Source organism: Elephas maximus, chromosome 25 (assembly GCF_024166365.1).
Source record: "Elephas maximus indicus isolate mEleMax1 chromosome 25, mEleMax1 primary haplotype, whole genome shotgun sequence".
Classification (NCBI taxonomy): domain Eukaryota; kingdom Metazoa; phylum Chordata; class Mammalia; order Proboscidea; family Elephantidae; genus Elephas; species Elephas maximus.
Window position 1 is genome coordinate 32,122,006 of NC_064843.1, and position 144,179 is coordinate 32,266,184.

General features: G+C 49.6%; 2 protein-coding genes across 5 annotated transcripts; both read right to left on the minus strand.

Moving 5' to 3' along the window:
- Positions 1 to 30,175: 30,175 nt before the first annotated feature.
- On the minus strand, positions 30,176 to 90,567 carry SRC (SRC proto-oncogene, non-receptor tyrosine kinase). Of its 4 annotated transcripts, XM_049869167.1 has the most exons (15): positions 90,193 to 90,567; positions 73,287 to 73,379; positions 70,041 to 70,113; positions 53,871 to 54,033; positions 52,539 to 52,796; positions 51,166 to 51,265; positions 43,601 to 43,699; positions 43,342 to 43,445; positions 41,360 to 41,509; positions 39,662 to 39,817; positions 35,117 to 35,296; positions 33,893 to 33,969; positions 32,994 to 33,147; positions 32,700 to 32,831; positions 30,176 to 32,404 (listed from the first exon to the last, which is right to left on the minus strand). In XM_049869167.1, the coding sequence occupies exons 5-15, from the start codon at positions 52,786 to 52,788 to the stop codon at positions 32,196 to 32,198; spliced, it is 1,611 nt and encodes a 536-aa protein (XP_049725124.1). In that variant the 5' UTR covers positions 52,789 to 52,796; positions 53,871 to 54,033; positions 70,041 to 70,113; positions 73,287 to 73,379; positions 90,193 to 90,567; the 3' UTR covers positions 30,176 to 32,195. The 4 variants fall into 4 exon arrangements, with proteins under 4 accessions (XP_049725124.1, XP_049725126.1, XP_049725127.1 ...); XM_049869169.1 differs by lacking the exon at positions 73,287 to 73,379; XM_049869170.1 differs by lacking the exon at positions 70,041 to 70,113.
- A 20,585-nt stretch (positions 90,568 to 111,152) lies between these two features.
- Positions 111,153 to 139,847, minus strand: MANBAL (mannosidase beta like). The gene is made up of 3 exons (XM_049869431.1): positions 139,800 to 139,847; positions 126,923 to 127,125; positions 111,153 to 112,239 (listed from the first exon to the last, which is right to left on the minus strand). Exons 2-3 carry the CDS (start codon positions 127,070 to 127,072, stop codon positions 112,132 to 112,134), a joined length of 258 nt encoding a protein of 85 aa, XP_049725388.1. The 5' UTR covers positions 127,073 to 127,125; positions 139,800 to 139,847; the 3' UTR covers positions 111,153 to 112,131.
- Between the last annotated feature and the right edge of the window lie 4,332 nt (positions 139,848 to 144,179).

Genomic DNA, 144,179 nt, shown 5'->3' on the forward strand with positions numbered 1-144,179 from the left:
TTGGACACTTATATACAGAGGGGGGAACAAGCAACACACATGCAAGTTGTGCCCTACAGAGCTAGGGCCAAGTCTGAAGAGAACACCAAAAGATGAAGGAGAAACTGAGAGAGAATGTGGGAGGGAAGGAGACCCCAACTGACAGATCTGTGAATGCTCAAAGTATGGGGAGCCCCTAGAACCTAGAAAAGAGGGAGCCAGAAGGAGACACCCATGTGTTCATTGCAGCCTGGTTTGTAAAGGTGAAAAAGTAGGAGCAACCAAAATGGCCACCATTGGGGGACAGGCTAAGTAAACTCCAGTGTGTTTCTTCTCTGGAATATTGTGCAGCAGAAAAAAAAAGAATTTTCTGTAACTATATGTTCTAATAGGGAAAGAGGGCCCTAAGGGAACTGTTGAGTGTAGGAGCCCACTGAAGACTAACACACCCAGTGTGAGGGGACTTCTTTTAAAAAGACCAACAGTATTCTGACTACAACACTACCAAACACTACTCTGCACTTTCTACAGGAATATATATGCTTCCATTTCCAAATGCTTATTGATTTTTGCTTATTGACCTTGTATCTTATGACTTGTTGAACTTGCTTATTAGTTCTAAGAGCTTTTTTGTAAACTCTTTAGAATTTTCTTCATAGACAATAATGCTGCCCACTAATAATACCCAAAAATCACATTGTGTGTTCTTCTATTTCTTTTTCTTGCTTTATTACACTAGCTAGAACTTCCAGTATAATGTTGAATAACAGTGGCAAAAGCAGACATCTTGCTTTGTTCCTGATCTTAGCGGAAAAATGGACTTACCATTGAATGTGATTTTAGCTGTTTCTACAGGTATGTGTGCGTGTGAGTGTGCATGTGTGTGTGTGTATGTGTGTGATGGATTTTTTCCCCCCACTAAATCGATAACACTGGTTTCTTCATGGGATAATGATTGAGGACAAGGATGTAGATTGCGAGGGGGGAGGGGCAGTGGAAGAGACTTTAACCTCATATGCAATGTTTTAATTTCTTTAAGAAGAAACAAAGTATTTGTACATCCCTGGTAAAATTGAAAGTAATTTTTGTAAAAAAAAAAAAAAAATCAGTGAAAGGTTCCAGAAAGGGGAGAGAGGACAGATTAAGGATGAGGAGGAAGGAGAGACCCGGAGGCAGACACACCCTCTGTCTGCTTGTTTGTCCCTCCACCCTTCCAGTCACAAACATCTCGCAGCCCGTCCCCTGTGTTGACATCCAGAGAAATCAGATGCAGACCCCAACAGTAAGAGTTCACAGTCTGGTGGTTGGGAAAGACACCCAAACGAAGGCATGCCTGACTATTCCTGGGGGAGAGCTCCTGGGGTATGATGGGTACCCAAGGGGAGAGGGGCCAGCAGAGGCTGGTGGAAGAGAACACAGTGCCTTATTCTTGAAAGATAGGTTTGGGAAGGGAAGGGAAAGAGGCTATTGTGGCCTTGTCGATGAGAGGAAGCCATGGGACATGCCTGGGGCCCTTCCCATAGGGCAAATGGATGCAGAGCAGAAAGAGACAGTGGATCTAGCAAACAGGAGTGCCTGCACACAATGGTGGGCATAGAGGAAAACCAGAGCCAAGGATTCCCACCCCAGATCTTCCAAGGACAGAAGGAGAAAGAGGACAGGAGTGAGACAGACCAAGAGGAAGCATTTCTCCACAAGTTAGAGAGCAAGTTCACCAGCTGAAAGCACCCAGGAAAGAAGGGAGGAGTTGACCGTTGCTAGGGCAACCACATTGACCATGAGGCTGGGGAAGAACAAGAAGAAAAACTGGAAAGAGATATTGGAGGAAGAATGGCAAAAATCGGACTCCAATTGGAGATAAATGTTGGATTTCTGGACTGTGAGATGGCGATGGGAACATGCGATGAGGAGTGAGGATAATGGAGTGCTTGATCCTGGCTTGGTAAGTCTGTGATGCTGCTGAGGCACCCAAATGGGTCTGAGGAAGGGAGAGTGGACATGTGTTAGGATGTGAGCAGAGGGGCCTGGAGAGGACATAGAGATGAGGGAGCATCTGTGTAGAGGGGGTCTCTGAAGCCCTGGGCATGGACAGCGGGGTGGCAGAGAGTCCTTGGAAGGAGACAGCAGCCCGGGGGAGCATTGATGCTAGATGGCCAGAAGCAGGAAGAAGGTCTGAAACAGTGACCACGGAAATAAAACAGACATCACCCTCCCCAAACACACACACGTGATGACCAAAGTGACAAAAAGTCTTGGGGAGCTCCTATCACCTGCCTGCCTTTCGATGCCATGATAACTGGTCTATCTTTCCCCTAGACTCTGAGCCCCCGCAGGACATGGCCTCGGGTTTTGGGACCTGTGTCCTCTGCAGAGATCCAGCAGGTGTTCAGTGCAAGTTTGTTGGATGGATGGGTGGATAGTTGGATGGATACAGTGGTCCAGGCTTCAATTTTCTAGGCCTGGGTGGGGGCCGATAAGATGGGGAGAGGGGGCTGAGCAGTTTTGGAGGAAGATTCTACAGGAAGGGGGACAGATGGGCTGTGGGCGGCAGGAAAGTGAGGAGTCAGAGATGACTTGGGGCTTCTGGCTGCAGACCCAAGCGGGCAATGACTTTCAGTGCTAATGAGAACAGGGAGAGAAACACGCTATGCGTGCAGAGATGATGCAGTTGGTTTGTGATATGCTGATGTACAAACGCCAGCTGGGAGTTGGCTTTGAGTTTTCAAATTGTGAGCAAGAAGAGAGTCTGGGCCACAGGGGTGTCAGAACCAAGGGCAGGGTAAGCATATGTAGAGAAGGAGGGGTGGGGCTCCAGTACAGGGACTGAGGGCCCCAAGGTGTGAGGGCAGGTGGAAGAGGAGGAGGGGAAGGAGACAAAGGCAGAGGACAGCTGACAGCCGTGCACTCACACATGCACACACATTCACAATGGACCTGCCCAGGTTCTGACATGGAGCAGATGCTTAATAAACCTCTTGTGGATGAATCAACAAATAGATGGACAGAGTGTGAATGACAGTGACCCAAAGACTGGGAACTGCCCCAGCCCAAGCCCTAGAGAGAAAGACGTGAGAGACCGACAGATGTTCACACCACACACACACACACACACACACACACACACACACAGAGCACGAATGGCACACAGACTCTGAGCAAAATTCAGTAAGGCTCCTCTTTAGAGAGACAGGGAATGTAGCTGAGCCAGATGGAAACAGAGGCAGTGAGAGAGGGGGGAAAAGGACCCTTGAGGAGACAGACAGGCAGACAGCAGAGACATGGATGCAGGCACACTAAATACACATTCTCACTGATCAGCACAGAGCTTGGCACCTGTGAGATGATGGATGGATAAACGGAAGGGTGGATGGACAGATGGATGGATGGACGGATGGATGAATGGATGGGAGAGAGGAAGGAAGGAAGGGAGGGAGGGAGGGAGGGAGGGAGGGAGGGAGGGAGGGAGGGAGGGAGGGAGGGAGGGAGGGGTAATCCAGAGATAGGAACTCCAGGATGACTTCAAGGGTTTTAGACTTGGGGTCTGAGTAGTGTGTTAATGATACAGGGAAGACTGAGGAAGGAGCAAGTTTGCAGGAGAGACAGAATGACTTTAGCTTTGGACATATTGATTTTGAGGTGCCTGTTAGGCACCCAAGTAGAGATGGATGGTGGAGTCTGAAGTTCAAGGATAGGTAGAGTTTGGAAGTCGTCAGTAAATAGTACATCAAACCCCTAAACTTGATGATATCACCTAGGCAGGCTGTGTAGATAAAGAAGAGAAGGGGTCCATTTGGAGGAGGTTAGGGGAAGCAGGAGGAGCCAGTAAAAGAAACTGAGAGGGAAAACCAGAAGAATGTCATACCATGAAAGCCAAGAAAACTGAATGTTTCAATACTGAGGCAGCAACCAACTACATCCAGCCCTGAAGATGGGACAAGAAAGATGAGGACTGAGAACTGACCATTGGATCTTGCCAAGGGTAGTGTTAGTAGCAAGCTGGGGAGGAAAGGCTAAATAGAGGGAGCTAAAGAAAGAATGCAAACCCTGCTGGTGTAGTGGTTAAGTGCTATGGCTGCTAACCAAAGGTCAGCAGTTCAAATCTAACCAGGTGTTCCCTGAAAACCCTATGGGCCAGTTCTACTCTGTCCTATAGGGTTGCTATGAGCCGGAATCAACTCAAAAGGTTTCTTTTTTTTTTTTTTGAAAGAAATAATAAGAAGCCATGGCGGTGCTGTGGTTAAAGTGCTCAGCTGCCAACCAAAAGATCGGTGGTTCGAACCCACTAGCACTCTGAGGGAGAAAGATGTGGCAGTCTCCTTCTGTAAAGATTACAGCCTTGGTGGGGACCATAGTCTTGGGGGACATCTAGGCATGACACAGTTCATAAAGAAAGTGCTCTACATCTTACTTTGGTGAGTAGCATCTGGGGTCTTAAAAGCTTGCAGGCAGCCATCTAAGATACACCTGATAGTCCCATTCTATCCAGAGCAAAGAAGAATGAAGAAGACAAAAGATGAAAGGAAAATATTAGCCCAAAGGACTCAAGGACCACATGAACCAGAAACTCCACAGCCTGAGTCCAGAAGAACTAGATGGTGCCCAGCTACAACCACTGCCAGCTCTGATAGGGATCACAACAGAAAGTCCCAGACAGAGCAGGAGAAAAATGTAGGACAAAATTCAAATTCACAAAAAAAGACCAGATTTACTGGTCTGACAGAGGAACCCCTGAGACTATGGCCCTCAGGCACTCCGCCAACTCAGAACTGAAACCATTCCTGAAGCCCACTTTCCAGACAAAGATTAGACAGGCCTATAAAACAAACAATGACACAGGCGAGGAACGTACTTCTTAGCTCAATCAAATATACGAGACCAAACAGGCAACTGTTGCCCAAAAGCAACATAAGAAGGCAGGAAGGGACAGGAACTGGATGAATGGACAAAGGGAACCCGGGATGGAAAGGGGGAAAGTTCTCTCACATTGTCGGGATTGCAACCAATGTCACAAAACAATATGTGTATGAACTTTGAATGAAAGACTAACTTGAGCTATAAACTTTCACCTAGAGCACGATAAAATTAAACAAACAAACAAAGAAATATTACAGCCTTGGAAATCCTATGAGACAGTTCTACTCTGTCCTATAGGGTCGCTATGTATGAGTCAGAATCAACTCAATGGCAACAGGTTCGGTTTTTAGTTTTAAAGAATGAGTGGTTGGGGTTTGACTTGCAAAGTCTTTTTGAGATCAAAGACATACCAGAGTAAACAAGATGGAATGACAGCAGGGGAAGGCTGGGAAGTGGGATGACTTGAAATTGAGACTTCAGAGTTGGAACTGTTACGGTGTGGCAAGGTCAAGAATGTGACCATGGTTGAGGTCGAATGGAGGACAAGATTGTTGCCATTTGGGAGGTCAAAGTCATGATTTTGTCTACACCATCCGCGTGAGTGTTGAAGTCAACAAAGATAGCCACAAGACCAGGACTAGGGAGAAGACAGACAACAAACCAGGAAACACGATCTTCAGTTATTGAGAGGGCGTGATGGGAGACTGGCAATTGACTTTTCACAGTGAGTACTGGTAGAGAAGAGCAAAGGAGTCGAGGATTATGTTGAGTTACCACTTTTGATAGCTGGGCAGATGATGGTCTTATTTACCAACACAAGGACCCCAGCAGGAAGAGTATGTGCCAGGGAAGATGCTGAGTCCACTCTGGAACACGTGGAGTGGCAGGTGTCTCGGGCATCCAGGAAGCAGTTGCTAAGACAGATCTGGGACTCAGAATAAAGGTTACGCAGGAGATAAAAACTGGAGAGTCACCACTATTTGAGTGGTCACTGAAACTGTGGAGAGGGAGGGAGCCTGGAGAAGAAATTAAAAGGGCTTAGAGCACAGCCCTGGGGATGAGGGAGGGTGGGATGTCAGGAGGAGACGTGGATGGTGGTGGTGCCGGTTACTCTCACCTCGGGAGGGTATGTGGGTGCCAGGCTTGGAGGATAGAAGTCAAGGGTGCATTTAGAGGATGTTAAGTTTGAGTTGCCTGTAGGCTTCCACATGGAAATGTCTGGAATTTAGGGCCCTGGCTGCAAGTATAAACATGGGAGTTATCGCATAAGGCTTACTGGGTTTTCAAGTCATGGGACTGGATAATCCAAGATTCCCAAGGGAGAAAAAGAAAGAGAGAGGAAAAGAAAAAGAGAAGATATCCAAAGACTGAGCCCCATGGCTCAACGACATTTCAACAACACTCAGAAGGAGTCCTTCAGCTCATCCCTAATGGCCAGTCTTGGAAGAAGCCATGAGAGGGGTGTCCTGGAAAATGAGAGTAATGTTGAAATGCTGCTGAGAGTTTGAGCAAGACGAAGGCTAAAAATAAAAAATGTCCATTAAATTTGGCAGCATGGAGGCCACTGATGACCTTGACTGGGGCCCAAGGGGGCAGCTGATCACCGTGGGTGGAGGAAGTAGAGCTGGTATGTGAGGGAACTCTTTCCCAAAGCTCTTCCAAGAAGGGAGGAGAGAAACGGGCTGTAGCTCGAGGAAGGAGAGCCAAGGAAGGGTCTTTTTTCTAAGATAGGAGGGGTTTGCATGCAGGCTGGAGGGAGCCAAGAAAAAATTTCAAAAGATAGCCATGTCCCCGAAAGGTTAAAAACATAAAACCACTGAGACAAGGAGGCAGAGAAGGGAGAGAAACGGAGAGGACAAGGAAGAGGAGAACGGAGCACCCACAGTGTCACTGACTCATCCATTCAGAAAGTCTTTAATAACAGCCACCCACTTAATCTTGAATAACAGCTACGAGCTGTGGAGCCTGTGAGCCTGGCCTCGCCGTAACAGCTTTTCAAGATCCATCTAATCCTCGCAACACCCCATGAGGGACGCGCTGTCACTGGCTTCGTCTACAGACAAGGGGACTTGGGAAGATGACAGGTGTTTGAGCAAGGAGTGGAGGGGTGAGCATGGAGGAGGGGGCCCAAGGAGGGGGCCCTGATGAAGGAGGGGCTGATGCAGGGGCTGAGGGGATGGGGGAAGCTGCTGAGGGGCCCCAGAGGGAAAGTGAGCAGGAAGTAGGGACAGATGGCCGTGGGCGGCAGAAGCGGGAGGAGTCAGAGATGACTCGGGGCTCCTGGCTGCAGCCCAGCGGGTGGTGACACCCAGCGCTAATGAGAATGAGAGAAAAACATGTTTGGGGGCTGCAGAGACAAGGTGGTGGGTTTGAGGCATCTGTGGAGGGGCCCAGCCGGTGCTGGCTTTGTGTCTTCACCCTTGAGGACTGCAGGAAGAGACTTGGGAGGGTCAGCACATCGAGCAGGGGATGAGCTGGCCAGGGAGAGGGTAAGCAGTGGGAGGAAGAGGGGCCCAGGCCAGGAGATGCAGAAAGACTCCCAGGGAAATGCATACACCCTCCCAGGGCCCTTTATACTTTCAGAGAAAATACTTAGCATATATCACCTTTTATCACCTTAGAGAGTGACTCTGGAGCCAGATTGGCTGGGTTCAAATCCCACCTCCACTACTTACTATGTGATATGGAGCAAGTCCTTTAACTACTCTGAGCCATGGTTTCCTCATCTGCAAAAAGGGGTTAATAATAGTATATATGGGAGTCCCTGGGTGGTACAAATAGTTAACATGCTTGGTTCCTAACCAAAAGATTAGAGGTTTGAGCCCCTCCAGAGACGTCTTGGAACAAAGCCTGACAATTTACTTCCATAAAATATTAGCCATTGAAAATCTTATGGAGCACAGTTCTATTCTGGCACATATGGGGTTGCCATGATTTGGGACTGACTTGACAGTAGCTGGCTTTTTTTTTTTTTTCTAATAGTATCTATAATCATATTGTGGAGCCCTGGTGGTGCAGTGGTTAAGAGCTCCTCTGCTAACCAAAAGGTTGGCAGTTCAAATCCATCAACAAGTCCTTGGAAACTCTATGGGGCAGTTCTACTCTGTCCTGTAGGGTGGCTATCAGTTGGAATCAACTCGACAGCAATGAGTTTGGTTTTGGGGTTATAATCATATTGTAGGGATTGAATGCAAAGCATGTTTAAAGCACTCTGGACGTTTTTGACATGTAGTGAGCACTACATGAGAATTAGCTATTGTCGTTGTCATGTCCTTCCTCGCTCTGCCCTTAAGCACCCACAGCCTTTAGGAAGGCAGAGATAGAAAAACAGAACAGCGATGTAGCCTGAGATTTGTTTTAACAGCCACATTTATGAGATCCCAGGGAGGGAGTCACTTACTTACAGAGGTCAGGGAAAGATTTAGGAAGGAAGGGTCATTTGAGCTGGGCTTTGAAGGATGCATAGAAGTTCACCAAGTAGAGAAGGAAGGTTTATTCATTCTTCCAACCATTCTCCAGCATGCCCCAAGTGCCTTGTTTATACCCAGGCTTATGCCGCATGGGTGAGGCCAAGGTTCCACAAAGAAACTGTGCACCAGGCTGTCCCTCATGTCACTGCCAGTCTGGCGGGTGAGTCAGGCATGGAAAAGATGAGATCGTTACAAGAAAACATGGTATTAGCAGCGACAGGAAGTGCCCAGAGAGTCACGGGGGCCCCAAGGTGGGACGTCCACCTACAGGGTGACAGGAAGGAGTATCCGAAGGAGTAGAAGGAGGGCAACATGTAAAGGGGAGTAGGAGTGGAGGACAGCATCCCAAACTGAGGGACTAGCCATAGACAAAGGCTTGGAGGAGTGCATTAGGCACCCTGTGTTGGTGAAGAGTACGTGTGTTCCCGGGCTTCCGCCAGCGTTCCCTGCCCTCATCCTGCTGCCTCCACGATTTCTCTCACTCCACCATTTCCTGAATATCCACAGGACATCTTGGAGGAACCACACCTGGGTGGGCCAATCACCTTCCTTCCTCCCCAACTGGCGCCCCAGCCCCTCACAGCCCCTTCACCATCCTTCTTCACTTGCTGCCAGAGCACGTAGTACCAAACTCCAACACTGTGGCAGAATCACTCCCCTGGCCCACATCTTTCGCTGGCTCCCTATGGCCCATGGGGTAAAGCCCAGAACTCCTCCTAGTCTCTGAAACCTGCCCCAGGGGCAACAGAGGCTATTCTAGCGCTGGTCCAGTGCTCCCGAAGGCCAAGACCTCCCCTCAGGGCACTGGCTGGGCACACTCTTGCCTCTGGGCACCAGGGTGGGTTGGACCCATCACTGGGTTCCTTCCCCTGGCACGGATAGGTCCCAGTCCACATTTGACCGACTGAGGGGTGGTGTGTCCAAGTGTCTCTCCGTTTCAGAATCTGGTGCAGTTCTGACTTCCCCTTGGGACACACACACACACTCACCACAAACACACAGACGCCTTCCTTTCTGTCTTCTGTGTGTGTGTGGTTGGCTCTCTCTCACTCTCTTTCTCTATTGGGCATGGGGTCTCCCTGTCTTCCTCTCTCCCTCTGTCACCTGCACCATCCCTGACTCTGATTCATTGTCTCCCTCTACATCCATCTGTCTCTCTGTCTTTTTCTCTGTCTCTCTTGGCATCTCTCTATGTCCCTCTGTCTCTCTCTGCATCACTTTGTCCTCTGATTGTCTCTGTCTCTCCCTATCTTCTTCTGTGCCAGTCTCTGTTCCTCCATCTCCCTCTGTGTGTGTGTCTCTCTCTCTCCCTCTCCTCCTGGAGCGTCTCACTTCCGGTTCTGGTTTGCTCGTGCTCTGCAGGGAGGGCTCTGGACCCAATCTTTGTGTTCGCCTGGGTCTACCTGCTGAGGGTCTTTCTCCCTGCCCCCACCCCCATTCTTGTCTTTTCTTTATTGTTACCCTTCTCTAGAGTTGAATCCAATTTCCCTCCAGCGCCGGGGGTCAGTCCTGCTGTGTGTGTGGTGTGCACGTGTGAGCATATGCATTCACACAACTGTCTGTCTGTTTTCTGCCCATCTGTCTGCCTCGGTCAGGCCTGCTGTTGTAGCCGTTCTGAGTCACTCATCCAAATGCTAGCCAGGGAGCACCTGCTACATGCCAGGAGAAGTATTGGGGATGCCACCTTTTTAGCCCTGGCCCTGAGGATGGGGCAGTGAGGACAATGACCAAAGCACAGTAGAAGCAAGTATGCTGGGAGCCCTAGCCGCTTTCCTAGGCTGTGATGAGGACCTGGGCACTACTGTCAGCTCCACGACAGAGAAGAAGAAAACTGAGGCTCCAGGGGTGAGCCCAGATGGAAGCAGACCCTGGAAGGAAACTCAGATCTGCCTGCCTCCATCCAGAATCCCCACTCCAGCCACCTCCCCAATGCCCACGCTGCCCTTAGAGTCACAACAGGGCTGGGGGCCTGGAGTGGGACCTGGGGTGGAGATGGGGCCCCAAGCTGGTTCTGGATCAGGGTTTAATCCTCACGACAGTGTGAGACCCTCACCAGCCATCTCTTCCCCCTGCCCACTGCCTTTATCCCCAGTTCTCAGTGGCCTCTCTGGCACCCCGGCATGGCTCCCTCTGAGTCCTAGGGACCCTCAAAGTTGACCACAGTTCAGTGGACAGGGCCCTGTGCAAAGTTCAGATCTGCACACAAGTGGGGCCAGGACATGGGGGACTAGAAGGGGAGACAGGACTTCAGGGAGCTGTCTGGGACAGATTCAGCAGGAAGCAGGTGACAGCTCGTGGAGGATGGGGAGGGGAGAGGGACATCAGGGACAGATTCTGCAGGAAGCAGTGACAGCTCGAGCGTGGGCTGGAGGAGCCAGGAGTCAAGCAGGGGGGCGTGCTGGGTGCTGACAGTGTGTGATTGGTGACAGCAGCCTGCAGGAGCCGTGGCAGGGGTCTGAGAGGGCCTAGGGAGACCCCAGATGGCTGTATGAAAGGGTAATGGGGGAGTCCCGCACACTGGGGGGCAGTGAAGTCAGGGACCAGGGAGAGAGCCGGCACAGAGCCCACCGCAGGCCCTGCTGCGCAGACATGGGAGAGCACACTTGCCAGCCCAGCACAGCACCTGCAGGCAGGAAAGAAACTGCCTACGAGTGAACAAACAGGCAATGGAAGAGGCACGCAGAGTGAGGCAAACTGATTTAGCCAGAGAGGATAGGGGACATGGTGACAGGCATCACCAGGGCTGGCCAGTGTGTCCCAAGCCCATGTGGTAAGCCTGGCACCTTGCATTCTTTACATTAGCCGCTGCATTGGAGCCTCACAACTCTTAACATCCCCATTTTGCAGGTGAGGACACCTGCCTGAGGCCCATAGTAAGATTTGAACCTAGGTGTGTCAGGCGCCAAAGCCCAGGGGCTCATCTAACTGTGTCGAGGTGAGAGACGGAGTCAGAGCAAAATGGAGATTACAGCCCCAGAGGGGAGTAGGGAGAGACAAATAGGAAGACTCAGGAGGGACCTGGACAGAGAGGGAGACAGGCAGAGTTCTCTGAAGGGTGTTGGGGGCCAACTTGGAGTAAGGGGAGAGTTTACGAGTGTCCAGGCATTGAATGTGGGAGGCAGGGTAACCCACATCTTTAGATCAGAGACTCTGGAGCCAGGCTGGCTTGGATTTGAAACCTGACGCAGCCACTCCCCAGCTCTGTGACCTTGGACAAGTTATTTAACCTCTCTGGGCTTCAGTTTCTCATGAGTAAAATGAAGATCATGTTTACATCACAGAGTTGTAAAAACAGCGCTTGCTATGTAGTGAGGGCTTGGTCAATGTTAGGGAATGTTTGCTTAAATATTGCTCCTCCCTCTACCTCCACTCAGGCCAGCCTCTGATCTGTCCCCACACAAGCTGTCATCTCAGTCTTTGTGGTCAAGTAAAAATCGAACCCCATCCCACTCCTGCTTCCCATGTACCACGTCCCACATCCCTGCCCCACAGCACCTACAAGGTGAAACAAAGGTGAAGCCCAGGCCCCGGGCAGAGGGTGTCAGGGATGCCCTTTAATATAATAAAAAATAGCACTCAGAAAAAAGTCTACTTACTTGCTTACTTTATTACAAATAACAAATTGAGGGAAATAGTAATAACAAAAATATCTTTTCCTGATAGCTTCTGCCACCTGACTGGTGCAGCAATCCACAGGAGGCATCCTCCACTTCTGTTCAAGCTGATTTCAGGCCCCCTCACCGGGGTCCCACTTGTGACGTACAGCTTGTGAATTGTACGGAGCCGTCCTACCACAGTGGTGAACTTTTGCTGCGAGATTAAAACCGTTATTCGTTGCTTAAATGCAAGAGTATTTTCTACAGCGGGGTTTCATACACCCCACTTATGCCACTTAACTTCTTGATATGTAGTCATTTTGATAAACGTTTCAGTCAAATTAATTTTTGACACATCAAATTTGGTGGCCTGTTAAGCCTAGCGCCCCAGGTGGCCGCCTGAATAGCCCACCTCTTAATCTGGAGCGGGTTGAAGCCCCTGCACGCCCAGGCCCCTGGTCCTCTCCCATGCTCGTCTCCCAAGGCCATGGCAGGAACCTTCCAGAGACTGTCCAGTTTCCTGCTTCCACTCCCTGGAGCAAGCTGTGCCTCCCCCTGAATTGCCTTCTCCCGGGCAAGCTTTTCTTCGTCCTCAAGGAGCTCGAGGGCAAAGGGACAGGGGCAGGAAAAGGGGCTGAGGGACACAGGCAGGCACCCAGCAGAGTCCCTGAATCCTTAGTGAGGCAGCAAGAGAGAGAGGGGAAGATGGGGGAGATGGGCTCTCTTTCCACCCTCTCTCCTGCTATTTTTCTGTTATTTCTCTGCTCGGATTATCAGTCTAGCTTGATCTCTCTTGTTTACCTTCTGTCTGTTTCTGCTTCTGTCTCTCTGTCTCTCTGTCTCTGTCTCTGTGTGTGTGTCTCTCTCTCCCTCTTTCTCTCTCTCTCTCTCACACACACACACACACACACACACACACTCACACCATGAAAGTCTGATAAAGCCCCAGAGAAAAGGAAGGAAGAAGGGAGAAATAAGAGACTGTTAGACAGACAGACAAACCTTCCTGGACATTCAGACAAAGACTCACAGGAGGGTCCCAAATGGGACCCACAAATGCTTTTGAAGGAATGAGTAAGTGAGGATAGAGTGAATAGAATCTGCAGAGAGACACACACAGAGAGGAAAAGTCCACGCATACAAGGAAAAGATTTTGAAAGACCCAAAATGTTAACAGTGATTCATTTCTCTCTGGGAGGTGGGATCACAGGAATTTTTATTTCATATTCTTCTGCACGTTCTTTTTTGTATTTTTCCACCTAGCATGAACACTTCTAGCACGAAGACTTATTATTTCTGGAGCCAGAGGAAAATAATAAATGTCAATTCTAAGAGAAAGAAAATGTCCACAGAGGGGAACAAACCCTGGAAGGCTGTGGAGAGGCGAGTGAGCGTATGCGGATGCTTACACACAAGGACATATACACACACTCACACACAAGCTCACACATATCCACATACTCACACACCCATGCTCACACACACTCACACCCTTACACACAAGCTCACACATATTCACATACTCACACAAACTCACATGCACACATCCATGCTCACACAATACTCATATGCTCACACACACACACACACACACACACACACACACACACACACAGTCCCATTCCTTAGGCTTGTAGCATCAGAAACGAGAATGAAGTTCCAGAAATCTCTGAAGAAGAAAGAGGGTGGCGAAGAGGACAGAGGCAGACGGGGGGCCTGGAGATGGGTGCACAGACAGGTAGACACACTGATCTAGTGTGGGGTGTGGTTCAGTGTGAATGCTAGCAACTGGTTCCAACACTCCCATTATTCTTGTGATGGTGTTGGTTGTAACTTTAATGGGTTTTTCTTATTACAAAGGTAATAAAACAATCTGTGTTCATGCCAGACAATTTAGAAAAAAATTGTGTCCTATTTTTTGAACAAGCAAAAGGACTTATGAATGGGACTGACCCACGGAGACGATGATGGGAGAGCAAGCTGTGAGGAAACCACAGAAAGGAAGTAAGGAAGGCAGCATGTGTGGAGGGACACACACACACAAACACACACACACACACACGGGCAGGCACATACAGAGGGACAAACACACACATAGGTGGACGTGTGTAAAGGGATACAAACAGAGGTGGGTGCATGTGGAGGGACACACACACACATACACGCATGCAGGCAGGTGTGCGTGGAGGCACACACGCGCATGCGTGACGTGAGGGGCAAGATGGCAATTCCAACAGGTCGCAGAGAGAGGGAGGTGGGAGGAGGAGGCGGCAGAGAGACAGGCAGACAGACAGGCAGATGGGTGTCAGACACATGGACACAGGAGTGATTGCAGAGTGGGGACAAATCTCAGTGAGACCTGAGGCTGGCGCGGGAGACACACTCTTCCACAAACACTCCCCGGCCCTGTGTCTTCAGGATGGGTTTTATGAATGAGCGAAGGTGAATGTGGGTGGGACCCTCAGAGTGGAAGCAGAACCCATGAAGACAGAGAGCGTGGGAGACAGAGGGGTTGGCTGAGAGAGACAGAGAGTGCAGATCAGAGAGAGACACCAACACTGAGGGACAGAGATGCATGTGCACATGTGTGAGGGGGTGTCTAGGCTGACAGGCCAGCCTAGGGCCCACTCCCCAGTCCACTCTTCACAGCCTCTCCTCTCGAGAAATGGGACTGACTATTGTTTTCTCTGTATTTTCTAAACGTTCCATCGTGACTATGGATGCATTACTTCTGGAACTGGGAAAAAATGTGCTTTGAAGGAAAAAAGAAGAGAAGCGAAGAAAAACAGCACAGAGAATAAATGAAGATGGAGCTACAGAATAAACAATAAGAGCCAGGCAGGGGCACACGCGTGTGCGCGCGCACACACACACACACGCCACACACGCCAGAAGTGCAGCAGAGGGGATACTTGGTGAACCACAGAGCATGGGAGCTGTGAGCAAAGAGAGGGGAGAAGGTCGGCCAGGACAGACAAGCTGACTCGGGCCCCGGACCCCCAAACATACACAGACTCACACAGGGAGACCTAACTCCAGAAGAAGCCTAGGGTACACTTATTAATCACCTGCTGTGTACAGGCTTCTGGGGTTAGGTTGGAGCTTTAGCCTGGTCCCCCACTGCCTACCACAATCTAGGGTGGGAAGTCTGGGCTGACCCAGAAGCTCAGGCAGAGGAGGGGTCACCCAGAGGAGTGTTCCAGAGCCTGAGACCCCAATGCAGGGCCTGGAGGAGGAAGAGGAGTTTGCCAAACAGATGAGGAGGTGGGGAGGCAGGGACAGTGGGCCCACTCACCAGGCAGAGGGCAGGGCTTGACAATGGCTTGGAGGACCAGAGTTCATGATGGCAGAAGAAAGGGGAGGGGAGTCTGAAGGGACAGGCCAGGCCGGAGCATGAGGGTCCAGAATGCTGTGTTAAAACATTGGGAAGTTGATGGGTTTAGGTTTGGGGGGATTGTTCCTGATCCCTGATGGAGCAGAAGCACGAAGACCCAGAGGAAGCCGACAGAGTCCTCCCAGGGGAGAGATGGGAGTGGGCTGACCAGGGTGTTGGCCACTAAGAGGGAGGGATGAGTGGCCTGAGAGGTCTTAGAACACAGTCCCACCATCCTCATGATGGTCTGTCTACTGGGGGAGGCTTGGCCCAGGCAATTGGGGGGATAATGGGGACCCCCAATTCAAGGGCCCTGGGACTAGTTCTCAGGAGGAGAGGGTGAGTTTGAGGGTGTGGTATCCCTCAGGAGGGGGTGAAGACACACCTGGGTTGGGAGTACCAGTGGGAAGACAAGACCCCATGGCACGGCCCCCATGGGAGCCCCGGCAGGTTAGGGGCATTTGTAGGGATACACACACACACACACACACACACACACAGAGGAGGCCAGGCAGGAACAGGGAGAAGACAGCCTGAGAGAGGAGGAGGGAGCCAGAGACATACATGGCACGAGACAGAGAGTGAGACATGGGCACATGTGGAAAAATCAAGGAAGGAGAGAGAAGGAGAAAGAGGGAGAGAGTCAGTGGGGGGAGCAGAGAGAAAGAGAGATGGAAATGGTGATGGGTAGAGAGATGGAAAAAGAAGAGTCAGTGATGGAAGAAGAGAGAAGGAGAGATAGAGACAAAGAGAGATAGAGAAGAGAGACCCAGAGAGTCAGAGACAGACCACGAGAGTCATGCATGGAGAGAAGCTGAGAGCTGAAGAGAGTCAGATACAAAGACCTCAAGAAGGAATAGAAGCAGGAGCTAGGAGCTAGCGGGGAGGGGGTGCTGGTGGGAGGCACACACACAAACACACACACCTCTGACGCACAAAGCCAGGGCAGATTTCAGTAATGCCTTAGAGACAGAGAGAGAATGGGCTGCAAGGAGGGGGAAGAAGCAGAAAGTCACACACACACACACACACAGAGCCCAGCACACGGGAGAGACTCAAGGGGTGTTGATTGAATGAAGAGATGAATGCCGGTGACTCACACAGGAGAGACTGGAGGGGTGTTGATTGAATGAAGAGATGAATGCCGGTGACTCACAGAATGAGCACAACAGCGAGAACCCCGCAGAGAAGGGGCCAGGCAGGGGGCTGCTCCGTCTCTCTCTCTCTGTCTCTCCACACGCTCAGAGAATGACAATGACCCCCAGGGCTGGAGAGGGAGAAAGCAAGAGGTACAGTGTGATAAAACAGCCAGATGGACAGACAGGCAGACAGAGACAGAAGACGCCTTGTGAGGCACAGTGATACACACGCATATACATCATAAAGTGTTTGGTGCTCCCACACCCAGTGCCCGGAGAAGAAGGCATGAAAGATAACCAGACAGAAAAACAGACACACTCACACCGGGTGAGAAAAAACGGGCTCCTCAGAAGAGGAAAAGCCAGGCTGAGGGAGAGGAGGTGGCCGAGGGGCCAGGGCATGCTGGGCCCGGCCTCACTCCCTCCTTCTTTCTTCCCCTCCCTTCATCACCCACAAGTCCCTCTCCACACCTGCCTGGTCCCAGAGCTGAGCCATTCATGGCCAGCCCCCAAAGAGGGCTCTGGGCTGACAGATGGATGCCATCAGCACACAGTGGGGCAGGAGCTATTCTGGAAGCCCTTCCTGGCCCAGGGGGAGAAATACCTAACAGACTTGAGAGTGGGAGGGGGTGGTCAGGAAACAATCCAGAAGAAGGAGGCCTGGAGCTGGATGCCCCAGCATGGAGGGCAGGTCAGGAAAGGGCACTTCAGGCATTGGAAATAGCATGTGCAAAGGTCCGGAGGGGTAAGAATGCAAGGGGAGGAATCTGAATGGTGGGCAATCTGGATGGCTGGTTTGTGGGTGATGGAGGAAGAACAAGGCTTGAGAGGTGATGGAGGTGAGAGGTGACAGGGTTTGTCTAGGGGGCTGAGACCTAGGCTGTGCCCCAGGGGGGCGGGAGGCCAGGGGAGGGACTGAAGCAGCACAGGACAGGGTCAGATGTGTGTGTGTGTGTGAGAAAGAGAGAGAGAGAGAGAGAAAGGACTGGTTCTGGGGGTACCAGGGGCAGCAGGAGGGGAGGCTGGGAAAGAGGGTGGGCAGTGGGAATGCAGAAGTGGTCACAGTAGGCAGCTCAGGAGAGGGTGAAAGAAGCAGACTGGGGAGTCCAGGGTCCAGCGCAGGCCCCGGGAAGATGGGGCCAGAGAAAAGAGCCCAACTCTATCGGGGGGGAGGGGGACATTTGGAGACACAAAGATTGCATAGGAGCGCACCAAGCAGACCCGGGAAGAAAGGGGCTTCCTGGCAGAGGGGCCACATGTGCAAAGGTATAGAGGCATGAAAGCACCTGGAGTGGGGAGGCAACTGAGCGGGGGATGGCCAGTTTCGGGGTGGGGGCTTGAAAGCAACAGGAGCTGAGGTAGGCAGGGCAGACAAGGCCTGGTGTGGAGGGGCCTTGGACATTTCCCAGAAGTGGGAGCCTGTCATGGATTGAATTGTGTCCCCCAGAATATGTGTCAACTTGGCTAGGCCATGATTCGATTCCCAGTATTGTATGGTTGTTCTCCATTTTGTGATCTGATGTAATCACCCTATGTGCCTGTGGTTAATGAAGTAAGATTATATTATGCTAAAGAGGATAAGGGTGGGATACCACACCCGTACTCAGTTCACAGCCCTGAGCTGATGTAAGGGGAGTTTCCCTGGGGTGTGGCCTGCATCACCTTTTATCTTACAAGACATAAAAGGAGACAGAAGCAAGCAGAGAGACAGGGATCTCCCAGCACCAAGAAAGAAGAACTGGGAGTGGAGCGTGTCATTTGGACCCAGGGCCCCTGCACTGAGAAACTCTTAGACCCAGGGGAAAATTGATGACAAGGACCTTCCCCCAAAGCCGACAGAGAAAGAGAGCCTTCCCCTGCAGCTGGCGCCCTAAATTCAGACTTCTAGCCTCCTAGACTGTGAGAGAATAAATTTCAGTTTGTTAAAGCCATCCACTTGTGGTATTTCTGTTATAGCGGCACTAGATATCTAAGACAGAGCCTCAGGAAGCTGTTAAGGGAGGAGGCAGAGGTCCAAGCCATCTGAGTGGGGGCCGGTAAGGTATGGGCAGCAGTTGCTGGGGTGGAAGGAGTGCTTCAGGTGAGGTTTTGGTGGCTGAGACCTCAGGAATCGGCGACCAGTCAGCCACAGGGGTGGGCAGATGGGGAAGGCGAGGATGAAGCTAGGGGTGGCCTCCGCGGGGACTGGGTGGACAAGAGGAGGCCCGTCCTGGTGTCCTGGCATCGGATGCTGGGTTTCCTGGCCAGCCAGGGCTCAGAAATTAGATTGTTCCTACAGTCAGTCACTGAGCATGCACTGAGCATCTACTATATGCCAGACTGTTCTAGGAGCTGGGGGCACGGCACTGAACAAGACAGACACAGCCCCTGCCCTCTGAGAAAAAAACAGTAACTCAACATATATGGTGACAGCAGGGAGTGATCCATGCTATGATGACCAACAAATGAGGGTAAGGACGAAGAGAGCAACAGAGGATGCTGTTTTAGACAGAGTGGCCAGGGAGGGCCTCTCTGAAGAGGGCCATTGGAGCGAAGTCCTGGAGAAGGTGAGCGAGTGAGCGTGCGGACCTCAGGGATAGGGTCCTCCAGGCAGAAGGAACAGCAAGTGCAAAGGCACTGAGGTGGGAATAGCATGTTGGCCTAAGGAACAGTAAGGGCAGTGTGACTGGAGTAAACTGGAGATGAGGAGCGGGCAGGAGCAGAATGCTGGGTTCCTCGTAGGTCGTGGTGCATGCTTTGGATTTGATTCTGCAATGGGGCACCCCTGGAGGGAAATGGACTTGGAAGGACCAGGAAAAGACGAAAAACAAAAGGCATGTCAGGCCCATCCCAGCCCTGCCCAGCTCTACCCTCTCCCTTTGCAGGATTTGTTGATAGAACCACCAAAGGAAGACTCGAATACACCCTGAAGTTCCCCCAACAAACACACTCGGCAGCAGAAAGGCAGCAGGAGAGGCAAGAGTGAGGAGATCTTGACAGACACACACAGAGATACAGGCCTGACGCACGAAGGAAGGAGAAGAAGGCTAGAGAAAGACCCAGAGGGAGAGAGGGAGGGGGTCAAGGAGAGCAGGAGCGGTGAGGCGAGACCCCCGTACTACCAGGGGCTCCGATGACGCACGCACACACCCACCAGGCCTACGCAGGAGAGCTGTCTCATCCTCACTCTGTGTGAGGTGTGACGCATGCTGCCTGCTCGCAGGCTTGCGAGGCCGCCGGGCAGGGGTGATGTGCAGACCCCAACAAAGCCCCCAGGAGGGGGACGAAGAGAAGGAAGACGAAGGGGAGGGAAAGATGTGCACCAGACAGCCAGGCGGTGGGAATGACAAAGGCCAGCTGGCCAGACAGGGAGCCTGTGACCCCTTCAAAACCTCAGAGAAAGAAGGAAGGACACACGGACAGAATCACCCAGACAGACCCCTGTACTCAGGGAAACACAGCCAGAGACACAGAGATCCTCTTACACATACACACCTAGGCACAGTCAGGCAGGACCCCCTGAAAAAACACTGAGAGACCTCCACACACAGACAGGACTGATGAGCAGACACACACAGACACACAACTAGACAGACAGACACACAGAGAGACTTATAGACAGACACCTTCCACAGAGCAAGACACAAACAGAGACGAGCAGATACTGACATTCACAGAGTCACACGGGCAGATGCAGTCAGAACCCCAGGTCAGAGCACTGAGACTGTCAGATACACACACACGAACACACTGACACAAAGAGAAACACACAGCCTCTGACAGGAAAAGAGACAGACACAGCTATCGACATGGAGGCAGACAGAGAAAGCAGACACACACACGAATACGCTGACAGACGGACACACCTACAGGCCATCGGACATGGACAGAGATGCGCAGATCCTCACTCTGAGAGTTGGAAACATACACACTGGCGATGGAGAGAGATGGGTGGGGACACACATGAGGACAAAAGGAAAGGAAAGGGAGGCTGACAGAAGATGAAGATGAGGAGCAGTATGTGAGAACACATGCCTGCACCCTGAGTGGCCGGCCAGCCCAACTCGGGGTCTTCCCACCAGACTAGGGGCATGGTGTGCCTCTGTGGTCCCAAGGCCTGCCCTGCACAGGTGATCTTCAGTGAGCGTGTGTTGACCAAATCACGGCCAAATTTGCCTGGTGTGGGAGGCCAGAGCAAGGGAGATGGGGCCGGACAGCCAGCACAGGCAAGGCTGAGATGGAGAGATTGGGTCGGGGAGGGATATTTGGGGGAGTATGTGGAGAGTGTGGAGGGGAAGAAGGAGTGGGGACGAGCCTGGCATCTGCCCTGGATGCTGCTCGGGCAGTGGGGCATTGTGACACAGGACGCCCGCCCTCATGGCTTTGAAGGGGGGGGTGATTTTCGACGTGAGACACCTATGGAAGTCTGGGAGGCTGGGGTACGGGAAGGTCTGGAACTCAGGGATGGAGGCCGGGGTAGTCCACACAATGGGAGGTGAGACCCAGGGGGTGAGGTCACCAGACATGATGGGAAGGAAAAGGACGGTAGGGGACCAACACCCCCATTTGAAGGATGAGGCACGGAAAAGGAGCCGGCAGAAAGCAGGGGAGTCTCAGGAGATGTGGTGTCACCAAGGCTGAGGGAATGACCCTGTCTGCTAAGGAGGGGTTTGCAGAGTCAGATGCTGGAGAAGTTGGAGAAGATGACAACGGGCTGTGTCTGTGGGGTGGTGGGAGAGCCCATGGCGAGAGCCATTCGGAGGGGCCAAGGACAACATGCAACAGGACAGGGGTGAGAGGAGGGGGTGCAAAGCCAGCCCTAACCTAAGTGTGGCAGTTGAGGGGCGCTTTGCAATGGGAGAGATAGGCCCCAGTGGGTGGATGGGCCTGGGGCTCAGCCACAAGATCCCAGCTCAAGCCTGAAGTCTGGTTTCTGAAGAGCAGAGTGAGTTTGCCAAGGGAGAGGAGAGATGTGAGGGGCAGGGGGAGGAGAGGGCACAGGGAACAGGCCAGCACACACTCAGAATGAAAACTAGCCCTCGGCCACCCCGGAGGCAGCATAGAGAGGAACCAGAGACAGCGAGAGAAGAAAGGGGGAGAGGGAGAGACAAAGAATGAGCCAGGCTCACCTGGAAAAATCTAGATGGAGCCCCCAGGACTGGAGAGGAAAAGAGAAGCAGAGGTGGGAGGAAGCAGAGAGCGAGGGGGAGGTGGTGGGCAAGCAAGACACACACACATCCACTCACACACACTCACTCCAGCAGTGACGCACGGAATAGAAGCAGAATTCAATAATGACTTGGAGACTCAGCCCAGAGAGCGCGGGAGAGAGGAGGGAGAGAGGCGGGGGGAGCAAGCGCGGCAGGGCTCCCGCTCCTAGGAGGTCTTCAATAATGGTTGATGGAATGAAGGGACAAAGGCAAAGCCTCCTTGAATGAGGCAGTGGCTGCCTGATAAAGTTCTAAGTCAGGCAGACAGAAAGTCTCACACACACACACACACACACACGCACACGCGCACACACACACACACACACACACAGTGAGAACAAGACCCCGAGCGAGTTTTGGATCTAAAACAATGAAAGAAAACAGTGATAGGGTCCAAATAGCGGTTCCCTTTTTTTTTCCGGGGTGGTCGTGAGTGGGAGGCATGGAGGGAGCCAGCTAGGGGACGGGAAATGGTGTGTTTCTTGCTCTGGGTGGTGGATCCACAGGTGGAGACACATCAAATTCGCTGAGATTTTCACCGAAGATCTGTGCACTTTGTGGTCGGTAAGGTATAGCGCCATTTTTTTTTAATGAGAGAAAGAGGATAAAAGAGAGAAGGAAGGAAAGATGTATGTGTTGGACAGGGAGACAGAAACGCACACACACACACACCTACACACACACACAAACACACATCTGCAAATGATGCCCAGGTAAGAACAAGTCTGGGGACAGAGCCTCTAGAAAAAGGAAATATAAAAGCAATGCATCCAAGAGAGAAAGACAGACTCCTAGACCCTCCCACAGAAGGGGAGAGCAACCCCTGGGAGACCTGAATCTGGAGGAGAAGTCCACAGGGCAGGAAGGAAATCACCAACACTGGCCCCTTTCCCTAGAGGGGTCCAGGGAAGGGTCCTGGAGCAGGCATGCACTGGAGTGTGAAATGGCCACATCAGGGTAACCTGGAGAGATGGGAGCGAGGCAGGCAGAGGCAGGCAACCATGGGGGAGGGGGCAGGAGGTGCTGAGTCTAGGGTGGGCTGTGAGGGGTGGAGGGGCTAAGGGGCCCCCGAGGGCTGGTGAGGAGGGCTGGTGAGGGGCCCGGGGAGGCAGCTGCATGCGCGGGTCTAGAGCTTACAACAGTGCAGGAGGTCGGGCAGGGCGGGCGGGGTGGGGGGTGGGGGGGTGGGAACAGAGGCTGAGAGTGACACTGAGAAGGCCCAGAAGGAGCAGGCAGAAGGGCAACAGTTGACCCAGGAAAGGGGGGCTGTAAAAGACTCAGAAATGATTCTCAGACAGACAGATCACCATATGCTCCACAGCAGAGCAAGAGCAAACAATGGACAGAGCGCGGAGACAGCTGTGGAAGGAAAGAAAGAGACTTTGGGGAAGTGGGGAGAGACAGAGCAGGGCTGGAAAAATCAAGATGGAGCCGTGCATTGTGAAGGAGGAGAGCAGAGAGCACACCCACACGCGTGGGAGGCACTCGGCGCATGTTGACCGAAAGAAATACAAGGCAAATTACCCCAGCATGGGAGCAAAGCATTAGGTAAAGTGTCAGGAATGACACACTGACAGACAGCTTGTCACATACCCTGGCTCTTGTATACACACACCTCTCTGTGAAGGCTGCCTGCAGAGAGCCAGGGCAGGTTTCAGAGCTGCTTTAGAGACAGGGAGAGAGCAGGTGGGAAGGAGGGAGAGGCAGAGAGTCTCACACACATACACTCATGTGCACACACATATACATACACATACCCACGCACACACATAGATCCCAGCACATGGGAGAGACTCAAAGGGTGTTGACTGAATGGAGGGACAAATGCCAGTGACTCACAGAATGAACACAAAAGCCAAGAACCCCTCAGAGAGGGGCCTGGGCAAGGGGCTGCGCTGTCTCTCTCTCTCTCTCTTTCTCTCTCTCACACACACACACACACATGCACACACACACATACATTGCTAGCAGGAGCAGCTGCTCCACACTAAGTGTTTTAGCAAGATCCAGGAGAATGAAAGGAAACAAAACCCCTAGCTGATGGCAGTGACCCCCAAAGCTGGAGCAAGCAGAGGTGCCGGCTGCCCACGCTAGAGACCTCCCCCCGACAGAGACGGGGAGGGCAGGAAGCCTGGGGGACAGATGAGAGCCAGAGCCCCGCTCGGCCACCCAGATACACGCACAGGCCTGAGAGGCCCAGACAAGTGTTTGAGAGGGTTAATAAATGAATGGGGGGCTGGTCCTTGGTGTAGTGGCTAAGCCAGTTGGAATGAGTGAGCAAAAGACAGTTGTGGGGCACACACACACACACACACACACACACACACAGCTATGCAGTCACGTCTTAGCAAAAGAAACAAGTTAATGCCTGAATGGGTAACAGAGAGGTAGGCTAAAACTGAGAGACAGAAAGTGAGAGAAGCAGAAAAACACAAAGAGAGACCAGAGACAGAAACAGAAACGAAAAGACAGAAAAATAGACACCGAAACAAAGAAAGCTAGGAAAACAGAGAGACACAAAAGGAGAAAGACAGACAGTGAGAGAGACATAGAGCAAGAGAAGTGACTGACAGACAGACAGACAGACAGACAGGCACAAACGCAAGAGGAACACAGAAGTCTAAAACCAAGCAAAAGAGAATCCCCGAGGGCTTTGGAAAGAGAAAACCCAGATGGAGCCGGAATGAATAGGATGGGGAAGATCGACGGATCCATTGAAGCAGCAACAGAGCCCAAGAGAGGAGAGACGCACCCACGCCACCCTGGGCTGCCTCTTAAGAAAGAATGGCTCAATTAGGATTTTATGAAAGAACAAGCAAATGAATGAAGGAAGGAAAGGAGATGCCTGAATGGAGGGGAGGAACCCTCAGCACAGCTGTACTGGATCCAGGCAACAGCAAGGGAGACCGCAAAGCGGGAGCAGAGACCACACGCCACACACACACACACACACACACACACACACACATACACACCACACACAAGCCACTCCATACACACATTTTTCACACATGCCCCACACATCACACACCACACGTTTCTCACCACACAGGCCACACACCCCACACACAAACCACACCATACATACCACAGATGTTCCACACACATGCCATGCCCCTCACGTGTTCCCCACATACCACACACACCCTCCTACACATGCCACACATATACCACACATGTCACACACCTGCCACATCACACACACCACATACATACCACACGTGCCACACACGCTATGCCAAACACACTACATACATACACACATGATACACCTATACGCTACAGCACATACCATGTTATACACATGCTACCCATGTGCCACACACAGATCACACACCACACACACAAAACAACCATGTAACACACACAAAGGAAGCTCAGAGAAAAGACAAAATTTCAATAAAGTCCCAGACAGAAGAGGGAAGAGAAATGGAAGATAAACACAGAAAACAGGGAACCTCCTGGGCACCTCTCTCACCCTCTCTTGTTATCTGTGTCTGTCTGTCTGTCCCTTTCACACACACACAATCACATCCCCCACACTCACAGACCACATGTTTCCCACCACACAGGCCACACGCACCCCACACACACCACACACAAACCACACTGTACATACCCCAGATGTTCCACACACGTCACGCCCCACATGTGCCCCCCACACAAGCACCCTGCTACACACACCACACATATACCACATACATCACACACTTGCTGCATCACACATACACACCACACACACATCACACGTCCCACACGTTATGTCACACACTACATACATACATACACACATCACGCCTATACACCACAGCACATACCACTTTATACACATGCTACCCATGTGCCACATATATATCACACACCACACACACACAGAGAACAACCATACAACCACACAATCACATCCCCCAGAAAAGGGTAGACAGGTGAGGCAGAGAAAAGAGAGGATGCAGGATTGGATGCCAGTCCTGCCCTGTCCTGGGCTGACTTCCCGCCCCACAGCCATCCCCTATCCACTCCCACCCCTGACTTTTGCAAGTGCTGGTCTTCTTCCCAGGGTGTTCTTCCCCTTCACCACCCTGCTCCACCTATTTACTGCTACTTGGGCCTCAGTTCAGTCTCCCCTCCTCACAGCAGCCCTCCCTGGGCCCTGAACAAGCTCAGGAGCCCTGTCTAGGCTCCTGAAACTTGGACCTTTCTGCGTCTGTTCTGTTCATGGCTCCCAGACACTGAGTGACTCTTCCAGGGCCAGGCCCCACGCCTAGGCTGATTTTCTTCACTGCTGAATCCCAAGCCCCCAAGCCAGGGTCAGGTATACAGCAGGTGCTCGTGGAAATTTGGTAAAGGAGCGAACAAATGAACTAGGGAATGAAGGCTTGAACGTCTGCCTGAAAGCCAGGATTAGTTTAGCCGGAAAGGAGAAAGCAGGGGTGAAAGCGGAGGGAAGGGAAAGGGAAGGAGGGAGGGAGAGAGGCAGGGGGAGATAGGAAGACAGGGGAAGGCACATCTGGAATAATCACGATGGAGGCGCGGGGGAGGGCAGTGGGAGCTGAAGCAGGCAGTGGGAGAGTGAAGCACCCGGTGCGTACACACACACACACATACCATCTCCCTCTGTATACACAAATGCTGCACACACAGAGCCAGGGCATCGCCTTAGGGACAAGGAGAGGACAGGTGGGCAGGAGGGATGCCTTAGAGACAGGTGGGTGGGAGGGAGAAAGGGGGACACACACATACACATACACACACAGCCCAGCCCACAGTAGATGTCCAAGAGGTATTGATTGAATGGAAAGACAAATGAGAGTGGCTCACAGAATGAGCACAAAAGCCTAGAACCCAGCAGAGAGGGGGCCAAGCCTGGGACCTTTGTGTGTGTGTGTTTCAGATACACACACACGCATGTACACACACACACTGCCTCTCTCTGTATATATAAATGTCACACATGCAAGACCAGGCAATCACCTTTGAGACAGGACAGGTGGACCGGCGGGTAGGTGGGGACTGCCCTCTGTGTCTCTCTGTGTCACACACACACACACACACACACACACACACACACACACACAGCCAGGTGGCAGCAGCTGCTCCACACTGAGTGTGTTAGCAAGAGCCCAGGGAATGAAAGGAAACAAAACCCCCAGCCAATGGCAGTGACCCCTAAAGCTGGAGCTGCAGAGCAGGCAGGCAGGGGAGGGGGCTGCAGGGAGGACAGCGACACTGGAACCTCAACAAGCCTGCCAACTGGGGAGGGCAGGAGGCTCAGACAGCAGACAAGAAGCCAGCTCCCTGGCAGACACGGACACAAAGGCCACTGGTGTTTGCTGGGGGAATGAATGAATGAATGAACGAGAGGGATCCCAGAGACAGGGACAAACCTGCTAGGATGCGAGATAGACGGACAGAGAGACAGAGATGGAGAGGGGGGATGCCACACACACACACACACACACACACACACACACACGTCGTCTCACTCACAGTGAAGTCAAGGGCACGTGCAGGAGCAGAATGAGAGGAAGGCACAGAGAGGGCAGAAGGTGCAGAGGACACACAGCTGCCAGGCCTGGCAGAGGAGGCGTTCGGCACATCTGCGGCCCGCAGCCCTTTTAGGGGCCCACAAAAATGTTTTAATGTCTTCTAAAATGAGAGGAAAAAAAAAAAAGAACTTTTAGCTCAAAGAAACTGTGTTAATATATGTTAACATTCATCTTTATACCAATGCAGTTGTAAAATATAATTTTTAACATACAACGTATACAAACATACCACACACACCACACGCCCTCTACACAACACACATACTACACACACCGCACACACAACACACAGCACACACCGCATACACCACGCACCCTCCACACAACACAGTACACACCACACACCATGAACACACCATACACACAATGCACAGTACACAACCACACACTGTGCACACAACACACTGTACACACAACACACACCATATACACAGAACACCCTCCACACAACACACATAGTACACACCACATACCACACATACTGTATAAGCTCCACACAACACACATAGTATACACCACACACCACGCACACAGCACACACACCATACACACAACACACAGTACACACACCATGCACACAGCACACACACTGTACATACAACACACACAGTGCACACCACACTGTGTACACTACACACTATGCACACACATGTATACCACACACAAAACTCATGTATACCACGCACACCACACACCATGCACACAACATACACAGCACAGAGCACACATGGCAAGCCGCACACTGTGCTCACAACACATGACATGGCACAGACCACACACATCTGAAGTGCAGCATTGGGAGCGGAGGTGTCAGTGAAATCATGGAGGAAGGGAGGGAGAGAGGGGGCTACAGAAAGACAGACAGACCTGGGTACAGAGGGGCCGACACAGGTACACAAGTAAGCATGTGTACACAGGTACACGGGCCCACAGCAGGGCTGGGCCCAGGGTAAACCTTCGATGAAACTTTTATGTATGAATGAATCAAAAATGGACAGGCCGGCGGCACAGAGGGAGAGTCGGTAAACGAGGGTCCAGAAGACAGAGGGGCAGTGATGGAGAGACGCAGAGACAAGGAGGCAGAAGCTTAGAGGCAGAGAGCAGGTGACAGGCCAGACACACCCCTCCTGGAAACGTGCCCATCCTCTAAGTCATAGGGGGAGGGGGAACATCTTTTTTCAAAAAGAAAAACTGAGTATAGAACAAAAGGAAAACCAGCTGAAGCCACAAAGAGAAGGCCAAGGGGCTGCGGAAACTGGACGCGGCTGTCTGTAGGCGGGGCCAGGAGACAATGGCCCAGGTGAGTGGGCGTCTCCTGCCTCTCCACTCTCTCCATGTCTATGCCTGTCTCTTTCATATGCAAGGATGGAGCAAACACAAACTGAACAGAGGCCCAGACTGTGGGAGTTGAAACAAGAGAAGCCGGTTGTGTTTTTAAGGATCAATAGGAGTTTGCGAGGTTGCAGTGAGAGAAGAAAGGCCATTCCCAGTGGTGAAAACAGCCTAGGCAAAGACACAGGTATGGGAGGGCCTGGTGAGTGCAGGCTTGTACCTGGAGGGGTAGATGGGATCGTGGAAGCCTCTAGAGGGCCCAGGGGTCCCTGGACTCTTCCTGGGGTGGTAGGGAGCCACAGCAGGGTTCTGAGCTGGAGAGCACCTCGCTGGCTGTTAGGATAGGTGGTGGGAGGTGGTTGAGGGTGGGGATGAGCTGAGTGAAGGCCATAGGGTCGGGGGAGGCAATGGGCCAGGGATGCTGAGCCCAGGCCTGGACCACCAAGGCAGGGGAGGAAGTTGTCCCAGCAGAGGCTGAGATCCCTGTGGTCTGGAAGCAGCTGGTTCAGTGGCAGGGCTAGAGGAAGCTGAGGCGGGAGGACTGAAGATGAAACCTTAAGGTCGGGGGACATGTCAAGGGAGGGGGGTGGGGACAGAGAGAAGAGAGAGGGAAAGAGGCAGCAGGCAGGGCTGGGGCAGCTGGGACAGGGAGGGAAGGTCAGAGATGTGGAGAGACTCAGGGGGAGGAAAGTCTGAGACAGAAACAGAGAAATACATACAGAATTGGATAGATCGACGGCACAGGGTTTTACTGGGTAGAGAAACAGAGGCAGAAAGGCACGGAAAAAGGAGACAGAAACAAACAACAGAGACACATGTAGAAACAGACAGAAAATCTAAAGCACACAATGACATGGCATGAGAAACAGAGCTACAGAGAGAAATTAAAAGAAGCAGAAAATCTCTTGAGCCAGAGACAGAAAGCTAGAGAGGTACAGATAGAAAAAAAGAGCGAGAAACACACCGAGAGAGACAGAAAAGAGAATACGAGTTCAGAAATCAAATGGTCCACTGAGAGCAAGGAATCCCCTCGCCCGTGCAGTGGCCAAATCTGTTGCCTTCAAGTCGATTCTAACTCACAGTGACTCTATAGGACAGAACAGAACTGCCTCATATGGTTTCCAAAGAGCAGCTGGTGGATTCGAACAGCCAAGCTTTTGGCTAGCAGCCGAGCTCTTAATCACTGCACCAACTTTACCTACATATCATTGCAAATGAGCTTTCCAGATCGTCCTTTAGTGGAGGGAGAGGAGAAGGGGAAGGGTCTCTGGATTTTCCCCAGTGTCCAGTAATTTTTTTGCCCTGCCCTCCCCCCACCCACACACACACTCCTAGGAAACAAAAATAACACACACACAGCCCTATTCTCATTATTTGAGATCTCCCCATGAACTCACCAGCAGCTCCACACAGGCCCGGTAGCCCTGTCCAGGTCTCCCAGAGTGTCAACCCCTCCACCATCTATCTCCCATGCTTTGGGAGCCCTGAGCCTCCTTCTGCCGGCTATGCTCACTACCAAACACAGGTACAGATGTGCTCACACAGCCCCTTGCCACTGCTGTCACCAATCTGATCATGTCACCCCCTTGCCTGAAACCTCCAGCCACCACGGCTTCTGGGACAAAGAGCCCCTGGACGTACAGCCTGTCCTTATGTCCTGGCCCCTCACATACCAGCACACAGCATTTGCTCAAGAAACCACTGGCCAAACACTGAGGTCTGTTTGTTTTTAATCAGACAATATGCAAAGTATTTACAACAGTCCTAGGTCCCTCCCTCCCCCTAAGCCTGGGCCATGGAATGTGGGACCCCAAGGCCCTGCCCAGAGCCAGGGGTCCCCGAGACCTCTGCATAGTCATCTGAAATCTACAAAACACTGTTTGTTTTTTAAAAAAGAAAAAAAGGACAGTATTAGGACACCTTTTACAAAGGGCCTTGGGCAGTCAGAGGGGGTTTTGAGAGCACGCTGGGGTGAGCGAGCCCAGATTGGACTGGAACGGATGGGAGACTTGGTAATAAACATGAATGAAAGGAAAAGTCGAAATTTCATAGGCAGGCACTGCTTGGCCTCCTTTCCCGCTGGCAGGGCCTGGCTGGCTCAAGAAACCCAGGCAGCGAGAATGTTATTGCTATGATGGGGGTCATGGGTGAAATGTACAACGTGTCAGGGGGGCCAGAGTGGGGGTGTTTTTACATGTTAAATATGGACACACATGGAGGCACACACGTGGACACATACACACATACATACACAGGGGCCCTTGGCAAGATGCTCACAAACTGTCAGCTACCCCTTTTACAGTTGGGCACACTGAGGCCCAGGGAGGGGCCACCACATACTCTAGGCTGAACAGCAGAGCTATGGCCAAAACACAGTCTCCTGGTGTCCTAGGGCTGGACTCACTACGAGATGCCAGGCCACAGGGTCTAGACAGGAGCTGAGCACTTGTGGAGGCCATGGCCACATGACAAGGAGGTCCTGGTGCATGGCAGTGGACACCCTTATCCTCTCACCTCAGCCCGGCACTCAGTTCCCTACTTGGGATTTCAGAGGGGCCAATGGGGAGAAGAGCAGGGTCCAGGCCTTGAAATGCCACAGGACAAACTAGGGAAAGGAGGGACTTGGGGCCCCCTTAAGGCCAGGTCAGGACCTCCCAGCCTCTTGGGTCTTCTACTTCTGCTTGATTGCCTCTGGAGCCTAAGAGCTCACTCCCTTTCATGGTTGACTAGCTCCAAAGGTCAAAACCAACCACATTCTGATTGAAGCCTATACCTTCCTGCAGCTTCCACCCCTCAGTCCTAGCTCATCCCCCTCCAGTCTCTTCCCATGATGGCCCTGCTGAGATCTGCAGCCAGGAGTGGTGACAGCACCCTCTCTCTGCTATCTCTAACCCCTCATCAGGCCCTTTATTCCCTGGGAGGCCCCAGTTTGTCCAAGAAGCTTCCAAGGACAAACCTCATCGGTTCCTGAGGAAGACAGGGGGAGTAGCAGGTTCTGATCCCACCTCAAGCCTGGACTGCTCTGTGGCCTTGGGCAAGTCACGGCCCCTCTCTGGACTTAGTTTCCCCATGGGGGCAAGAACTTGATGATCTCTAAGGGTCCCTCAGGTCTAAGCAGGGCAGGGTTTGTGGGGGGGGTACCCACGGCACCCACCATCAAGTCAAGCTGGGCTTCAGGTTGCCCAGCCAGCCAGCAGACAGCAGAGGGGTCTGGACCCAGTGGCCTCTGCCAACAGATGTTTCAGGGACGGATGGTAGGGGCAGGGTTGAGGGGCAGGCTGAGGGCTAGGAGCCCATCACTCCTCTTTGGAAAGGCTCTTTGGCCAGCTCTTGAGACAGACCTGGGGTGGCGTGGGAATTGGAGAAGGAGTCAGTGTGTGGAGCAGGCTGAGGCTGGGAAAGGGGGTCCCATCCCAGCCCTTCTTCCAATTCCTCCTCCAGAGATGGCAGAGCTCAAGGAGCGAACGCAGGGAGGAGGCATGTAGCCAGAGGAGGAGCTGGGAGACAGTCACCATGCCAGCCTCAACCCTGCCTTAAGGGCTGCCCCGGACTCCCAAGCCCTTCCAGCAACAAAAGGGGGAGGGGCTTTGTCACTGGCAATTCAGCCTCATGGAGGAAGGATGGGTGGGGGGCAGCAGAGGGAGGCAGAACCCCGTGTGAGGGGCCGCCCACCCAGGATCCAAGCCGAGAGGCCAGTCTGGCCCTGGGGACTGCTCCCTATAGGTTCTCGCCGGGCTGGTACTGGGGCTCGGTGGACGTGAAGTAGTCCTCCAGGAAGGCCTGCAGGTACTCGAAGGTGGGCCGCTCCTCTGGCTCCTTCCGCCAACACTGGCACATGAGGTCATGCAGGGACTCGGGACACTCAGGTGGGCAAGGCATCCGGTAGCCCCGCTCCACCTGGTCCAGAACCTCTCGGTTCACCATCCCTGGGGGCAGAGGGAGGCATGAGGAGGGTGGCTTCGGTGAGGAAGGTGGAGGTGGGGGGAAGTACAGGAGGACAAAGAAGAGGGCTTCCCATCTAGGACAGGTCCAGTGTGACTGAGAGCAAGTCCCGTCCCCAAGGCTGAGAGCACTGACCATAGAGGGAGCCTAAGATCAGATGCTCAACCTCTTTGTTATACAGGTGGGGAAACTGAGGTCCAAAAGGGGGTGTGGCTTATCCAAGGCCACCCAGGCAGAGGGGCTCAGAGACCAAAGATGGGGTCCGGGGACTGCTCTTACCAGGGTAGGGCACCCGTCCCTTCGTTGTGAGCTCCGTCAGCAGGATCCCAAAGGACCACACGTCTGACTTGATGGTGAATCGGCCATACAGGGCAGCTTCTGGAGCCGTCCACTTGATGGGGAATTTGGCACCTGCAGCAGTGAGAAAGGTCAGGGTGGCTCATCAGAACGTCATGACTGCTCTGCCAGATCGCACCATTGTCATCTCCTCAAGTCAGAGGAGGAGACTGAGGCACAGAGAAGGGGTGTGACCTGCCCAAAGCCACACAGCATCTGCTGCCCAGGCCTGCCCACCTTGCCGGGCAGTGTACTCGTTGTCTTCTATGAGTCGAGCCAGCCCGAAGTCAGCCACTTTGCATACCAGGTTCTCTCCAACCAGGATGTTGGCAGCACGGAGGTCCCGGTGGACGTAGTTCATCCTCTCCACATACGCCATGCCTGAGGCAATCTGCAGGAGAATCCCCAGAAGCTAGCTCAGAGAACACCCCATGCCCCTCCCAGGGTCACAGGACACATGCCCAGGGTTGGGGTCATTCCCAGAGATGGAGAGCCAACCACACTCCTACCCACCCCACACTTCTTCAGGCAAGAGAAGTTGGTTTACAATAAATGTTGTTGGCATAAAAAGCAGGTGGAAGGAACACAGGGCAAGAGGCAAAGGGCAGGTACAAGGCAAGACGCAGCCAGGGAGGTGGGTAGCCATGGAAAGGGAGCCCAGCTGCCCCACAGGCACAGACGTGTACCAAGTCCTGCCTGCTACGCCTCTCTGAGCATTCTCTGAGTCCCTTCTCTGGGCTGCAGTTTTCCCATCTGTCAAATGGAAATAATAGCCATCCCTACCTCCCCGATTGTGATAGAGATTAAATGAAAAATGGCTGTTCAGCACTGCCTACGGCAAGCACTAATGCGTGTTTGTTGAGTGACTGAATAACCTTTACAGGGAAGAGAAATGAAGCCTGAACCTATAGTGAGTCAGCAACTTCTGATTCCGAAGGCGGGGGCTCTTCCCTCTGCCCAGAACTGCCACTCGTAGCCCCTGTAAGTGGCCCCAGTAGTACATGCAGAGAGATCAGCAAGTGTGGGGACCATCAAGGTGGGCTTCCTGGAGGGGACACTCAGGAGGCAAGAATTGGCTAAGCCAGGATAAGGGCTTGAGAGCCAAGGGTGTGGGGCAGTGGGAGGGGTGGGCTCACCTGAGCAGCCATGTCCACCAGCTGAGGCAGCCGCAGGTACTTGCCCGTTTCCCCCTTGAGAAAGTCCAGCAAACTCCCTGGGCAGAGAGAGACAGCTCCAGCCCCTGCCCACTCTGCCCTGCCCTCCCTGGGCCAGGAACAGTGACTGCTGGTCCTGTCTACCCAAGCAGACTGGCCTCCCTTTAACAAGCACAACAGACTGTATGTAAACTCATCTCTGAATAAAGTCCCTCTCTCACTCAGTGTGTGTCACTCAAAGAGCAGGCAGAATGGGAAACAACCCAAACAACCATCTCCAGGTGAATGGACAAGCAACCTGTGGCACATCCATACAGTGGAATGTTGTTGTTGTTGTTGTTGTTGTGTGCCTTCAAGTCCATTCCAACTCAGAGCAACTCCATGAGACAGAGTAGAACTGCCTCCATAGGGTTTTCTTGGCAGTAAATTTACAGAAGCAGATCGCCAGGTCTTTCTCCCGTGCAGTCACTGGGCGGGTTCAAACCATCAACTCTTCAGTTAGCAGCTGAGAGCTTAACTACTGCACCACCAGGGCTCCTATTCAACAGAATACAACTCAGCAATAAAAAGGAATAAATTCCTGATACACGCAACAACACGCATGAATCGCAGCTGTAAAAAATTACATATATGAAGCTCTGAATAGGCAAATCCAATCTAAACTGACAGAAAGCAGATCAGTGGTTGCCTGGGGCTGGGGGCTACTTTCTGCAAAGGGGTGCAAAGGAACTTTTTTGGGTGATGGAAAATGTTCTACATCTTGATTGCAATAAGGGATGCACAGAATATTCATCTGATAAAACTCATTGAACTGAACACTTAAAACCACATACAAATTATACCTTAACCAAGTGGAATTTTACAAAGTAATTAACTATTTAAACATTAACTAAAGGTCTGGCCAGGGACTCCACCTGGATGTGACCAGTTTGGAAGGTTGGGGGAGTTCTCTTCTGGCCCCAGAATGGCAAACAAGTTTAGAAAACCAGCACACTGGGGACAAGGGGATGGACTGTGGGGACTGAAACGGAAAAGGCCATCCTTGGCTGGGTTTAACCATCTGCTGACATGAGAATTTGATTTCGTTTCATTCCATAAAGGTGTACATTCTAGACTGGGGGGAAGTGAAGCCATCCCCAGTGGCCCTGTCGTGGGAACGCCTGTCTCTGGGCTGCCCCGGCTCTGTGCCAGGCACTCGGGCCTCACCCTTGCTCATGTACTCAGTGACGATATAGATGGGCTCCTCGGACACGACGGCATACAGCTGCACCAGCTTCTCATGCCTCAGTTTCTTCATGACCTGGGCCTCCTGCAGAAAGGCCTCTGGCGACATGGTGCCCGGCTTCAGGGTTTTGATGGCCACCCTGGTGGTACCGTTCCAGGTCCCTGTGTGAGGACAGGCATAGGCTGGCTCAGATAAGGCCCCATCCCTATTCCACAGGAACCCAAATCAACCTGTCTGGGTGCCAATTTTAGCTCTGGCCTCCCTAGCCATGTGATCAGCCAAGCCAAGGCCCAGGCCCTCAGTGACTTCATCTGTAAAATGGGCATAATCACAGCACGCTCCTCACAGGACTGTCACAAGGATTCAATGAGTCTCTGGCACATGTTCAAGAAACAGTAGCTGTTGTTAGGACTATGAGTATCAGAATGTCCTAAAAAGCTGCACACTAGTCTGAGAGATGGGAGCCTAGGCTTCTGCCTGGGTGATTTTAGGGCCTCAGTGGGTCTCTTGGCAGAGCATCAAAGGTGCCTCAGGAGTTGGCAAATTTTAGTGTGTACTGGTGGGGCTGGAGATGAGGAGCTGACCTAGGGGTAGCTGAGACCTCTGGGAGCAGAGGTCATTCTGGAGCCCAGATTCCCCAAAGATTCAGGCATAGAGCTAAGTATGAGGGCTTGGAGGTCCCACCAGCAAGATTTTAACTCCCACCTCTGCCTCCTGCCAGCAGTGAAATTGTGGGTGAGTCATTTCCCCTCTCTAAGCCTCAGTTTCCTCATCTGGAAAATGGGGGTGCTATAGTGCCTACTGACATGTGCAAAGAGCTGGAGATGGAAAACCAAAAGGGAAGAACACGCTCGGCATTTCTCATGCTGAAAGAACTGAAGAAAAAATTCAAGCCTCGAGTTGCAATAGTGAAGGATTCCATGGCGAAAATATTAAACGACACAGGAAGCATCAAAAGAAGATGGAAGGAACACACAGAGTCATTATACCAAAAAGAATTAGTCGATATTCAACCATTTCAAGAGGTGGCATATGATCAGGAACTGACGGTACTGAAGGAAGAAGTCCAGGCTGCTCTGAAGGCATTGGCGAAAAACAAGGCTCCAGGAATTGATGGAATATCAATTGAGATGTTTCAACAAACAGATGCAACGCTGGAGGTGCTCACTCATCTATGCCAAGAAATATGGAAGACAGCTTCCTGGCCAACTGACTGGAAGAGATCCATATTTATGCCTATTCCCAAGAAAGGTGATCCAACTGAATGTGGAAATTATAGAACAATATCATTAATATCACACGCAAGCAAAATTTTGCTGAAGATCATTCAAAAACGACTGCAGCAGTATATCAACAGGGAACTGCCAGAAATCCAGGCTGGTTTCAGAAGAGGACGTGGAACCAGGGATATCATTGCTGATGTCAGATGGATCCTGGCTGAAAGCAAAGAATACCAAAAGGATGTTTACCTGTGTTTTATTGACTATGCAAAGGCATTTGACTGTGTGGATCATAACAAACTATGGATAACACTGCAAAGAATGGGAATTCCAGAACAATTGTGCTCATGAGGAACCTTTACATAGATCAAGAGGCAGTTGTTCGGCAGGTTTAGAGCCAGGAAAGGCATGTATCAGGGTTGTATTCTTTCACCATACCTATTTAATCTGTATGCTGAACAGATAATAGGAGAAGCTGGACTATATGAAGAAGAACGGGGCATCAGGATTGGAGTAAGACTCATTAACAACCAGTGTTATGCAGATGACACAACCTTGCTTGCTGAAAGTGAAGAGGACTTGAAGCACTTACTAATGAAGATCAAAGACCACAGCCTTCAGTATGGATTACACAAAAATAAAGAAAACAAATCCTCACATAAAGAAAACAAAAATCCTCACAACTGGACCAATGAGCAACATCATGATAAGCAGAGAAAAGATTGAAGTTGTCAAGGATTTCATTTTACTTGGATCCACAATCAACACCCATGGAAGCAGCAGTCAAGAAATCAAAAGACGCGTTGCATTGGCCAAATCTGCTGCAAAGGATCTCTTCAAAGTGTTGTAAGAGCAAAGATGTCACCCTGAAGACTAAGGTGCACCTGACTTAAGCCATGGTATTTTCAATCACATCATATACATGCGAAAGCTGGACAATGAATAAGGAAGACCAAAGAAGAGTTGATGCCTTTGAACTGTGATGTTGGCAAAGACTATTGAATACACCATGGACTGCCAAAAGGACGAACAAATCCGTCTTAGAAGAAGTGCGACCAGAATGCTCCTTAGAGGCAAGGATGGTGAGACTGCATCTTACATACTTTGGACATGTTGTCAGGAGGGATCAGTCTCTGGAGAAAGATATCATGCCTGGCAGAGTACAGGGTCAGCGGAAAAGAGGGAGACCCTCAATGAGGTGGATTGACACAGTGGCTGCAACAATGAGCTCAAGCATAACAAAGATTGTAAGGATGGTGCAGGACCAGGCAGTATTTCGCTCTGTTGTGCATAGGGTCGCTATGAGTCAGAACCGACTTGATGGCGCCTAACAACAACAACAACAACAACAACATAGTGTCTACTATGCTATAGTGACAACTTGAAGTTGTCAAGGATTTCATTTTACTTGGATCCACAATCAACGCCCATGAAAGCAGCAGTCAAGAAATCAAACCATGTACTGCACTGACTGGGCAAATCTGCACTAAAGAACTCTTTTAAAGTGTTAAAAAGCAAAGATGTCACTTTGAGAACTAAGGTGTGCCTGACCCAAGCCATTCATGCAAAAGCTGGAGAATGAATAAGGAAGACTGAAGAAGAATTGATGCCTTTGAATTATGGTGTTGATGAAGAATATAAAATATACCATGGACTGCCAGAAGAATGAACAAATTTGTCCTGGAAGAAGCACAGCCAGAATGCTCCTTAGAAGGGAGGAAGGGGAGACTTCATCTTGCGTACTTTGGACATGTTATCAGGCAGCACCAGCCCCTGGAGAAGGGCATCATGCTTGGTAGAGAGTCAGCGAAAAAGAGGAAGACCCTCAACAAGATGGACTGACACAGTGGCTGCAACAACGGGCTCAAACACAGCAACAACTGTGACAATGGATTGTTTCATTCTGTCGTATGTAGGGTCGCTATGAGTCGGAACCGACTCCACAGCACCTAACGACAACATAGTGCCTACCCCATTGGGCTTTTTGAGGATTAAATGAGACTTTAGGCACTGGGCCAGGTCCCGCTGTGAGGGCTCGGTAAATAATAGCTGCAGTTATCGTTATTATTATCTAACTGTGGGGCCCTGGAAGAAGCTGTGTTCTAAACCAGAGTGTTTAATCCAGGTACTTGTCCCGGCTGGGCCCAGCCCTCCCCATCCCTGGGCCTCACTCAAGGGTTGGGCTCAGGCCCAACTCTGTGGCCCACCTAGCGAAGCTGGGGAGGAAGTGGGTGACATCTGAAATCACCCCAAAATGACACCCCAGCCAGGGATGAGTTCTGCAGCCACCAGAAGGGCTGATGCCGTGGATTTATCTGGGTTTGCTCAAGTCTACCTAGTGTCTGTGGTTAGGCACTAGTTTCTCATCCCTCTCCCCTCTCATCAGCTCAAAGCCCATGCCTCACCTTCCCTGGCCTGGCCTGACTTCCAGCCTCCAGGTCTTTGTCCCCATGACGCCTTCCCCCCAGGGCCCTCTCTGCTCCTTCCCACCAGCCCTCTGAAGGGATGAAAGTGGAGACAGCAATATCGAGTAAATACTGTGGCTCAGACAAGACAACCTTGAAGACGGCAAACCGCGATCCCTCGCTGAAGCCACAGACTCCCAGCTGTCACGCACACCTCCACCTGACCTCGGGATCCCTCTTCGTCAGCAGAAACCAGTCAGCAAAAGAGGGGCCTGGGTTTTATCAGAGCTGGGTGGTGTTTGTTTGCCAAGATGGCTTTGTTATCTCTCCCACTAAAAGAGGGGGCACCTCCAAGGTTAGACAGGAGATCATTAACAGAACACACCAGGCCCCACGCTTCCCAGCATTCCCCTCTGGGAGCTGGCTTCTCCTTCCTCGGCTTAAGTGCTAACGTGTGGGCCCCACGCTGGGCCAGTGTTCTCGCATAACAACCCTGCAGGTGGGTCCTGTTATCACCAGCCCCATTTTACAGTTGAGAAGACTGAGGCTCAGGGTGAAGCCACCTGCTTCAGACCATACAGCAGGTGATTGGGCGCTCCCAGTGCCCAGGCTTAGACCGATAAGCAGTGCCGGGATCTGCAGAGGCATGGGCAACAGTGAGTCCCACTCACCCACCTTAGTGCCCAGTAAAGCTCTGGTGGGAGGGGTACACCCCAACTAGGTTCAGACATCCTGGAATATTTCCATCATTGAAACAGGGTCCTGTTGCTCAGTAGAGGTGACTGGCTTCTGGAGGAGAAGGGGGGCCAAAGGGCCTTTGAGGGGCCCCTGATGGAGATCTGCCTGGTGCTCAGGCCGTGGTCTCTCCTCAGAGGGCGGAAGGCAGGGGGCAAGGCCTTACCCATCCACACCTCCCCGAAGCAGCCCTGGCCCAGCTTGACCTCCAGCCGCAACGACTCCCGGGGGATCTCCCAGGCGTCCTTGGCCAGGCCCTGAGTCTGCGGCTTGGACGTGGGGCACACGGTGGTGAGGCGGTGGCAGAGGCCATCGGCGTGTTCTGAGGACGGAGGCAGGGAGGTAGAGTCAAGCAGGGCTCCCCACTGAGGGCCTCCCTGTCAGGCAGTGTGTGCACACAGGCTTTGGGGACATGTGACATGCCCTCGAAGCCAGGAGTCTACACATGCATACACACCCAACACAGGCCCACACTGCCTCAGGCATCTGCTTACTGAGTCATTCATTCATTCATTCGTTCACTCATCAGACTTTAAGAGGTGGCCACCTAGGCTGGTATTAGGAATCCAAAAGGGGACAAGTCAGGAGTCACAGTCCAGGGCAGAGTCCACTTTCCCTTAGCCACCTTCTACGACCACAAATGTGGCAGAGGCGAGCTCTGTGGGACTGTGAGTGCGAGAGCAGGTGGGCTTGTTGGAGTCCTGGAAGGCTTCCCAGAGGAAACGATAACTGGGCTTGGGTCTGCAGAAGGAGGGTGAGTGGATAACTAGGGAACCACTTCAAGCGGGAGGTAGAGCCTGTACAAAGGCCCTGAGGGTTGTAGGAGCTGAAAGGAGGCCAGAGGGGCTGCAGGGGAGTGGATGGGGGAAAGACTGGCAGGAGGTGAAGGGGGAGCCAGCTAGTTCAGACCACCCAGGGCCTCAGAGGCTGCACTGGAGTCTTTATCTTCAGATTCCAAGGTAGCCCCTAGAGGGTTCTGATCAGGTGGCACAGGGTGCCATGATCTGATTTAAAGTTCAAAATGAACTCTGCAGAGATGGCCAACAGGACGGAGAGTAATGGCAGATCCTAGAGGGGGCCGGGAGGCCTGGGCAACAGAGGAAAAGGAAGGTGTGGGCGCAGAGTAGCTGCTTCTCTGGACAGGCACACAGAGAGGTGCCCATGGAGACCAACCCCTGTGGGGACACACAGGCCCATGGCACCATGGGCACCAGGAGCCCTAGACATCCCCATGGATTGGCCACACTGCTACATGTATGCCTCACACATGTACTCCACACACACCCCACACCCATGTGTCACACACACGCCCCCACACGTCCTTCTCACACACCCCCCGCATGTGTTCCGCATACACACACCCCCACATACGCCCCCCCACACACACACTCGCCCCCGGCACACATGCCCAGTACACGTGAACACGAGCGCTCTCACTGCTCTCTCTTTGCTGCAATCAATTCCATCCATCCACCCCCTCCTCTCTCCAGTAACCGGTTCAGACCGGTGCTGGGGCTGCAGAGACAAATGAGACCAGCCTATGCTCCCTCCCTTCTCAGCTCTGGTGCTCCTTTGCTGCAGCCCCCTCCTCACCAGCCAGCTGCAAAGGAGGAGGAGGCGGGGAGTGGAGCAGGGGAGAGGGAAGAAAGAAGGTAGGAGGCAGTGGCGGGCGGGGGGGTGGGTGGACAGGGAAGGGGGAAGGGAGGAGAAGAGAGGGAAAAGGAAGAAGGGGGAAAAAAGAGGGGAGAGGACAGCAGGAGACCCAGTGCCCTCAGCCCCCTCCTCAGGGTCTGCCGCTGAGGCCTGAGCCCCCACCCACACCCTCACAGCCGCCCGCCCCAGGGCCCAGCCCAGGCCCACTCACTGGAATAGTAAGCCACGAGCTGCTGCAGGCTGTTGAACTGGGTGCGGGAGGTAATGTAGAAGCCGCCGCTGTCTAGCTTGCGGATCTTGTAGTGCTTCACATTGAGGCCCTTGGCATTGTCAAAGTCAGACACGGAGAGGCAGTAGGCACCTGGGGGGGCAGAGCCAGAGGGGAGCTGTGACCACCATGGCCACCACCCCCACAGGCCGCAGCCAGGAACGTTGGTGCCCTGAGCATTGTTGTGTGCCTGCCTGACACAGGAGGGAGGGAGACCCAGAGCAGCCAGCACGAGGTTGATGGCAGAGCCAGCACTGGCCCACCTCTTGGCACCCAGCTTTGGGGCAGCCACCGAGGCAGGGCCTAGAGAGTGAATGAACCAGAGACTCTCGCCAGGCACCCTTAGCTCTGGCAAGACCTCCAGATCCCATATGCACATCCTAGCTGTGTGGCCTTGACAAGTTGATTGCCCTCTCTGGGCCTCAGTTTCCTCCTCTGTACAGTGGGGGTACTCCCGGATCCCTGGGAGGTTCAATGAGACACAAGGAAGAGGGCCTGGCACACAGTAGGTGCTCAGTAAGTGTTTGCTGGGAGCCTAGGAATGACCCCAAGTGGCTGTGTATCCCTGGCCCAACTGCTCCCCTCTCTGGGTATGCCTGTGGGGCACTGTCCCTGTCCCGCCTTCCTCCTGAACTGGGTCCAGGTTCAGGCAGGAGTCGGCTAAGGCTGTGGCAGCCGGGCAGGTGACTGTGTGCTGGCTGGGCCTGAGAGCTGCCAAGGCTGTGCTGGGCTTCCCTTAAGCCTGGAGAAGCTTTGGGCTGGGAAAGTTTCCTCATGTGCAGCAGGCCTGGCTAGAAGCCTCTGACGCCCTGAGCCCGAGATGCCTTGGGTGGCACCAGGGAGCAGGCAAAACTGAGCCCTGGAGTGGGGGAAGTGGGGAGAAGAAGCCTCAGTGGCCAGGGAAGGAGTCAGTGGCCAGAGAAGGCCCTTCTAGGGAGCTTGGCCCAGCAGGATGCCAGCATTATGCTGTAAGTCCAGCCCCTAGCCCCCCAAAGACCTTCTTTTTGGACAGTCCCTAGGCAGGGGAAACTGAGGCCCAGAGAGGGAAAGTGGCTGGCCTCATGTCACCCAGAATGTTAAGCACAGAGCTAGGACTTGAGCCCATACCCTAGGTCTCCAAAGCCCATACTTGGGCAACCACACTTTGCTGTAAACAGCCCAGGCCATGCGTGTGTGGGAGCCACAGGCCTGAGCCCAAGGCCAACCCCGGGCCACCTGTGCACACACATAGGGGCGCCATGTCCAGTGCCCCACATGCTCACAGAGGTACATGCTCCCTGGTTCCTTGGGCATGAGGACAAACTCACAACTCACTCTACACAGCAACATGTCCACCGGTGCACACACACATGCCTAGACCATGTGTGGTATGCACATGTATATCCATCTCTGCTCCCGTGAGCCCCAAGCCCACATGAAGCAGCCCAGCTTCATCACCATGGTGACGGGGCACCTGTGACCCACTTTCTGAGGGGCTGGAGAGAAAAGGGGATCTGCATTCTCCAGTTGGGGGGACAGGAGAGGTGCAGGGGCCAGGACTGTTGGGAGAAGAGCAAAGCCAGGTCCTAGACCCAGTTCAGCCCCAGAGGCCCCTGGGGAAAGGGAAGGAGAGGGATCCATTGGATCAGCACCCACCCTAAGCCTTTGCCGTGTGATCCTCAGTCCTCCTGACCACCTGTTTCCGCTCCCCACCTGAGGAAACTGGGGCCAGAGAGGCTAAGCCTTACCTTTGGCGGCACCTCTGCCAACTCAGATAACACAGTGTTTCTCAGATGCACCTCCCTGGCTTTAATTCTGCTGGAGTCTCCACCTAGAGGGCTCTTCCCACCACACTCCACATAACTAACTCCTATTCATTCCACAATACCCAGCTCAAACAACCCACAAAAGACCCAGTTCCCGCTGCCCAGCAGCAGTGCTCATACCTTTCGTGGTCTCGCTTTCTCGCACTAGGAAGGTCCCTCGAGGGTTTTCCGTATTGAGCAACAACCTTTCTGACTCCCTTCTGGTAATCTTGCCAAAGTACCACCTAGGTGGGAGGGAGAGAGATGGTGTTCGCGGTCCAGGCTTCGCTCACCCATAGCCCCTCTCCCTGGGATATGCCTGGGGCCCTGAACAGCTCATGAGAGAAGCTCGGACTGCAGTGACAGTGGGCAGACAGGCAACCAGGGAGCTGATACTCACTCCTCAGCCTGGATGGAGTCGGAGGGCGCCACGTAGTTGCTCGGTATGTAGCCCGTCTGTCCGGTGCTGAGCGAGTGGGCCAGCCACCAGTCTCCCTCTCTGAGCAGGGGAGAGGGAGGAAGCAAAGGAGAGGCAGCCATCAGCAGTGGCCCCAGAGCCTGCAGTCTTCAAGGGTGCTGTGCGGGGCCCCTCAGGCAGAGTGAGGCTCAGGAAGGCAGTGGACCAGCTTGAGCCACACAGCCTCCAGGTGGAGCTGGCCTGGAACGCTTCCCCTCCTCGCCCCAGTTGCCTCCTTGCCAAAGCCAGCTCAGACAGGCTTTGTCCAGGACCGACCTTGGGCAGCCTGAGGCCCGATCCACAGGGACAGTCCTGGGCTGAGAAGTAATCTGCTTCCCTTCAGATGGAAGCCAACAATGAAGCCAAGAACTGCCTAGGGAGTGAGGAGGGAGCTCCGTCTCTGGGGCAAGCAAGCCATGGCAGAGAGAAGACCCCTGCCTGAGATGGATGTCAAGTCAGACCTTCAGGGCCTCCCCAGCCCTGAGGCTTGGAAGCCCAGTCCTGGGGAGCTGGTGAGACCTGGGGAGATGCAGGGGGGTGGCCCTTTTGGGGACTGATGACAATCCAGGTCCCAACCCTGAAAATTCAAGCAATGCTTGCCTCTGTCACAAATCATGGGTCACACCTAAGGGCCCCTCAGCTGATCGCTACAGGCCTCTTCCTGCAGCTGCCCATCTGCAGGCAGAAACTGAGGCCAGGGGGGTAGGACTTGCCCAGAGTCACACGGCGTGTCATGTCAGAGGGGACGAGGTGGCAGAGCCCCTAGTACCCAGGGCACTTCTACACTAATTGCCCCATGAGGCGGAGGTGATAGGGATGAGGACAGGAGGAGCTTCCCGGCATGGTCGGGTCCCTTGGGCCTGGGTGGGAGTGGGGAGGGGGTGGAAGTACCTTTGCAGCCATCTGAATGTGAACCAGGTCTGGCTGGAGCGGGGGTCCAGAGACACAGAGGAGGGAGGAGAAAGCGAGAGCCCAACAGGAGAGAAGAGGCAGAGATGGGGGTGGTGAGAGGCAGAAAGTGCAAGGGAGAGAGCAGGAGAGCCAGGCGGGGCTGGGGGATGGGGGCAGGGCAGGGCAGGGCAGGGCAGCCGGCAGAGGCCTCACATCCAAAGCAACCAAAGGGGACAGGGAGAGGGTCCATGGGGAATGAGGGGACATCACTGGTGGGGCAAGAGAGTCCAATCCCCCTCCCACACCCACTGTACAGATGGGAAGGCTGAGGCCAGAGAAGCAACAGCCTTTCCTCAAAGTCACATAGCCAGGCCCAGGCTCCTGACTCCAGACAAAAGGGAACCCTTCCCTACAGAGTGAAGTGGGACTTCATAGATGGCTGAGCTGGTCTTAACCCAAGGCTGCCTCTTCGCCTCCCTGTGGCCCTGAGAAGACATACAGTAAATGGAACATCCTCCTTGCCGGGGCCCAGAAAGCGAAAGGCTCTTGCCCATAGTCACACAGTCAGAACTTAAACCCGGGTCTCTGGCTCCCAGCTCTTCTGAGCCACCCCGGCCAGATTTCTCAGCCCCGTCTGAAGATGGAGAAGTTGAGGCCGTGAGAGGGCAGGGCTGGGGAGCTCTCTGACAACCTGTAAGAGCAGATAAGTGCCATACCCTGGGGTTCAGCCAGGTGGGCTAAGGCTGAACCAGAGGGCACAGGGTCCCTGCTGGATGCGGTAAGGCAAAGGCGGTACAATTGGGGCTGCGTGGCCTGACCCAACTGTGCAGTCCCTGTATGCTCACTCAAGCTGGGACACAAGCTCATGTGGGGGTCCCTGGGGAAGAGGGAGGGCCCCAGAGTAAGAAGCTAGTCCCACCTCAAGGCAAAAAGCCCTTGGATGCTCAAAACTGCCCTCCACTTCCCTGTTGTGTGCCCACCTGGAGGTGTCTGCACACGTCTGTTCTGTTTGATCCTCAAGGCCTCATCCTGCAGATGAGGAAACTGTGGCTCAGAGGTGTCCAGGGACTAGCCCAAGAATACAAAGAACCCAGGCTGGAGCAGCCCAGCACTTTCTTTGCAAAGCTGGGGAAACTGAGGCACAGAGAGGGGCAGGGACTTGCCCAAAGCTACAAAGCAAGGACTCAAATCACAGAAACAGCCCTCTGAGATCTTCCAGTCCAGAGCCTTCCCTCACCAATGGGAAAAATGAGGGGCAGTGAGTTGCCCAAAGCCACATAGCAGGTCAATGGGAAAGCAGGGGTAGGTACCAGGGCACCTGAGTGCCTGCAGCCAACAGCCTGGCCCTCTGCACCTCCCCCAGGCCTCGGAGGCTCAGAGACCCTGAGGGAAGTAGAAGACAGAGGAGGAGGCAGGGCTGGGGCAGGAGACAGGCTGTACCAGGACTGGGCCAAAGTCTAGGGTCGGAGGTCACAAAATGAGGTGACCTAATAAAGCCAGAGCCTTCAAGCTGGCCGGCCTCCAGGGAGCCCCTAAGCCACCCACAGCAGGGTGGAAGGCATGCAGGGAGCACATGCTCAGAGGCCAGCCAAGTGGGGTCCAGAAACAAGGAGCACCCAGCCTGCTGGTGTTACCCCAACTTTGCCAGCAGAGTTCCAGCTCCCCGACATCAGCCCGTATGCATGGGTTTCACAGTCCAGTTTTGGGGGTTTTATTTCACAAGGAGCAGGCATGGGTATGTACTGTATCTTAATAAAGGACCCAAGATCCAACTTTGGCCTGGCCCTAGTTTTAGATGTCACAGAGTCAGAGTGCTTAGGGGGGCACCATACCAGTTCCTCTAGTGCCTCGTTTTCTCATCTGTAGGATGGGGATACTCATGCCTCCCTCCCACGGGGATTATAAGGGCTCAGCACATAGTAAGTACTCAATACACATGAGCTGTTAGTATTGTGACCCGGCCAAAAAAGAAAAAAAAAAACTAAATCCATAGTGCCCCTCCAGGCCCTCCAAAATGTTTTTAAAAGCCAAGGCAGCTCAGTCCCAGTCTCTAACAAGGATTTGCTGTGTGGCCTTGGGCAAGTGTCCTGCCCTCTCTGGGTCTTAGCTTCCTCATCAATAAAAGGAGATCATAGTCACAGAATCATCCTTGCAGGCAAAATGTGTAAAGAGTCGCATCAAGTCAGGTTTAGCTGAGATAATCACTGTGATAACCATCTGGGCCTCAGTTTGCCTGCCTGTGAAATGGAGGCATCAATCCTCATCTTCCCACCTCTAAGGACTGGGAGGCTCAAAACTGCCATAGGTGGCTGCAAGCCCGCTCTCTAAAGGTCTGGGGCTACTTCCCTCCTAGGGACCTGACGGCTTCCCACAGCAGTCCAGTCTGGCAGGGTCGCCAGCCCGAGCCCAGAGTCGGAAGTGACGAAGCATTAATTGGGTTGGGCAGATTTGCTGCACCCGGCGCTTTCCCTGGGACCTGGTCCCCATCAGACAGGCAGAAAGAAGGGAAAGAAGGAAGGCAATCACACATTCCCTGCCCGGCCCCTCAGCCTCCCCATGGGGCCAGAGGAGAAGGCACTGGGCCGGAAGTCCCCGAGCTACAGGTTTACATCCTGACTGCTGTTCACTAGCTATGTGACCTCACTTCTCTGAGCTTTAGGTCCTCATTTTTGCACCCTAATCCTTGTGCAGATCTGGGGTATGGGCAGCTGTGGAAGCTGGAAAGCTGTGCCGGGCTGGGGCACTATTATTTTTAACTCACTTGGGCTACTGGGACTCATCAGAGAAACACTTTGGGGACTGCAGATGAGCTGCTGGGCTGGCATGGCCCAGCCCTGAGGCCAACAGCCCTTGGGCTGAGGTTGGCTGGAGCCCAGGCAGTGGCCAGACAGCCTGGATTGTCACTAGCCAAGTTTCCAAGCCCTGAGGCCAGAGGCATGTGGTCTGAGGTGAAGGGAATGTGAGGAGGGCAGGGTCCTTGGAGGAGGCTCTGAAGCTCTGAGGTGACCCTGCCCCATGGGGGGTAGAGAAGCTGGAGTGCCCAGGGTAAGGGGGCAAGAGACAGCTGAAGTGCTATTGCCTGGCTATGTCCACTGGAGACCTCCCCCAATGAAGCTGCTGGAGTTTGGGTAGAAGGAAGGGGCAACTCAGGGAGCAACCTGGAGGCAGACCCCAAGAGGCCCCAACTCCCAGGAACTCAGATACCAGGTCAGTGGGTTCAGGGCACTCAGACCTCAGACCCCAGTGGGCTTCCTTGAACCCAGGGCCACACAACACTCAGGGCCAGTCAGCACAAAGATTCAGGGAGCAAGGTCCCAGGCCTGCCATTGTGAGGACCCCAACCCAGGCAGGCCTCGTCAAACCCCACCAACAGACAGGTTCATCTTCAGGCTCTCCACCTCCCCTGACCCCAATCCAGACCCCCATGGGCTGGGCCTCCCAGGCTGGACTCCAAAAGCCCCTCACTCATACAGGGCAATATGGGGGGTAGGGGTAGGTGATAATGGTGAAAGGACAAGCAGCGTAGTCCCTGGGTGAGGTATGAGACTGAACACCTCCAATTTGGGTGGTCCTTCTTCCACTAGGCTCCCCAGATCCGTTTATCCCTCCTCTTCCCGTAATGCCAGCACTAACCCCACCACCAGCAACCTCTCAGGCAAATGAGTGGCTGAGTGTCATGATGGGGGGAGGGCTCCTGACCTATCCCCTCTCCCCAAATCAGGGGCTTCCCATGGGTAGGGGTCAATCACTTCTGGCCTGCCTGGCAGCTCCAGGCCTGGCCAAACCTTGCCTAGCCCATCCCAGAAGGCAGCAAGAAGGAAGAGTAGGGGCTGGACAGACGGAGGACAGAGGCAGGATCAAAGTTCCCTGACCTTTCCTGGCTCCACACCTTTGCTCAAGCTGTGGCCCCACCTGAGATGCCCTCCCCATCACTGCGGAGTGCGATTCTCCCTGTCCCACAAAGCCACCATCCTGACTCCGCCTCACCTGCACCTCTACTGAGCCCCAGGCCTGCCCACCCATCTCAGCTCTGCCATATTAGCTGTGTGACCTTGGGCAAGCCATTTTACTTCTCTGGGTCTCAGTTTCCTTATCTGTAAAAGGGAGCAAATAAGAGTCCCCGCTTCACAGGGCTGTAGGGACACATACATAAAAAAACCTGACCTAGAGTGCTCAGCACAGGACTCAGCTCATACACACTATGAAGTATGGGTGTGATGAACGGTGGCAGTTTTATCACTGTTCATTCATCTCATTCACCAACGCTGGCTGAGTAACCCCAATGCACAACCCTGTGCTGAGTGACAAGTGGCGTGGGAGCCCAGAAGTGAGAAAGACCAGAGGGCAGCTCTCAAGGAGCTCCCAGTCTGAGGCAAGAGGCAGACGGAAGCAGCTGATGACAAGGGAGCTAGCTGGGGCTGTACCAGGAGTCTGACAAGCAAGGGAATAGAAGGTTGGAGAAGCCCCCTCCCCCAGAGTCAACAGTTTGAGGCAGGGGAGAGAGCTTCTAACCAAGTTCCATTCCTGGCTTTGCTACTTGGTAGCTGTGTGGCCTTGGGCAAGTGCCTTCACATCTCTGAGCCTCAGTTTCCTCATTTGCAAAATGGAGACAGCTCCCTCCCCTATCACTACACCTTGGTGGGACTGTAACAAAGAGTAAATGCAAGGTACGTGGGTAAAAGCACCTGGCACCTCTACTCTCTTTTGCCTGACAGAGAAGGAGTTCCTGAGCTGGGTCTTGAGGGATGAATAGGAGTTTGCCAGGCAGAGATGAGAGAAAGGGCATTTCAAGCAGAAGGAACTGCATGCACCAAGGGAAGGGAGGCATGAACAAGCAAGGATAACTGGGATGGTGATGTTCCACCTCTTTAGCCAGGCCTTTGAGGATGCTTGGGGATCGAGTCCGCTCTGCCCTCTAGCGCCTTCTTGACTTCCATGGCCCTGAAGGCGTCCACCCCTCTCCAGCCCTATATCCTTCCCTGAGCAGCCCCTCCACCTGCCTTCAGGGCTCCTGTGTCACCACCAGAGGGAGGCATACAGCAGGGCCTCCAAACGGCTAAGCTGACCCCAGCCTCTGCCTGCCCCTCAGCCTGGACTGGGTGACTGGAGTTGACTCCGGCCACACTCAGCTCCAGGAGGGTGTGGACATGGCTTTCTCCACCCAGGCCTCACTGGGCCCCCACACTGAGCCCTGCACGCAGCTGGCACTCAATGTGGGGGCAGAATGGGGAGGGGGTAAAGTAGTAAGAAGGCAGAGCGGGAGGGGGCTGAGACAGTGAGTGAAAGGGATGTCAGGAGGACCCTCCCACCCACTCGGCCTGGGGTCAGAGCCTGAGGCCTGGTCAAACCGGTGTATGGAGCGAGGGGAAGCTAGGGAATCTGGGGAGGGCAGGATATGCAGCCGAAGGAGCCAAGGCACACCGGCAGGGACACCAGGGATGGGAGGACATGCAGAACAGAATAGCAGCCCCCCCCCACCCAGCAAAGCGCCCCACCCAGCCCACTGCCCACACAGTGCGTACACACCTGACATCCACCTTCCTCCTAAGGGCCAGCAGAAGAGAAGCAGAGAGAGGGAGAGGCTGAGAGAGGACTGGAGGGAGCAAGCATGGGCCAGGGATGTAGAAGGGGAGCCCTGCAGGGAGTTCCCTGCAGAGGGGGCAGCAGAAACGCTGTGGGGCGTGGGATTCTGTCCCACCCTCTGCTGGTAGCCCTGTTCCTGCACTTGATATATGGCCTGAAGCCTCAGTCACCCTCAAGGCACTGTACCTCCTTTTCTCCCCCAGCCCCCCACACCCTGTTCTGCCCCACCCACCCAGCCACTGTGTTCTTGGTAGCCATGCAGAAGAGAAGGGACAGGAGAGGTGGGGAGGGGAGGGAAGAACCCCCACCCCAGGGCTAGAACCCCACACCCCTCCCAGCTCGCTCCTCTCTGTTCCCTGCCCATAAGTACCTCAGAGCTTGGCAGGAGGCTTCCAGGCCCCCCTAGGCCAGCCTGGCTCCAGGCTCCCCCCACCCCACAAGGCTGAAGTCCTGGAGGTGAACCAGACACCCCCACAGTGCCCTGCCTTCCATATCCTATCCACATCCTATCCTCATGCCCAATCCTGATCCTGCTCAGATTGCATATTTTGTCCCCAACCTTCCCAATGTGAGCCCCTCCCCCCACAGCTGGAGACTTCTGGCTTCATTGGCTCCCTGGCCCTCCAGCCACAAGTCACTAATGAGGGCACAGTCCTGGGTCCTGGGCTCAGTTCTGCCCTGACCACATGCCCCTCTGCAGGGTCTGGGATTTGGGATGCTATGCTCTGATGATCCATTCTCTGCCCTGCCCCCCGCCCCACACCCCATTTCTAGTTACTGGACCCAGACATCTGCCTGCCCAGAGTCCCAAGCCAACAACCACCACCTGTGTCACTATCCCCAACAGCCCCATTACAGCTTCCTGGAGGCTCCTGGCGCTCTGGAGCCCTGATACTCAGCTCTGCCCACTGACTGTTCCACTGCTCTCTGGCTCTGGACTTGGCATGGCCTGCAGGGATGCTCAGGGGTGACTCTGGCCCAGGGCCAGACCCAAGGGGCCGTCCTGAGAGGCAATGGGGAAGGGGAGCACTCACGTGTTGTTGACAATCTGGAGCCGCTCCCCCTTCTTGAAGGACAAGTCAGTCTCTGTCCTCGACTCATAGTCGTAGAGGGCCACAAAGGTGGTCACTCCACCTGCAGAGAGGGGCAGAGAGTGTCAGGGCGGCAGGGGCCACAGCTGCGGGACAGGGGTGTTGTCTGTTTTATGTATTCCTGTGTCACCAGCACCAGGAGTCCTGGCACATAGTAGAGACCAAAAAGTATGTCTTCAACAAATGAATGGGTGTGTTTGTGAGTCTGTGTCTGAGGGTCCGGGCCTGTCCGTGCCCCTGAGCATGTGTCTCTGTGTGTTTGTGGGTGCTCATGTCCTGTATGTGCACGTATACATCTGGGAGCCTGTCGTGTTTCTAGCTCAGCATGTGTCTGTGTCCTGCATGTGTGTTTCTGACTGCGTGTGTACTGCTGTGTCTTCACCTGAGAGTATGCGGTTGTGTGTGCATATGTGTGTGTGTGCGTGTGTATGTCAGTGTGTCTGTACATCTGAACTCGAGTGTGTGTCTGTGCCCAGGGGCCCACACCCACCCGTGTATCCCTGAGTGCATGTCTGTATGTGCATTGAACATAAGTGTTTTTGACGGTGTCTCTAGCGAAGCATGATTGTGTCCTGTGAGGGTATCTTTGAATATGTGTATGTATCCACATCTGTGTGGCTCTGTCTGAGTGTGTTGAAGTAAGAGCGCACGTTTGTGTGAATATCTGCCGCTGATGTCTCGGAGATGGTCCGTCTGAGCATCGCTTGCCTGGGGCTGCTGTGCCCTGAAGTGCCAGCAGAGGGCGCAGGGGTGCAACTCAGCACCTTAAGACCAGGCCTTCCTGGAGCCCCATTCCCTCTCCCAGGCTGGGCCTGGGTCGCCCACAGAGGCCCCTCTGCCACACACTGGCCACCTACCCTGACCTAGCTCTGCACTGACCTATGCAAGGGGCCAAGCCTGGACCATGGAGCAGCAGCCTCAGACCTGGTCCCCACACTGCCTGAGGACCCCTTTGGCCTAAACCACCCCCATCTCGGGACCTCAGTTTCCCCCATCTGGTGTTGTCTTCCACTTCTATGTCTCTAGGCCTCCTTATGCCCTGCATCTGATTCACCCCAAAGGCCATGGATAAAAACGTGTCCTTGAGTGTGTACCAAGTACCATCCTTTATAATTTACAAAATCCTCCCCACCCTTGGCATCCAGGAAACCACCAAAGGCCCTCAGGATAAGTAACTCTTCCCCTTTAGTGAGAGAAAGAAACCGCAGCCCAGAGAGGGCATCTCTGCGCCAGGGCACACAGCCGCCTGGCAGAACAGCCTCTGCCCAGCCAAGAGGGACAGGACACCGCAGCACCCTCACCCCAGGCCCACTGACCAGCCAGTGGCCCTGCCCTCTGTGGGGAGGTGACTGTGTCCGAGGAGTTGAAGCCTCCAAAGAGCTTGGGCTCGGCAGCTGCTGGGGCAAAGGCCGTGTTGGAGCCGCGGTGACCATCAGCAGAGGCTGGCTTGCTGGGGGTCTGTGAGCTGGGGAAGGCTCCCCCACCGCCACCATGGGTGTTCTCGGTGGGCTCCAGGCTGCGGCGCCGCTGGCTGGCATCCTTGGGCTTGCTCTTATTGCTGCCCATGGTCCTGGCTGGAGACAAGAGGGGATCCTTGGGTGAAAAGGAGACGCTGGGCACAGGCAGGGCCTCCTGGGCCCCTTACATGGCCTCCACCCTACCCATTCTACAGATGGAAAAACTGAAGTCCAAAAAGTGGTGCTGTGGGATTTGAGTAAGTTAGCCTCTTGAAGCCTCAGTTTGCTCATCTGTAAAATGGGAATGATGACACCTAAAAAGGGCTTCCTTGGTACAGGGCCAGGCACAGAAGAAGCATAATCAGAAGCCCTGAACTCCCCTACTCCTCCAAGTCAATGTTTCTGCCCCTCCATCATGGACAGGGACAGTATCCACGTCATGTCTATGCCCCGGCACCTGGCACACAGGAGTGGCTCACTGATGGTTTGTTAAATGAACATGTGGCTGATAGAAATGGACTAACACCAGGGGAAAGACTAAATGTGGTAATCAAGGGAGTGGTCCAGCTGAAAGGCCTTGCAGAAGGAGAGACTGCTAGGAGGTCACTGTTCCCTCTGCCTGGACTGCTCTTCCCTGACCACTTCACCAGGGTAACTCATGTCTCCTTCAGTTCTCAGCCCTGAAGTCACCTTCTCAAGACACGTTCCCGAAACCTTTGATTGGGTCAACCACCCCCCGCCCCCCACCGACTTTTGGGCCATGCCTTGATAATACATGGCCCAGTTTTGATTTTTTTAACTTGCATGATTGTTTGATTACTGTTGTGGGTTTTTGTCTATCTTGTTCACTGCTGTGTTCCCAGTGCCTAGCACAGTACGTAGCAAACAGTAGATGTTCAATAAACAGTTGAATGAGTGAACGAGTGAGTGAATGAGTGATTAGTTAAGAGTTCAGAGATTTCCCAGCCAGAGAGCTGGGAAGCGCAGAGACTGGAAACGCAGAGGGAATCAAGTTGAAAACTCCCCCAGTGGCACCCTTGGCTCTGCTACCCGCTCCTGTCTCCCTCTTCCCCACCCACAGGACTTGGCTCAACTTCATTCCTACGAAGCCTGGCTGGGGTCTCCCCATGCATCATGGCTGCCCATCCCAGCTCCCCTATTTTGGCAGCCCTGATTGGGTCAGCACCTTACCTCCTGGAAGGCAGGGGCTGTCCCAGACCTGGGAGACAGCCTGAGGTCTCAGCACGAATACCAGGTGTGAAGTCAGGGGTCTTGAACAGAAGGCTCTGCTCCACTCTCCCCACTGTGTGAGCCTGGGCAAGTTACTTCCCCTATCTGGGCCTCAGCATCTCATCTGCAAAGCAGGGATAAAGCAGATTTCTCAGGGCTGTTGTACAGATATGATTAAAAAAGAAGTTACAATGAGTCTGACTTCTGAGTCACTATTCATCAGGCTCTGAATCTGGCAAGCCCTACCAGACCCAAAATCTCCTTCAACCCTCCCGAAGAACATTCTATGAGCAAGAGTGAGGCAGGCACTTTTTGTTTATGGTGATGGGAAAAGGAGCACGAATGCGGGTGACGTGTGCACAGCTTGACTTGGGTAACTGATACCACTAAGTTATACACAAGAAAAAGGATGTATTGGTAAATGCAATGTCATATATCATTTTGTAACAACAACCAAAAAAATTACATATATATGTGTGTGTGTGTACATATATATATACATACATATATATATACACATACTCATACATACATATATAAAATAAATAGGGGCTACAGATGCTGATACTTCTTAGACATAACTAATTACCTCACAGGATTAGTTTTCTTGGTTTAAAGACTTAGGGTTATGGTCTCATGGGGCAATTCGATCAATTGGCATAGTACAGCTCTTAAAGTTTATGTTCAGCCTCTCAGTATTGTGAGTAGTGTCTGGGCTCTTAAAAGCTTGTAAGCAGCCATCTAAGATACAACTATTGGTCTCTATTTGTCTGGAGCAAAAGAGAAGGAAGGAAGCCCAAGAACTGGAGAAGAAATCTGTCTACAGGACTAATTGTCTCTATGAACCATGGCCTCCTCTACCTTGAGACCAGAAGAACTAGATGGTGACCAGCTGCCACTACCTAACATCCTGATCAGGGTCACAGCAGATGGATCCTGACAGAAAGGCAGAAAAATGTAGAACAGAGCTTCAAATAACCCAGTCTTACCGGGCCCTACGAGGCTGGAAGAATCCCTGAGACTATTGCCCTGAGGTACTCTTTAAACCTTAAAGTGAAATTATCCTGAGGTCATTTTTTAACTATATAGTAGGTTAACTCAAGAAGTAAAGAATGTCACCCTTGAGTACTGAACTCTTTTAAAAATATGAGACCAAATGGTCAACAGTTACTCTAAAGCATGGATGAGAAGGTTGGGGGGCAGTGAGACAAAGTTAATGGAAATGGAACAACCAGAATGGAAATAACTAGAATGCTGACACAGTGTGAAAAATGGAACCAAATGTCATTGAACAATACATGCAGGGACTGTTGAACGGGAACCTGTTTTGCTGTATATGCTTTCACCAAAAATATAATTTTTTTTTTTTTTTTTAAGTGAGGCAATGCATGGCACTGTGGATAAGGATGGGCTTTGGAGCCAGATTTCCCAGATTCAGTCCCAGCTCTGCCCCCAAGTAGCTGTGTGACCTTGGGCACTTGACTTAACTGCCCTCTGTGCCCTGTTTTCGCATCTGTAAATGAGGAGGCTGGTGTGACCACTGAAGGGGGCAATACAGAGCACCTGGAGCACAGCAGGCCGCCCTGCCATGTCAGCTGTTATGATATTGTGTGGTTCTGGACACACCAGGGAAGCGGATTTCCATTCTTCTCCAGAGGATGCTGGAGCCCTGGAATTGGTCCAGAATTTCCTCTGAGAACCTGTGGGTGGTAGAAAGTCTTGACTGGTTAGGGCTGTTTCTCCTGAGAGTCAAGCCCAGCTCTGGGACCCCACACCCTAGATGAACTTTAGCCCGTCTCTGTGCCTCCGGGCCTCAGGCCATCGGGCTGCACAATGCGGGCATGGCCTGCACGATCCCTGGGGACGTTCCAGCTCAGAAAAGGCAGTCTGGAGAGGCTCTGGCGAGACCTGCTTAACAGCCCAAGGGATCACTGGGGCCTCCTGAGGGATGGGCCAAGGGGCCTGGGGACAGGGAAGGTTGATTTCTATGGCAACCCGTTCCATTGAGGTCATGGTGTCCATCAGCACTCATGTCATTGGTGCCCCGTAAGACCAGCTGACACGGTTACCCAAAGCCCCAGGCTTGATGGAAGTTGAATTCCAACCACTATCACTTGCTCCCTCGTTCAGTATTTACACCACCTATTTTTTTTATTTCACAGCAGGCCCTCTGCTAGTTACACAGGGGACACGAAGAGATGAATCGGCCAGGCACTGCCTAAGAGGGCCCACAGTCTAGCAGGGACCCTGTTTGTGGGTTTTTTTTTTTTTTTTTAATTTTATTGTAGTTAAAATATATGTTGTCATTGTTAGGTGCCATCGAGTCGGTTCGGACCCATAGCGACCCTCTGCACAACAGAAGGAAACACTGCCCCATTCTGTGCCGTCCTTATAATCGTTATGCTTGAGCTCATTGCTGCAGCCACTGTGTCAATCCACCTAGTTGAGAGTCTTCCTCTTTTCCGCTGACCCTTTACTCTGCCAAGCATGATGTCCTTCTCCAGGGACTGATCCCTCCTGGCAACATGTCCAAAGTATGTAAGACAGAGTCTTGCCATCCTTGCTTCTAAGCAGCATTCTGGTTGCACTTCTTCCAAGACAGATTTGTTCATTCTTTTGGAAGTCCATTGTATAGTCAATATTCTTCTTCACCAACACCGCAATTCAAAGGCATCAGTTCTTCTTTGGTCTTCCTTATTCATTGTCCAGCTTTCACATGCATATGATGCAATTGAAAATACCATGGCTTGAGTCAGGTGCACCTCGTCGTCAAGGTGACATCTTTGCTTTTCAAAACTTTAAACAGGTCCTTTGTAGCAGATTTACCCAATGCAACACATCGTTTGATTTTTGACTGCTGCTTCCATGGCTGTGGAGCCAAGTAAAATGAAATTCTCGACAACTTCAATCTTTTCTCCGTTTATTATGACGTTGCTTATTGGTCCAGTTGTGAGGATTTTCGTTTTCTTTATGTTGAGGTGCAATCCATACTGAAGACTGTGGTCTTTGATCTTCATTAGTAAGTGCTTCAAATCCTCTTCATTTTCAGCAAGCAAGGTTGTGTCATCTGCACAACACAGGTTGTTAATGAGTCTTCCTCCAATCCTGATGCCCCGTTCTGCCTATAGTCCAGCTTCCCAGATTATTTGCTCAGCATACAGACGGAATAGGTGTGGTGAAAGGATACAACCCTGACACACACCTTTCCTGACTTTAAACCAATCGGTATCCCCTTGTTCTATCCGAACAACTGCCTCTTGATCTATGTAAAGGTTCCTCATGAGCACAATTAAGTGTTCTGGAATTCCCATTCTTCGCAATGTTATCCATAATTTGACAAAATATTTGCTACTTCAACATTTTTACATGTACAATTCAGTGACATTAATCACATTCATCATGTGTTTGTAGGGTTTTGAATGCAAAGGCCAGTGAGTGTATATTCTGAAGAGCTTTCTAAGAACCCAATTTCCTTTAGAATGAACTAGCACTTGTACTAAGGAGGGAACCCCCGTCAATGGAAGTAATCAAGAATGGGAGAATGAGTACTTGGCTCATGTACCATGTAGGGAGAAGGGGAGCCATGGATGGGCCTTGAGGGCCCTTCCAGCACTAAGAGGGTACAATGTGTCCTCCTTGGGCGAGGGAGTGAGAAAAAAAGACATTGCTCCTGGCCCCAAAGCTCTTACACTGGCCAAGGAGACTGATCCCCACTGGGGCACTCAGAAAAAGCATAAAAGGTCCTTCAAAACCATGCTAAGGTGGCCTGGGCCACCAATTGTTTATTGGTTTGTGGGGGTTTCTTGGGCTTTGTGGTTGATTCTGATTATACAAGTAACACCTGTTTGTGGGGAGGCAGGCAGGGTAGAGGTTAAGAGCCAGAGTGCAGGAGCAGACTACCTGTGTTTGAATGCCAGCCTCTACCACCCTCACTGTGAAACTCTGCACCTCAGTTTCCTCCTCTGTCAATTGAGGATAACAAGAGCACCCACATCATTGGGCTGCTTGGAGAATTAGTGCGAAAAACACATGGAACTTGTTTAGGGTAGGGCCAGGTACATTGCCGGCCCCCAACAAAATTGAAACTGTTACTATTCACAGTGGATTCTTTGCGAACTGCAGAAAGATACAAAGAAGAAGAAAAAAAGCCCTATAACCCTGTCCTAGAAGACAACCACCTGGGCACTATGGTGGATTTCCCTCCAGGCATCACATGAATGTATGTCTATAAACAAAACTGGGATCCATCTGGCCCTAACTGTGGTCTCCCTGTGGGCATGGATGGCTTGGACCTACTTCCACATCTGCGGTCACCAGTATGGGCCTGGCACCCAGTAGGAGCCTGGGAAATATTTTCAGAACAGACAAAAGACTAAAATAAGTACGGATGTATAATTTGCACCCTGCTTTGTTCCTGCAATGCCACATTGTAAAGACATGGCCCTTGTCACCAAGTATCATCCCACAATATTCAAACACTCCCAGAGCCTGAACCTTGTGCTGGGCCTTGCTCTAAGCACTTTGCAAATACTGATTCATCGAATTCTTATGCTAATCTATGAGGCCAATACTAATATTGTCCCTATTTGACCAATAAGGAAACTGAGGTACTGGGAGGTTGAGAAAATTGCCCAAGGTCACAATGGATCAATGAGAGTAAAAAGAATGGGAGAGAGGGAACCACTCAAGGCAAGCAGGAATCCAGGGGTCCAGTGTGGGAACTCCTGCCCTTGGGACCTCTCTCTCACACGGAACAATCAGATGTCCTTGGTTGTCCAGGGCAACCAGATAAGGATGCAGATGGCTCAAGGGCAGTCCAGCCCAGATCCTAGCAGAAACTGGAGGATTCAGGCTTCCGTGAAACAGTGTGCTTGAGAAGCACAGGCACATTTAGGGCTCTCCTGGCTCTGGGGCCCAAACGCGGAGTCACCATGAGTCGCCCGTTCGAGAAGGACCAACACCCCCTCCACATTTTTCCCACCACTTGCACACTCTGAGTTAGAGATAAGGCCTTGGTGGCTGGGAGGAAGTGGTGGGAGCTTTGGACTGGGAGTGCATGAGGTTCTCAGAGCAAGGAGGCCCCCTTTCCTCTGGGGAGCCACTCCTGACCACAGACCCCAGACTTCTCCCCACAGAGGGCCTATGCTATCCCAATCCCACATGAGGTGCCGGGTATGGCCCTACCGCACTGTTCCCTCAAGGCCCCCAGCACTTCACACTGAATGGGGCCCAAGCTGTCTCAGCATCTCCCCTCAAATCTGTGTCTCCCATGTGTCGCTGTCTCAGGGCTGACCTCACCCTCATCCTGTTCAGTCACTCACCATATATGTATAGGGCACCTACCATGTGTCAGGCCCTGTGCTAGGCTCTGGGGACGCAGCAGTGGACAAAGCCCTACAGCTCCTGTCCATGCAAAGCTCTAAAGTGGCTGGTTCCTAAATCTTCCACAAATCCGTATCTCCTTTCCCCATCTCCATTTCCTCAGACCAGGCGGTTGTCGTCCCTGAGCCTAGACAGGGACAGGTAGCCCTCTTTCGTCTACCTTCCTCCCTACAGCCAGAGGCATCTCTGTAAACCACATAGTTGACTGGACACTTCCGCTGCTTAACACTGTCCACGGATAACCAGAAACAACCTAAGTGTTCACCAGAGGGGGATGGTTCATTAAGTCGACAGCCGTCCAGCTATTTAAAAGATAAGAGCTCAGTGTAGCCTGAGGATGACAGATGTTCACAACACACTGTTAAGTGAAAAGAAGGAAATGGCAGTGTAGCATTTCCTCTGGGCATCACGGGACCTCAGTTTCCTCATCTGTAAAATGGGGGCAATAATGGTACCTACGTCACAGGATTGGTAGAAGGGTGATATGAGATAATGCATGCAATAGGGCTTAACCTGGCACACAGTAGGCACTCTGTAAACATGAACTACAATTATCTCTGTAAGGAAATTACGTTCATGCGGGTGCACGCACATGCTCACACACACGCACACACGCATGAGCTATAGAGGTTCAGAGAAAGTTCTGGAAGGATTCCAAACTCTTTACAATTGTTTCATCTAAAAGGTATAGGGCAGGGGAAGGAAACATCCCTTTTTCACTTTAGATCCTGTATCACTAGACATGAACATTAGAAATAACTTTGTCATAATTTCAAAAATAAATGAATGAGACTTAAAAAAAAAAAATTCAAGAGCTTCCTATCACTCTCCTCTGGAATAGCCTGATCTCCTTACCCAGTGTCATGGATTGAATTGTGTCCCCCTAAAATATCTATCAACTTGGCTAGGTCATGATTCCCAGTATTGTATGATTGTCTACCATTTTGTCATCTGATGTGACTTCCCTATGTGTTATAAATCCTATCACTATGATGTAACGAGATGGATTGGCGGCAGTTACATTGATGAAATCTACAAGATTAGATAGTATCTTAAGTCAATCTCTTTTGAGATATAAAAGACAGAACCAAGCAGAGAGACATGGGGACCTCATACCACTGAGAAAGCAGCGCTGGGAGCAGAGCGCATCCTTTGGACCTGGGGTTCCTGTGTGGAGAAGCTCTGAAGACTGAAGACAAGGATCCTGTTCCAGAGCCGAGAGAGACAGAAAGCCTTCCCTGGGAGCTGACACCCTGAATCTGGGCTTCTAGCCTACTGGACTGTGAGAGAATAAACTTCTGTTTGTTGAAGCCATGCACTTGTGGTATTTCTGTTATAGCAGCACTAGATGACCAAGACAGAATTTGGTACCAGGAATGGGGTGCTGCTCTAAGGGATACCAAAATGTGGAAGCGGTTGTGAATGGGTAGAGGACTGGCAGCAGCAGAGAACCGACAGCAGCAGAACCAGAAGACCAATACTGTCTGGAGCCAAACTACAGAGTGAGAGAGCTGAGTGCTTTCCAGCCAAAGTTTACTAGAAGAGTGAGGTACCTCCAGGCACTTCTCAGTGGAGCCACGGAGCTTTGGAACACTTACCCCAGCAGGGCAGATGTGGGTGTGAGGCCCGAAGGCCCAAAGACCAAGGAACCAGGAAGCAGAAGCTGAAGAGACAAGGAACACAGAAAGCCAAGCTGCCTCAGTCTCAAAAGGTATGGCCAGGACCTCTGAGGTTTCAAAGGGTAGAACCATGGCCTCTGGTGTTTCTAAAGGTGGAGTAGCCACTCAGATGGACTAGGAGAATGGTGCATATAAAGCTAAAGAAGCAGAGTTGCCATCCCAGCTTCCAGGTAGAGCCAGGGCCAAGAGGTCTCCACTCAGAATCTGGAGAGTGTGGCCAACACCTAGGGTCTGGAGGGCAGGGCTATTGCATAAATGGTCTCAGAGAACAGAAGATTATTTTCAAGCCTTGAGGGGTAATGTAATGTGTTCTGCTGACTTGCTTGGTGCCTGCTACCCCTTCTTTCCCTCCAGTTTCTCCCATTTGAAATGGAAATGACTGGCCTGTTCTGCCATTATAATTTTGGAAGCAGATAACTTGTCTTTTAGATTTCACAGGTAAGGAAAAATTTTTGCATTTTGGACTTGGAGTTGATTTAAGACTTTTGGTATGATATGATGGGATGAATATGTTTTACATGTGGCAAGGACATGAATTTTGGGAGGCCAAAAGGTAAAATGTCATGGATTGAACTATGTCCCCCAAAAATATCTGTCAACTTGGCTAGGTCATGATTCCCAGGACTGTATGATTGTCTACCATTTTGTCATCTGATGTGATTTCCCTATGTGTTGTAAATCCTATCACTATAATGTAATGAGACAGATTAGTGGCAGTTATATTGATGAGACCTACAAGATTAGATAGTATCTGGAACCAATCTCTTTTGAGATATAGAAGAGAGAAGTGAGCAGAGACATGGGGACCTCAAACCACCAAGAAAGCAGCACTGGAGCAGAGTGCATCCTTTGGACCCAGGGTTCCTGCATGGAGAAGCTCCTAGGCCAGGGGAAGATTGATGACAAGGACCTTCCTCCAGAGCTGAGAGAGAGAGAAAGCCTTCCCCAGGAGCTGACACCCTGAATCTGGACTTCTAGACTACTGGACTGTGAGAGAATAAACTTCTGTTTGTTGAAGCCATTCACTTGTGGTATTTCTGTTATAGCAGCACTATATGACCAAGACACTCGGGTCCACTCAGGTCCACTCACTTGCTGTTGGTGCTGCTGCACTGTCTCATGGCTTCTCCCATCACTTCCCCAACCCTCTGCTCTGCCACACTCTCACCTCCTGGCCTTTGCCTAGTCTGTGCCCTCCTCCTGACACACAGATACTCAAAACACACTGTTGTTCAGTCACAACATACCCCTCCTTACTTCCCAACTCTGAAGAACATCACTTCCACCTCTTCTAAGGGTGGAAGGGATAAGGAAGTTTAGGAGTTGAGAGTGAGGACTCCAGTAAGGCCTGGGTTCAAATCCTAGCTCCACCACTTTCTAGCTAAATCTTTTTGGGGGCAAGTCACGTCACCTCTCAATTTCCTCATCTTTAAAATGCAGATAATACTGAGCCTAACCCCTGAGCATTAAGTGAGAGAGCCCATGTGCCATGCACTGGGTAAGTGCTCAATAAACAGTACTCAATACCATTTACTGTTGTCATTACCATTATGGGGGATGAGTGGGGTAATGTAAAAGGAGTCAAAAGTGGGTGAAGGGTCTTGAATGCCAAGCACAGAGCTGGGCACTTTACATGCAGTTGATACTCAATCATCCAACAGCACAATGAAGTAGAGACTATAACTGTACCCACTTTACAGATGAGGCCAAGACTCAGAGAAACCAGAACTTTGCCCAAGGCCACACAGCAAGTGAGTGCAGCAGGGGTAGGATACCCAGGAAGATGACGTCAGAATTAGCCCCCACTGCCCTGGGGCGTCCAGCACTCCACCGTCTTCACCACCCTAATATACAGGCCACAGAGGGGTCAAAGGCCAGCCTCTGGCATCACCACCCACCTCTCTGGGCCCTCTTAAGAAAGCAAAAGCATCAACAAGGGGTCAAAAGTACAGGCCTGAGGCCGGAAAGCCAGAAAATCAGCTTGTCACCTCCTAGCCATGCAGTCTCAGGCAGGCCTTGGTTTACTCCTCTAAAATGGGAACCAGTGCGATTATTCCTAATAGGCTTGTTGTGGGAAAAACACAAAGTAATACCGGTAAAGTGCCTGACACATAGAAGGTACTCAGTAAATATTAGTTATCATTATCATTACTATGGAAGACCTTTTCAGAACTTGGCCCTCTTTTCTAACTATTTCTACAGTTCAGCAAAAGCCTCCAAAGTTTCTACCATGTGCCAAGCCCTGTGCAAGGCCCTGGAAGAATTGTCTGATGGAGGTGATTAGAAACCCAGGCCTATGAAGGTCACTTCAGAGGGAAGCAGTCTAGAAAAGACAAGCACATCCAATAGTTAACTTTGTTCTTAAATAGTTGCCAATGCAATTAGACAAGAAAAGAAATGGAAGGAATAAAATAGAATTAGAAAGCAGATGATAGCCTATCATTATTTGCAGATGCTACGTACACAGATCTGGGAAAACCAAGAAAATCTGCTGAAAAATTATTAAACAGAAAGAAAATTAATTAAAATGGCAAGGAATTAAGTTAACATATAAAAATCTACCTATATACCAATAACAATCAGAAAATAAAATGGAAGAAAGCTTAGCATTATAAAGATACCAATTTTTCCTAAATTAGTCTAAAAGTTGAATGTGATCCCAATAAAAACTCCAACAAAATTTTTTTTTTTTTTACCTAGGCAAGTCAATTTTAAAGTTTATAAGTAAAAGTAAATGCATAAAAATAGGCAGGAAAATTCTAAAAAGAAGAATAAGGAAGGGGAAAAGGACCAACCAGATAGTAAAACTTACTATAAAGCCACAGTAACTAAAATTGTATGGTACCAGCATATAGACAAATCAACTGAACACAACATAGGGTCCAAAAATTATCTCCAAATATATGAGAATTTAATATACACAATAAAGGTGCCATTTCATACCAGTCAGTAAAAGACAGGCTATTTTTGAAAAGGAGTTGGGACAAGTGATCTGCCATGAGGAAACAACTCCTTATGCCAATAAATTCCAGATCAATCAGGTTTAAACCGAGAATAAATAAATAAAACCATAAAGCTCTAAAAAGGTGGGAGAGGGGTGAGATGGATAAATTTTCTAATCTCGGAGTGGGAAAAGCGTTTCTAAACATGACACAAAACCTAAAAACCATTAGAAAATGATAACTCGATCTATATAAAAATCTGAAATGTCTGCATGGCCCAAATTCAAAAGACAAATAACAAACTGGGATATATATCTGCAACTCTTACGATGGACAAGGGTTTTTTCCCGTTACTGCATAATGGGAAATATACATTATTATATTATGTACATAATATAATAATATACAATATTATATTATTATGTAACAATTCCCATTATTACATAATGAGCTCCCACAAAATAATAAAAATGACCACAGTTTACAGAAAACAGCAAACTAAAGGTTCTTAAGCATATGACAAGTTGCTCAACCTCACTCATTAATGCAATGCAACAATTAAAACTATATAAGTCACCCAACAACAGTAGAAAACACATTCTTCTCAAGTGCACATGGAACATTCTCCAGGATAGACCATTTGCTAGTCCATAAAACAAACCTCAATAAATTTAAAAGAAGTGAAATCATACAGAGTATGCTCTCCAACCACAATGGGATGAAATTAGAAATCAATAACAGAAAGAAATTTGGGAAACTCATATATATGTAATAAAATTAAACAACACACTCCTAAATAACCAACGGGTCAAAGAAAAGTCACAAAAGAAATTAGAAAAGGCTTTGGGATGAGTGAAAATGAAACACAACATACCACTGAGCACTTAAAGGGAAATTTATAGTTGTTAACCTCTATATTAAAAAAAGAGTAAGATCTCAAATCCATAACCTAACTTTCTACCTTAAAAAAAAAAAAAGAAAATTTACCTTAAGACACTAGAAAATGAGCAAAGTAAACTTTAAGCATGCAAAAGGAAGGAAATAACACAGATTAAAGTAGAAATTAATGAAATCGACAATAGAAAAATAGAGAAAATCAATGAAACCGAAAGTTGCTTCTTTGAAAAGATTAACAAATTGACAAAACTTTAGCCAAACTAAGAAAAAAAAGAGAGAATTCCCAAATTACTAAAATCAGAAATGAAAGAGAAGACATTACTACCTACCTTACAGAAATAAAAAGAATTATAAAGAAATACTATGAACAATCACATGCCAACGAATTAGATAACCTGAATGAAATGGACAAATTCCTAGAAAACACAAATTATCAAAACTGACTCAAGAAGAAATGGAAAATCTGAACAGACTTATAACAAGTAAAGAGATTTGAGAGACTGAACAAAGAAAAGCCCAGGACCAGATGGCTCCACTGCCTGGTGAATTTTACCAATCACTGAAAGGAGAATTAATACCAACTTTTCACTACAGATTAAGTCCCAACTCATCCTGAGGCACATATGACCATGATACCAAAACCAGACAAAGATATGATAAAAAAAGAAAATGACAAGACCAATATATTTCATGAATATGGACATAAATTACTAGCAAGTAGAATCCAGAAGCATCCACAGTATGACCAAGTGAAATTTATTCCAGGAATACAAGGTTGGTTTAATATCTGAAAATCAATGAATGTAATACATCATTTCAAAAGAATAAAGGACAAAAGCCACATGAGAATCTCAATAAACCAAAGCCAAACCCGGTGCCGTCGAGTCGATTCGGACTCATAGCGACCCTACAGGACAGAGCAGAACTGCCCCATAGAGTTTTCAAGGAGCACCTGGCAGATTTGAACTGCTGATCCTTTGGTTAGCAGCCATAGCACTTAACCACTACGCCACCAAATCTCAATAGATGCAGAAAAAGCATTTAAGAACCCAACACAATTTCATGATAAAAAACATTCAACAAACTAGGAATAGAAGGGAATTTCCTCAACCTGATAAAGAGCCCTGGTTAAGCACTCAGCTGCTAACTGAAAGGTCGAAGTTTCAAACCCATCAGCAGCTCCACAGGAGAAAGATGTGGCTGTCTGCTTCCATAAAGATTACACCCTTGGGAACCCTATGGGGCAGTTCTACTCTGTCCTATAGCATCACTATGAGTCAGAATCAACTTGATGGCAATGGGTATGAAAAATCCACATCTAATAGCATACTTCATGGTGAAAGATTCAATGCTTTCCCCCCAAAATCAGGAACAAGAGAAGGATGTCTGCTCTCACCACTTTTATTCAAGACTGTAATGGAGGTTCTAGCCAGTGTAATTCGGGAAGAAAGCGAAATACAAGGCATCTTGATTGCAAAGGAAGATGTAAAACTGTGTATTTGCAGATGACATGATCTTGCATATAGAAAATCCTAAGGATTCCACTAAAAAACTATTAGAACAAATAAACAAGTTCAGCAAGGTTTCAAGGCACAAGATCAGTACAGGTGGTCCCCGACTTACGATGGAGCTCTATTCAGACAACTCTGTCGTAAGTTGGTTCTGACATAAGTCGAATGCCTTGCTATCTTTTTTTTTTAGTTTTCATTATTATCAGCATTTGTTATATTTTATTGTATCTTTATAAATCCGAACTTTATAAAGGATGGTGGAACCATTACATAAGAACTTAGATATATTTTAACGTTGTATGTAGTACATATTACTAACAAAAAGATGTACAAAAAAAAAAAAAAAGACAGTCATAAATGCAGTTTGTTGTAACTGGAATATGTCATAAGTCGGGGACTACCTGTATATAAAAACCAATTTTAATTCTATACAGTAGCAATGAACAATTCAAAAATGAAATTAAGAAGACAATTTCATTGATGGTACCACCAAAAAGAATAAAATACTTACGAATAAGAGTAACAAAAGAAGTGTGAAACTTATAGTCTGAAAACTACAAAAATTGCTGAAAGAAATTACTGTAGACCTAAATAAATGGGAAGGCATCCCACGTTCATCCACTGGAAGACTGAACACTGCTAAGATGGCCATATTCCCCAAACTGACCTACAGATTCCATACAATCCCTATCAAAATTCTAGCTGGCTCCTTTAAAAAAAAATGGACAAGCTGATCCTAAAATTCATATGGAAAATCAAGGGACCTGAAATAGCTAAAACAATCTTGGGAAATAAGAACAAATTTGAGGACCCACACTTCTCAATCATAAAACTTACTACAAAGCTATAATAACTAAGATAGTATGGTACTGGTATAAGGATAGAAATATAAATCATGAGAACTGAATTGAGAGTCCAGACATAAACTCTCACTTTTATTGCCAACTGATCTTCACAAAGGGCTCCAAGACAATTCAATGAGGAAAGAATAGTCTCCCCAACAAATGGTACAGGAACAAGTGGTTATCCATATATAGAAGAAAGTTGCACACATTCCTTATACCATATGAAATAATTAACTCAAAATGGATTACAAACCTAAATGTAAACACTAAAATTATAAACCTCTTAGAAGAAAACAGAGGGGAAAATTTTTGCCCTTGGATTTGGCAATGGTTTCTTAGACATAACAACAAAAACACAGGCAACAACAGAAAAAAAAGAAATGCATATATTGGACTTCATCAAAATTAAAACTTTATGCATCAAAGGACACTATCAAGAGAGTAAAAGGACAACCCACAGAATAGGAGAAAATATCTGCAAATTATGTATTTCATAGGGATTAAAATCCAGAATATATAAAAAAACAAACACAACCCCATTGCTGTTGAGTCAATTCAGACTCATAGTGACCCTACAGGACAGAGTAGAACTACCCTACAGGGTTTCCAAGGCTGTAATCTCTACGGAAGCAGGTTGCCACATCTTTCTCCCACGGAGCTGCTGGGGGGTTCAAATCGCTGACCTTTCAGTTAGCAGCCGAGCCCTTAACCACTGCACCACCAGGGTTGCTTCATTAGTCAACAAGAAAACGCAAATCAAACCCACAATGAGATACTATGTCAGACCCACTGGGATGACTATACTAAAAAAGACAGGTAAATACCTAGAATAGGCAAGTGTATAAAAAGTTTATTAATGGTTACCAGAGGCAGGAGAGAGGGAGAGGAAAAGGGAGACTCATTGCTTGGGGTACACTGAGCTTCTGTTAAGTGAGATGGAAAAATCTGGAAACCGTAGTGAGGGCTGAACAACAGGGTGAATGTAATTAATGTCACTGCACTGTATGTGTAAAAAATGTTGAAAAGGCAAATGTTGTATCACATACACATTGACCACACACACACACAAAACAGACAAAAAGAAGTTTTAGTGAGGATGTGGAGAAATTTAAACCCTCATTCACTGCTGGGGGGAATGCAAAATGGTACATTTAAATGGAAAATGGCTTTGCAAAACAGTCTGGCAGTTTCTCAAAAGGTTAAACATAGAGTTACAATACAGCCCAACAAGTCTACTCCTGGGTATACACTCCAGGCATATAAAAACTGGCCAATGAACATTCATTGCAATATTATCCACAATAGCCAAAAAGTAAAAACTCCAATGTCCACCAACCGATGAATGGATAAATAAAACATGGTATAGCCATACAACCCAAACCCCGTGCCATCCAGGGTTTCCCATAGCCATGTAATCGGATATTATTTGGCAATGCAAAAAAATAAAGTACTGACATATGCTAAAACACAGATGAACTCTGAAAACATCATGTCAAGCGAACAAAGCCAGACACAAAAGGTCACATATTGTATGATTCCACTTAGATGAAACGTCCAAAAAAGGCAAATCTATTGAAACAGAAAGTAAATTAGTGGTTGACTGGGGCTCAGGGGGAAGGGCTGGGGGACATGGGGAGTAACTGCTAATAGGTAAGGGTTTCTTTTTGGAGTGAAGAGAATGTTCTAAAATTGACAGTGGTCATGGTTGCACACACACACACAAAACAAAATCATTGCCATCAAGTCAATTCTGACTCATAGTGACCCTATAGGACAGAGTAGAAATACTAGAGTAGCATAGGGTTTCCAAAGAGTGGCTGGTGGATTAGAACTGCCAACCTTTTGGTTAGCAGCTGAGCTCTTAACCGCTGCACCACCAGGGCTCCCATTGTTGCACAACTCTGTGAATATACTAAAAACCATTGAATTGTATATCCTTAATGGGTGAATTGCATGGTATGTGAATGAGTCCCTAAGTGGTACAAATGGTTAGCATGCTAGACTATTAAACGGAAGGTTCAAGCCCACCCAGGGGGCCTCAGAAGAAAAGCCTGGCAATCTACTTCTACAATATCAGCACAGTTCTACCGCAACACACACAGGGTTGCCATGAGTCAGAGTCAACTCATAGCAACTGTTTTTTAATTTGTTCGTTTTAACTATGATATATTTAAAAAAAAAAAAAAGAGAGAGAGAGGGACCATAATTCACCTACCAGGTTGGCAAAGAGCCCACAATTTGATAGCTGCCTGTGTTGGTGAGAGTGAGAGTAGCCAGAGGGTGTGGAGTACTTATGTCGGCACAATCTCTCTGAAAGACAACCTGGCAATGCCACCAGAATTACAGCTGCACCCACCTGCTGACTCTGCAATTTGGAATTAATCCTACAGGTATCCTCAGACATGAGCACAAGGCGTATGATTGAGGATATTCTTTGCAGAATTGTCTATAATAGGCAAAAGACTGTAAACAACAAAAGTACCCTTCACTAACTAAATACAGCATGGTCTCCATCCACACAACAGAATACTATACAACCATGAAAAAGAGTGGAGCGGCACAAAATGATCTCTGATGCACATTGTTAAGAGAAAAGAGTCAGACACAGAACAGGGCATATCGTGTGGTACCATTTATTTAAGAATAAAAAAATAGTTTTACATATATGTTTATATATGCCTGGATCTCTCCAGAAGGACATACAGGAAACTCTTCCCAGTGGTTGCCTCTGGCAAGGAGGCCTCAGTGAGAGGGAGACATACTTCTTCCTGTCTTCTTTTGTACTGTTTGAATTATTTGTGTATGTGTGTATGTGCATGTGTGTGTGTGTTTTAACGCTTTTTCTTTGCTTTCTGAGAAAAAAACAGAGGCTTACCGGGTTCAAATCCTGGCTCTGTGTCTCATAGCTGGGAAAGTCACTTCACCTCTCTGAGCCTTTCTGTTCCTCTCTGTAACAGGAGAGATAATAATAATAACTACCTTGCAAGGTTGTTGTGGAAAATTAAGTAATATAACATGAGTACAGGGCTTCCCACCATGACTGGCTCACAGTGAGTATACAGTCCTTGGTGGTAACAGGAGAGATAATAATAATAACTACCTTGCAAGGTTGTTGTGGAAAATTAAGTAATATAACATGAGTACAGGGCTTCCCACCATGACTGGCTCACAGTGAGTATACAGTCCTTGGTGGTAACAGGAGAGATAATAATAATAACTACCTTGCAAGGTTGTTGTGGAAAATTAAGTAATATAACATGAGTACAGGGCTTCCCACCATGACTGGCTCACAGTGAGTATACAGTCCTTGTTGGTTACTGACGTTAGTTATTGATACTCCATACACCAAGGTGGACTGTAACAGGTACCATCAGAGGGCAGAGGCCGAGCTGTCCCCTTGGGCTTGGGGAAACTGGGAAAGGCTTCCTGGAGGAGGCAGCCTTTGAAAAGCACTTCACAGACAAGAAGAATTTCTACAAGTGGAGATGACAGCAGAGGGTGTTCCTGGCAGAGGGAACTGTGCGAGCAAAGGTCTAGAAGTGAGACAGCCCTGGGCGTTCACTCAATTATTGGTCCATTCATTTGTTTCTTAACAAATAAAGCTTAGTTGAACACCTACTACACACCAAGCACTGTAGTGGAAAAGATAGGCAAAAGCCAAGTGGCTGGACCAGCCAAGGGAGGAATCACGGGGTGCAGTGATGGGGACAAACGAGGGGCTGGGACAGAGTCTCGCCCAGGTCCAAGTGCTCACAGAGCAGGAAATGGAGGCTCAGGGAGTGAGAAGGACTATCAGAGGTGACACAGTAGGTTCCCAGCTTCCAAAAGGTCTCCCTCGGCTCTAGCCCCCTCACATTCCACAGGCCAGAAGAGAAAGCCCACAGGGGCCCTTCTCGTGTGCACTCTAAACTGGGGGGCCTACAAAAAGGAGGGACAATTGGTCGTCAGATAACAACAGCTAGTTGATGAGCAGAGACTCCTGTGTACCAGGTACCATGCCAAGAAGCATTCTATCTACACGCATGAGCCAGCTGAACCCTACCACAATTCTATGGTCAGCTTCATTTTGTAGAAGAGGAAACTGAGGCACAGAGAGGTCCAGTTGCTCACCTAAGGTCACACAGCTCATAAGAGATAGTACCAGGAGGCACACCAGGTTGTCTGGGCTCTGCAGCCTCATGCCCCAGGACCCATCTCCTGAGGAAGGCTCCAGCAGGGCCTATATCAGTAATCACACCCCCGCTCAGAAGGGCCCAAAGTGAGAGTGCTCTCGCCTGTCCAGGAATGTCTCCTGATAACAGTGGCCTGGGCAGGGGTGGCAGAGTAGGTGGTGGATACTGTGTGAGGAATGTGCAAGGGGGCAGGGACAGGGGGAGGTGGTCAGGGACATGGCTCACTGGTGGCCAATCTTCCTGCCAGTGGAGAGAGGGGAGGGGAAAGGCCCATCAGGCACCTGCCAGAGCCAGACAGTGGTTAAGGGGGGCCTGCCACAGCCCACTGGAGGACCTGGGCAAGTTGCCCAGCCTCCCTGAGCCTCAGTGGCCACTTTGGTACCATGGAAATACCCACAGTCACTCATCCCCAGGTGATTGCCATGGTCAAGTGAGTTAATCACCCAGAGGCCATGCTTGGGCACAAGGGCCCTGCTTGATAAATGAGAACCTTTGTTGTTACTGCTAACTCTATTGTTTCCATTGTTAACTGTTTAGCTCTCCAGTCCCACCAGAACCCTGCTATACAGGGATGATTGGCCATCCTTTTCAGAGGAGGGGACACAGGGAGACTCTGAGGAGTTGGGTCAGGTGCCCGGGCCACCAGCCAAGGTGGGCAGAGGGTCAGCTGAGGCCCCAGCTCTCCTGGCCCTAGTCCACTGTCGGCCCCTCCTCCCAAGGCCACTGGTCTCACAGGTAAGGAGCCTAGCACCTAAGCAGGGTCCCAGGCCCAGAACATGTTCCAGATGGGAACAGAGGCCCAGACAAGGAGAGTGACTGGCTCAAGGCTACCCAGCAGGCTTGAGAAAAGTGGGACCAGGGCCCAGGCCTCCAAGGTGCTAAACACCTCACTCTCACCCCTTAAGAGTGCTGAGGGTAAGGATGTCAGTGCTGGACCAAGGGGCCTAAGAAGGCCCACTCGTCAGTGAGTCTCCTGGGCTGGTCCCTCAGATCCTCTGATGCCCTGTCACTCCATCTCAAAACAGCCCTCTGGAGCAAGTACCCCAGCACTTCCCCATCCCATGGAGATGGAAGCTGAGGCTGGAGAAGCACAAGTGGGCACCAGCCCAATGCATCCATTGCACAGATGGGGTTGTGTCCCTTTTGGCCCAATGGCTTCTCTTGCTGCCTCCCTAGGACTTCGTGCACTCCAGCTGGATCTTCATCTGATTCCATTGTTTCCAGCAGACTATCAGAAGAATTACCTGCTCAACTGAGGTGTTTTTCTACAAGTAGTTTTAGAATGTAGAGAGAGCACTGACTTCAGACTGAGAGGTGGGAATAATAATGGTCATAACAGCTAATATTTACTTAGCACCTACTAGGTGCCCAGTTTTGAGTGTCCCATTCTACAGATGAGGAAACTGAAGCACAGACAGGTTAAACAATGTACCTAAGGCCTTACTTCTTAGCAGCTAATCAGTTCCTCCCTGCTCTCTGAGCCTCCTCCCAATGGGTGCTGCCACCCAGGGCCACTGGGAAGGGCCCAAGGAAGGGTCCTAGAGCTGGCTCTTCTTGGCGAGGCCGAGAGCTAACTCTGTCCTGTCCCCAGAACCCACTGCAGGCTGCTCCTGTGCCAGCCAGGGGATGGAGTGGGAAGTGCTGATGGGGGTGCAGAGACCCACGCTTTTTCCCCCTCACAGCCTCTCTCCTTGATTCACTCTACGCCTTCAATGCTCACAACAGCCCTGGAGGGAGCTGTGGCCACACTCATTTTACACAGAAGGAAACGGGGGGCTCAGGGAAGCTGCTCCAGCCAGGAAGCAGAGAGCCAGGTTCCAACCCAGATCAGAGGGACACCAAAGCCTGGCCTCTCTTCACTGTACCTCCGAGGCATGCGAAGGGACTAAGGCGGGGCGGGGGGCTTTGCTAACGAGTGGGGGGACTGGACTACATGGGTCCCCACTTACCTGAGTTGCACTGGCTCCTGGTCCAGGTGTGAGGGGTCCAGGGGAGCCACAAGGGAGTGTATCCAGCAAGTCAGATCAGGAAGGCCTGAAAAACTGAGGGGGGTGGGGGCATGAAGGTTTTCTCAGGCCTCTGAGGGGACAAGGAGGGCAGGGTCAGGGGGCTGAGGTACCAGTCCATGCCTACCCTGTCAGTACACAGCGATCCCCAGCTTCTGGGGCTAGAGCAGCAGGAGGAGGCACCTAAACCACTGTGGGCTTTCCAGAGGAGAAGATAAAGGCTGGGCAGTTTGTGAAAAGAAGGTGAGGGAGTATGAACCACGCAGAAGGAACTGCCTGGGCAAAGGCCCAGAGGTGAGACTATCTAGGCCAGGAGCCAGGTCAATTGATGTCATGAAGTCTCAGTTTCCTCAGCAGCAAAATGGGGGGAAAGACAGGAGCACAGGAGTTGCTCCAGCTCGGCCATACTTGCTTCCCCCATGTTTCCCACCTGTAAGGCCCATGCCCAAGAGTGAGGTCTCTGGAGAGGGGACTGCTGGGTCCTCCTGCCCATGGGAGTGTCTTGGGACTGGTGAGGTCAGGGGGCTTGGGAGAATTCAATGGCCCAACACTCCCCCGCCTCCCAGTTTCTACCTCCAGGGTTCCCTACCAAGCAGCCCCATAGGTGGATGGGACAGGGCAGCTCACAAGGCCAGGAGGTCACAGGCCCTCCATGGAGGCTTTGTGAGATATCGCAGGTGGAAGCCACTGGTCACACAGTGAGGTGAGGCCTGCCCCTAGAATGAGGGCGTGGCCAGAAGGCACTGGCCCTGAAGATAAGATTGTCTGGGCACCAGGCCCAAGAGTGCTGGACTGAGGAGGAGCCGGAAGAAGAGACACAGGCCCCAAAGGACCCACAGACCAGACAGGTCTAAGTGACCTAGCCAGGTACCATCCACCCTGCCTGCCCTCCCGTGTGGCTAAACAGGGGGCATACTGGGCAGCTCATGGTAAAAAAACCACAGCGCAGAGGAGACCCTTAGAATCACTCTGTGACCCTGGACAAATCACTCCCCCTCTCTGGGCCTCAGCCTCTGCACGTGGGCACACAGAGGCCCTGGCTATCAAGGATTCCCCCAGTATCACAGGGTATGACCACAGGGAAGGAACACTGAGGCAAAAGCCTGACTCTCTCTGAGCCTTTCCAAGGTCACCTTTTCTGGGCCCCAGCTACCCCCACCCCTGATGGCTCATGGGCCTTAGGGGACAGCTGCCAGCCGGCCCCTGCCCACGGTGCCCACTGTTCCCTGCTAGCAGCTATGGCTGCTTCTCTGCTCTGGGAACAGGCAGTGCCCCCTCCTCCCCGCCCACACCCAGGCAGTATCTCCCTTCAGGACACTAGTGGGCAGGAGTGCCTGGTGGTCAGGCCCCCCACCCAAAGCCCAGAGGTAGGCTACCCCTGGCTGTGTGACCTCAGGAAGGCCCAGCCCTCTCTTTACTCATATGTAAAATGGGGTCGCTGGCAGACTTCCTTGGGAAAGAGCATTTGAGACTGAGGTGGGGGGACAGTGGTCTGCAAGATGGCCATAGCCTTAAAGCTCCTGCCCTCCACCCACAGGACCAAGGCCCAGCTCAGGGATAGAGGAATGCGTGCTCCCTCCTCCATTCCCCTCAACCCTCCCCTCAACTCATAACTTTCCTCTAGCCTCCAGGCCTTTGCATGGGCTGTTTGCACCCCAGAAACTCCACCACCCGCCTCTCCTTCCTTCCTGCTCCCACACTGTTCCTCCAACACTCTAGGGATGCTCCAGCCTCAGGGCCTTTGCACCGGCTGTTTCCTCTACCTGTTTCCTCTATCAGGATGCTTTTCTCCCAGAGAGCCACGTGGCTCCTCCCTCCCCTCCTTTGATGTGAGGGTCTCAGTGAGATCTTCCCCGCAGCTTTATCTGAAATTGCAATCCATCCTCCACACCCTGGCCAGCATGGCAATCCCCCTTCCCTGCTTTATGCTTGATCTGTAGCACTTATCATCTTCTTACAGACTATACACGTATTTTCCTTGTTTGTTGTGTTTTTCTGTTTCCCTTACCAGAACATCAGCTCCACGAGAGCAGAGATTTTTGCCTGATCAGTTCTGTGCTTCTCCAGCCCCTAGAACACTGTCTGATATGTAGTAGGTGCTCAGTAAATATTGTTGGACAGATGGACAGGTGGACCCTGCCCAGGGCCCCCAGGATGAAGAGGTGGCAGGCCTTGGTCCGGGCCTGTCCAGCCCCAACCCTACAACCTATGCCCTTGACCACTGCAATCTTCTGCTACCTGCCTGGCCTGCCCCATGGCAGGGCCTCTGACTACCTGGACTCACACAGGGCCATGTGCAAGCCAGGAACTCCTCCAGGCCCCCAGCCCCACCCAGCATGGGCCCAGGCATAAACCAGGCACAGGGGATGTTTGCTGAGTGAGCAGGGAGTGAGTGAAGAGTGAGCGAGAGGCCGTCTGCAGGCCAGGGTAGCCAGAACATGTCTGGTCCCGTATTCACGGTGCAAACATGCTCAGGGCTGGCAGGCCTCAAACCGGCTCTGCCAGTGTGGCCGGGGCAGGGCAGCTGCAGGCTCAGGCTGGCACTGAATGAGAGACAGAGAGGTGCCACTGGTGATAGGCCCTGTGGCCCAGGGAGGGGCAAGGGCTAAGCAAGTGGACTGTGGAACTCCCACTAACTCCCAGCCCTGTCGAGACACAACCCTGGCCAGCCCTTGCTGTTCTTGAGTTTCCTCCTGGGCAGGTAGGTGGCCCCTCTTGGGGTCCCAGCACCTGATCTACCCTGTAGGGGGCAGGATCCCTTCCCACTAGGGCCCATCCAGAGCCTGGAAGCCCTAGAGGAAAGGGTGAAGCCCGGCAGAGGGTGCCAGCTGAGCAGAGCTAAGTGAGTTGAGCCCTGGGGCTTGCTTGGCAGCAGGTGGCCTGGTATAAAACCCTGCTCTATCCGAATTGCCACAGAGCCTCGAAAAGTCTGTGTGCCCTTCTGGACTCAGTTTCCCCATGTGAAAAATGATGGACATGGATCCGAGACCTTCAACCTCACGGTGCTGAGTTACCTGGAAGAGGCCAATCAGCAACTCCAGGCCCTGGGCTCACACACATGCCCTTAGTCCCCACAGAGGCAACAATAATAAAAATACTTGCTAATTACTGAATGCTCACTGTACGCCTTGCATTGGGTTCAGCGCCTCACATGCACTGTCTCGTCTGTGCGCCAGTGAGGTAGGGACAGTCAGCCTATTTCACAACAGAGGTAACCGAGACTCAGGTCATACGGCAAGTTGGAATCTAGGCCCTCTGACTCTGCCCCCAAGGCCCTGGTCCACATTTGGCAGCCTCCATCTCCCCAAGACAATCCAGGACAGGCATTGGCTGGAATCTGGGGGGCAAGGTCTGTATTTCCCAAACTCACCGGAAGCCAAACTCCAGTCCTACCTCACTATGTATCCCAGGCCCATGAGTGTACCACTCTGGGCCTCAGTTTTCTCATCTATAAAATGGGCAGGATGTGGCCAGCTTCACGTATGGCATTTCCCTGTGTTCAGAGCTGTAGGAACCAGAGGACTCAGCCCTCAGGGCAAGGTGGGGAAGCCACTGAGTCCATGGGTCTCCAGTCGGACTGGGGAGGGGGGCCAAACATGAACCAGAAGCCCACAGTGGCCTGTGGTGGACACAATCCTTTATCCATATCCCCATCCTCACCCTATTCCAGCAGCCCAAGAGGGGAAAGATAATACTGTTTCTCTCCCTGTCCCCCATGTAGCCTGACTGTAAGCCCTGTTGGTTCCACCTCCAAGCCACTTCCCAAATACCAAATCCACTTCCTTCTCTCCCATGGCCACCCCCAGTCTAGGCCCAGGCTCCTCCAGGCTGGCCAACTGAAGGCAAAAGGCCTTTCAGGAATGTAAATCCAAACCCTCTACCTCTGCTTAATACCCCTCATGGGCCCCACGCTCTTAAAGCAAAAGACGAAGTCCGAGCCAGGGCCTTTAAGGCCCTACAGTCGGACCCTACCAGCTCCACCTCCTTCACTCATTCTGCTCCATCTACACTGGCCTCTTCCCCTTTCCTGGAGAACCTTGCACACACCTGCCTCAAGGCCTTTGCACCTGTTGTTCCCTCTGCCCAGAGCATGCTCCCCTAGACATCTACACACCTTGCTCCCTCACTTCCTTTAGATCTTTTCTCAAATGTCACTTGCTCAGCAAGGCCTTTCCTGAAAATCCTATTTAAATGGCAACGCACCCAGTGAATTCGGCTTTCTCTTGGTGTCTCAGCTCAAAAGCCACCTCCTTGCAGACGGTCTCCCTGATTCCCCCAGCCCAAGGGAAGACCTTCAACTTCTCCTTCCAAACGAACCACAGCTCTGATGACATAATTCACTGTATGAGTACATGTCTCATGAGGCAGGGGTCACATTCATCTCACTCACAGCTAAATACTCTGCTACTCTGCGGTGGGTGTAACACTCAAAACAGTTAACAGCTGGGATGTCTGGGCACCATCCAGTCAGAACATGCACTGGCCAAAAGCACAGGGTCTGGCATGGAATGGGTTCTTGGTAGTGGATGAATGAATTAATGAATGGGTGCATGAATGATGCCCTGGGCCCTGAGAAGGTGGCCCAGAGACAAGAAGGATCTGCCAAGCTCACCAGGAGGCCTCAGCCCAAGCAGCTCCAGTCGGCCTGTCTCTCCTGAACATGACTTTCATTTCCCGTCCTCTCAGTCTGAGGAAGTTCCCGCTGACAGCAGGGAACTGCGTGAGGAGGGGCAAGCGGCCCCCTGGTCCCCAAGGAGTGGGGGCTCCCAGGCTCCATCTGTCTCACCACAAAGGGGCTTTGTCCTCAGTGCTGAGAGCCCAGGGCAGAACGGAAGGTGCCCCTGGGCACCCCCAGCAGGTCCTGACACCCCCAGCCAGCTGGAGCAACAGGTCTGAAGCTGGATCCTAGGGGCTGACATGGTGCTGGGCACAGCCCTCCAAAACCTCATTTAATCGTCCCTGGAGCCCTCAGGTGACCTCCACTTTTGTAGATGGAGAAATGGAGGCTATGAAGGGCAAAGTCACTTGGCCAAGGTCTCCCAGACAGCAAGTAACAAACCTGGAATTCACACCCAGGCCCATCTGGCAGCAGAGTCAGCAGCCACAGCTCTCAACTCACCCCGTCTAGCGTATGGACCCTCTGGGTTCAAGAGGGTGGACCAACCTTCATGGAGGCATGCGTGGGCAACAATGCCTGGCCCGCCACACAAGCAGAGGGACCCTCACCCTGGCAAGGATTACCCAGTGTGGGAGGGAGGCTGGGCCCTGAACCCAGAGCCCTTGCCCCACGCCTAGCACATGCCCCGGGTGCCTTTGGAATCTACCAGCCAGGCCCCAACATGTCCCTACCACTTCCTGCCAGGCGTCTAGGAGGAAAGGATGTATAGGCAGGTGGAGCAGGGGGCTGAGGCCCCCCACCCTTCATCCCCAGTTGTTTCTCTGTCAATCCCAGGCCTGGCCATTTGCTCCGGCTCCCACCTGTCTCCAGGCCACCAGGACCTCCTCACTGAAGCCACACTGTCAATGGGCTGGACACCTACCCTGGCACCACCCATATGCCAGATAAATCGGTCCCGCCCGGGGGCCCCTCCTCACTGCCTGAGGACAGCTTATAAACTCGAGGAGCGGGGCATTCACTGACTGGCAGCAGCCAACCTCTCAAGTCAGAACTCCATGGCTTCTCCGAACTCCACAAGAGGAACTGCTCATGCCGTACTTTCAGGCCTTTGCTCAAGCTGTGCTTCCCCCCAAGAACCATCTCATCTTTCCAGGTGAGTCATAGGTACCTCTTCCTCCAGGAAGCCTTCCCTGAATCACTCCCTCAGAGGCCCTTGACCAGCCCCGAACTACCCTGACCTTATGAACCAGCTAGGGTTCTTGATCTCTATCTCAAACCCCAATCTCTGTGGGCTGCCTTCACTTGGCCAACAGTAATATGTACCTAAGCCCGGTGCCCGGTCTGGTCCTTCTCTTTGTCCTCCCTTCACACCCTCAAACGAAGGCCACCCACAACTGCCCTGCTCCCATCAGCTCTGGACCAAAACCCAGTCACTCTGGCGAAGGTTTGATGCCCTGCTTGATCAACCTAGTCAACTTTCCCACCACCTTGCATATGACCTGCCTCTATCCCACCTCCCCAGGCTAGACACACACACACACACACACACCAGGCTGTTTCCCACCTCCGGTCTTTGGCACATGCTGTCCTTCTTCCTGGCATGCCCTCACCCTCCACTTCCTCATAAACTCTTATTTACCCTTTAAGACCCAGACTACATACTGCCTCCTCTAGGAAGCCTTCCTAGCATTGTGCTGTGCTGCCAAGTTCATATGGCACCTACCCCGAGGTAGGGCAGTGATCAAGGTCTGTGTCTGGCTCCCCCAGAGTTCGGGCTGCTCACAAAGCACATCATTGGGCTACCCAGCACCCAGCACAAGCCCAAGACATCACCCATGGGTAGTCCAGAGTCCAGCTGCCAACTCCCTGCCTGGAGAATCCAGGGGCAGAGCCCAATGGCAGCACTGAGTCCTATTTCGCCTGCACTGCCCACAGATCTAAGGTACAGGCGGGATGGGGGGAGGTAATTTCTGCAAATGGCCAACTGGTAACCAAACCCACGTCGTTTCTAAAACTAGGGCACAGGAGAGAAACGGGAACAGCAGAACTGTCCCCAAATAGAACTGTGGCTCATCTGGTTCCGGGGCCTTCGGGAACACCTGGCAGGGGCGGGGGTGGGGAGAGCAGGCAACTGCTCCCAAGACTTTGAAAGAAAATCTAAAGCTTGGAGGGCAGGGGGTCAGAATACTCCAACTGGTGCTGACACTCCACCCACTTCCCCCATAGTCTAGTCCTCTCCCAATCACCCCCACCTCGCTACAGGATGCACCCTTAACCATCCGCCTTCAAGCTTTGCTCATGATGGTCATTCAAGTGGCCATCTGACTGGAGTGCTGTTCCCCCTCCTGCCAGTCAGAATTGTGTCCATCCTTATAACCATGACCACCGACCACAATTTCTATAAGCTGGCACAGGCTGGCATTTGTGGGGAATAGATCTGTCAAGTCTTCCCAACAGCCCTTTGAGGTCAATGCTCCTGCCCCATCTTCCAGATGAGCAATCTGAGGCTCAAACAGAGAAGCCATCTGTCTAGGGTATGCAGCAGAGGAGGCAGGTGGACCAGGTGATGTGGTGGGACCTGGATGCTGGCAGCCACCGGGCACCTGGAAGGCCTGGTTCAGCCTCCTAACCAAGCCCAGACTTGGGGACGTGGCGCAGCTTGGGGATAAAGTCCACAGGGCACAGCTCCACCTGCCCCAGCAGGACAGGAGCACCTATCTGCCCCCACTTCCATCCCCTACCTCCACCTAGGGTGACTGTTGAGAGATTGAGGAGCCACAATGGTGGGTGTGGTGGCAATGTCTCCCCACAATATGCACAGACTCACTGCACAGATGGGGAAACTGAGTCCTGAAATGAGACAGGAACTTGTACCCTGCATTTGTTTGCTGAGTGCTAACTCTGGGCCAGGCCTTGGGCTAAATGCTTCACATAGATGATCACATCAATCCTCAGCACAACCTTGAGGTAGACAGTTTGATCATCCTCATTTTCCAGATAAGGAAACTGAGGCTCAGCAAGGGAAAGCAACTTGCCCAAAGTCCCCGAACAAGTAAGTGGCCAGGGAAGTTTCAACTCAGTCGGAAGGCAAGAAACTGGGATCTCGACTGAGTCCCTTCCTGGGTTGTAAGCCTCAGCTTCCTCACCTGGAAAGCAGGGTGTGTCCCAGTAACTTTCTGGCTGTGACATCACAATGTGGCCTGGTAGAAGCTATTTCCTTTCTCTGAGTCTAGTTTTCCCATCTGGAGGATGAGGTTGTCATTCCCTTCCTCCCAGGCTGGTGCAAATTAATAGAGAAAATAATGCCTAATTTACTGGGTCCTTACTACGTGCTGGCATATTGCTCTGACAGCATCGTGTACGATATACCTCACTTGATCCTTAGGACAGGCCCATGACATGGGTACTGCCATTAGGCCCATTTTTCAGATAAGGCCTTACTATGTTCTGGCATCGCTCTGATAGCATCATGTAATAACACCTCACTTGATCCTTAGGACAGGCCCATGATGTGGGTACTGCCATTAGGCCCATTCTTCAGACAAGGCACAGAGCAGTGAACTGACTCCCCCAAAGTCACACAGCTAGTGGGTGGCAGCAGCTGGGGATAGAGAAAAAGCCCCTTGGACTGGGGGCAGGGCAAATTCTCAGAAGAGTCTCCCGTCTTCAAGCTCCCCTTGAGGCCATACAAGCTGCATGGAACAGTAGGAGGGGCTGGGGGAACAGGTCAGGAGGGAGGCAGAGAAGGGCTCAGCCTGGATGAGGCAGGACAGACCTGTGGTACTCTGGAAGTCTTGGGTTCAAAGCCCTATTCTGGGTGATCAGGGGCAGGTGCCTCTTTTCTGAGCCTCAGTTTCCTCTTTGGTGAAACAGGGCCACAATCGATACCTCAAAGGGCTGCTTGAGAATTAGCTCCAGTGTTTGTAGATGCCTGGCCCTGGGCAAGGGTTCAGGTGTGGGCTGACGGAACCCATAGCTATTGAAGGGACCCTGAGGGCTGGCCCATTAGGGCACATTGTTCCTCCAGGATCTCAGGCAGGTCTGATTCTCTATTCAGAAGTCCAGCTCTGCTTCTTCCTGGTTGTGTGACCTCAGGCAAGTCACTTCATCTCTTTGAGCCTCTAAATCCTCGTTTTGACAATATTCCAGGGTTTCATAGTGCTCTGGGAGAGAGGCCTCTGCTTGGGTGACTAGGGGCAGGGGACGGGGTTGGGGGGCAGAGCATCCAGTTCCATCTGCCCACTGCACCTCCCCAAGCAGAGAGAGCACTTGGTGTGACCCTGACTCAAGGCCTCAGTTTCCTCATCTGTGAAACAAAGATCATTACAGCAGCCATCTGCCTCCCAGTCCTGCTGGGGGCGCTCAGAGGTGATCGTGGAAGTGCTTTTTGGGAGTGATGATTATCCCTGTACTCCTTTAGGGACAAAAAGAGCCCCAGGACTTGCCATCTGCATATAAGGCAGAATATGTCAGAGCCATGCGGGAGGCAGAGAAGGGTGAGGTGGGGGCAGAGAGGGGAGGAATGGGAGCAGGTTGGGGCAGGGAGAGTGGGCAGTAAAGGTCTTCTGGAAGCAGATGCATCTTAGCCATTGAGAGGGAGGGCATGCTAGGCAGTGGGGCCTGCAGAGGCAAAGGCATGGAGGCCAGACAACCCAGGGCAGGCAGGAAGGTAACCAATGGTTCAGAAAGGCTAGAGGGCCCCTGGGTTGAAGGCAAGTGTGGGAGATGACCAGGGTGGGGCAGAGGGAAGAGTACCCCCGGGAGCCCCACTGTGAGCCCAGCCCATTCTCTCTCTAAGCCTCAGCTGCCTCCCCAAAAAACAAGGCCAAGTGGACAAGGATGCAAAGCACCCAGTGCCCAAATGGTAGCCACCTTTGGAGCGATGGGCCCATGCACTGAGGAGCCCTCCAATGCCAGGCAGAGCTGTCAGGAAGCTTGGAAGCCTTGGTGGGCCACAGGCAAGCAAGGGCTGGGGCGGAAGCCAGGCTTAGGGAGGCTGGATGGAGCTCACCGCTTCCCATCGATCCAGCCACCAAGCTTGTCTATCTCTGGTTAACCATCCTCCATTCCCTACGCCACAGGACAAGCCAACCACAGATTCAGGTCCCCAGTCTCAGCCCTAGGGATTCCCCAGATCAATAGAGCTGGGGGAGCCTGGAATTACCTCCCAGGTAAGACCTTTGTAATCACTTCTGGGAATTACCTCCAGGGAAGGAAAGAATTACCTTCATAATCACGGGCACTCATAAGTATTAAGCATCTACTGTGTGCCACCCCTGAGCCAAGCACTTGGCACCCATTAGCTCATCTGATCCTCGTGCCACCTTGTCAAAGCTAGTACTGACAATTGCTGGGCTAAGGGCTGGGGGGACCACGGTTTCAGGGAACATCTAGGTCAATTGGCATAACAGAGTTTATAAAGAAAATGTTCTACGTTCTACTTTGGTGAGTAGCATCTGGGGTCTTAAAAGCCTGTGAGCGGCCATCTAGGATGCTCCACTGGTCTTGCCCCTTCAGGAGCAAGGAAGAATGAAGAAAACTAAAGACACAAGGAAAAGGCTAGTCCAAAGGACTAATGGACCACATCTACCACAGCCTCCACCAGTCTGAGTCCAGTACAACTAGATGGTCCCCGGCTACCACCACTGACTGCTCTGACAGAGATCACAATAGAGGGTCCCAGACAGAGGCGGAGAAAAACGTAGAACAAAATTCTAACTCAAAAAGAAAGACCAGACTTGCTGGCCTGACAGAGACTGGAGAAACCTTGAGAGTACTGACCCCGGACACCCTTTCAGCTCAGTAATGAGGCCACTTCTGAGGTTCACCCTTCAGCCAAAGATTGAACAGGCCCATGGAACAAAACAAGACTAAAGGGGTGCACCAGCCCTGGGGTGGGGACTGTAAGGTAGGAGGGAACAGGAAAGCTGGTAATGGGGAACCCAGGGTTGAGGAGAGTGTTGACATGTCATGGGGTCGTTAACCAATGTCATAGAACAATGTGTGTACTGTTTGATGAGAAACTAGTTTGTTCTGTAAACCTTCATCTAAAGTTAAATTAAAAAGAAAAAAAGATGAGGTCATATTGGAGTAGAAAACCAAAACCAAAAAAAAAAAACCTAGTACTGACATCGTCCTCCCCATTTCACAGATGGCGAAACTGAGGCTCTGAGCAGGGTAATCACTTTACCACTGCAATAAGTGGCAGAGCCAGGATTCAAACCCAGAACCGACTGGCTCCAAAGGCTTTGCTCCTTCTATTACCAGCATCCCTTTATGCCATGAACATCTATTGAGCTCTCAGGAAATACCAATCCTGGAAGCCTGGCTTCCCTGCCAGATCCCAGTGCCTCGGGTCCAAGTGGAGATTCACTAGCCAGAACCAGAAGCCCAGAGAGTCAGGGTCACCTGCTCCCAGTAATACACCCATCCTACACCTGAGGCAAGATTTAGCTGAGACAAGTATACACTCAGTAGGAATCAGACACCCACAAATCACTCGGAAGCAGAGAGCCTGGGTTTACACCTCACTCTGCTGGGTGACCATGGCCCCTGCCTTTAGTCTCTCTGAGCCTCAGTTTCCCCCTCTGTATAACAGGAATACAAATTCTACCCACCCCCAGGATGGGAGAAGGGATGTAAGGGGGCCACCGTGTTATGGCTTGGGAGGGCACAATGTAAGGACAGCAACAGCAGACAAAGTAAAAGTCAAGGCCCTACAGTTGGACAAAGCAACCCTAGAGAAGATAATCAGACAGTGACGTGGGCAGTCATGCTTCCTACCCCGACTTCCACCTCCAACACCCACATCTGCTTGTGCTGGCCTCACAGCCCAGCAGATACAAGGGCTCAAAATGACCCATTCCCACAGTCTCTCAGCAACTCCACAGCCCCCCAGCATGCCCATCGTGCACAGGCACCAAGGAGGTCAGGCCTGCCCCGGCGAACTCCCTGGCTGGAATCCCCATCACAGAGGCTCAGTGAGGGAAAAGCCCTCACTGCACAGATGGAGAAACTGAGGACCAGAATGGGAAGGGACTTGGCCTTACACTTGGCTTTTTATTTTATTCTGGAACTTCTCTGGGAAGTCCTAGGGGCAGGGGGCAGGGGATTAGGGCCCAGGTTGGGGAGAAGTCACTTGCCTAAGGTCCCACAGCAAGGAGTAGGGAGATGGGGGTTCTGGCTTCCAGCTCTGGAATCCTACCCAATCACCCATCTCTTGCCTCAGCCCCACCCACGCTATGCTGCAGGAAGGGGCAAGTTCACTGGGTAGGCAGAGTTCTTGATCAAAAGGCAAGAGATCTGCATTCTCCCAGCTTGGATGATTTGCTGGGTGACCTTGGGTCTTTCTGGCCTCAATTCCCCTATCTGTGAAAAGAGAAGGTCAAATAGATCAGGAGTGCCAAACACATGGCACACATACAAGCCTCTCTAATCCCCTGCCCATGGCAGACATTACTAATCTAACACAGCACTCTTTCCCATGAAGCCAAGACTAAGCCTCAGAATGCTTCCCAACACAGCAGTCCAAGTCTAGGGGATCTGAACACTGGACCATCCCTAGACTGGACAATATCTGAGTCCCCATGAGGGAAGGAAAGGGAAAAAGAAGGACATAACATTTATTGATCATCCAGTAGATTCAAGGTGCTGGAAGTACATTAACCCATCCACTGCCATCAAGTCGATTCCGACTCATAGCAATCCTATAGGACAGAGTAGAACTGCCCCATAGAGTTTCTGAGTTATAATCCTCATAATGGAGGAGTGTACAGGCTGAGTTTCAGAGAGGCCAAGTGACTCACCTTTGGGCGTACAGCTGGGAATAGGGATTTGAACAAAGGGGAGACATCTACTGGGTCACCCTCCATGGGTAATTTCCCTGGGTCCAGGAACAGTGATGCAGAGTCAGCCACCAGGTGAAAGCCTAAGGATGGGCCTCACCCTATTCTCCCCTCAGCCCTACTAGATGCAAGCCCCATGCCCATTTTACAGCTTCAGAGACTGAGTCACAGTGAGTGGGATCAGCTGCCAGCAGGGACAGGACTGGAGCCAGTGTCTGGCTCTTCTCCACTCCTATTTATTGAGCATCTAATGTGGCTAAGTGCTTTATTTCTGTCCTGTTGGACATCCTGAGAACCATGGCTCATTATCCTGCTTTACAGATGAGGAAACTGAGGCTCCCCAGAGGAAGTACCCCCCAACAGGGGCTCAACTGGAAACTAAAGCAGCCTCCCATGGAGATAAGGGGGTAGGAGCAGTGAGTAGAGAGGAAGTGAAGGGCTGTGGGAACCCAAAGGGAGATAGAAGTACAAGGCCACACCACCAAGGCAGGAAATGAGGTTCTGGTCAAAGGGCCCAGAGCAGGGGAGTGGGGCCCTTCAAAGTGACTCTAAGGGTTGCAGACAGCTGGGAGGCCCCTGGCAGTGCCAAGCACTGAACTAGGAGTCCAAATCCCTATAGCCTAAGTCCAGCCCTGCCACTAGTCTCCCTCTACACAAGTGGCTTCTCCTCTCTGGGCCTCAGTGTTTGCTTCTGGAAACAGGGCCAATCTCACCTAAGGCAGGCTTTCAAGAAGCTGGGTTGGCCTAGACCCATGGTGCTCACCTCAGTTCAGCCTCCTTGCACACAGAGAAGGCACAGAGAGGGAGAGGAGGACCCAAAGCCACCCAGCACATCAGTGGCCTTGGCTGCCAATATCCTCTCCTAGGCCAGCCTTACCCAGGCTGGCACTTTCAGACTCAGAGAGATTATCCACTCAAGGCCTTCACCACACAGCTGAGGAGGCCAGGACCAGAGGTGTCAACCAACCTGTCCAATGTAACACAGCACAAGGCAGGTCCCACTTCCTGAGCACCTATGGCATCAGGCACCAGACAGTCCTCCTATAGTCTTAACCTGACAAGGCGATATTTATTGTCCCACTTCAGGATGAGGACACTGAGGCTCAGAAAGATGCAATGAATGACCTAAGACACACAGTAAGTAGAGGCAGTCAGAACTTGAACCTAGGCCTTCTGACTCCTGGGTCCTTACCACACCTTTGGTCTCCATCTACCCAGCTGACCCTTTCCTGCTCCTATCTCACTCCCAGCTTCCAGTCAACCTGCAGCGCACTTCCCCAGGCCCTGGCTCTCACCTCTCCTGCATTCATGCTGGTGAACTCGTACTCAGTCTTCAAAGCCCAGCCTCAAATGCCTCCTCCTCTTGAAACCTAATCTAGGCCCCAAAGAATACCTGGCAGGCAAGGAGTTCTGCCCACAGATCTGGCTTCAGGCCCACTTGGCCTCAAGCATGGGGCTGTATATACAGGAGGCACCAAATAGCCTTTGTGTGAAGATGAAGGCCAAACTACTCCCCAAGGCCCACAACTCCCTTGTGGTCCAGCCCTGCTGATAACACCCTTCACTTTACCTCTCACCATTCCCCCTCATTCTCTGTGCTCCAGCCTCACCACAGGCTTTCTCATTGTTCCTCCACAAAAGCACACACTCCCCCACCTCAGAGCCTTTGCACGTGCAGTTTTGGCTGCCTAGCATGCTCTTATTCTAGCTCCACGTCCAGCCAACTCCTTCGGCATCCTTTAAGACTTCTCCACACCCCAGACCTCACACTCTGAATCCTTATCGCAATCTGCCATTATATATTTATTTATCTGGCAACTGGTTTGCTACTTGTCTTCCCCTACAGATTCAAATTTCTGGAAGGTCAGGGACTTGATCACCATTCCCCAGCAAGTACCCACCAGGCTGACTACTCCCACAATCTTGGGCAGGGGAGGGCAGGAAAATGGAGGCCTGGGAGGTATCTGAGCAGGAGGGAAGAAAGAGTCCCCTCTCCCCTTCTTTGTTAGGTGACCTACTGCCCTCCCTCAGCTTAGGCACACTACCTCCTGGAATCTCCCTGATGCCTCCCATAACTCCCACTGCTACCCCATCACAGCACTGCTCCACTGAGTTATAAGCTCCTCGTACATAGTAGGTGCTCAATATGGGGTCATGGTGCTTATATCTGGGCAAGCTTGAGAAAACAGGGTCAACTCTTGTGAAAAGGTTAGACAAACAAGCATCCATGATACATGGTTCGGGACCAAGAGATGGGGGGTTTTCCCAGCAGCTACATGTGCTCACCCTGGGCAGAGCTCAGTGGGTCACTGAGCTATCCCCACCCTGACCCCTGGGGTTTGTGGGAGTCAGACCCTCTCCCCCTCAGGTCACAATCAGGGAACAAGCCAAAGAAGATTCTGGGTTGTGTGCTGGGGATAATGCCTACTCCAGGAGGAAGAGGAGAGAGCCAGGGGGCCTTGCTGGGAGAAGTGGGCCTTAAGCTAAGCGTTGAAGAGCCTGAGCAGATGAGCAGCTTATGGCACTCCTGGCAGGGACATCTTCAGGAGCAAAGGCCCAGGATTCACACAGGAGGACCTAGGCAAGCAGTCAGCTGAGAGAGGTGACACACTGTAAATCATTTCTCTGGGTGGAAAGACAGTATCACCAATGCAGGCCCAAAAGGGCCTCGTGGCTTCCAGTCAATCACTCATCAGTATAGTCTTCCAACACTGCTCTGTGCCTGGCCCCATGCTGGGCAACCTCCACTCTCCCATCACTGGAGGGGTGCCCGGCAGCCAGACTGGGTCTCTGAGGTCTGGGTTCTAATTCCAGCTTCAAGTCGTATGGCCTTGGCCAATTATTTCCCCTCTCTGAGTCTGTTTCCCCATCAGTAAACTGGAGAAAAAAAAGAGACTCTACCTCACAGGGGTGAGTGCTCACAGAGGGTACTCAGTTGCCATTATTATTGGCTCATTTTAAAGTTGACAAAACTGTGGCCAGAGGGAGCGTGAGTTGCTTAAGGTCACACAGCTGTTATGTGGCAGGACTGGGCTGGGGCTGTTTCTTTCTCAAGGGGGTTATGAGTAGGTTTTTCAGAAGATTCACCCTCTTCTGGGCACAAGGAGATGAGCCCCACTTGGGCCAGCAACCTTACCTCCCACCTTCATTTCTTAGGCAGTCGTTCTGTAAAGCACTCATTTATTGAGCACCAACTACGTGCCAAGCCCCTACAGGCAGAGGTGCATAGAATCTTCCCCTGAGCATCCCTATTCCTCATACTGTGACTCAGAGGGGCAATCCCTTGGCCCAGGTCACTTAGGGAGACAAGAAGCCCAGGTGTCCTGACTTCCCAATCAGTGCTCCCCCTAGGGGGCAAGAAGAGGGTCAGCAACAGGACCAGCGAGGCCCACCCTCAAGCCAGGTCTGGTCTCAGCTATATTGTTGCTAGACCTGGACTCATCCCAGGTGACCCAGGGACCACTGCCCCTATTGTATAGACAGAATCCCTGAGGCCCAGGAAGTCTTGCCCAGGGCCACACACACACTGTGCCCACTCTCAAGTCCCTGAACTGATACCCCACAGTTGAGTTCTGTTCACTCCAATCCATTCTCCCACCAGCCCAGCAATTCCACTCAGGCCCATCTGCCACTGATGAGGTCCCGGGCTCAGAATGGACAGGCAGTTGCTTGAGGATACACAGCAGGGCGAGTGGCAGCCCCAGCCTGGCCTCAAACCCACCCCCACCCAGGCAGGCAGGTGGACCCGCCAGGAGGTAGGCACCCAAAACTTTTGCCAACTTCCGAGCGGGCAGCGCTGGGGGCTGTGGGCAGCGGGGACCAAGCCCAGCCTGGCCCAGCCCCTTATTCCAGGCCGGCGACACCAGGCCCGACCTAAGGCCCCACGAGGACGAGGAGGTCCTGGCGCCCTGGGCCTAGCGCTCCCTCCTTGGCGCCCCCCAAACCCCCGTTCCAGGCCTTCTGCCCCCCCCCCCCACCCACACCCCACCGCGGGCCAGGGGCGCCAGGCCGGGTAGTCGCGGCCAGAGGCGGCGCCGACTGGCTCAGATTTCATATTTGGCCTAGACCTGGCCTGGGGACTCGGGCCGGCTCGCCTGCATCTCGGGGGGTTCGCGGGGGAAGGGCCAACGAGAGGGGTCCCCGCACGGCCAGGACTCCAGCGCCCCCGCCCAGCCCCCTCCCTCCGCGGCATCACAACAAAAGGCCGCGCTGGGCTTGTCCCGGTGCGCCCTCCGTGCGCTCCGGGATCGCGGCCCGGCCCGGGGCTGGGGGACAGGGGTGGGCAGGAGCCCCGGCGGCCCCGCGATCAGACGCCGGGGTGGTCCAGGCGGGGGCTTTCTCAGGCCGGCCGGGACTAGGGGCCCGCAGAGGGGCGGAGGGCTCTCACCTGAGGCAGCCGGCAGACGGTCGCACCGGCGGGCGGACGCACGGGAGGGCGGACCCCCGGGCCGCCGGACGGCAGGGGTATCGGGCAGACGGCGGCCTGGCCGCTCCGGCTCCCAGGCCGGAATGGATTCCGGGCCGGGAGAGACAGACCGAGAGAGAAAGGGAGGAGAAAGAGGAGGAGGAGGCGGCGGCGGCCCCGGGAGGGGAAGAGGAGGGAGGGAGCGCGCGAGTGGGGAGGAGGGGCCCGGCAGGCCGCCGGGAGGAGGAGGAAGGAGGAAGCGCGCGGGGATACACTCCCTGCCGGTGACCTGGGAGACACCCGTGCGCGGCCCAAGCCAGGGGTCCGGGCAGGGCAGGGGTGGCGTGGACGGGGAGCAGAGGCCCCGCCTCCCACGCTGCCCCGTGAAAGCGCCCCATCCCACGAGGCCCCCATCCCATCTGCTCCCAGGCCAAAATACCCTCCCTAACTCCCCCAAGCCACTCACCAACCCTGTTTACCCCAAATCTGCCTCTCCTGCAATTATTAATAATGATAATAACCTCGACCCTAATGGAGCGCTCACTCCTTACCAGGAGCCATACTAAGTGGCTGAGGTCGACTTTGGGATCTAATCCTGAAAACAACCTGGGCTGGGTGGTCCTGAGATTATCCCTGTTGCACAGATGAGGAAACTGAGGTGCTGAAAAGGCAAGGATCTCCTAACAAGAACCAGTCCTTGGTTCCCAGCCTTAACCCCAGTTTCCCAAAGTGGGAGCTGGGGCAGGTGGGGCAAGCCGGAAGAGCCACTTTTATTTTAATAGATACGTGTTCATTTTATTTATTTATTTTTCTTTTTTGGTTGCATTCTCCACAATGTGAGGGCATGCTCCCCCTTTCCACTCGGTTTTCCCTGTGTCTGCTCTTCCAGCTCCTGTCCCTTCCCACCTTCTTGTCCTGCTTTTGGGCAGGCGTTGCCCATTTGGTCTCCTATATTTGATTGAACTAAGAAGCATGTTCCTCACAGTGTGTTGTTTTTTAATTTATCTGCCTGTCTAATCTTTGTCTGAAAAGTGTGCTCGGGGAGCGGTTTGAGTTCTGAGTTAGTGGAGTGTCTGGGGCCATATTCTCGGGGGTTCCTCCAGTCTCTGTCAGACCAGCAAGTCTGGTCTTTTTTGGTGAATTTGAATTCTGTTTTATATTTTCCTCCGTGATCCCTGTCAAAGTGGTTGCTGGTGGTAGCCAGCCACCATCTAGTTCTTCTGGGCTCAGGCTGGTGGAGTCTGGTTCTTGTGGTCCTTTAATCCTTTGGGCTAGTATTTTCCTTGTATCTTTGGTTTTCTTCAGTCCCCTTTGTTCCACACAGGATGGGACCAATAGATGTATCTCAGATGGCCACTTGCAAGCTTTTAAGATCCCAGATGCTACTCACCAAAATGGGCTATAGAACATTTTCTTGATGAACTACGTTATGTCAATTGATCTAGATGTTCCCTGAGACTGTGGTCCCCAGCCCCCAGCCCCAGCAACTTGGTCCCTCAGAGTGTTTGGATGTGTCTAGGTATGTGTTCATTTTCATGTGCATAAGAAAAAACATTAACTATGGTAGCCCAATCAGACCAGCAAGTTGAGGAGATTACTGCTGGGGGAGGGAAGGGGCGGTTAAAGCTGATATTTAAGTGAAAATTACATTTTCAAGTAACTAAAGAGGCTAAGCACATCTGGGCACAGGGGTTGGAAGTGTAGGAAAGAAAAGGAACATGGAGGAAATACTGCTTTAGGCCACAAAGTCTCCCCCAACCACTATCTGAGCTTACCTGACGCCCTACCACCTCCTAGCCCAGGATCCAGTGCTGCCCTAATGGAGGTAGAGCTTGCCACCTTGGCTCCTCACCAGGCCTCTCTGGATCATAGCACCTAGTGGGTGGGCCTGAATCCAGCTTTAAATACCCCCGCCAGCCTCCACTTTCCTCCTCTGAAAGTTCTCCCATTTCACAGATGGGAAACAAAGGCCCAGCCAGGACAAAGAGGCACCAGGCTTGGACTTCTACCCCCTGGACAGAAGTCTCTGCTAAAAGCACCTGGGAGGGGAATGCTAGCAAAGGCTCCTGAGACTAGAGAGAGAAGGGACTGCACAAAGGCCTACAGCAAGTCAGAGGCAAAGCAGTACCGTAAGCCAACATGGGCTGGCAAAATGGCTGCACTTGTTTGCAAGGCTGGCTTAAAGATTAACCTGGGCTCCTGGCTGGAGGAGCAGGTTTCTCTCCCTGGTTCACTCTTCAGACATTTCTGAAGGCCTTCACTGGCCACACTGAGCTAGGGATGGGATTCATCCAGTGGTGTCCCACAGCTGACTCCTATTTGCCCCCAAGAGCTGATTGTGCACCTCTTCTCAACTTTGTGTTCACTGATGTTACATTGGTATCTTGATATCAGCCATGGTGAAAGTATTACATCCTGGAAATTGGCAAACGCTACAAATCAAGGCTTTTTTTTTTTTCCTTTCGGAGAGGTGGTTATTAAATATTTATCAGCACATCATTTAATACTCAGCTTAGTGCCTGTAAACCATTCATCATCATTAATAGACGAAAACCATGTATTAATCTCTGACTGTATACACAGCCCCAGGCCAGGCCTGGACACCAGTGAGGACAATTTCCCAACCCAAAGCTCCCAGCAGATGACAGATGATACTGATGTCAGCACTGCTGAAAGGGTGAGTATGGGTGGCACAGAGTCCTTGGTCTCTGGAAACCGCCTCTTCTCCTCCTCCCCACTGCGTTCTGGGTCAAAGCCACAACCCAGGGCAGCATGGGGAGTGTGGAGTGAGGCCCCGCTGCACGCAACTGGTGGTAGAACCGTACACCAGAGGCTTCCCATGACGTGGGGTCAAGGGCCCCGCCCACATCTCACCCAGGGCCCTGGGGGCTCTGGCTCAATGACAGCCTATCTACTGCACCCACCCCCAGGCCAGCTCATCCTTGGAGCAGCCACTGGGAGGCTGGACCCATCACAGGCACTCAGTGGGAAATTCCAGACCAGCCCTGTCATTCCCCAAATGGTTTACTATGAGTCCTCTGTCTGAAGCCACTGGACTCAGGACTGTGGGATGGATTAGGGGAGGAGGGAGCCTGAAGCTATGTAATAAGTTTGGTGCCTCCCACAGTACTGCGTCTTAGAGTTTACATAGTGATGTTCCATTCATCGGAGCTTCAGCCCAATCTGGGCCCTCCGAGCCTGGGTCCCCTTCCTCTTCTGCCAAGTCTACCTCCTTGCTGATTCACCACGGAGCTCATTCTTGCCTTGAGGCCTCTGCACTTGCTGCTCCCTGTGCCTGGAATGCTCCCCACCCTCTAAGGCCTGGCTAAGCCTTAGCCTTCCTCCATTCAGTCAGTTTTCCTGAGCACATACTATGTGCCAGGGTCTGTGCTAGGTGCTAGGGAGACAGCAGTGAACAAACCAGGCCAGACCTGTGCCTTGGAGGAGCTCACAGCCTGGAGGAACAGGGACATGTGACCATGTGCCAGGCACAGTGGTTGGGGAGGGGGACCTGGAGAAGGAGCTTCCATGCCAGCATGTATCTTGTGGGGTGGCTGGTGGAAGAAGGAGGTCAGCAATGGAGGGCTCAAAAGTCGGAGGAGACAGCTGCCAGGTGAAAAATGGCACAGAGGGAGCAGCTTGAGCAAAGACCCAGAGGCCAAAAACACCGCTATGTGTGGAACTACAAGCAGGGCAGTGCTGATGGAGCACAAGATGGTGGGTGGGCTGGCAGTGGGGAGAAGTGGGGCAGGAAGGGGGGCGCTGGGGTGAACCCTGAGCGTCCTCAAGTGCCAGGCTTGACTCCTGTCCTAGAGGCAATGGGGAGCCATGGAGAGTTGTTAGCAGACGAGAGATCACTGTGGTCACTACTGGGTGGAAGATAGATTAAGGCAGGGAGGCAGTTAGGAGGCCTAAAACCCAGGAGGTTGGAGAAGCATAACCCTATGAGAGTCAGAAGGAACAGGTTGCACATTCTCCCTCAGGCCAGCCCCCGGGAGGGGTGGTCAGTCTCCAGCCTCACTGCCCACCTGCCCACAGGCGTGCACCTCAGCATGCACCTCTGCGGAGAAGCCTGAGTGAAGACATCCAAATGATGGCACTAACCACTGAGCAGCCCTGCAGAATCACAAACCTCCTCAGCTGCACCTTCTGGGGCTTTACGGCCAGTACAGGGAAGGGAAACCTGAGGCTCAAGCACTTCTCTGCCCAGCCTAGAGTCTGGAGACAAAATAGAGGACATTACAGGCAGAAAAGACCTGAACATCTGAAAATGGGGCAAAAGCCCAAGCCCCCCAGACTGTTGTGAAAGCCAGTTGCCAAGAAAACTCAGTCACTCATCACATCACCCCGTCAGGCCACAGTAGAGGCCCAAAGAGGGACAGACACTCTCCCAAAGTTACACAAAGAGTTACTGGTGGGCAGAGCCATCCCCCAGCGCAGGCCACATCCCAGAATGTTTGTGAGAAAAGATGAAAGGAGTCGGGCCCTTGATCTGCCTGGCAGGAGGGTAGAGGGCAAGCGGAAATCTGAAGCCAAAGCTGTGACCCCACAGACAAGAAGGGTTAGAAACCTTCAACCTAGCAGAGGGAGACAGCCTGCCACAGGAGGGCTTGAAAGAATAATGGTGAAGATAATAATCACAGCAACAACAACAACAAAAAAAAACAGCTGCCATTGAGTCGATCCTGACTCATAGCAACCCTATAGGACAGAGTAGGATCGCCCCACAGGGTTTCCAAGGAGCGCCTGGTGGACTCGAACTGCCATCCTTTGGGTAAGCAGCCACAGCATTTAACCACTACGCCATCATAGCAATACCTCACAGTTATTAAGTGCGGAGTTCCCCGAGCAAGTACCCTGTTCTGGGGGCTCTGTGTATTTCGCGTCTTTATTCTTCACAACACTACCTGCTAGGAGCCACTGTTATCCCCATTGTAGAGATGAGGAGACTAGAGGCAATATGGTGCAATGAGGGAGGGCAGGACCTCAAATTCAAACTCAGGCAGAACTCAAACCCTGCTGAATCTGGAGCTCAGACCCTGAGGTTCTGTGCTGCTCCAACCTTCTATGAAGCTCAGATTTCAAGTCCGAGAGAGAAGTGAGACCCAGCAGATGCCCAAGAGGGAATCACTATTTCCCCTCTAAGCCCCAGCTTTCACATCAGTTGAACAGTGTCTCCATCTTCCACATTTCCCAGGCATGTCAGGAAGATGGAATGTAGCAATGTTCTGTGGGAGTACTTTGAAAAGTAGATACTAAAGAACAAAAAATGTTAATATCATACTCTGCCCTCAAGGAGGGTGAACATAACTCTCAACTCCTTAGCTGTGGGCTGCACATAGTGACTTCCTTCCAAAGAGGACAGTATAGAAAGGGCAAGACAGTGTAGGAGGGCAAGAAACCTGACAAACACCATCTCAGCCAGGTGATCAAGGTCAATGTCAACAGTGAAAAATCATGTGAATATACGTACCCTTGATATAATGTGAAAAAAATGGCACTTTATCTCTTTGGTGTTCCTCCCAAAAACCCAGAATCCCAGTCTAACCATGAAAAAAAAAAATCAGACAAATCCCAATACAGGGGTATCCTACAAAATAATTGACCAGTACTCCTCAAAACTGTCAAGGCCATCAAAACCAGGAAAGTCTGAGAAACTGTCACATCCCAGAAGAGCCTAAGGAGACATGACAACCAAATGTAATGTGATATCCTGGATGGGATCCTGGAACAGAAAAAGGACATTAGGTGAAAACTAAAGAAATCTGAATAAGCTACAGGCTTTAGTTAATATATCGATACTGGATCATGAATTGTAACAAACGTACCATGTTGATGTAAGACGTTAGGGAAACTGGGTGCAGGGTATAGGGACTATCTTCTCAATTTTTCTGTAAATCTAAAACTGTTCTAAAAAATACCTTTTTTTATGTTAATGCCGAGTTCAGGCTAGGTGTAGGGAAATGAGCTCCTTGATGTACTGCTGGAGTGAGTAATGTGGAGGGTGGTTTAACAATATGCAGGAAAAGCCTTAAAATGTGTATCTGCTTTATCCCAACTTGGAATTTGTCCTCAGGAAGTAAACAGAGATGATCTCAAAGATTGTTACAAGGATATTCATCAAGGCATTGGTTATAATAAAAAAAATCAGAAACAGCCCAAATACCCAGCACTAGGGGATTTTTAATTAGACCCTGGCCCATGGACAGGAAGGAATATTATGCGGCTATTTCAAAGGTTGTGGAGAATGTTTCTGACCGTGAGAACTTGCTCGTGGAACGTGGAAATTACGCTGGTTACCTCAGGGTGGTGGGAATACCAACGATATTATTTATTTTTTGATCATTTGTATTTTCTAAATATTCTATAATATACCTGCTTTACTTGGAATGACAACAGCTAATATTTATTAAGTCCTTGCTAGTTTTCAGGCTCCAAGGCCTATAGAGTCCAATGTCTTGGGGTCTGATGCCAGTAACTTCACTTCTCATCTGAGTGACTGTGGGCAAGTCCCTCTCTTCTCGGTTTCCTCATCTGTAAAATGGGAAGAATAACAACCACTAGTCTGCAGGGGTTACTGACACCCTGCCACATTGACCCTGATAGAACCCAAAGACAAGTAACACAATTAAATAATATTTAAGTATCAAGATGGAAGTCATTGGCATTGGTTGACATAGGTGGTAAGTCAAGAAAGAGATTTTGGTGGCTTGGTAACTCGAGAAAGCTTTTGCGGAGGAAGCAAGCCCTGATAGGGTTTGGATGGAGACAGCATTCTGGGCTGGGGACTGCAGAAGCAAAGGCCTGAAACCAAACCCAGCAGGTATATGTGTGCAGGGGCAGCAGGTATATGTGGAAGCCAAGGGTTGGAGCTGGACAGGCAGGACAGGGTCAGGTGAGGAGGCATGTCCAAATGCCTGACAGAGGAGTTGATGCAGAAAGAAATTGAGAGCCATGTTATGTTCTAGAGCAAAGGACAGAATTTTAGGACAAGGAGGAAACGAAGATAGCCATCTCTAAACATTTCCTTCTAAAGTTGGAAAACTGAGGACCAGAGAAGAGAAGTGGCTTGCCCAAGGTCACACTGTGAGTTTATGACAGAGCCTGGACTAGGAACAAGGTTTCTCAATGTCACAAGTATTTATTAAATGTCTACTCTATACAAAGCACCGGCCTAGGTCTTTGTCATGGTGAAGGCAGGTGGGGAGATTTAAAGATTTGTCCATGGGTCAGCACCTCTGGGCCAAATCTCAAGAAACACAGACCCTGCCTTCTGGAGGCTCCTCAGCCAGAAGTAGAAACAGGCCCTGAAACACCACAAGCAGGAGGCCAGAGAGCTTCCATGTCCCCAAAAGCCAGCCCCACCAACTGCAGCCCATGTGGCCTCCATGAGAGTCACTGCTGCTCGGTGAAAAGGGGCTAACGATGGGACTGATGCTCCGTAACACTGGGAGGATGCAGAGAGGTGTGGAGAGCTCAATAAACAACGATTTCTTATTTTTAAATATAGTAGCAGAGAACCAGGCTGAGTGCTAGAGGAGCTCAGAGAGGCAAAAATTTGTCAGTTTTTCTTGGTAGAGGCCACAGGGAGGCTTTGCAGATAAGGGACACTTAGGTTGGTCTCGAAGGATGAGGAGGCATTTGCCAGGCAGGAAGGACATGGAAGCTGCAGGCCCAGCCTCTAGAGCTCACTGTCTGGTTCAGCAGAGGAGAGACACGTCAGGGCACTCTCCCTGGGAGTTCCCACCTAACGGGACTTCCCCGTTTCCTGGCCTTGATGCCTCCTTCCTGACCTTCCTGGGCTCCGGGGTTTACCATTGCCCCAGCCAAGGGCAGAGACAGCAGGGGACAGGCAGTAGTGGAGGAAGATGCCAGGGCAGAACAAACTCCACAATCTGGAAACGAAACAGAGTCCTGCCTCCCACTCACCAGCTGAGTGTCACTTGTACAACTTCCTCCTTCTGTTCCTATTTAGGAATTACCCGGCCAGGGTCTATGGTGGTAGGGGCTGCCCCAAAGGCTGGAACTTAGAGCTTCCTTGGGTCTCGTGGGTCTACCCAGTCTCCCATCCTCCCCTCTCCCCCACCACCACCAACATACCCTTTCTCCTTCCTGGCCCCAAACATCTGCCCATACAGTATTGCCTCCTCTCTGCTAGTCTAAACTCCACTCATCATCTTCAGCTCTCCTCCTGCAAGTTGTACTGCTCAAGTCCCTTCCAGTGAGACCCTCCCTGTCCTGGCCTCTTTACCCATTCACTCCATAAACAGTTCCTGAGTGCCTCCTGCATGTCTGACCCTGTGCCAGGGCTGGGGACAGACACAGCAGTGACCAAGACAGTCATGCTCCCTGCCCTTTGGAGCTTGGGCCTCTAACCCCTGTGTGTCGTGCATGCTTTGTCCATGCCCTAGGTGGGGAATGGAAATGAGGACCCCATCCTGTGCGGTCTCTGTATCGTGTGGCTTGGGCAAGAGTCCCAGCTCTGGCTAGTGTTGTTTCCCCAGCTGCAAAAGGAAGAGGTAAGATGACAAGTCCAGGAGCCCTGGAAGAATGGGGGAGGGGGTGGTGAGGACTCCCCCACCCCCACTCTGCCAACCCCAAAATAATTCCTCAAAATTCAAGTCTCTCCATGGTCCCTGGACCCTTTGCTAGCCCAAGACTGGAACCGTTTCTGAAACCAACTCTCCAGACAGGGACTGGACTGGACTATAGGATAGATAAAGATACTGGTGAGAAGTGAGCTTCGTGGCTTAAGTAGACACTTGAGACTATGTGGGCAGCTCCTGTCTGGAGGGGAGACGAGAGAAGGCAGAGGGGGACAGGAGCTGGCTGAATGGACACAGGAAATACAGGGAGGAGAGGAGGAAGGTGCTGTCTCATTAGGGGGAGAGCAGCTAGGTATAAAAAGCAAGGTATGTGTAACTTTTTCTATGAGAGACTGACTTGATTTGTAAACTTTCACCTAAAGCACAATAAATAAATTAATTAATTAAAAAAATTTAAGTCTCTAAATGGAATTGGTAAGAAGCACACACAGGGCTCAGATTCATCAGAATTTCTGGGCAGAAACAAATATGCAGGTCCAGAAAGGATGACTTGCCAGGTGGCAGAACATTATGGTTAAGAGCAGATTAAGAAACCTGGTTTTGAGGGTTGTTAACAAATGTCATAGAACAATGTGTGTATTAACTGTTTGATGAGAAACTAGGTTGTTCTGTAAACCTTCATCTAAAGTACAACAAATAAATAAAGTTAATATATGTTCAATGAAAAAAAAAGAAAGAAACCTGGTTTGAATCCTGCCTCCGTAGCTGTACAGCCTTGGGCAAGCCACTTAACCCCTCTGACCCTCACTTATCTGTAGCCTGGGGACGACTGTACATACCTCATATACTGTTTAACGACTAGCATGATATACACCAGAAGTTCAGTAGATGGATATTATTATTATTTTAAAATCTGGCACAGCCACCTTAAGATTCTATTAATAAAGCTGGACAACTATCACAGCTGGAAAATTAATGTAGATCTATATATTTTGTCATGGAAAGAGTTCATGCTATCTTGGTAAATTAAAATGTTATAATATTAACAATATAATCCCATTTTTATTAAAAAAAAAAAAAAGCGGGCATAGAAGGAATAAACATTGCCATGTTACTAGTAGTTGTCCTGGCAGTGGGGGAGTCACAGATGAGCTTAAAATTTTTTTCCTTTGGGCTTGTCTTTATTTTTTAAGCTTTCTACAGTAAGCTCATGTTAATCAGGCAATAAGAAAAAACATAATTATTTAAAAAGCATCATCTCAGGTCCATCTGACTGCAGTGGGTCTTTTCTCCCCTACTAGCCTGGACGCCCAACTGCAAGGCCTGGCTACAGAGCTCCACAGCCCAGGGCTCCTGGAGGCCGAAGTCCTCAAGGATGGACCTGTCATGCCCTTGGCCTTCCCCTGCCCCCTCTAGCTAGTCTCTCAAGGCGCCTGTCCAGGATCTTCTGTCTTACTGCGCATTTGGCTCCTGGCCCCACCCGATGAGGAAGAGAGAGACTCCTAGGGGGAAGCATGCAGTTCCCTTCCCTGAAGTTCTGGGACCCTCCTGTTCCCCTTCCTCTTGGCCCTGGCTCAACCTGCTTACATCCACAAACCCTCTGGGGCAGAAGGGTAAGGGAGAGTAGAGGGGAGGGGCACCTCTCTGCCCTGGCCCTGGGTTTGGGGCCAAGGACACAGCCAGTCCTTGCCCAGCAGGAGCCCAAGGTCTGGTGACTTTGACTAGACTTTATCTTAGTTCACAGAGTCTCTCAAAGCAGAGCATGCATTTGGGAAGTGAGCCCAGGAAGCTGGAATGAGGGAGCGGGAAGAGAGAAACAGAGAAGAAGGGAAGCCAGTATAAGGAGCATTACTGTGAGGTTGCTGCTGTAGGCAACAGGGGCTCTGTTCCTCTGAGACCTCAAATAAGTCACAAAATGCCTCCGGAAAAGTCCAACCAGAGGACAGACAGGAGGATAGGAGGCTGGGAGGATAGAAGGCTGGAGGGGTAATCCCCTACTCTGGTCCCCCGTTGGCTTTGGGAAGCCCCCAGGGGTGTTAACTCCCTCTCACTTACCAGCTAGCCTACTCCCTCCCTCTAGAGAGCCAAGGGACAAAAATGGAGGTGGAACTCTGTGGTCTGCAGCTCCAGCCCCCAGCTTGCTCCTTAAACATTGGGATTCCCCAGGCTCAATCCCAGCTCCAAGCCACACCACCACAACCACCCCCTTTCCCCCACAGCTTCACCCCAGATTCCTTCCTCAGCCCTGGCCTCTCTCCAGAGCTCTGGGCCTGTAAAAATGGCAGGGAGGCGGTGTCTGACCCCTTTTAACTTCACAAGGGGGAAGGAGAATCAAGATCAACAGCCCAAGGTTGAGCCTATGACGCAGAGGTCAGATATGCCTCCTCTCTCCGCCATCTTTACTAATTCTGACACCAACCATCCAGCCCGCGGCACTCTCCACTGCTCTATAAAAAAAAAAAAAATTTTTTTTTTTTCTATATAGTTCAATAATTCATTGCAATGGCCACACAGAACTCACAGAGAATACACAAAATTATGGGGTTTTATTAGAGAAGTAACAGGTTACAGTTCAGGTTCAGGAACACTCAGGATACAATTCTTCCATCAGGACAGCCTCTTTTCAGCTGTGCCCACAGGAATGCTTCTTTGCTCTGGTGAATGTCACAAAACTCTTTTTAGGTCTGCCGATAAGCGCCTCAATGTACCCCACTCTGCCAGGAAGCCTCAGCCCAAAGGTGCTCAGCTCTAGCTCCATGGGTCAGCAAACCTTGCTCAACCAAGTGCCTGGAGGCACCTTACTCCTCCAACAAGCCTCCTGTCCAAAGGCACTCAGCTTCTTGCTCTATGGGCCGGGAAGCCGACTGTGCCGTCTCCTGCGGCTCTCTCCTGCCACCATTTACCTGCCATTGCTTCTCATTGCCTTCAGTGTTACAGCCCTTTCTCTCTGTGTCTCTGTGTGTGTGTCTCTCTCTCTTTGCCTCCTGATTCCAGGAGCTTCTCAGTGCAGGGATCCTGGATCCAAACAACATGCTCTGCTTTTGTCTCTTCTTCCCTGATGGTGGTGAGATACTCTCTTCCTGCCTCTAGGAGGGCCATTCTTAGCCTAGAGGAATGGCAAAACTGATCAATTCCTTCGTTAGGGTTCCATATAACTTATTAGCATGGTCCCACCCCATCATTTGGTGGAAGTTACAGACTATGGCTAAAAAAAAAAAAAAAATAGAAGGCCCATATTAAGTAATTCATTGCACTGCAGTACCCATCTGTCCAGTTATACCCCAGACCTTTCCCTAGGACATTCCCCTGGAACACCCCAGATTCCATACATCCCAAGGAGAGTACATCCTCTGTTCCCTGAAGCTGGCCCTTCCTCCTGGGTCCTGGACTCAGGAATAGCTGCTCCATCCTCTCAGGCACCTCATCCGGAAGCCCAGCATCCCCAGCCTCCCCCTTCATTCCCACTCCCAAGACCTACTGCCTCTGCCACCCAAACTATACACTCCTCTTGTACCCTCTCCAATGCTCAGGTTGGGGCTTGGCTCACCCAGATACCATCCTGGCCTCTTCATGATCTTGTCACTAGTCTCCCCTTCCCTAGTCCATCCTATAACAGCCCCCTTGGTCCTCCTTCCGAAACACAACTCTGAATCTTTAATAGCTCCTCTGAGGCCTCAGGCCAAAGCCCACACTGAAGAGGCCACACAGGGCCCTGCCAGCCTCTGTAGTCCCACCTTCATATTTCCCAGGGCTAAACAAGTGGTCACTGCCCACATGCACCACTCTCTTACCTTCTGGTCCTTCCTCCTGCTGTCCCCTTTGCTTGGGGCGTTCTCTCCCTGCCTCTGCTGTCTGGTTAACTCCTGTTCATCCTTTGGCCCCTCCCCCGATTCCCCAGCCTGGGTCAAAGCCTCATCAGAACACCATCTGCATTTCTAACACGAATGTTAATTCTAACCTGTCCTTTACCCAAGGGAGGCCGAGCTCCAAGGGATAGAGGCTGGGCCTGCCTGTGTCATCCTTGCTCCCAGCACTGCTGGGACCAGGGCTTGACATTGAACAGGCTCCAGTGCTTGTTTGGACGGGAATCTCAGGCCTGGATTCCCCAGGTTGGCTGGAGTAGTGCCAGGCATATCCCAGCCCCTGCCTGAGGCTAGCACATTAGCTCAGACTTCCAGACTAGGCACTGAGCCAGCCACCCTGCCCCAGGTCCCGCCTGGAGTCTGGCCTCACCATCTTCCTGTGCCCTAGCCAGCTCTGGGAGGAGCCAAGAGCGCAGCCTCCTGTGCTGGACCTGACCTCACACACCCCGGGGCCAGAGTCCCTACTGACTCTCTCCCTTCTGGATGGTTGGATCTGGGTGAGGCCCTAAATTGGCAGGGAGGCCCCTCCCCACCACCTGTATTTGAACCAAGTCTCCTGCACTTGCGGTCTGTGCTCAACTTTCCCACCCCATCTAACCTCCCGATAATTAAAAGCATTTAATCATTCAACGGTTAAATTAGCTCCCCGGGCCTTGAGCTAGCTCCCCTGTGGCCTTCTCGTTCCTGGAGATGCCAGCATCTGTGTTTCCCAGTCCCTGGGGCAGGGCTGTTAGATACAACTCAACGAACACTTGCAGAATTCTGTCAATGAAAGAAGTGTGTCCAGAGAGGTATACAGCAGGCAAAGGGCCAGTCCAAGCAGTTTCCCCTCCTTCCTGAGTCCTTGAGAGGGTGAGCGACTTCCCTAGGTCACAGACCCCAAATCTGGAAAGCTGGCTGAAGACTTGGGAGCTGATGACACACGTACGGTGTCTGGTAGAAGCACACTAGTTAGTAAACCAGAGCTCCTGCCCACGTGGGGTTTGCAGGCTGGTGCAGGAGGCAGTCGAGAAACCAGAGAACAAACCTATAGATGCAGAATTACAGACTGGGCTATATGGTAGAAAGGAAATAAACGGCAGACGGAATGGCAGGGGACTCTGAGGATAGGTTAAGGAGGGCTTCTCAGAAGAGATGAGTTTAGCTGGAGCTGAAAGAATGAACAAAAGTGACCCATACGAAGATTTGGGGGAAGGACTGTTCAGACAAGGGGAAGAATCTGGGCTAAGATAGAGCAGGGGCAGTGGGCTGGGGAAGAGCAGTGGGAGATGAAGCTGGAGTCAGTAGCTGGAGCTGGAGCTGGAGCTGGAGCTGGCAAGTCCTCCTGGGCTGTGGTGAGGGACTTGGGTTTTACTTAAATGCAAGGGAGGCTGTGGTAGACATTAGACAGGGAGGTGGGTGATGGTGACATGAGCCAGTGCATGGTTTTGAAGGTTTGGAGGCTGAACAGATGGGGTTGGGGGCGGGGGATAGAGGCAGGGAGGCCTCTGGGTGGGGACGAAGGTGGCTCAGCCCAGGCAGGGGAGTGGCAAGGGTGTGATTTGAGTACGCATGGAGGAAGCTCCCACAGTCCTTGCTGATGGAGCAGGAGTGTGGGCGCGCAGAGGGAAGGATCCAGACTGCTTCCCAGGCTTTGGTGTGAGTGGATGGAGGTGCCATTTACTGAGATGGGGAAGCCTGGGCAGGAGCCCACTGAGGGGGCAAGCCAAGAGTTCAGTTTTGACCAAATTATATTGGAGAAACCTATTAGATATCCATGGGTATGATGGAAAACTAATAATCTGGACACTTACTGAGCGCACTCTACATTGCGCATTAAGTGCCTTGCATATATTAACTCATCTAATCCCTTCAACTACTCCTTGCAAAGAGTATTGTTGTTATCCCCATTTTACTGGTGAGGAGATAGGCTCAGGGTAGGATGTTGTAAATAGGATGAGAAGAAAGCCAGGCAGAGCTCCAAGGAGTGCTCGTGTATAACAGGCTACAGGAAGAGGCTTCCAGAGAGGATTCTGGGCTTCCCAAAATGGGAGGGGGGGTCCTCTGGGGTCAGATGTTAAAAGGAGGCCACATGAGATAAGCACAAAAAAGTATCCAAGAGGTTGAGCCACAAAGCTATTGACCTCGAGGAGTATAGTTGCAGGGGTGTTGGGCGCAGGAGCTGGATTACAAGGGTTCTGGAGGGACTGGGAAGAGGGTAGGTAGACAGAGAAAGTGGGCCTCATTCTTTCCAGGTACTAAGCCTGGCTGGTAAGGGCAGGAGAGAGGCAAGGACAGCTAACAGAACCTGCACTACCCAACTGAGGTCGGAACCAAAACCGCCTCATTTTCCAGAGAAGGAAGCTGAGGGTTAGAGCAGTGAAGGCCCATTCCGTGGGCCCACAGTCCATGCAGATGAACCGTACTTGGATTGCCTCAGCCCTGCTCCACGGCTCCCTTTCCATAAAAGCTAAAGCCAAGGTTTCCTCATCCGCAAAAATGAGTTGGACCAAATAGTCTCCGAAAGCTCAACAGCTCTCCAGTTCTATGACCTCATAGGCCCCAGTCCCCATGGGGCTTGGGGGAGGTCATTCAAGAGGCCCTTTATCATCTTGTTGTACCCCCTTGAGCTCTTGGAGCAAAACATTCTGGAGAAGCAAGGTGATTCATCCCTACCACCATTTGCCAGTTCCAGAGAAAAGGCAGACCATGGAATACATTCTTTCACTGTTAAAGAAGAGAGAAAGAAATTTCAAGATGAAGTTTTTCTTTAGCCGATGGAGGCCGAAGGAGCTGGGACAAACATTTTTTGGAGGAAAGGATCATGGTTTGGGCCCAATTTTCTCAAAACACAAGATGGTGCCCTCTGAGAATACCAGAGACAGCAGTACTTTTTAAGCAACTTGAACCTGACAACAGCAGCCCTTATTGCTGACTGACTGGATGTGGGTTAAAACCAAATTAGACTGGCTGTTGCCGTTCTTGATACTACGCCCTTGTCAGAACTCCGACTGTCAAGGGGAGGATGAAAAACTCACACTTGTGCCTCTTAAGTTAAGCCAAGGGAAGCTTGCTGAGTGTTTTGGAGGGCCTGGGCATTTTGCAACCCAAGACGTGGAGGAGATGAGTATGGTGGGGCTTTTGGGGGTGAAAAAAAAAAATTATTTTTTTTTCACGGGATAATTGCAGGGAGGAGGCTCCACAATTCACAGAAAATCAACCTGGAACTACTCTAGTAATAAAGACAGATGGGAAGCGCTCTCATTTTGACCTCACAGGCTATCTGTGAGGAGTCCCCAGTTTGAGTCTACTATAAGTAAATGCTATACTCAACTCTTCAAAAATTATACTTTTAAACCTCGCCCCCCAGCTGGACAGCAGTGGAAATGAACGTGACCTCTTGGCCAAGTGAGGATGTGTGATATTGTAAGAAACCTCCAGAGATCTGGGTTCTAGTTTAATTCTATTTCCAAAGAGTTAAGTGGCATCGAGCAAATCTCCAGCCCTTTATAGGGCTCAGTTTCTCCACCCATAAAATCTCAGGGAAGAGAATGCGTTGAGGGAGAAGAGGTGAACTTCGAGGCTTGGGATTTGGAATCAGACTGCCTAGGTTCTAATCTTATATTTTTAGCTGTGTGTCCTGGGGCAAGAGCTTAACCTTTTTGAGCTTCTGCTTCCTCGTCTGTAAAGCAGAGACAATTTCTACCTCATGGGATTTGCTGACAAATTAAATGACATATGTGTACAAAGCACATAGCTTAGTGCCTGGACCACAGGAATATTTTTATTAAGGTATAATTTACACATTGTGAAATGCTCAGATTTTAATCTTGATGATTGCATATCAAGACATAGAACATTTCCATCACCCCCAGAAAGTTTTCTCATTCTCCTTCCCTGTCAATCCTCCTCCCAGAAGCAACCACTGATTTGGTTTCTATCACCACAGATTAGTTTTGTGTTTCAGAATTTCATATAAATGGAACCAGACATAATATTTTTGAGATTCAATCATGTTGTTGTGCCTATCAGATCATTTCTTTATGGTGTGTAGTATTTCATCATATAAATACACTTCGGTTTATCCATTCTATTGTTGGTGAGCATCTGGGCTGTTTCCAGTTTGGAGCTATTATGAACAACGCTGCTATAAACACTCTAACTAGAACTTAGTACAAGATTCTTTGTAGACAAACACCTTCATTGCTCTTGGATAAATACCTAGGAGCAGAATGCTGGTCATAGGGTAAATTGTATGTTGAACTTTTAAGGCACTCTCAAACTGTTTTCTAAAGTTGTTGTATCATTTTACACTTCCACCGGCAAGGTGTAGGAGAGTTCCTGTTGCTCCACAGCCTCTCCAACATCTGCTGTTGTCAGTCTTTGATTTTAGCCATTCTGGTGGGTATACAGTGGTAGCTCATTGTGGTTTTGATTTGCATTTCCCTGATGACTAATGATGAGCACTCTTCATGTGCGTTTTTAGAAAAAAAAATTTTTCAAGGTAGTTCCTCTCCCCTTCACTGCCACGTAGCTCTACCCTCCACAATCTGAAGGTCTCTTGAATAAATGAAGAAGGGAAAAGCTGATGGGAAAACCTACCAGAAATATAAAAACCTCAAAACCAAACCCATTGCTGTCGAGTCGATTCCGACTCATAGGACAGAGTAGAACCGCCCCACAGGATCTCCAAGGCCGTCCGTAAATCTTTACAGAAGCAGACTGCCTCATCTTTTTCCTGAGGAGCATCTGGCGGGTTCAAACTGCCAACTTTTTAGTTAGCAGCCAAGCGCTTTAACCATTGCACCCCCAGGGCTCCTTAGGAATATAAAGACCTCTACAAATATGAAAAGAAGTATGTGCTCGGCCTGGGAATCCTGCCTTCAAATTTGGTTATACACTACTTAGGGGCTAAGGATGGGTTTGCCTTTTGAGGAAGCCAAGATCATGGCTGATTTGAGGGTGTGTGTTTTAATGATAAATTTAATGATGAACTTGTTCCATTACCACCGCTAGTATTTATAAACTACCTACTATACTCCAGGCACCTTACATATACACACATCTAATTTTTAATTTTACGACAGCACTGTAAGGTTGTTTTATGACCTCCATTTGATGGACCAGGCCTGTGCCTCAGAAACATGAAATCCCCTAGCATCACACAGCTCTGTTCAATGGGGTCCGGAGTCCAAATGTGGCTCTCTGGCTCCAAAATCTCATTCACCAATTTGCTGTCTCAAAAAACTTTACCCCAGAGTCTCTTCCTCATTGGTGAGCCTAAGTTTCCATTAGTGATTTAGTCCTCTGGGTAGTAAAGCCTCCAGCACCTGATCTTTTCTCCCCCACAGAAGCCTCCTTGGGAATTCCAAGGAAGAAAGGGAGGAAAGAGCAAAGTGACTCAGAGTGCACACTGGAGTCAGGCTGCCTGGGTTCAATTCCAGGCACATTCATGTCCTCCTCTGTAAAAGGGGGATCATAGTGTTGCCAAGCTCATAGGTTGCTGCGAGAACTAAATGAAATTCTGCGTCAAGTGCCTGGGCATATATAACGCATACTCACTCGTGATGCTGTATTGTTAGGGCAGATACTACTTTCCTACTACTACTTCCCCTACTAACTCATTCATGTACCTACTACATGCCAGACAGTCTCTAGGACCTGGGGAATTCATCTGTAAAACAACAACAAACTCCTGTTTTTCATGGAGCTCATATTCTGAGGTGGAAGACAATAAGTAAAATACAGAGTATGTTAGGTGGTGGTAAGTGCCAAGGAAACAATTTAAGGGACAAAGGATAGGAAGTGTTGGAGAAAGGTTACAGTTTTAAATTGGGTGACCAGAGGTTTCCCTAATGATCTGAGGGAAATTAGGTGTATTAGTTTCCTAATCCTGCTGTAACAAATTAGTACAAATTCAGTGGCATAAAACAATACAAAATTATTACCTTACAGTTCTGGAGGCCAAAAGTCCAAAATGGGTCCCACTGGGCTAAAATCAAGGTGTGGGCTGGGCTATGTTCCTTCAGGAAACACTAAGGAAGAACCCATTTCCTTGCCTTTTCCTGTTCTAGAGGCTGTCTACATTCCTCAGCTCATAGCCATCTCTCTCCTGGTCCCTCATTCCCTCATAAGTACTGGTGATTACACTGGGCCCACTAGGATAACGTAATCACATCTACAAAGTCTCTTTTGTCATGTAGGGTAACAGGCTCACAGGTTCTGGGGATTCTGATGTGGACATCTCTGGGAGGCCATTATTCTGCCTACCACATCAGCCATAGTATCTGAAAGTGGGAACAGCAAATTCAAAGGCCCTGAGGCAGGGTTGCCTGGCATGTTTGAGGATGATGGAGGCCAGGGAGGATACAGGAGAGCGGGTGAGGAGAAGAGTGAGAGAGATGAGGTTGGGGAGATGAAGGAAGTGGAACAGCTCTTGCAGGCCCAAGGGTTCCAGCGAATACTTTGGCCTTTACCTGAGATGGGAGCAGGTGAGGGACATGATCTTACATGTTTTAAAGGAATCCCTCTGGCTGCTGTGTTGAGAGAGAACAAGACTAGGAGGGCAGGGAAGGAAGCAGAAGACCTATGAGGAGGCTGCTACAACGTTCAAGTGAGATGAAGGCGGCTGGACCACAATGGTAGAGAGTGAAGAGGTGCGAAGGGGTCTCATTCTGAATTCTGAGTCACAAGGAATTAAGGGGTCAGATATGGAGTGTGATAGGGAGAGGCAAGTCAAGGATGCCTCCAATGTTTTTGGCCTGAGCAGCTGGAAGAATGATGATGCTCTATAAAATGAGGAAAACCATAAGAACCGTAGGCTTGGGAATGGAGGTGTAAGATCAGGAATTTGGTTTGAGATGCCTATTGGGTATCTAAGTGGACACAGTGAGTAGGCAGTCAGATATAGAAGTCTAGAGTTTAAGAGAGGCATCTGAAGAGATGTTTAGAAGGCATCAGCGTAGAGGTGGTTTTTAAAGCCACAAGACTGGATGGGATTGTGTAATGAGTGTGTGTAGAGACAAGAGGACTAAGGGCCCTCTGAGGAAGGGTGATGGAGGAGGAAAACCAGGCAAGGATGAGGTTCTGGAAGCCAAGACATCCACATGCAACAAACTACATGGAATGAGGGCCTGGTTTAACAGCAAAGATTGCCCTTGACTTTCCTAGTGCTGTTCTCTGGCAAACAGCCTTCCGTGGGACAATTTAAGGGAGTCAGGTCTACTCCCGTGAGTCAGAGGCTGCCTCCCCTCCAGGAAGCTGGAAAAAGTCTCCCCTAGAGGCCTGGCCCCCACTCCCCCAGTATAATTTCCCTCTGGTCTCAACTCCTACGGGGCCTTAAGACTCAGCTACCTCCCCTCTGCCTCTGACCCGAGACTGAGCTGGTGGCTGTGCTAACCCCCAAGACTGAGCTGGGTGTCCCTCTGCTCAGCTCCCACAGCATCTGCTGCTCACTCTTGTTAAAGAACTCCCCACATCAAACCTTTTCACGTATCTCCCACCAGGCTAAGTGTACTGTAGGTTTCTAGGAAGGTTCCTGATGTCTACATCCCCAGCGGCTGGCATGATGCCCATCTAAGAGACTCAGTAAATGTTTGTGGACAGAAGTACTCTGCAGAAGCCCCTCCCCCTGCTCGTGTCTGGCCAAGACTGCCACTTTGTTATGCACAAGCTCCAGTTCCTAGACTTCCTCTCCTGAAACCTAAAGTGCTGGAAGATCTTTCAAAGCCCTCTGCAGCATGGCAGGGACCCTCCAATCACTGCACCTACTGACAATCACTAAACCAGTTGCCGTTGAGTCAATGCCAACTCATGGCAACCCCATGTGTGTCAGAGTAGAACTGTGCCTCACAGGGTTTTCAATGGTTGATTTATCAGAAGTAGACAGCCAGATATTTGTTCCAAGGCACCTCTGAGTAGACTCAAACTTTCAACCTTTCAGTTAGCAGCCAAGCATATTACTTGTTTGCACTACCCAGGGACTCCACAGATACTCATTTGACATGTGTTAAATACCAAGGAAAGGCCATGGATTGGGTCCAAGTCCCAATTTGGCCACTCTCAAGTAGACTTCCGTTTCCCATCCACAAAATGGAGACAATCCATGCTCATCGCCTAAGTGCCTTCTCGTCAGCTGACAACTGGCAAAGCATTTGGCAAACTATGAATGAGCTGGACAAGTCTGAGTTATGGTGGGTTGGGCTCTTCCTCAGCAGCTGATTCAGGGCACATGACTGCATCTGGATGACCCATCCCAGGCCACATGAGGCCTTCCACTGTATTGCCCTTGGTTTTCCTCAAGCCACCTGGAGGACGAGCAGCATTTTCCTTAGGCAACAGGAACCTGTGGGAACTCTAACACATGCATGGAGGCTCACAATGTTTCCAGTGACTAAGGGCCACACGCGTCTTGACTTGAAAACTTGTCCCAGAGTGACTTGCTCTGACCAGAGCTGCCCCCTGCTCTGGCCATCCTCGCCCCCACGGCCCTACCCGCCAGAGCAGGGACCCTGGCTTCCCTTCTCCCTCACCAGCAGACAACATGCAGGCAGAGTCAGCATGCAGTGCAGTTTATTGACATCTACCTCCTCAGATAACTTTTTCTCACTGGTCGGGGATACAAGAACTGAGTGGGAGGGAGATTATTGTACAGGTGGAAGCCAAAAGGCACACCTTGAATATGCTATAATGGGTTGAAAAGAGGTTGGTCTGAGATTGGCAAATTCCCCATTTTGAAGGCGCAGAAAGCATGTGCCCAAGAAGCATGCATTCATTCAGCAAATCTTTTCCACCTGGTGGAGGAGAGCCAGGAGTCACCCTGGCCCAGGTCTTCTGCTGGCACTCATGACAGGCACCTTTCAGACCTGCTGCTCCAGTGCGCAGGATCACTGGCACTGCAGCAGCACGTCTCTCAGCCTAAGCGAACAGGTGAGGCCTGGCTAGGTCTGCACGGCAGAGAAAAGCTGGTGACTCACGGGAGAGCTGCGGTGCTGGTCAGGGGTAGACAGGGCCTCCTGAAAGGGAGTGTAAATCCACAGGGTGGTGGCCAAAGGGTGGACACAGCGATTAGCAAGAAAATCTGACTCTGTGAGCCGACCTGACTTCTGAAACAACCTCCTGTCTTTGTTCAGAAGGAGTTTTATAGTCTTCTTGAACCCTGGTGGCATAGTGGTTAACGACTCAGCTGCTAACCAAAAGGTCAGCAGTTCGAATCCACCAGCCGCTCTTTAGAAATCCTATGGGGCAGTTCTACTATGTCCTATGGGGTCGCTATGAGTCAAAATCGACTCAAGGGCAAAGGGCTTTGGTTTTTTTTTTTTTTTTGGTTTGTTTTGACTCCAAACTGTCACAGAAGCAGAAGGAAGGGGAAGTGGTGGTCTGGGGCCTGGGGTTCGTCCAGCTCTCTGTGGTCACAGGGTGTTCCCAGCCCCCTCAGATCCTGAGTCTGGGGTGGAGAGTGGGAACAGGATGTTGATTCCCAGGAGGGCTACTCCCCCAGGCCATCGCCCGCCCAGCTCCACAGGCCTCCTCTTCTACCGCTTCTTCTTGGTCTCCTTCTTGGGCCTCTTGCTTGTGGAAGGACCAGTAGCCTTGGATTTCCTTGTCCCCTCAGCACTTCTGGGCTCAGATGGCTCGGCCTCCTGCATGGTGATAAAAGGAAGAGTCCCACTTAGATGAATCAAGCCTGACACTAGAGAAATGAGACCACATCTGAAGGGACTTTGCAAACTGAAGCAAGCCGCAGAAACAAAAGGGATGGAAACCATTATTATTGGGACCCAGGATCCTCATGTATGTGGGATTGCCTTCAGGGAGCAAGTGAAGAATAAAGGAGGCCCGACAGGGAAGAGGAGGAGCCTCTCAGGCCTGAATGGAATCCAGGCTCTTCTACTTCCCAGCAGGGTAACCTTGTGGGCAACTCATTTCTCCTTTCTGTGTATTGGTTTACTCATCTATGAAACGGAAAGAGCCATACGCACCTGGGAGGGCTGATGTGAGGAGGCACAAACGCATGGAAAGCACCCAGTAAATGGCAGTGGCACCCTGTGGCTGGCCAGGCACCCTGTGGCAGGGACCTGGCAGAATTTGGGTAAGAAGCAGCTGTTGGATGGCTCTATTGCAGCCTATTTCCTTCCACCTCTGCCATTCTTCCCCTTCCAGTCAGCCCACAGAATGCCAGGGCTGGGAGGGACCAGAGAGCAACCAGCTGGCAGGTGGGCAGTCACTGCATTGTGTTCTGGGGAGCCTGGCAGAGGTGTCCCTGAGGAGGGGGCAGGAGGCAGACTCAGGGCAGGACTCCAGACTCTTCCTTCAACAGAAGCAGCTCTGTTTTGTCCAGAGATTTGTTCGTTGTGAGATTTGGTTTAACAAACCTTCTGCTGCTAACGATAGTTCAGAACCACAGATCCAGACCTGGCCCTTATTCTGCTGATCAAGAAAGTGGACTCCAGAGAAGGAACATGGCCTGTCCCGGGCCACTCAGGCTCATGCCAGAGAAGAGTTTGGAACAGACTCAGCCTGCTCCTATCTAGTGCTGCCTCCTCCTCTGGTGATAACTCAGCGTGCTGCGGCCAGAAAGGGTGAGGAAGGCTGGTCTAGCCCAGAGAACACACATCTGGCCCACAGGCGGACTTTATTTGGCTTTCAGTGTTTATCTTTTAAAAGTTCGGCCTTCTGGGAGTGTTCTCATTAGATCTGGATTCCCAGCTTCTCCTGAAAACTTTAAGTATCTGGCGATACTGGCCCCTTACTCCCTCGTGGCAGCAACTGGCTAAGTAGCAGCTGCCCCGAAAAAGAGTCAGGTGCCTATCCCCCCACCCCCTAGGACCTCCACCATTCCACTGCCCCTGGCACTAGGGTAGGGAAATGTTGTTACCCCAAATCTGTGTCTTTAGGTGCCCTCATGGCACAATAGTTAAGCACTCGGCTGCTAATCAAAAAGTTGGTGGTTTGAATTCACCCAGCAGCTCTGCAGGAAAAAGGCCTAGTAATCTGCTTCTAGAAAGATTACAGCCAAGAAAATCCTATGGGACAGTTCTACTCTGTCACATGGGGTCGCTATGAGTTGGAATTGACTTCACAGCACCCAATAACATTTGTGTCTTTATTAAAACTAGGAAAACAAAATGCAGACAAAGAATACTGGAAGGGAGCATACTACATATAGAAGAAAAAAAATTCCTTCACGTCTAATTTGCCAACCCCAGCTTCCAGCATGATCTACTTTCTAAACCTCCCTGCTCACCCTGTGAGCCCCTGTCTAAGCCTCTGCCATACAGAAGAGGCCCCACAGAGGGGGAGGGGCGGTTCCTGCCCAAGGACCAGTGCGGAGGTCTGTCATCTCTCTCTTATAGGCCATCCTTGTCTTCTCTCCACCCTGCCCACGAGCCAGATGAGACAGCACAGATGTAAAGGGCCAGCCCAGTTCCAGGTACGCATGGAGTTATCTTCCTAAAATAACAAGAGGGCCTCCTACCCCACCCTGGCCAGGTCCCTGATCGGAGTTCTGAACTGCCCACCTCCACTTGCTTCGCCTTCTCCCACCAACGTAATGACACTGAGGGATCCCCTGTGCTGATACTGTTTATATAACTTGGGGAAAAAATGGTTAGCCTAAAATAAACAAAAAACAAACGTCAGAGGAGCCCCTCCACCAGCTGCACACGCTAATTTCTGCTGTGTCCATTGGGGAGGCTAACGATGAAGGCAAACGCAGCAAGACGCAATGCATGTGGTGATCTTGGGAGCTTGAAACCAGCCCTACCATAGTACCTCCACAGAAAGCAGTCTCCATGAACGCCCTCAGGCGAACAGGCCCTAACCAGGCCTGGTGACTTCTGCATAGGGAACTTGCCAGGGCTTGCCTGGATCTCCAGGGAATGGAGCCCACCTTCTGAGCTCAAAGCGGGGTGTCTCCTCGGGTTTAAATGATGCCCAGTTCAGAATCCAGAGGTGGTGATACCGAGGTTCCATCCCCAGTGCTTCCCTCACTCCACACACCCTCTCTGAGGCACCTCATCGTGTCCAGCACCTCCAAGACAGACCTCCCCACGGAAGCTCCAGCCACCCAGATCCAAATGTCTGTCAGGTGACTGGGACTGGTGGTCCCTCCTCCCATCCAGTCCCTCCGCTCCACAGGCACAGCAACCAGAGTCCCAGTGACCCTACACTTTCTCTCCTCCCCTTCATCCTATCAGTCACCAAGTCCTGTTGATTTGACTTCCAAGAAGGAATCCTGGTGGCGTAACAGTTAAGTGCTCGGCTGCTAATCAAAGGTGAGTGGTTTAAACCCACCAGTTTCTCTGAGCAAGAAAAGACCTAGAGATCTGCTCCCATAAAGATTACAGCCTAGGAAACCCTATGGAGCAGTTCTACTCTGTCCTATATGTTCACTATGAGTAAGGGCACACAACAATAACCCCTTGAAGGAATTCTGGTGACACTTAACGTTAAGTGCTCAGCTGCTAACCAAAAGGTTGGTGGTTCAAATCTGGCAATCTGCTTCTGTAAAGATTACAGCCAAGAAAACCCTCGATGATACCTAACAACAACCTCTTGACTCTGTCACTAGCATCAAAGCCCCCACTTCAGTTCTGCCCACACTGACCGTCCTCCCTGCTCTCTCTATCCTATCCCTTGTGCAGATGCCAAAGGAATTTTTCTAAAGTACAGATCCAACTGGACCACTGCACCCCCACCTTAAACCCTCCAGTGGCTCTCCATCACCCACAGCCTCGTCCCACACCTGGAGTGGCATCTAAGTAGGCCAACTCTCCAGCCTCATTTGGGCTCTTCCCCCCTACTGACACATTAGGTCAGGCCCATGGCCTCAAGGCCTCTGCCAGGAGAAGCACCCTTCTTTCCTTGGCCACCTAGCAAACCCCTCCTCGTGGTTTGATCAGCTCAAAGAACACACCTACTCACTGTCTTGCCTTTCTTCTCTGGTCCTCCACCTTCAGCAGGGTGCACCTCCTCCTTTAACACCTGCCCCCCACCCCAAGTACCCAGGAACCTTATATACACCACCACTGTTTTACCATAATTACATGTTTTCACATCGGTCTCCCCTACTAGCCCCTGAGCTCTGTGGGCTCCTGGGGAAAGCTTCAATTGTTGCTGAATGAATTAATGAATGAATGAAATGAAAGAACAGGCAAGTCTCCCAAAACCAAGGAAGCTTGTTTATCACCAAGAAAATACATCTAGTAACGGGCTTTACTTTTTCCATGGGCAGACTTTAAACTCTAAAATATGGCTAGTCATAGACGTTAATATTAATGATAGCGGTGATAATGGTTGCGACAGCTGCTAATATTTATTATTTACAATATGCCAAATCTCGCCATATTATATGTCCTGGACATAATCTTATTTTAACCTCACAAAGTGCCATAATGAGCCCCATTTTATGGCTGAAGGAACAGACAATCAGAGAGGCTATGTGACTTGTGTAAGGACTTAGCTGGTGAATGGCAAAGCCAGAATTTAAACCTAAACTTTTAACATTTGTATCGTATAGCCTCTCCCAGGTTTCCTGGGGACTTCAGGGCCAATGAAGACCATGAATCCGAGTCAGCTGTAAAATCTACTTTCTCTCTGTTTAAAAGCCTCTAGGACCACAAGATGACTACGGAAAAATAGGAATAGCGTGTGCCAGATTCTGTCCATGGGCCATTCAGAGCCCCTTGTTTGTGACTGAAGTCCCTACGGGAGTCAGAGAAGTGGGCTAGCACCCCCACGAGTCATGCTTTACTTTTCACAGTTGAAAGCAGCTCTCAGTGGGTGTGTGCACATATTACAGTCATTGAGTTATCTGAAGGTATTATCTGTTTCTTCACCCTAGACCTCCTCCTCTCCCCCATATCAGTTTTTGGCATCGTCACCCACCCAGTTCCCCAAGGTAGAAACCTCCGAGTCATTTCTGAGTTCTGAGTACTTGCCATTCTCTTATGCTCCCCACATCCAGTCTTTCCCCAGGTCCTGTCCATTTTCCCGTCCAAGGGGCACTAGACTCCGCCCATCCCCTCCACAAGCACTCCTCTGTGCTGATCAGACCCCACAGTCTCCCGCCTGCCCCCTCATGTGACAGCCTCCCTCAGGTTTTCCTGCCCTTCCCCCATATTTCTCTCTTCTCATCATCCTCCACACTACTTTCAGAGTCTATTTTCCTGAAACAATGACAAAGACCTGATCATGTCTGTTTTCTGTTTTAAAAATGTTGCTGGTTCTTTCATATGTGACAAATTCCACAAGCCTCAGCGAGGCCTCCAGGGCCATTCCTATTTCAACCTGGGCCATCTCCAGGCATGCCCCTCACACAGCTCACTCTGTCACTCTGGGCTATAAATACTCTGCTCCCTTTCACCCTCTGCACAGGTGCTTGGCATTCATCACCTATTAGTTCTCATCCATACATGCAAGGTGGTATGTCAGGCCCCATGGACAATGAAGAAGAGAACTTACACGCACTGGGCGAGGACCATATGGGTGCTTTACAAGCATCAGCTCACTAAGCCTCCCAGTCACCCTGATAAGCTAGCCACAGTGAGCTGTAGTTTACAGACAAGGAAACGGGCTCACTGAGACTTGATGACTGGCCCAATGTGACACAGCCGGCTTCTCCCCAAGCTGTAGGGAAGCAAAGGTGGCTGTTACACACATGATTCAGATCCTAGGGTCCTAGTCACAGAGCCTGTGGCTCCACAGTGTTAGCTGGCAAGAAGGGCAGAATGAATGGTTGACTTCTCATTTCCCTTCAAACATACATAGACAGTCCACACCAGGCAAAGGGCAGACTGTGAACGGTACAGCCCCACCTTTAAATCTGAGAGCACCTCACCTCCTCTGATGTAACAATCACACTGTTGAGAGCAAAAGAAAGCCACCGCCAGGTAGTTACTGGGTCTGCAGAGGAGTCCCCTGTGGACACGGACCCCATGAATAATGAAGAGGCTCTACAGCTGCTTATGAGGCCAGAAAATTGCCACTATTCATCAGATTCAAATAATCAAATCTGTGCCACAATGCATCAAATCCCTTCCAACAGAGATGGCACACTGAGTTTTATGATTTCCACTACACAGTTCAATGTGGATTTAGTTCTGTAAATCTGGGCAAAATGCCACTCTACACTAACTGAACCATTCTCGTCTCTAAAACAGTCCGAGGAAAGAAAGGCACTATGTATGCTCAGGTACCCTCACACACCTCATCTCACTGATCCTCCAAAAACTCTGGGGTTGGCGTGCATGTCCTTCTTTTAATAGCTCAGAACCTGAGGCTCAAGTAGACTAAAGCTGGGCCAGCACTCAGACCAAGTCTGCCTGATGCTGAAGCTCTTGCTCAATCCACAGTTTCACTCTTGCCCAAGGCCCTGACAGAGTGGGGGCAGAGAAGACCTCGCAGAAATGGAACTAGCAATGGCCTTGGGAGAAGGATAGGACTAGTTGAAACAGGCAGCGGGGGAGGCCCATTCATGTGGGCTCAACAAGGCGAACAGAGACACAGAGTCCAGGACTCACTTGGCAGGCGAGAAGAGCTATGATTAGAAAGAACAGCCTTGGGGTGCTCATTCCAGATACAATTCAGCACAGCTCTGCTGGCCCTTCCCACCAAATGGTCTGTGGCTCCTTGGGAGTCCAAACGACTCTCCCAGAAGCCAGTACACATCTCAAGATCAGAAGCTGGAGGGAGCATGTTTATGCCAGTATACATCTCAAGATCAGAAGCTGGAGGGAGCATGTTTATACCCTCATCCTGCCTACCACACAGCAATCTCTCTGGAATGTCTCTTTTACTAAAAAACACCCAATTCACCTGCAAACTCCTCCCAAGCTTAAAAAAATAATACCAAGCAGAATTTCAGAGTTGGCTCTGTGAATCCGTCTCCTGTGGTGTCAAAAATGGGTATATGCTTGCCATATATACTTTATGGCAGCCCTCACGGTAACCAGGGGCCTAGGTTAAAATCAAGATCCTTACCTTTTAGACCCCTGCCCTACAAGAAGTCTCTATCCCTTCCAGGGCTTCAAACACTGTGGGCCCTCCTGGTTGATAGTTGACACCCATGTGGGCATCACAATGAAAGCCACCACTCTTGCCATCAATTCTAGTGAGTTCTCTCCCACTAGATCACAAGGCTAGGCATCTGTTATCTTTGTCTGCCCAGGACCCCTTTCCCATTGGGGCCCTGTCCTTTCCCTATCCCATTTGGTTCTGGGGGTACTCTCAGTCACAGTGGCCACAGAAGTGGGCAGTTAGCTATGGTCTGGTAAGAAATGGTACCCATTCCTGCTTCCTACCTATGGGACAAAGGTACAAGCAAGTGGCCAAGCAGAGGCCTTCTATGAGATTTGGGAGGTGGACATAGGCAGAGAAATGGTTTCTCTCTGTAGTAAGTCATGAGCAATAACAATGCCGACTGGGGCTGCTGCAGCCATCCTTGCTGACTTGGCAAGAACCTAAGAATGAAGCTAACACACTTAGGAAAGCCAGGAGACAGAGAGAGGCAGAGCCCTGATGACCTCTTGAGCCCCTGGATCCAACTGTGCCTAGAAATTCCTGGTTCTAAGACAATAAAATGTCTTTGGGAAGCTGCGTTTCTGACCATTCATCAGAAAGAGTCTCCCATTACTACCAGAAGAGACTACAGCAATTAACAAGGGCAACAACATGGAAAGGAAAGTAGCTGCCTTCTAGGAGCTAGCATCTAGCTAGGGAAATGAGGCATAAACATATGAAAAGATTAGAACAGTCAGCATTCTCCCCACCCCCCTTGGTAAGAACATGTTTTAATCATGAGAGGGAAACACCATTAAACTATACTATGAATGTTTATGATTAACTACCAGATGAACTAATACTGACTATCTGCTACATGAGTTGCTGAACTAAAAGTCAACACCCACTTGCTTAGGGTTGACTCAGAGCAACATTCTGTATAAAAACTGAACCAAAGGAGGGCTGGGGAGCTAAGGTCAGGCAGGCTTTTGGGAAGGAAGAAGAGATGGCCTTTAACCTTTACTTTGTTACCTACTCCTTAAACTCCTGGAAGTAGGCTCCCATCCCCTTAAACTACTGTACTCTTCTTTGAGAAAAGCGATAGACTATTTCCTCCTGAAAATGTACCTGAACATAAAGACACCACTATTTTGAACACAACTTCCAGGAGCCCAGAGGCTCCTGAAGCCTATCCAAAAACCAAACCCGTTGCCATCGAGTTGATTCTGACTCATAGTGACCCTTCCCTCTAGGACACAGTAGAATTGCCCCACAGGGTTCCAAGGAGAAGCTGGTGGATTCAAACTGCCGACTTTTTGGTTAGCAGCCAAGCTCTTAGCCACTGCATCACTAGGGCTCCAAACCAAACCCATTGCCGTTGAGTCGTTGAGACTCATAGCAACCCTACAGGACAGAGTAGAACTGTCCCATAGGGTTTCCAAGGAGTACCCAGTAGATTCAAACTGCCAACCTTTTGGTTAGCAGCTGTAGCTCTTAACCATTATACCACCAGGGTTTCCACTAGGGCTCCAGTGGCTCCCTAATAAGAACTTTGTTCTACTGAAACCAAACACTGAAGGACAGCTGCCTGGACACGGCAGTCAAACACCGGGCTTTCTTGATCGTTCTCATCTCCCAGTCTCTGTGGGGACTAGGTTTCACATGTGTCCTCTTTGAAATCCTCGACAGTTTTCCGGCAGGCCGCACCCTCCTGGTCCTCTTCCCACTACTCTGCCCTGTCTCCTGAGATAGTGAGTCTAATCTCCAGCTCCTCTGAGAACTGACCTTGCCCTCCCCTGCCTACTGGCCACAGCTGTCCAAAGCCGGGGATTTTGGAACTGGAACTGAGCAAGAAGTCAGACTCTGTCAAGCTGGGAGCTGTCAGTGGTCATACTGCATCTCACCACAGGGACAGAGGCAGAGGGAGCAGGGCGCATAGGGCCATGGAAGCACAGCCCGGAAGATGCAGATGATAAGCGATGGGCTCCCCAGTTCCTGCCCCTTCCAGAGGCCCAGCTGCATTCCTGTTCAAAGGTTCTGAAGCAGAACGTGCATCTTTTCCACATATCTCCGTTGCACATAAACTACTTCAAGTTCAGGTTTTTTCTGAACTTTAATTTCCCCTGAAATCTCAGCAACTCATTCTTTCAAGTAATAATACTGTGTGGATAATTCCCAGGTCTCTCTCTAGACCTGACTTCTTGCTGGCTCTTTCTTTCCCACTTGGATGTCTTGCTTTCATTATATCAGACTTAACACAGCTAAAACTAAACAACTACCATCCTCCCAAAACCGGTTTCTGCTTCAGGGAAATGAACTAAGGATTAGATCAGTGGCTGCGTATTAGAATCACCTGAGCACTTTAATAACTACTACTCAGAGGCTTCAGTCAAAAACAACTGAATCAGAGCCTCTAGAGGTACAGCCCAGGGCTCTGAAAGCTCCCCACCACTCTCTAGCCCCTTGCTTCTGCAGACATCACTGATCAATAGCTTTCCTCTGGAGCCTCGTAGCAGCCCAGAATCCTTTTCGCCATTGCCACCATAATTAGACTTGGTGTGAGAGAAAAAACATACCTGCCATCCTAGACTAGACAGAAGTAGTGTGAGGATTTACTACCTTATATTTTAGAATCCAGTCAACAAGAAAAAGCTTGGATTAAGTGTGGCCCCAGGCCTCGATCAGGCTCAAATGTTCATTTCTTGGGTCTTAGTTTAATGAGGTGTCAATGAGAAAACATTCTTATTTGGATTATGATTCTAGGGACTTCGGTTTCGATTTTACGAATTGGTTCTTGTTCTTAACATGAAAAAGAAAGGGGGTAGGGTGGGAAGAATTTGTATTTCTCTTTTTTCTTCCCTGATTACCCCCAAATGAGCTTTCAAATAATCTAACTATTGAAGTACTGAAGTCATAAACTAGTTGCAAAAAATCAGCTTATTAGAACAACAGGAAAGACATTCTTTTGCTTTTCAAAGGCTTTCCCATCATCTGGAGCCAAAACTATTGTGTTCTGACTCAAAAAGCCACTAATCAACCTTGTTCCTATAGGCCAGGCAAGACGGATGATGTTGGTCTAAGCAAAACAGCAAAGACAGCAAGCTTTTCTCTGGGTCCTCCATCCCCCACATCTGCCCCCTCTCCCAACGCCTGCCCTTTACCATTTCCAGGTGCTTCCCTACTGCCCGCAGGTTGCCTGGGGCCCCCACAAACTGTACCCACTCCCCAGGCTCCCTTCCTCCCTAAGAGCGCCCTTCCCAACTTACCCTCCTCGTTTTCCCCCTCCCCACCCAAATTCCAAACCCCAGTAAGCTGTGAGGCACATCCTCTAAGGAGCAGTCCTAACACTCTTTCTTTGGAATCTTCTTGTTCATGCACAGAATACAGTGTTTCCTTCCACTTATTTAGGAGTTTGGCTGTGAGAGAAGACTGCCTTATGGGGACACAAAGAAGAAAGTTGGCAGGAGGAATCCCTATGTAATTGGGGACCATTTGCTGGCCTGAAGCACTAATATAAATATAAATTAATGGTACTGAGTATTTTTGCTACTGATCCGTTGAAAACCTAAAAATAAAAAGCTAAAATAAAACAGTAAGCTTCAGTTATGAGGACAATTCACTTCTGTGAGCCTTATTCCCCTAAACGGCAAGATAAAATGAAAATGAGATGTGATGTTCTATATTTATATTTTAAAAGATGAGCTTGTTGTCCCAAGTTAACCTGTAAATGGCAGTTTGTGTGAGTTTCTGTGTGTGTGTGTATGTGGCATATTTTTGAGCCCTTTGTCAACTCTCTGCCTCAACAGAGCTCGACCCACCTGTGCCACCAAAAACCTCACAGAGATAAAGGGCATCCTTTGCCTAAAAGTTTGTTGAGCTGACCCAGTCCTCGGCAGCTCACCTCAAAGGGTTAAGAACACAATGGGAGGAAAGCAGCTTCCCAGCTCTCCAAAAGGCCACACACCTCTGACTCCACATCTCTGCCTATAAAACAAGAACATTCATCATCTCCCCCTCTAGGGACTCCTAGCAGGCTTCATCAGTGGCCGTGACAATAAAAAATGTTTGTTATTTATAATACCCAATAGCATGCCATGTGTGTGAGGACAGAGCCCAAGAGGACAGGGATTACATTTGTAAAGTGTGATACAACTGTGGGTAGAAAACCTCCCATCATGACCTCCTTCTCAAAATACGAGAGTAAGAAAGGAGATGAACAGAACAACCTAGAGGCATGAGCCTTTCCCTGCCCTTGCTGGCTGCTCCTTCTCACCTACCTGTCCCATTTTTAAATGCAGGAGCTCCTCAAGCCTCCATCCTAGGCCCTCTTCTCCTCCTCCTCCATATTCTCTCCTTTCGTGACCTCATCCCCACCAATGGCTCCAATCACATCAACTCCCAAATGTTGGTCAACACTTAGCTCAAGCCTCTCCTCCCACTACAGACCCGGAAGTTCAACTGCCTATGCCTACTCGACAGAACCACCTGGACATCTCAAAGGCTCCTGTTTAAAATTGAACTCAGCATGTTCCTTGTTCCCTTCTCATCCCTACCACCAAGCCTGCTCCTTTGCCAGGGTACCCCCGCACATGAGTAAATGCCCCATTGCCCTCCCAGCTTCGTAAGCAGAATCTCCAGGACATAATAATCTCCAGGAGATATTGGATACTGTTGAATGAAAAAAAGATGTGAAACTAATAGCTTGCTATTAATAGTAGGCTATCTTTTGTGTATCAAAGGGGGAAATATGCTTAGATAAATACACACACACATATATATGTATTTGCTTATATTTTCAAAAAGAAACAATGGGTGGATAAATCAAAATAGCAAAAATGATTATCTATGGGGGAGGGAAGGAATATAGTGGAGGGTACAGAAATTTAATTTCCGTGAATGTACCTTGTTACATAGCTTTGACTTTGAGAAATGTTGTATATAAATGGTTTATTTAATTACAAAATAAAATTAAGTCAAAAAGAAAAAAAATTCCTAAAAATTAAAAACAAATTGAACACGATACGGCGGGGTCAGCACAACTGGACTAAACCAAAGGCAAAGAAGTTTCCTGAATAAACTGAATGCTTCGAAGGCCAGCGTAGCAGGGGCAGGGGTCTGGGGACCATGGTTTCAGGGGACATCTAAGTCAATTGGCATAAGAAAATCTATTAAGAAAACATTCTGCATTCCACTTTGAAGAGTGGCATCTGGGGTCTTAAACGCTAGCAAGCAGCCATTTAAGATGCATCAATTGGTCTCAACCCACCTGGATCAAAGGAGAATGAAGAACATCAAAGACACAAGGTAATTATGAGCCCAAGAGACAGAAAGGGCCACATAAGCCAGAGACTACATCAGCCGGAGACCAGAAAACTAGATGGTGCCCACCAACAACCGATGACTGCCCTGACAGGGAACACAACAGAGAACCCCTGAGGGAGCAGGAGACCAGTGGGATGCAGACCCCAAATTCTCATAAGACCAGACTTAATGGTCTGACTGAGACTGGAAGGACCCCGGTGGTCGTGGCCCCCAGATCTTCTGTTGCCCCAGGACAGGAACCATTCCCGAAGCCAACTCTTCAGACATGGATTGGACTGGACAATGGGTTGGAGAGGGATACTGGTGAGGAGTGAGCTTCTTGGATCAGGTGGACACGTAAGCCTAGGTTGGCATCTCCTGCCTGGAGGGGAGATGAGAGGGTGGAGGGATTTAAAAGCTGGCAAAAAGGACATGAAAAGAGAGAGTGGAGGGAGAGAGAAGGCTGTCTCATTAGGGGGAGAGTAATTGGGAATGTGTAGCAAGGTGTATATGGGTTTTTGTGTGAGAGACTGACTTGATTTGTAAACTTTCACTTAAAGCACAATAAAAATTATTTAAAACAAAACAAAACAAATTGAAGCACATGAGCCATGGCAAAGAAAAGGATTACTAAACACAGTACTTGGACTGTAAATCCCTCTTAGGACATATTCCGAGGCCAATAAAGAACCAAGAAGAAATCTTAAATTGCATTGAGTCTGTTACTAGGAAAAAACAATATTTAGTTACTAAATATTTTAATTACACTGTAGGTGTGCAGAAAAGAGTTAACACAGAGAGACCACTATTCTTAGAAAAGCTCAAAGGTTGGCCCCTGGCTGGCATCTGGGAACGTGGATTTCAGGAAGGTTCCCATAACTTCCAGAACTGATAAGAGTGACTCACTGTCCCTTAACTGTGCAAACAACATGGTTTATGCTGAACACTGGCTTTCCTTCTTGAAGTCTGGAATTTTGGTACGTACTAGGCTCATAAGGAAACTTTACATAGATTAAGAGGCAGTTGTTTGGACAGAACAAGGGGATACTGATTGGTTTAAAGTCAGGAAAGGTGTGCGTCAGGGTTGTATTCTTTCACCATACCTATTTAATCTGTATGCTGAACAAATAATACGAGAAGCTGGACTATACGAAGAACAGAGCATCAGGATTGGAGGAAGACTCATTAACAACCTGCGTTATACAGATGACACAACCTTGCTTGCTGAAAGTGAAGAGGACTTGAAGCACTTACTAATGAAGATCAAAGACCACAGCCTTCAGTATGGATTACACCTCAACGTAAAGAAAACAAAAATCCTCACAACTGGACCAATGAGCAACATCATGATAAACGCAGAAAAGACTGAAGTTGTCAAGGATTTCATTTTACTTGGATCCACAAGCAACACCCATGGAAGCAGCAGTCAAGAAATCAAATGATGCATTGCACTGGGCAAATCTGCTGCAAAGGACCTCTTCAAGGTGTTGAAGAGCAAAGATGTCACCCTGAAGACTAAGGTGCACCTGACCCAAGCCATGGTATTTTCAATCACATCATATGCACGTGAAAGCTGGACAATGAATAAGGAAGACCAAAGAAGAGTTGACGCCTTTGAATTGTAGTGGTGGCGAAGAATACTGAATATACCATGGACTGCCAAAAGAACGAACAAATCTGTCTTGGAAGAAGTACAGCCAGAATGCTCCTTAGAGGCAATGATGGCGAAACTGCGTCTTGCATACTTTGGACATGTTGTCAGGAGGGATCAGTCCCTGGAGAGGGACATTATGCTTCGCAGATTACAGGGTCAGCGGAAAAGAGGAAGACCCTCAACGAGGTGGATTGACACAGTGGCTGCAACAATGAGCTCAAGCATAACAACGATTGTAAGGATGGTTCAGGACCAGGCAGTGTTTCGTTCTGTTGTCCATAGGGTTGCTATGAGTTGGAACAGACTCGAAGGCACCTAACCACAACAACAACTAGGCAGAGGGTGCCTAAATAACCAGCCCCCAGTAAAAACCCTGTGCAATGAGTCTCTAATGAGCTTCCCTGTAGATATGTCACATGTGTTGTCACAAGTAGTTATTGGAGGTGACATACAATAAGGAATACATAGCAGCAGCCAGGAGTTATTCTCATCAAATCATCTGACCTGAACTGAATCAAGCCTCAAAATCTAACTTCCAGTTAACAGGAAATATGGGGGACAGAGAAACATGTTAAATGACACCTCAAGGAAGCAACCAGCCAAATCCTGGATGCCAATACTGTACAGGACAAATGATCTGCTTTCTCCAACAAACCAATGTCATGAGAAAAGTGGGGGCAGGGAATGTATAAAAGAGACTTAAGAATCAAAAAAACAAAAAAGCCAGTCTGATCATGTCACTGTCTTACTTAAAACCCTCCTGGGCCCTGCCATCCTGGGCTATGCCTCTCACCATGTCCCCTTCTCCCTCTCTATGCTCCAACTAGTCACCTTTATTCAGTTCCTTGAACTAGCCTGTTCCTTTACTCCTCCAGTCCCTTGCACATGCAGTTCTCTCTCCCTGGAACACTGCGCTTGCCCCATCCCTACTTCACCTGGCAGAAATCTTCTTATCCCTTGTCTCAGTTCAAATGCTGCCTCCTTGGGAGGACAGCTCAGCCTCTGCCCCAGGATAAGGTCAGGTCCTCCCCTTTAATGCACACCCTCACAGAACACTGTACTTCTCACGGAAGCACACATGAGGAGTAGCCTAATACCTGCTTGCCTCAAAGGAATAGAAGGTCCTTGAAGGCAGACACTACATCTTTCAGCAGACTGACATCAAGTAGACACTAAATAAAAATCTGCTTACCAGATGCACAAAGTATCACTTATGGGGTTCAAATGCCACCAAATGGGAATTTGGGGGAACACTAAATCAACAAAGCCCAGCACAGTCCCTGCTGATCTTGGCTGCTGCGGTATCTACTAGCAGTACCTAGATTCCAGCCAGGCGCCCAGGGAGCCGAGGCTCACAAGAAAGGACTTACCGCCTCGTAGGACTTGGGAATGGGTACGATGATGGCCAGCACGCAGATGAGCTGGAAGATGGCCCCCAGGAAGAGTCCGTACCGCAGCAGGTTCTCCAAGAACGTGGGCTCAGGCACCTCGGGAGGTGAGAAGTCCAGGTCGGAGGCCATGACCCAAGCTGCCGCTGCCTGATTTCTCCAGACTCACCACTCTCCAGACCCAACTTGTAAATACAAAGGGTAAGCATCATGTTTCTTTCTCATTGAGTGGACTTAGCACCCTTGTCAAAAATCAGTTAACCTGAGATGTGTGAATTTATTTCTGGAGTCTCAATTCTATTCCATTGGTCTACATGTCTATTGTTATACCAGTACCAGGCTGTTTTGATTACTGTAACTGTATATTTTAAAATCAGGAGGTAAGTGTCATGTTTCTGCAACTGACTTTCAATTGGCTCAGCATCCACAAACAAATGTACGTACCTGCAAGAATACATAAAACAACTGTGGCAAAGTGTTAACAGCTGCTGAATCTAAGTGGAGGATATATGCACAGCTATCCCATTCTTTCAACATTTTTTTTTTTGGCTGAAAATTTTCAATATAAAATTAGGGTAAGTGAATAAATGCAAAAAGAAATACTTCAAGAAAAATTTCAAATCAACTCGCATTTACTGATGGCCTGCCATGTTCCAGGTGTTGCTTGTTCATTCATTTATTCATCCAGTCATTCACTCAACAAATATTTATTGAACACCAAGCCCTGGTGGAGCAAGAGTCAGCAAAACAGACCAAACCCTGTCTTCCTGGAGCCTACATTCTCGTGAGGGAGGCAGATGATGAACAAATCGAGAAGGTATATGCCAGGTGGTGATAACATTTTGAAAAAAATCTAAAAAGGGCATTATTTAGAGGATGGTGAGAAGGGCCTCTCAGAAGAACAGAGATGGAAATGAAGTCGCAGAGATGTGAAGTGAGTAAGCCATCTGAATATCTGATAGAAGCACATTCCCATGGAGAGAAAAGCAAACATAATGGGCCCAGGGCAGGGGAAGGGACCAGTGTGGCCAGAGAGGAGCGACCAGGAGACAGTGTTCAGGGAGGTAGTAAGATCAGAGAGGTAAAGGGGCAGGGCCAGATCTTGCAAGACCCTGACACTTCTGATTTGAGTAAAATGGAAAGCCACCACAGGGTTCTGAGCACAGTGACATGATCTGACTTACATTTTAAATGGATGGGGGTCGGGGAGCAATCAGGAGAAGGAACCGGAGGCTACTGCCACTAATCCAGACAAGAGATGCTGATGGCATGGACCTGAGGGGTGGTGGCAGCTGGTGGTAGAAGGTCCAGCCTCGCCCCACCTCTTTAGCCTCTCCTTTCACCAGGGCCCCCCACTCCTAGTACCCTGAAGAGCTGAAAGAACTGTTTCTGTGGTTCTCCAGAGCAACGGGCCTCTGCCTGAGCTGTGCGCTCTGCCAGGAATGCCCATTCCCGTTCTGCATGCCCAGCGAGCCCCTCGGCCCATCTCTGAGACTGAGCTCAAGTGGCACCTCCCCTGCAAGTCTGTCTGTCTGCCCTCCTCCACCCCTTGTATCAATGAACAGGTCCTGGTCTATCACAGACTCAGTAGTAGCTTCCTTCTGCCCACCCCAATAAGAAAGGTGAAAACTTACTTTGGAATCAGATCCACCTGACTCCAAAGACATCCCTTTGTGATTTCAGACATCTGTGCCACAATGCAATCTTCTACTAAATCTGTACTATCCAACGTGGTGGCCACGAGCCACACGTGGCTGCTGAGCACCTGAAATCCAGCTGGTCTGAACTGGGATGGCTGTTAAGGTAAATACACTCAAAGACTTCGTATACAAAAAGAAAGTAAAATATCTCTTTAATAATATTTTCCTGTTGAAGTAATATATATTGGGTTAAATGAAATATATTATTAAAATTAATTTCACTTTTTTAATGTGGCTACCAGAAAATGTCAAATGGCATGGGCCCACATTCTATTTCTGTGGAATGGCCTTGGGCTAAAGGGGCTGTTCAGAAGACTTTCCTCGACCTTGGTTCTGCTGCTTCACTGCTTCGCAACTTTTCACAGCCTGGAGGAGTGGCTGAAGGAAAATATAAATGATCTTCTAAGTGAACAGGAGTGGATGCACACAAATATGTATTGTTTCCCTTACGACCTGGTCACTTTGGGAGTCGTGTGCCTGCGCCAACAAGGTGGCCACTTTTCAAATCAGTTCTGTCTTCTCTGGGAATAGCCTTCAAAGCCTGAGACCCATTCTTTTCCAAGCCCTCAGAGCTGGCAGACCTTCATCCACTCAGGAAGGAGCTGGCTTCTGGAAAGAATCCAACATCATTTGGATACAAGTGTGGTGAATCAGGTGTGGCACCAAGCTCAGGAATGCCATTTTTGGTCAAATACAAGGTATGACGCTCAGATACCAGGCCAATTGTGTGGGGTAGCTCATAAACCGGCCCTGAAGTGAACTCCAGGGTGGCTGTGAGAACAGCTTTCCTGGAGTAAAGCCTACAGGGCACCCCCACTAGAATACCAACATTTCCAAAGACTCCTTTCTTTACAGTTGCATTTCATAAAGTATACATTTTTTAAAATGACCTTGGCACCAAACTTTATGCTTAAGACTGCAACATGCTTACTGGTCTTGCCAATACTACATTTATTAGTATTACTAATAGCAACAATGTTATGAATATTTGGAATAGGCCAATAGAAAGTTGGGGCCAGGAGTGGAGAAACATGGGCACAAGCCCTGGCTCTATCAGCAAGGAGCTGCGCTAAGGGCTGATCCCTTCTCTGCGACTTCATGTTCTCATAAGCCAAGCAATCACAATAATATCTATTCAAAGCTATAATGCATTCAAGCTGGCTTTTTTTTTTTTTTAATGGCAATTAGGCAATATATAACAAGAGCCATAAAAGCGATTATATCCTTTGACTGAATAACTCACTTCCTAGAATTTATAGTTAGGAAACAATTCAAAAGAAGAAAAAGGCTCCAGGTGCAAATAAGCTCATGGCAGCACTATTCATAATACTGAAAAACAGGAAGCAACTAAAGTGCCCAATAATAAGGAAGCACTTAACCCAATTATGGTGCTTCATGGCATATTCCCCCTTCATTAAAATGGCAATTATATCGGATCAGTGGAAAGTCTTTGCAAAATAATATTAATCGAAAAAACATAAACAACTGAATAAACACTGATTGCAACCATGTACGTATAAACTGCGATTTTGTGTGGCTAAAGATCAAAAGAGGTCACAGGAAAATGTAAGGTGAAGGGGTTTTGAGTTTTAATTTTCTGGAATATTACTGAAACAATGAATAAATTTCAAAAGAAAAATCCATGCCGTATCTACTTCCTTTCTTTGTTACAGCCCTGGTAGCATGATGTTTAAGAGCTTGGCTGCTAACCAAAAAGGTTGGCAGTTCGAATCCACCAGCCTACAGGGCAGTTCTACCCTGTCCTATAGGGTTGCTATGAGTCAGAATCGACTCCATGGCAATGGGTTTAGTTTTTTTTAGTTTTAATGAAACACTGTCCAATCGAACTTCCCGTGATGATGAAACGTTCTGTATCTGCCCTCTCCGACATGGCAGTAGAAGGTCCAGCTGCATGTGGCTGTTCAATACTTGATATGTGTGTGACTAGTGTGAATAAGGAAATGAATTTTTAGTTTTATTTAACTGTAATCAATTTAGATATAAATAAGCACGTGTGGCAGAGGTTCCCATATTGGACAGCACAGATGTAACGGGAGGGTGGTTGTAAAAAGGTTCTGAAAAACATAAAACGCTCTACATATATTGTGTATGCCTTAAAACTCTCATCATTTTCTCTGCATCCCTGTGCTTTACTTTCCAGTCTGGCTGCCAGTATTTCTGGGTCTTCCTTTCCCGATTACAGAACTCCTACTCATCCTCCCAATCTCAAGAAGGAGGCACTTATCCCCCAGGCTCCCTGTGAAAAGCTTTTCTCCCCTGCCATCGTTGCAGCTGCAGCAGCAGCAGTGAGCAAACCATCTGCCAGGTGTTGTGTACAGCACTTTACAGTCAGCATCTCATTCATCTCACAACCCACTCAGGGACGTGGGTGATTACTAATGAGGATGAGAAAACCAAGGCCTGGGGAGGTTCCCTGGCTTACCCAGGGATTACTTGGCTGGTAAGTAGCAAAGTCAGGACTCAAACTCAGGCAAGCTGGCTCCTCCAGCACACTAGTTCTTACCTACTAGGTCAATGGTTTTCAAACTGCAGGCTATGACCCATTAGTGAGCCACAGACACTGTTTAGTGGGTTGCAACCAGCACTTTATTTCTTAAATTTTATTTGATGAACTAAATTATAACAGAAAACATCACATTGTGTCACATTAGTTAGGGTCAGTGCTGCGCCCTGACATGTTTTGTTTTTTGGATTTTTTTGTTTGTTTTTTTTCCAGTTATATCCATCTACATCCAAGTATGCATGCCTTCGGTCAAAATTTAAAATGTTTATCTCATTGTTTGAGAAACACCAGATTCTACTGTTTTTTACTTGATTCATTATAAGCTCCCGGGCGGTAGGGACCTTGTGTCCATCTTCAGTTTGTCCAGGGCCCGACGCATAAATATTTGATAATGACTAAGAATTTGCCTCTGTTTCTCACCTTTAAAGCAAGAACAGATGCCTCACCCAAATGCCTCATTCAACAATGAGGAGGACAAGGAGCTGAGAGGCCATGGGTCTTCATGAAGCTCACACACGAGACAGGGCACAACTGGGCTTTCTGGCTGCTGTGGCTGGCTTAACATCACTGCAATGTCTCTAGCCCTATAGTGTTCCAGGCTTGCTTAAGGGCAGGGTTTTTTATACACTAGGGGAACACCAAGCCCCTATCAGAAGCTAATGAAAAGTACACACCCACTTATCACCAAACATGGAAGAAAATGTCATATAGACCCCGTAAGACTCATCCCTGAATGCCAGGAGCACCTACTATGTGTCAGTCACTATTCTAGTCCCTGCCTTCATGGCGTTTCCATCCAAGTGGAGGTCCTCAAACATACATACATGATCAACAAAACTGGCAAATCTTCAGATAGACTGACCAAGAAAAAAAGGAGACTCAAAGTATTAAAGTCAGAAATGAAAAGGGAGACTTTACTACTGACCTTAACCAATCAAAACCTGTTGCCGTTGAGTTGATCTAGACTCATAGCGACCATACAGGACAGAGTAGAACTGCCCCCACAGAGTTTCCAAGGAGTGCCTGGTGAATTTGAACTGCTGACCTTTCGGTTAGTAGCCATAGCACTTAACCACTACACCACCAGGGTTTCTACTACCGAGCTTAGAGGGGAAAAAAAGAAAATACTATGAACCCTTCTATCCCTATAAGAGAATACTATGAACCCTTCTATCCCAACAAATCATATAATCTATATAAAATGAACAAATCAATGAAATACAATTGAGACTCTAGAAACACACGAATTAATCAAAACTGACTCAAGGAGAAATAGAAAATCTGAATTAACCACAGGTAAACAAGTAAAAAGATTGATCAATAATCAAAAAACTTCCAACAAAGAAAAGCTCAGGACCATATGGCTTCACTGGTAAATTCTACCAAATGTTTAAAGAAGAAATGATGCCAATACTTCTCAAGCTCTTCCAAAAAACAGAGAAGGAAACACTTCCTAATACATCCTCTGAGGTCAATTATTACCTCGATAATAAAGCCAGACAAAGACACCAAAAGAAAGCTACAGATCAATATAGATGCAAAAATACTCAACAAAATACTAGCAAACCAAATTCAAATCACAGCATATTAAAAGGATTATACACTATGACCAGGTGAGATTTATCCCAGGAATGCAAGGTTGGTTCAACATATGAAAATGAATCAATGTAATCCATATTAATAAAATGAAGGGGGAAAAACATATGATTATCTCATAAAAGCACAAAAAAATAATATATTTGACAAAATCAAACACCCTTTCTGATAAATATACTCAACCAACTAAGCACTGAAAGGAACTTCCTCAACCTAACATATCTGTGAAAAACCCACAGCTAACATCATACTTAATGGTGAAGGTTGAAAGTTTTCCCCTCTAAGGTCAGAAACAAGAGAAGGATGTCCACTCTCAACACATCTCTACAATATTGTACTGGATGTTCTTGCCAGGGCAATTAAGCAAGAAAAAGAAATAAAAAGCATCCAGGATGGAAAGGAAAAAGTAAAATTATCTTTATTCACAGATAACATGATCTTACATAAAATTCTTTTTAAAAAATCCACAGAAAAAAAAAAACAAAACTATTAAAGCTAAAAAAATGAGTTCCTCAAAGTTGCAGAATACAAGATCAATAATCGACTTGATGGCAGTGGCTATTATACAAAAATCAGTTGTATTTTATACACTTAAAAAAAAAAATTTTTTTTTTCAATGAGTAATTTGAAAACGAAATAAAAAACAATTCCATTTACAACAGCATCAAAAAGAACAAAATACATAGAAATAAATGTAACCAAGAAGTACAACTCTTATATCCTGAAAATTATAAAACATAGCTGAAAGACAAAGATGACAATACTCCCCAAAGCGATTTGCAGATTCATTGCAATTCCTATCAAAATTCCAACTGCCTTTTTTGCAGAAAAATTCATATGGAATGGCAAAGGACTGCCAATAGCAAGAACAATCTTAAAAAGAACAAAGTTGTAGGACTCACTTCCTGATTTCAAACCTTAACTACACAACTATAGTAATCAGTGTGGTAATGGCATAAGGACAGACATATAGATCAATGAAATACAACTGAGACTCTAAAAATACATTCATATCTATGGTTGATTTTTTTTTTAATTCAAGTATTCTGCTATTGTTGTTGAGAATATACACAGCAAAACACACACCAATTCAACATTTTCTGTATGTGCAATTTAGTGACACTGATTACATCCTTCGAGCTGTGCAACCATCCTCATCCTCCTTTTTTGAGTTGTTCCTCCCCCATTAACACAAATTCACCACCCCTAAGGTTCCTATATGATCTTTCAAGTTACTGCTGTCAGTATGATTCCATATAGATAGTTCTTAAAAGGGCATAACGCTCAAGGCAGACATTTTTTTACTAATTAAGGTAAACTCCAAAAAAATTTTTTTTTTTACTGTTTGGTTTCAGGAAGGCTTTAGGGAATTTTTTTGGTTAAAGGTTCAAAGATTATCTCAGGGCAATAGTTTCTGGGGTTTATCTAACTTTCGTGGCTCCAGGAAGTCTGGAATCCATGAGAATTTTAAATTCTGTCCTGCATTTTCCCCCTTTTGATCAAGATTCTTCTATAGAATCTTTGATCAAAATATTCAGTAATGGTAGCCAGACACCATCCAGTTCCTCTGGTCTCATGGCAAAGGAGGCAGTTGTTCATGGAGGCAATTGGCCCCGCATTCTATTTCCTCCTCCTGTTCCTGACTCTCCTCCTTACCCTGTTGCTCCAGGTGAATAGAGACTAATCATTGTGACTTGGACAGCCACTTGCAAGCTTTTAAGATCCCAGGCACTACGTAACAAACTTAGAGGTAGAACAGAGGCATTAAACATGTTATTGGGCTAATGAACTGAAATATCCCAGGAAACCATGACCCTCGACCTCCAAACCAAGAAACCAAATTCCATGAAGTGTGTGGTTGTACATAAGCAGACTCAGCAGATACTCTTTTTTTTTTTTGTCATTGTTATAAATAAACCTGTCACACGACTTCTGCCAATTCAACTCTTCGCTGCCGTACAACTTATTGACAGCAATTACAATAATCAGCTGTGCAACCCTAGCCTCAATCAATGTGATTTTCCATCACCGTTGATCCCTCTTTTCCCTCTCCTTCCTGCCCCTGGTAACCACTAATAAACTGCCTTTTCTGCCTTTTCTTATCTTTTTACATAAGTGAGGTCATATAATATTTGGCCTTTTGTGACTGAGTTATTTCATTAAGCATAATGTCTTCCAGCTCCATCCATATTGTAGCATGTACCAAGAATTCATTTCTTCTACTGGCTATGGCTGATTTCACTTTTGACAAGGGTGCCAAGACCATTCAATGAGGAAAGAACAGTCTTTTCAACAAATGGTGCTGGGATAACTACACATGCAAAAGAACGATGTTGGACCCTTGCCTCATGCCAAATAAAAAATAAACTCAAAATGAATCACAGACAAATAAAAGGAACCAGGGATCCTTGGAGAAATGAATGATTGTAGGACTGGGGCAAGAAATATTCAAGATAAACCTAAAGCATCTATATACTGTCAGAAAGCAAAAAAATAAAAACCCACAATAATGGGGGTATGTCAAAGAGATGCAAGACCAACTGAAAGAGCTCCCAAGGGCCAAAGTTGAAACAAAATTAATAAAGTAATATTCTCAACAAGACAGGAATAAAAGGGAAGTTCCTCGACATGAGTAAAGACATTTATAAAAAACCAACAGTTAACATTATACCAAATGGAGAAAGATTGAGAACTTTTCCCTCAAAAATAGGACAAGGATGCCCATTCTTACCACTATACAATATTGCACGTGAAGTCTAAGCAAAAGCACTAAGGCTAGAAAAAGAAATAAAAGGTATTCAAATTTAAAGGAAGAGGTAAAACTATGTCTATTCACAGATGATATCATCCTATACATAGAAAAATCTCAAAGATCTACTAAAAAGCTTCCAGAACAATAGAGGAATTTAGCAAAGTTACAGGATACAATGTAAACACACAAAAACCAGTCAGGTTTCTAGACACCAGCAATGAGAAATCTGAAAAGGAAGTTAAGAAAACAACTCCATTTACAACAGCACATGAGAGAATAAAATAGTTAGGAATAAATTTACCCAAGGATGTGAAAGATCTGTACAATGAAAATTAGAAAACACTGCTGAAAAAGACTAAAGACCTAAACAGATGGAAAGGCGTCCGTGCTCATGGATTAGAAGACTTACTATAGTCAAAATATTGACACTACCCAAAGCATCTACAGATACAATACAATCCTGATCAAAATTCCAACAGCATTCTGTACAGAAATGGAAAAACTAATCCTCATCTTATATGGAAAGACAAGAGACTCCAAATAGCCAAAACAATATTGAAGAACAAAGTAGGAGGTCTCACACATCCCAACTTCAAAACATATTATGCAGCTACAATGATCAAAACAGCCTAAACAAACAAACAAAAAAACCAAACCCAGTGCCGTAGAGTCGATTCCGACTCATAGTGACCCTATATCAAAACAGCCTAATACTGGTTTAATGATAGACACACAGACCAATGGAATAGAACTGAAAACCGGAAATAAATCCAAACATCTACGGTCAATTGATTTTTGACAAGGAAGCTAAATCGATTCAATAGGGAAGGAACAGTCTCTTCAACAAATGGTGCTTGCAAAACTGGTTTCCACATGCAGAAAAATGAAGCAAGATCCACACCTCATGCCATACACAAAAACTAATTCAAGATGGATCAAGGACCTAAATGTTAAATCTAAAATCATAAAGTTCTTGGAAGAAAATATAGGAGTAAAACTTTGGGACCTATTTTTCTTCAGTAAGATTATCAAACACAACAACGAATGCACAAACAGCAGGAAACAAAATAGGTAACTGGGACCTCATAAAAGTTAAATACTTATGTTCAAAAGACTTTATCAAAAAAGTTCAAAGATAACCTATCGGGAAAAAATCTTCCCGAATAATATAATCAATAAGGGTCTAATATCTAAAATACGTATAAAACTTAACAACAAAAAGACAAAGGACATGAACAGACACATCACCAAAGAGGATGCTCAAATGGCCAACTAACACATGAAAAGATGCTCAATGTCACTAGCCATCAGAGAAAGGCAAAACAAAGCCACAATGAACTACCATTTCACTCCCACTAGAATGACTAAATTTAAAAACAGGAAAAAGAAAATAACAAGTGTTAATGGGAATATGGGAAATTGGAACTCTAACCCATTGCTGGTGAGAACGCAAAGTGGTACAGCCGTTGCGGAAAAGTCTGGTGGTTCCTCAAAAAACTAAAGGTAGTTCTGCCATTTGACGCAGCAATTCCACTCTAGGTAGATACTCTAGGGATCTATGTAATATAAATGACACGAACAGATATATGCACATCTGTGTTCACTGCAGCACCACTCACAATAATGAAAAGATGGAAACAACCTAAGTGCTCATCAACGGATGAACAGATAAGCAAAATGTGGTACACACATACGATGGAATACTACTCAGCGATAAAGAAAAATGAGCTCCTGAAACATCTTACAGCATGGATGAACCTGAAGTAAGTTAATCACAAAAAGACAAGTATGACTTTGGCACGTTCTCACTTTTATGAAATGACATGAATAGGTAAATATACAGAGACTAACGTTCATTAGTGGTTATGGAGTGGGGGGATGGGGAAGTATTATCTAGGTAACAGGCACTTTTTGTTTATGGTAACAGGGATGGTGGCACCAAATATGGGTGAAGATTGCACAGCTTGACTAATTAATTGATGTCAATAAGCTGTACATAAGAAAAAAGGATGAAATGGGAAATGCTACCTTATAATCTTGCAACAATAACAATAAACAATAAACTGGGGGGAGGGGACTACAGATGCTGATACTAATTAGACATAACCAATCACCTCACCAGATTAGTTCTCTTGGTTTGAGGACTTAGGGTCATGGTCTCGTGGGACAATCTAGTCAATCGGCATAATATAGTTCTTAAAGTTTATGTTCTAGCTCCCAGTATGGCGAGTAGTGTCTGGGGTCTTAAAAGCTTATGAATGGCCATCTAAGATACAACCATTGGTCTCTATTCGTCTGGAACAAAAGACAAAGAAGGAAACCCAAGAATAAGAGAAGGTACTAACTACAGGACTAACTGTCTCCATGAACCACAGCCCCCTCTATCTTGAGACCAGAAGAACTAGATGGTGCCTGGCTACCACGACCAAACGTTCTGATCCGGGACACAACAGATGGATCCTGACAGAAAGGGAGAAAAATGTGGAGCATAACTTCAAATTCTTAAAGAATCCAAACTTAATGGACCTACTGAGGCTGGAAGGGTCCCCAAAACTATGGCCCTGAGTTACTCTTCAAACCCTGAATTGGAACTACATATCCCCTGAAGTCCTCTTTAAAGAGTTTAGCTCTAAAGTAAAAACTGTCACCCTTGAGTACTGCGTTAAAAAAAAAAAAAAAAAAAATCTATATAAGACCAAAGGGTCAACAGCTATTTTAAAGCATAGAGAGCAGGGAGGAGGGAGGGAGTTTAAATGGGAGTGAAACAATGAAGACATAAACCACCAGAATGTTGACATGTGTAGAATGTAACCAATGTTACTGACCACTATGTTTAGAAATGTGAAAGGGAGCAGGTTTTGATACGTATAGTTTCACCAAAAATAAAACAAAATATTAATTAAAAAACTAATAAATAGTACTGAATTATAACCCAAAGTACAAAATAAGTTCATAAATCCAGTGATATAAATGACTGGTTGATCGAATAAATGAATGAATAACCAACAAACCAGCCCACCCACCTGAGACATATAAACTTGCCAGAATTACCGAACAGTAACTAAATGGTCTCTGAAACCGGAAAAGCCAGAGGCCCCACCATCTCCCACCTTTCCCCAGTGTAGTATAATATGTTGGTAGGGGATTCTTGGCTTCTAATGAAGTGATTTTTAAAACTCTGTTCTGAGAATCCCACTGAAACAGACTGAGGAATATAAAGCCAGTGTCACAAATTAGGCTGCCTTATAGTAATGAGGTGTATACCCAAATTTCCAGTACAACAAATTTTCAAGAACTGCTCAGAGGTGAGTTCGAATTTTGTCCTGTGGAAACTTTTGCCATTTTCCTGAGCAAAGTCACATTTGGCTGCCAATGGTCTGTAACCGGTAACTCGCAAAATACAATTAAATCGGAATTTGTTGCCACCATTTAAAACTTGTGGATGTTACATACTAACTTCCGGCTTCTTTTAAAAGAATTCATCCAACACGAACTGCGCATCTGCTGTTGCTAGGTGACATCAGGTGGATTTCGACTCATAACGACCCATATGACAGAGCAGAACTGCCCCGTAAGTATTTTCTAGGGTGATGTAGTGGTTAAGTGCTACGGCTGCTAACCAAAGGGTCGGCAGTTCGAATCCGCCAGGCGCTCCTTGGAAACTCTATGGGGCAGTTCTACTCTGTGGTATAGGGTCGCTATGAGTCAGAATCGACTGGACGGTACGGGGTTTGGTTTTGGTTTTTTGGAATCTTTACCAGAGCAGACAGCCTGGCCTTTGTTCCGCGGAACTGCTGGGTACTGGGTGGGTTCTTACCTTGGCAACACTCACTTCATTTAATCCCAGGACAACCCTACATGCCCATTTTACAGAGGAGGAAACTGAGAACAATAGATGTGACTTGCTCACGGTAACACAAGACGGGCACACTCGCCAGACCTACTCCCGAGCCCAGGCTCCTCACTAACGCTCCCCCGGTGGAAGGAAAGGCCCCAAGGGGGATGAGAACTCTGGGTTCTGGTCTAGGTTCTGAACCACAGCGTCGGGCGGGACCAGGCGATGCTTCGGTTTCCCTGGGCCTCGGATTCCACTCTGCAAGTAACTTTCTAACTGGCGCTCTGGGAAGTTATTCACGCCTCGCGCAGAGAAACGCCCTGGCCAACCAAGTGGCATCGCCCGGGACAAGCTGGCGGCCGCGCCCGAAACGGCCCCTCTCTGTCCCACCGCGTCCCCCATTCCGCCCCGCCCCGAGACCCAGGCTCCGCCGCTGGCGCCACCGTACTCACCTGCCTTGCCGCCGCTCCACTCTCCCGGAAGTGGTTTCCATGACCCTGGGTCCCGGAAGTGACGCACCCTTAGCAACCGGGAGGCTCAGCTCTGCCCGCGTTGCTAGGGCTCGGCTGGGCGGGTACGCCGGGGCTCTGTCGGATCTTTGCGCTAGTAGTGTGAGCTTGAGCCAAGGGAGCGGCCTGGGGAAGTGAGGTCCAGACTCTCTGGATTCTCCGAGCCTTGTTATCAGCTCAACCCATTTCCGCAAATATTTATGGTGGTAGAGTCTTTAATTCTGTGAGCTAGGAGCCTACAAGTGCAGCAGGGAGACAAACAGAAGCAAATTCTTATAATTCAGACAGAAATAATTACGGTTTGTTCCAAAACATTCACCGAGCGCCGGCTGTATGCTATATATAGTTTCTTCAGGGGGATGGGGAAAAGCATCATTCATTCCGTAATCACCTGTTCGTTTGACCAGCAGATAATTATCACCTGCCTTGTTGGGTCACTGAGAGTACAATGCTGAACCAGACAGACACAGGCTCTGCCCTCATGGAGCTTACAGTCTTGTGGAGGGAAAGACTAAAATAATTAAATGAATATGCAATTATGCAATGTGATAGCGTTTGGAAGACAAGAAACAGGGCTCCGTGATTGAGAATGGGAGGTGGGGGAGGGGGACAAGTAGTGGGAGGAACGGAGACCAAATTTAGTCAATATGGTAACCAGCCTTTAAGATGCCCACAATGCTTCTTGGCTCCTGGTATCCATGTCACTGTGTAGTCCCCACCCACACTGAATAGGACTGATCTGTAGAACCAATAGGGTATTGTGGAAAGGAGAGAATTTATGAGTTCCAGGGCTAAGTCATAAAAGACCTTGTAGCTCTGTCTGATCTCTCTTTGATCTCTCGCTCTGGGGAAGCCATCTTGTGAGAACACTCAAACAGCTCTATGGAGAGGTTCACGTGGAGAAGAACTGAAGTCTCCTGCCAACAACCAGCTCCAACTTGCCAGCCATGTGGATAACCCACCTTGAGTGAATCCTCCAGCCCCGAGGAAGCCTTCAGATGACTGTGACCTGGGGACCTGAAATCTTGAAAATAACCTCATGAGAGACATTGAGTCAGAAACACCCAGCAAACTCTCTCTTGAATTTCTGACCTGTGGGAATTGTGGAAGATAATGTTATTGTTTTAAACTGCTAAGTTTTAGGGTAATTTGTTATGGAGCGTAGATAACTAATACATAAAGGCTCAAGGAGGAGCGGCTGGATGCTGGAAATTCAAAAAAAAAGATAAGACCTAGCTCAGCCTGAAGGAGCTCACTCTTTTTTGGAAGACAGAAATGATTATAATTCACTAATCCCATACTATATGAGGTATTATGAGGATCCAAAGATGCAGAATTCATTCATTCATTCAACAAATACGTATGGAGTTTCTACTATGGATCAGGTACCCCGAAACTGGGAAGACAGTGGTGGGTAGGCAGGTCCCTACCATCTCTGAGCTTATAGACTAGGGGTTAATGTCTCATTCCCGCTAATCAATTGCATGGATAAATGTATATTTAGAAACTAAAATGTGTTAAGAAAGAAGGGGAAACCATCAGAAAATAAACAACATGGGGGATAAAATCAAGACAGGGTAATCAGGGAAGGCCTCTCTGAGGAGGTGACATTTAAGCTAAGAAATGAAGGCAAAGAGAAGGAGGGAAGAGCATGACGGGGGGTGGGAAAGGGTTTGGAGCATAAGATTAGCTGAAGGGTGGATGGGAGAAACAGAGGCCTGAAGGTTCAGATATTTAGGACAAGACTGGTATTTGCCCCTGAGGGGCTCACTATGGGGTATGAGTGAGCAGGATCATAGGAAACACAAATGTGCAGGTGCTTTGAAACATGTTACTCTCTATATCCAAATATAAAAGAGCCACTGTGTGGCTGTTGTAGGCACAGATACTGTCTTACTCTCTGGAAGCTCCTGGAGGGCTCCCGCTGAGTCTTGTTCATCTCTGTGTCCTGTATGACTCCATTAGCACCATAGCATGATAGAAAGCTTTGTGACATGCTTGTTCATATCCTTAATATCTACGTGAGGCACAGTGCTTGCACTATGAATGAGGAAAAGGTTGAAAAAGGCATGGTCCCTGCTCTGAAAAAATTTCTAAACTAGGTTAACAGATGACAGGATAAGCCAGTTTTTAATGAATAATTATGGCTGCCATTTATTGAGCATTCCCTAGGTGCCAAGCACTTTACATATATCAATACCCCTGCCCCCAAACCCAACTCCATAACATCGGTATTATTATCCCCATTTAAAGATGAAGAAATCAAGGGTTGGAAAAGTTCAGCAACTTCCCCAAGGCGTCATAACCATTACACTAAGGGGTCAACTCGTGCATGCCAGATGAGCATCACAGACTGTGAGCCAAGAGGAAAGATCAGCATGGGCTGGGAGATTGGAGACAGCTTCATGGCGGAAGCAGGTTCAAGGTGGGCCCCAGAGGATGGGCTGGGTTTGGATATGGCAAAAGAAAGGAGAGGTATCAGGCTTACTTTTCCAACTCTGAGCCTTTGCCTTTGTTGATCTATAGCCTGGAATGCTGTTTTCTCCTGGCTCTTCACAAGACTGGCTCTATCTCGTCTCTCAGGGTTCAGCCCAAATATCACCTTTTCAGAAAAGACTTCCCTGATTACGCGCTTCGTAGGGTATTGTTTTTTCTAAAGATGACGGATGGGCTGCAACAGTATTTCCCATTCCACATGCTCTTCTACTGTGTGACTGCTTTGAGCAATAGAATACAGCAGAAGTGACACCGTGCCTGTTTCAGACTTGGCATCTAACTGACCTGGAAATCAACCACCAAGTAAGAAGTGCTCCTACCCTGAGGCCACTGTGCTGTGAAAAGCCCAAGCCACGTGGTAAGAAAGAGACATCAGACTGCTGAGTGAAGAAGCCATCTTGGAAGGTGGATAGATGGATAGATATGTGTGGCTGATTGAATTGTGTCCCCAAAAAAGATGATGAAGCCCTAGCCCCTGGTACCTGTGAACGTGCCTTTATTTGGAAATAGGGTCTTTGCAGATGTAATCAAGTTAAGATGAGGTCATATTGGACTAGGTGGGCCCTAAATCTAATGACTGGGGTCCTTACAAGAAAGCCCTGTGAAGACATAAAGACACAGAGACACCCAGGGAGAATGACATGTGATGACAGAGGCAGAGACTGGAGCAATGCAGCTGTAAGCCAAGGAATGCCAAGGATTGTCAGCAGCACCACAGACTAGGAAACAGGCATGGAACCAGGGCTTTGAACTGGTCTATTCTGGTTTGAACCCCTGCTGAGAATTTGCATTTCTAACAAGTTCCCAGGAAGTTATACAGGAGAATCACCTGGGAATCCTATTAAAGGGTAGACTCTGATTCATTATATATCTGGGGTGGAAATGCAAATTCTCAGCAGGGAACTTGCTTGAAATACAAATTCTCAGCAGGGGTTTGAACCCAAACAAACCAGTTTGAAGGCCTGCATGGAACAGATCTCCCTCAGAGCTTCCAGAAGGAATGAAACTTTTTGACGCCTTGATTTCAGAATTCTAGCCTCCAGAACTGTGAGAGAATAAATTTCTGTTGTTTTAAGCTATCTAGTTTGTAATCATTTACTATGGCAGCCTTGGGAAACAATCACAATACATGATAAAGCAAATATAGTAGACTGTTAAGCATACAATCTAGGTGGTGGGTATAGGATGTTTGTTGGACAATTCTTTCAATTTTTTTTGTATATTTGAAATTTTTCATTATAAATTTTTGGACAAAAACGAAACCATCTTGAAAGTGGATTCTCCAGCCCCAGCTGCCTCAGCTGATACAACATGGAGCAGAGACAAACCTCCCAGTCCAGCCTTTCCCAAATTCCTGACCACAAAATCATGAGCTAAACAAATAGGTATTTTGAGTCACTAAGTTTGTTGTTAGGTGCCGGTTGAGTCAGTTCCAACTCCTATGTGCAACAGAATGAAACAATGTCCGGTCCTGCGCCATCCTCACAATCATTGCTATGTTTGAGCCCATTATTGCAGCCACTGTATCAGTCCCTCTTATCGAGCCTCTTCCTCTTTTTTGCTGACCCTCTAATTTACAAGCATGATGACCTCCAGGCACTGGTCCCGCCTGATAACATGCACTACCCGTTTGATTTCTTGACTGTTGGTTCCGTGGGTGTTGATTGTGGATCCAAGTAAGATGAAATCTTTGACAACTTCACTAAGTTTAGAGGTATAGATAATAGAAACCTCAGTTCTAAGTAGACCTCCTTTTCTTTCTATCACAGTTTTTTCTTTTATAGTAGTTACCGCAGTCTATAAGGAGCCCTCATGGTACAATAGTTA

Coding starts and splice junctions, on each gene's coding strand:
- SRC (XM_049869171.1), bottom strand. CDS start 52,788: ATGGGCAGCAATAAGAGCAAGCCCAAGGATGCCAGCCAGCGGCGCCGC. Junction 51,266..52,538: donor GAGGGCAGGGCCACTGGCTG/GTCAGTGGGCCT, acceptor CCCTCTCTGCAG/GTGGAGTGACCACCTTTGTG. Junction 33,148..33,892: donor TGGTGGACATGGCTGCTCAG/GTGAGCCCACCC, acceptor ATTCTCCTGCAG/ATTGCCTCAGGCATGGCGTA.
- MANBAL (XM_049869431.1), bottom strand. CDS start 127,072: ATGGCCTCCGACCTGGACTTCTCACCTCCCGAGGTGCCTGAGCCCACG. Junction 112,240..126,922: donor TTCCCAAGTCCTACGAGGCG/GTAAGTCCTTTC, acceptor ATCACCATGCAG/GAGGCCGAGCCATCTGAGCC.